This window comes from Microtus oregoni, unplaced genomic scaffold (genome assembly GCF_018167655.1).
Source record: "Microtus oregoni isolate MIOR12 unplaced genomic scaffold, Mior012 000066F_ref0000041, whole genome shotgun sequence".
Taxonomy (NCBI): domain Eukaryota; kingdom Metazoa; phylum Chordata; class Mammalia; order Rodentia; family Cricetidae; genus Microtus; species Microtus oregoni.
In genome coordinates, this window is record NW_024543952.1 from 3617430 (window position 1) to 3751672 (window position 134243).

The window sequence follows — 134243 nt, forward strand, 5'->3', positions numbered from 1 at the left end:
TTGGTGCTGAGTGCTCAGGGTGCTGGGTGCTCAGTGCTCGGGGTGCTCGGTGCTCAGTGCTCAGGGTCCTGGGTGCTCAGTACTCAGGGTGCTGGGTGCTTAGTACTCAGGGTGCTGGGTGCTCAGTACTCAGCGTGCTGGGTGCTCAGTGCTCAGTACTCAGGGTGCTGGGTGCTCAGTGCTCAGGGTGCTGGGTGCTCAGTACTCAGCGTGCTGGGTGCTCAGTACTCAGGGTCCTGGGTGCTCAGTGCTCAGGGTGCTGGGTGCTCAGTGCTCAGGGTGCTGGGTTCTCAGTGCTCGGGGAGCTCGGTGCTCAGTACTCAGGGTGCTGGGGGCTCAGTACTCAGGGTGCTGGGTGCTCAGTACTCAGGGTGATCTGTTCTCAGTACTCAGGGTGCTGGGTGCTCAGTGCTCGTGCTGCTGGGTGCTCAGTACTCAGGGTGCTCAGTACTCAGGGTGCTGGGTGCTCAGTACTCAGGGTGCTGGGTGCTGAGTGCTCAGGGTGCTGGGTGCTCAGTGCTCAGGGTGCTGGGTGCTCAGTACTCAGTGCTCAGGATGCGGGGTGCTCAGTGCTCGGGCTGCTGGGTGCTCAGAGCTCGGGGTACTGGGTGCTCAGTACTCAGGGTGCTGGGTTCTCAGTACTCAGGGTGCTGGGTGCACAGTGCTAGGGGTGCTGGGTGCTCAGTGCTCGGGGTCTGGGTGCTCAGTACTCAGGGTGCTGGGTGCTCAGTACTCAGGGTGCTGGGTGCTCAGTGCTCAGAGTGCTGGGTGCTCAGTGCTCTGGGTGCTGGGTGCTCAGTGCTCAGGGTGCTGGGTGCTCAGTGCTCAGGGTGCTGGGTGCTCAGTGATCGGGGTGATTGGTGCTGAGTGCTCAGGGTGCTGGGTGCTCAGTGCTCAGGGTGCTCGGTGCTCAGTGCTTAGGGTCCTGGGTGCTCAGTACTCAGGGTGCTGGGTGCTTAGTACTCAGGGTGCTAGGTGCTCAGTACTCAGCGTGCTGGGTGCTCAGTGCTCAGTACTCAGGGTGCTGGGTGCTCAGTGCTCAGGGTGCTGGGTGCTCAGTACTCAGCGTGCTGGGTGCTCAGTACTCAGGGTCCTGGGTGCTCAATGCTCAGGGTGCTGGGTGCTCAGTGCTCAGGGTGCTGGGTTCTCAGTGCTCGGGGAGCTCGGTGCTCAGTACTCAGGGTGCTGGGGGCTCAGTACTCAGGGTGCTGGGTGCTCAGTACACAGGGTGATCTGTTCTCAGTACTCAGGGTGCTGGGTGCTCAGTGCTCGTGGTGCTGGGTGCTCAGTACTCGGGTTGCTCAGTACTCAGGGTGCTGGGTGCTCAGTACTCAGGGTGCTGGGTGCTGAGTGCTCGGGGTGCTCGTTGCTCAGTACTCGGGGTGCTGGGTGCTCAGTGCTCAGGGTGCTGGGTGCTCAGTCCTCGGGGTGCTCCGTGCTCAGTGCTCAGGGTGCTGGGTGCTCAGTACTCAGGGTGCTCGGTGCTCAGTACATAGGGTTCACAGTGCTCAGTGCTCAGGGTGCTGGGTGCTCAGTACTCAGGGTGCTCAGTGCTCAGTACTCGGGGTGCTGGGTGCTCAGTACTCAGGGTGCTCAGTGCTCAGTACTCGGGGAGCTGGGTGCTCAGTGCTCAGGGTGCTATGTGCTCAGTGCTCGGGGTGCTGGGTGCTCAGTGCTCGGGGAGCTGGGTGCTCAGTGCTCGGAGTGCTGGGTGCTCAGTACTGAGGGTGCTGTGTGCTCAGTGCTCAGTACTCAGCGTGCTGGGTGCTCAGTGCTCAGAGTGTTGGGTGCTCAGTACTCAGGGTGCTGGGTGCTCAGTGCTCAGTGCTCAGGGTGCTCAGTGCTCAGGGTGCTGGGTACTCAGGGTGCTGGGTGCTCAGTGCTCGGGGTGCTGGGTGCTCAGTGCTCAGGGTGCTGGGTGCTCAGTGCTCAGTGCTCAGGGTGCTGGGTGCTCAGTGCTCAGTGCTCAGGGTGCTGGGTGTTCAGTACTCAGGGTGCTGGGTGCTCAGTGCTCAGTGCTCAGGGTGCTCAGTGCTCAGGGTGCTGGGTACTCAGGGTGCTGGGTGCTCAGTGCTCGGGGTGCTGGGTGCTCAGTGCTCAGGGTGCTGTGTGCTCAGTGCTCAGTACTCAGCGTGCTGGGTGCTCAGTGCTCAGAGTGTTGGGTGCTCAGTACTCAGGGTGCTGGGTGCTCAGTGCTCAGTGCTCAGGGTGCTCAGTGCTCAGGGTGCTGGGTACTCAGGGTGCTGGGTGCTCAGTGCTCGGGGTGCTGGGTTCTCAGTACTCAGGGTTCTGGGTGCACAGTGCTAGGGGTGCTGGGTGCTCAGTGCTCGTGGTCTGGGTGCTCAGTACTCAGGATGCTGGGTGCTCAGTACTCAGGGTGCTGGGTGCTCAGTGCTCAGAGTGCTGGGTGCTCAGTGCTCTGGGTGCTGGGTGCTCAGTGCTCAGGGTGCTGGGTGCTCAGTGCTCAGGGTGCTGGGTGCTCAGTGATCGGGGTGATTGGTGCTGAGTGCTCAGGGTGCTGGGTGCTCAGTGCTCGGGGTGCTCGGTGCTCAGTACTCAGGGTGCTGGGTGCTTAGTACTCAGGGTGCTCAGTGTTCAGTACACATGGTGCTGGGTGCTCAGTGCTCGGGGTGCTGGGTGCTCAGTGCTCAGTACTCAGGGTGCTGGGTGCTCAGTGCTCAGGGTGCTGGGTGCTCAGTACTCAGCGTGCTGGGTGCTCAGTACTCAGGGTCCTGGGTGCTCAGTGCTCAGGGTGCTGGGTGCTCAGTACTCAGGGTGCTGGGTGCTCAGTACTCAGTGCTCGGGGTCCTGGGTGCTCCGTGCTCGGGGTGCTGGGTGCTCAGTACTCAGGGTGCTGGGTGCTCATTCTCGGGGTGCTGGGTACTCAGTGCTCGGGGTGCTCGCTGCTCAGTACTCAGGGTGCTGGGAGCTCAGTACTCATGGTGCTGGGTGCTCAGTACTCAGGGTGCTCGGTTCTCAGTACTCAGGGTGCTGGGTGCTCATTCTCGGGGTGCTGGGTGCTCAGTGCTCGGGGTGCTGGGTGCTCAGTACTCAGGGTGCTGGGGGCTCAGTACTCAGGGTGCTGGGTGCTCAGTACTCAGGGTGATCTGTTCTCAGTACTCAGGGTGATGGGTGCTCAGTGCTCGGGGTGCTGGGTGCTCAGTACTCGGGGTGCTGGGTGCTCAGTGCTCAGGGTGCTGGCTGCTCAGTGCTAGGGGTGCTGGGTGCTCAGTGCTGAGGGTGCTGGATGCACAGTACTCAGGGTGCTGGGTTCTCAGTACTCAGGGTGCTGGGTGCACAGTGCTAGGGGTGCTGGGTGCTCAGTGCTCGGGGTCTGGGTGCTCAGTACTCAGGGTGCTGGCTGCTCAGTGCTCACTGTGCTGGGTGCTCAGTGCTCAGGGTGCTGGGTGCTCAGTACTCAGGGTGCTGGGTTCTCAGTACTCAGGGTGCTGTGTGCACAGTGCTAGGAGTGCTGGGTGCTCAGTGCTCGGGGTCTGGGTGCTCAGTACTCAGGGTGCTTGGTGCTCAGTACTCAGGGTGCTGGGTGCTCAGTGCTCAGAGTGCTGGGTGCTCAGTGCTCTGGGTGCTGGGTGCTCAGTGCTCAGGGTGCTGGGTGCTCAGTGCTCAGGGTGCTGGGTGCTCAGTGATCGGGGTGATTGGTGCTGAGTGCTCAGGGTGCTGGGTGCTCAGTGCTCGGGGTGCTCGGTGCTCAGTACTCAGGGTGCTGGGTGCTTAGTACTCAGGGTGCTGAGTGCTCAGTACACATGGTGCTGGGTGCTCAGTGCTCGGGGTGCTGGGTGCTCAGTGCTCAGTACTCAGCGTGCTGGGTGCTCAGTACTCAGGGTCCTGGGTGCTCAGTGCTCAGGGTGCTGGGTGCTCAGTACTCAGGGTGCTGGGTGCTCAGTACTCAGTGCTCGGGGTCCTGGGTGCTCCGTGCTCGGGGTGCTGGGTACTCAGTACTCAGGGTGCTGGGTGCTCATTCTCGGGGTGCTGGGTACTCAGTGCTCGGGGTGCTGGCTGCTCAGTACTCAGGGTGCTGGGAGCTCAGTACTCATGGTGCTGGGTGCTCAGTACTCAGGGTGCTCGGTTCTCAGTACTCAGGGAGCTGGGTGCTCATTCTCGGGGTGCTGGGTGCTCAGTGCTCGGGGTGCTGGGTGCTCAGTGCTCGGGGTGCTGGGTGCTCAGTACTCAGGGTGATCTGTTCTCAGTACTCAGGGTGATGGGTGCTCAGTGCTCGGGGTGCTGGGTGCTCAGTACTCGGGGTGCTCAGTACTCAGGGTGCTGCCTGCTCAGTACTCAGGGTGCTGGGTGCTCAGTGCTCAGGGTCCTCGGTGCTCAGAACTCAGGGTGCTCAGTGCTCAGTACTCAGCGTGCTTTGTGCTCAGTGCTCAGGGTGCTGGGTGCTCAGTACTCAGGGTGCTGGGTGCTCAGTACTCAGGGCGCTGGGTGCTCAGTACTCAGGGTGCTGGGTGCTCAGTGCTCGGGGTGCTCGGTGATCAGTACTCAGGGTGCTGGGTGCTCAGTGCTCAGGGTGCTGGGTACTCAGTACTCAGGGTGCTGGGTGCTCAGTGCTCAGGGTGCTCTGTGCTCAGTGCTCAGGGTGCTGGGTGCTCAGTGCTCGGGGTGCTGGGTGCTCAGTGCTCGGGGTGCTGGGTGCTCAGTGCTCGGGGTGCTGGGTGCTCAGTACTCAGGGTGCTGGGTGCTCAGTGCTCAGGGTACTGGGTGCTCAGTACTCACCGTGCTGGGTGCTCAGTACTCAGGGTGCTCGGTGCTCAGTACTCAGGGTGCTGGGTGCTCAGTGCTCAGGGTGCTGGGTACTCAGTGCTCAGTGCTCAGGGTGGTGGGTGCTCAGTGCTCAGTGCTCAGGGTGCTAGGTGTTCAGTACTCAGGGTGCTGGGTGCTCAGTGTTCAGTACTCAGGGTGCTGGGTGCTCAGTACTCAGGGTGCTTGGTGCTCAGTGCTCAGGGTGCTGGGTGCTCAGTGCTCAGGGTGCTGGGTTCTCAGTACTCAGGGTGCTGGGTGCACAGTGCTAGGGGTGCTGGGTGCTCAGTGCCCGGGGTATGGGTGCTCAGTACTCAGGGTGCTGGGTGCTCAGTACTCTGGGTGCTGGGTGCTCAGTGCTCAGAGTGCTGGGTGCTCAGTGCTCTGGGTGCTGGGTGCTCAGTGCTCAGGGTGCTGGGTGCTCAGTGATCGGGGTGATTGGTGCTGAGTGCTCAGGGTGCTGGGTGCTCAGTGCTCGGGGTGCTCGGTGCTCAGTGCTCAGGGTCCTGGGTGCTCAGTACTCAGTGTGCTGGGTGCTTAGTACTCAGGGTGCTCAGTGCTCAGTACACATGGTGCTGGGTGCTCAGTGCTCGGGGTGCTGGGTGCTCAGTGCTCAGTACTCAGGGTGCTGGGTGCTCAGTGCTCTGGGTGCTGGGTGCTCAGTACTCAATGTGCTGGGTGCTCAGTAGTCAGGGTCCTGGGTGTTCAGTGCTCAGGGTGCTGGGTGCTCAGTGCTCAGGGTGCTGGGTTCTCAGTGCTCAGGGAGCTCGGTGCTCAGTACTCAGGGTGCTGGGTGCTCAGTACTCAGTGCTCGGGGTCCTGGGTTCTCCGTGCTCGGGGTGCTGGGTGCTCAGTACTCAGGGTGCTGGGTGCTCAGTGCTCAGGGTGCTCAGTGCTCAGTACTCAGGGTGCTGGGTGCTCAGTGCTCAGGGTGCTGGGTGCTCAGTGCTCGGGGTGCTGGGTACTCAGTGCTCAGTACACAGGGTGATGAGTGCTCAGGGCTCGGGGTGCTGGGTGCTCAGTGCTCAATACTCAGGGTGCTGGTTGCTCAGTGCTCGGGGTGCTGGATGCTCAGTACTCAGGCTGCTGGGTGCTCAGTGCTCAGGGTGCTGGGTGCTCAGTACTCAGGGTGCTGGGTGCTCAGTGCTCAGGGTGCTGGGTGCTCAGTACTCAGGGTGCTGTGTCCTCAGTGCTCAGGGTGCTGGGTGCTCAGTGCTCGGGGTGCTCAGTACTCAGGGTGCTGTGTGTTCAGTGCTCAGGGTACTGGGTGCTCAGTACTCAGGGTGCTCGGTGCTCAGTACTCAGGGTGCTGGGTGCTCAGTACTCCGGGTGCTGGGTGCCCAGTGCTCGGGGTGCTCGGTGCTCAGTGCTCAGGGTGCTGGGTGCTCAGTACTCAGGGTGCTCATTGCTCAGGGTGCTGGGTGCTCAGTACTCAGGGTGCTGGGTGCTCAGTGCTCGGGGTGCTCGTTGCTCAATACTCAGGGTGCTGGGTGCTCAGTGTTCAGGGTGCTCGGTGCTCAGTAATCAGGGTGCTGGGTGCTCAGTGCTCGGTGTGCTCGTTGCTCAGTACGTTGGGTGCTCAGTACTCAGGGTGCTGGGTGCTCAGTGCTCAGGCTGATCGGTGCTCAGTACTCAGTGTGCTCAGTACTCAGGGTGCTGGGTGCTCAGGGCTCTGGGTGCTGGGAGCTCAGTACTCAAGGTGCTGGGTGCTCAGTGCTCGTGGTGCTGGGTGCTGAGTGCTCAGGGTGCTGGGTGCTCAGTACTCGGGGTGCTCGGTGCTCAGTACTCAGGGTGCTGGGTGCTCAGTACTCAGGGTGCTGGGTGCTCAGTACTCAGGGTGCTCACTGCTCAGTACTCAGGGTGCTGGGTGCTCAGTGCTCAGGGTGCTGGGTGCTCAGTACTCAGGGTGCTGGGTGCTCAGTGCTCAGGGTGATCGGTGCTCAGTCCTCAGGGTGCTCAGTACTCACGGTGCTGGGTGCTCAGTGCTCAGGTTGCTCAGTACTCAGGGTGCTGGGTGCTCAGTACTCAGGGTGCTGGGTGCTCAGTGCTCGGGGTGCTGGGTGCTCAGTAATCAGGGTGCTGGGTGCTCAGTACTCAGGGTGCTCAGTGCTTGGGGTGCTGCGTGCTCAGTTCTCAGGGTGCTCAGTGCTTGGGGTGCGGGGTGCTCAGTACTCAGGGTGCTGGTTGCTCAGTGCTCAGGGTGCTGGGTGCTCAGTACTCAGGGTGCTGGGTGCTCAGTACTCAGGGTGCTGGGTGCTCAGTGCTCGGGTTGCTGGGTGCTCAGTGCTCGGGGTGCTGGGTGCTCAGTGCTCGGGGTGCTGGGTGCTTAGTGCTCGGGGTGCTGGGTGCTCAGTGCTCAGGGTGCTGGGTGCTCAGTGCTCGGCGTGCTGGGTGCTCAGTGCTCGGGGTGCTCGGTGCCCAGTGCTCAGGGTGCTGGGTGCTCAGTACTCGGGGTGCTCAGTGCTCAGTACTCAGGGTGCTGGGTGCTCAGTGCTAAGGGTGCTGGGTGCTCAGTTCTCGGGATGCTGGGTGCTCGGTGCTCAGGTTGCTGGGTGCTCAGTACTCAGCGTGCTTGGTGCTCAGCACTCAGGGTGCTGGGTGCTCAGTGCTCAGGGTGCTGGGTGCTCAGTGCTCGGGGTGCTGGGTGCTCAGTACTCAGGGTGCTGGGTGCTCAGTACTCACCGTGCTGGGTGCTCAGTACTCAGGGTGCTCGGTGCTCAGTACTCAGGGTGCTGGGTGCTCAGGGCTCAGGGTGCTGGGTACTCAGTGCTCAGTGCTCAGGGTGGTGGGTGCTCAGTGCTCAGTGCTCAGGGTGCTGGGTGTTCAGTACTCAGGGTGCTGGGTGCTCAGTGTTCAGTACTCACGGTGCTGGGTGCTCAGTACTCAGGGTGCTTGGTGCTCAGTGCTCAGGGTGCTGGGTGCTCAGTGCTCAGGGTGCTCGGTGCTCAGTACTCAGGGTGCTGGGTGCTCAGTGCTCAGAGTGCTGGGTGCTCAGTGCTCTGGGTGCTGGGTGCTCAGTGCTCAGGGTGCTGGGTGCTCAGTGCTCAGGGTGCTGGGTGCTCAGTGATCGGGGTGATTGGTGCTGAGTGCTCAGGGTGCTGGGTGCTCAGTGCTCGGGGTGCTCGGTGCTCAGTACTCAGGGTGCTGGGTGCTTAGTACTCAGGGTGCTGAGTGCTCAGTACACATGGTGCTGGGTGCTCAGTGCTCGGGGTGCTGGGTGCTCAGTGCTCAGTACTCAGCGTGCTGGGTGCTCAGTACTCAGGGTCCTGGGTGCTCAGTGCTCAGGGTGCTGGGTGCTCAGTACTCAGGGTGCTGGGTGCTCAGTACTCAGTGCTCGGGGTCCTGGGTGCTCCGTGCTCGGGGTGCTGGGTACTCAGTACTCAGGGTGCTGGGTGCTCATTCTCGGGGTGCTGGGTACTCAGTGCTCGGGGTGCTGGCTGCTCAGTACTCAGGGTGCTGGGAGCTCAGTACTCATGGTGCTGGGTGCTCAGTACTCAGGGTGCTCGGTTCTCAGTACTCAGGGAGCTGGGTGCTCATTCTCGGGGTGCTGGGTGCTCAGTGCTCGGGGTGCTGGGTGCTCAGTGCTCGGGGTGCTGGGTGCTCAGTACTCAGGGTGATCTGTTCTCAGTACTCAGGGTGATGGGTGCTCAGTGCTCGGGGTGCTGGGTGCTCAGTACTCGGGGTGCTCAGTACTCAGGGTGCTGCCTGCTCAGTACTCAGGGTGCTGGGTGCTCAGTGCTCAGGGTCCTCGGTGCTCAGAACTCAGGGTGCTCAGTGCTCAGTACTCAGCGTGCTTTGTGCTCAGTGCTCAGGGTGCTGGGTGCTCAGTACTCAGGGTGCTGGGTGCTCAGTACTCAGGGCGCTGGGTGCTCAGTACTCAGGGTGCTGGGTGCTCAGTGCTCGGGGTGCTCGGTGATCAGTACTCAGGGTGCTGGGTGCTCAGTGCTCAGGGTGCTGGGTACTCAGTACTCAGGGTGCTGGGTGCTCAGTGCTCAGGGTTCTCTGTGCTCAGTGCTCAGGGTGCTGGGTGCTCAGTGCTCGGGGTGCTGGGTGCTCAGTGCTCGGGGTGCTGGGTGCTCAGTGCTCGGGGTGCTGGGTGCTCAGTACTCAGGGTGCTGGGTGCTCAGTGCTCAGGGTACTGGGTGCTCAGTACTCACCGTGCTGGGTGCTCAGTACTCAGGGTGCTCGGTGCTCAGTACTCAGGGTGCTGGGTGCTCAGTGCTCAGGGTGCTGGGTACTCAGTGCTCAGTGCTCAGGGTGGTGGGTGCTCAGTGCTCAGTGCTCAGGGTGCTGGGTGTTCAGTACTCAGGGTGCTGGGTGCTCAGTGTTCAGTACTCAGGGTGCTGGGTGTTCAGTGCTCGGTGTGCTCGTTGCTCAGTACGTTGGGTGCTCAGTACTCAGGGTGCTGGGTGCTCAGTGCTCAGGCTGATCGGTGCTCAGTACTCAGTGTGCTCAGTACTCAGGGTGCTGGGTGCTCAGGGCTCTGGGTGCTGGGAGCTCAGTACTCAGGGTGCTGGGTGCTCAGTGCTCGTGGTGCTGGGTGCTGAGTGCTCAGGGTGCTGGGTGCTCAGTACTCGGGGTGCTCGGTGCTCAGTACTCAGGGTGCTGGGTGCTCAGTACTCAGGGTGCTGGGTGCTCAGTACTCAGGGTGCTCACTGCTCAGTACTCAGGGTGCTGGGTGCTCAGTGCTCAGGGTGCTGGGTGCTCAGTACTCAGGGTGCTGGGTGCTCAGTGCTCAGGGTGATCGGTGCTCAGTCCTCAGGGTGCTCAGTACTCACGGTGCTGGGTGCTCAGTGCTCAGGTTGCTCAGTACTCAGGGTGCTGGGTGCTCAGTACTCAGGGTGCTGGGTGCTCAGTGCTCGGGGTGCTGGGTGCTCAGTAATCAGGGTGCTGGGTGCTCAGTACTCAGGGTGCTCAGTGCTTGGGGTGCTGCGTGCTCAGTTCTCAGGGTGCTCAGTGCTTGGGGTGCGGGGTGCTCAGTACTCAGGGTGCTGGTTGCTCAGTGCTCAGGGTGCTGGGTGCTCAGTACTCAGGGTGCTGGGTGCTCAGTACTCAGGGTGCTGGGTGCTCAGTGCTCGGGTTGCTGGGTGCTCAGTGCTCGGGGTGCTGGGTGCTCAGTGCTCGGGGTGCTGGGTGCTTAGTGCTCGGGGTGCTGGGTGCTCAGTGCTCAGGGTGCTGGGTGCTCAGTGCTCGGCGTGCTGGGTGCTCAGTGCTCGGGGTGCTCGGTGCTCAGTGCTCAGGGTGCTGGGTGCTCAGTACTCGGGGTGCTCAGTGCTCAGTACTCAGGGTGCTGGGTGCTCAGTGCTAAGGGTGCTGGGTGCTCAGTTCTCGGGATGCTGGGTGCTCGGTGCTCAGGTTGCTGGGTGCTCAGTACTCAGCGTGCTTGGTGCTCAGCACTCAGGGTGCTGGGTGCTCAGTGCTCAGGGTGCTGGGTGCTCAGTGCTCGGGGTGCTGGGTGCTCAGTACTCAGGGTGCTGGGTGCTCAGTACTCACCGTGCTGGGTGCTCAGTACTCAGGGTGCTCGGTGCTCAGTACTCAGGGTGCTGGGTGCTCAGGGCTCAGGGTGCTGGGTACTCAGTGCTCAGTGCTCAGGGTGGTGGGTGCTCAGTGCTCAGTGCTCAGGGTGCTGGGTGTTCAGTACTCAGGGTGCTGGGTGCTCAGTGTTCAGTACTCAGGGTGCTGGGTGCTCAGTACTCAGGGTGCTTGGTGCTCAGTGCTCAGGGTGCTGGGTGCTCAGTGCTCAGGGTGCTGGGTTCTCAGTACTCAGGGTGCTGGGTGCACAGTGCTAGGGGTGCTGGGTGCTCAGTGCCCGGGGTATGGGTGCTCAGTACTCAGGGTGCTGGGTGCTCAGTACTCAGGGTGCTGGGTGCTCAGTGCTCAGAGTGCTGGGTGCTCAGTGCTCTGGGTGCTGGGTGCTCAGTGCTCAGGGTGCTGGGTGCTCAGTGATCGGGGTGATTGGTGCTGAGTGCTCAGGGTGCTGGGTGCTCAGTGCTCGGGGTGCTCGGTGCTCAGTGCTCAGGGTCCTGGGTGCTCAGTACTCAGTGTGCTGGGTGCTTAGTACTCAGGGTGCTCAGTGCTCAGTACACATGGTGCTGGGTGCTCAGTGCTCGGGGTGCTGGGTGCTCAGTGCTCAGTACTCAGGGTGCTGGGTGCTCAGTGCTCTGGGTGCTGGGTGCTCAGTACTCAATGTGCTGGGTGCTCAGTACTCAGGGTCCTGGGTGTTCAGTGCTCAGGGTGCTGGGTGCTCAGTGCTCAGGGTGCTGGGTTCTCAGTGCTCAGGGAGCTCGGTGCTCAGTACTCAGGGTGCTGGGTGCTCAGTACTCAGTGCTCGGGGTCCTGGGTTCTCCGTGCTCGGGGTGCTGGGTGCTCAGTACTCAGGGTGCTGGGTGCTCAGTGCTCAGGGTGCTCAGTGCTCAGTACTCAGGGTGCTGGGTGCTCAGTGCTCAGGGTGCTGGGTGCTCAGTGCTCGGGGTGCTGGGTACTCAGTGCTCAGTACACAGGGTGATGAGTGCTCAGGGCTCGGGGTGCTGGGTGCTCAGTGCTCAATACTCAGGGTGCTGGTTGCTCAGTGCTCGGGGTGCTGGATGCTCAGTACTCAGGCTGCTGGGTGCTCAGTGCTCAGGGTGCTGGGTGCTCAGTACTCAGGGTGCTGGGTGCTCAGTGCTCAGGGTGCTGGGTGCTCAGTACTCAGGGTGCTGGGTCCTCAGTGCTCAGGGTGCTGGGTGCTCAGTGCTCGGGGTGCTCAGTACTCAGGGTGCTGTGTGTTCAGTGCTCAGGGTACTGGGTGCTCAGTACTCAGGGTGCTCGGTGCTCAGTACTCAGGGTGCTGGGTGCTCAGTACTCCGGGTGCTGGGTGCTCAGTGCTCGGGGTGCTCGGTGCTCAGTGCTCAGGGTGCTGGGTGCTCAGTACTCAGGGTGCTCATTGCTCAGGGTGCTGGGTGCTCAGTACTCAGGGTGCTGGGTGCTCAGTGCTCGGGGTGCTCGTTGCTCAATACTCAGGGTGGTGGGTGCTCAGTGCTCAGGGTGCTCGGTGCTCAGTACTCAGGGTGCTGGGTGCTCAGTGCTCGGTGTGCTCGGTGCTCAGTACGTTGGGTGCTCAGTACTCAGGGTGCTGGGTGCTCAGTGCTCAGGGTGATCGGTGCTCAGTACTCAGTGTGCTCAGTACTCAGGGTGCTGGGTGCTCAGGGCTCTGGGTGCTGGGAGCTCAGTACTCAGGGTGCTGGGTGCTCAGTGCTCGTGGTGCTGGGTGCTGAGTGCTCAGGGTGCTGGGTGCTCAGTACTCGGGGTGCTCGGTGCTCAGTACTCAGGGTGCTGGGTGCTCAGTACTCAGGGTGCTGGGTGCTCAGTACTCAGGGTGCTCACTGCTCAGTACTCAGGGTGCTGGGTGCTCAGTGCTCAGGGTGCTGGGAGCTCAGTACTCAGGGTGCTGGGTGCTCAGTGCTCAGGGTGATCGGTGCTCAGTCCTCAGGGTGCTCAGTACTCACGGTGCTGGGTGCTCAGTGCTCAGGTTGCTCAGTACTCAGGGTGCTGGGTGCTCAGTACTCAGGGTGCTGGGTGCTCAGTGCTCGGGGTGCTGGGTGCTCAGTAATCAGGGTGCTGGGTGCTCAGTACTCAGGGTGCTCAGTGCTTGGGGTGCTGCGTGCTCAGTTCTCAGGGTGCTCAGTGCTTGGGGTGCGGGGTGCTCAGTACTCAGGGTGCTGGTTGCTCAGTGCTCAGGGTGCTGGGTGCTCAGTATTCAGGGTGCTGGGTGCTCAGTACTCAGGGTGCTGGGTACTCAGTGCTCGGGTTGCTGGGTGCTCAGTGCTCGGGGTGCTGGGTGCTCAGTGCTCGGGGTGCTGGGTGCTTAGTGCTCGGGGTGCTGGGTGCTCAGTGCTCAGGGTGCTGGGTGCTCAGTGCTCGGCGTGCTGAGTGCTCAGTGCTCGGGGTGCTCGGTGCTCAGTGCTCAGGGTGCTGGGTGCTCAGTACTCGGGGTGCTCATTGCTCAGTACTCAGGGTGCTGGGTGCTCAGTGCTAAGGGTGCTGGGTGCTCAGTTCTCGGGATGCTGGGTGCTCGGTGCTCAGCTTGCTGGGTGCTCAGTACTCAGCGTGCTTGGTGGTCAGCACTCAGGGTGCTGGGTGCTCAGTGCTCAGGGTGCTGGGTGCTCAGTGGTCGGGGTGCTGGGTGCTCAGTACTCAGGGTGCTGGGTGCTCAGTACTCAGGGTGCTGGGTGCTCAGTACTCGGGGTGCTGGGTGCTCAGTGCTCAGCGTGCTGGGTGCTCAGTACTCAGGGTGCTCGGTGCTCAGTGCTTGGGGTGCTGGGTGCTCAGTACTCAGGGTGCTGGGTGCTCAGTGCTCAGGGTGCTGGGTGCTCAGTGCTCAGGGTGCTGGGTGCTCAGTACTCAGTGCTCAGGATGCTGGGTGCTCAGTGCTCGGGCTGCTGGGTGCTCAGTGCTCGGGGTACTGGGTGCTCAGTACTCAGGGTGCTGGGTTCTCAGTACTCAGGGTGCTGGGTGCACAGTGCTAGGGGTGCTGGGTGCTCAGTGCTCGGGGTCTGGGTGCTCAGTACTCAGGGTGCTGGGTGCTCAGTACTCAGGGTGCTGGGTGCTCAGTGCTCAGAGTGCAGGGTGCTCAGTGCTCTGGGTGCTGGGTGCTCAGTGCTCAGGGTGCTGGGTGCTCAGTGCTCAGGGTGCTGGGTGCTCAGTGATCGGGGTGATTGGTGCTGAGTGCTCAGGGTGCTGGGTGCTCAGTGCTCGGGGTGCTCGGTGCTCAGTGCTCAGGGTCCTGGGTGCTCAGTACTCAGGGTGCTGGGTGCTTAGTACTCAGGGTGCTGGGTGCTCAGTACTCAGCGTGCTGGGTGCTCAGTGCTCAGTACTCAGGGTGCTGGGTGCTCAGTGCTCAGGGTGCTGGGTGCTCAGTACTCAGCATGCTGGGTGCTCAGTACTCAGGGTCCTGGGTGCTCAGTGCTCAGGGTGCTGGGTGCTCAGTGCTCAGGGTGCTGGGTTCTCAGTGCTCGGGGAGCTCGGTGCTCAGTACTCAGGGTGCTGGGGGTTCAGTACTCAGGGTGCTGGGTGCTCAGTACTCAGGGTGATCTGTTCTCAGTACTCAGGGTGCTGGGTGCTCAGTGCTCGTGGTGCTGTGTGCTCAGTACTCGGGGTGCTCAGTACTCAGGGTGCTGGGTGCTCAGTACTCAGGGTGCTGGGTGCTGAGTGCTCAGGGTGCTGGGTGCTCAGTACTCAGTGCTCAGGATGCTGGGTGCTCAGTGCTCGGGCTGCTGGGTGCTCAGTGCTCGGGTTACTGGGTGCTCAGTACTCAGGGTGCTGGGTTCTCAGTACTCAGGGTGCTGGGTGCACAGTGCTAGGGGTGCTGGGTGCTCAGTGCTCGGGGTCTGGGTGCTCAGTACTCAGGGTGCTGGGTGCTCAGTACTCAGGGTGCTGGGTGCTCAGTGCTCAGGGTGCTGGGTGCTCAGTGATCGGGGTGATTGGTGCTGAGTGCTCAGGGTGCTGGGTGCTCAGTGCTCAGGGTGCTCGGTGCTCAGTGCTCAGGGTCCTGGGTGCTCAGTACTCAGGGTGCTGGGTGCTTAGTACTCAGGGTGCTGGGTGCTCAGTACTCAGCGTGCTGGGTGCTCAGTGCTCAGTACTCAGGGTGCTGGGTGCTCAGTGCTCAGGGTGCTGGGTGCTCAGTACTCAGCGTGCTGGGTGCTCAGTACTCAGGGTCCTGGGTGCTCAGTGCTCAGGGTGCTGGGTGCTCAGTGCTCAGGGTGCTGGGTTCTCAGTGCTCGGGGAGCTCGGTGCTCAGTACTCAGGGTGCTGGGGGCTCAGTACTCAGGGTGCTGGGTGCTCAGTACTCAGGGTGATCTGTTCTCAGTACTCAGGGTGCTGGGTGCTCAGTGCTCGTGGTGCTGGGTGCTCAGTACTCGGGGTGCTCAGTACTCAGGGTGCTGGGTGCTCAGTACTCAGGGTGCTGGGTGCTGAGTGCTCGGGGTGCTCGTTGCTCAGTACTCGGGGTGCTGGGTGCTCAGTGCTCAGGGTGCTGGGTGCTCAGTCCTCGGGGTGCTCCGTGCTCAGTGCTCAGGGTGCTGGGTGCTCAGTACTCAGGGTGCTCGGTGCTCAGTACATAGGGTTCACAGTGCTCAGTGCTCAGGGTGCTGGGTGCTCAGTACTCAGGGTGCTCAGTGCTCAGTACTCGGGGTGCTGGGTGCTCAGTACTCAGGGTGCTCAGTGCTCAGTACTCGGGGAGCTGGGTGCTCAGTGCTCAGGGTGCTCAGTGCTCAGTGCTCGGGGTGCTGGGTGCTCAGTGCTCGGGGAGCTGGGTGCTCAGTGCTCGGAGTGCTGGGTGCTCAGTACTGAGGGTGCTGTGTGCTCAGTGCTCAGTACTCAGCGTGCTGGGTGCTCAGTGCTCAGAGTGTTTGGTCCTCAGTACTCAGGGTGCTGGGTGCTCAGTGCTCAGTGCTCAGGGTGCTCAGTGCTCAGGGTGCTGGGTACTCAGGGTGCTGGGTGCTCAGTGCCCGGGGTGCTGGGTGCTCAGTGCTCAGTACACATGGTGCTGGGTGCTCAGTGCTCGGGGTGCTGGGTGCTCAGTGCTCAGTACTCAGGGTGCTGGGTGCTCAGTGCTCAGGGTGCTGGGTGCTCAGTACTCAGTGTGCTGGGTGCTCAGTACTCAGGGTCCTGGGTGCTCAGTGCTCAGGGTGCTGGGTGCTCAGTACTCAGGGTGCTGGGTGCTCAGTACTTAGTGATCGGGGTCCTGGGTGCTCCGTGCTCGGGGTGCTGGGTGCTCAGTACTCAGGGTGCTGGGTGCTCATTCTCGGGGTGCTGGGTACTCAGTGCTCGGGGTGCTGGCTGCTCAGTACTCAGGGTGCTGGGAGCTCAGTACTCATGGTGCTGGGTGCTCAGTACTCAGGGTGCTCGGTTCTCAGTACTCAGGGTGCTGGGTGCTCATTCTCGGGGTGCTGGGTGCTCAGTGCTCGGGGTGCTGGGTGCTCAGTACTCAGGGTGCTGGGGGCTCAGTACTCAGGGTTCTGGGTGCTCAGTACTCAGGGTGATCTGTTCTCAGTACTCAGGGTGATGGGTGCTCAGTGCTCGGGGTGCTGGGTGCTCAGTACTCGGGGTGCTGGGTGCTCAGTGCTCAGGGTGCTGGCTGCTCAGTGCTAGGGGTGCTGGGTGCTCAGTGCTGAGGGTGCTGGCTGCACAGTACTCAGGGTGCTGGATTCTCAGTACTCAGGGTGCTGGGTGCACAGTGCTAGGGGTGCTGGGTGCTCAGTGCTCGGGGTCTGGGTGCTCAGTACTCAGGGTGCTGGCTGCTCAGTGCTCAGGGTGCTGGGTGCTCAGTGCTCAGGGTGCTGGGTGCTCAGTACTCAGGGTGCTGTGTTCTCAGTACTCAGGGTGCTGTGTGCACAGTGCTAGGGGTGCTGGGTGCTCAGTGCTCGGGGTCTGGGTGCTCAGTACTCAGGGTGCTTGGTGCTCAGTACTCAGGGTGCTGGGTGCTCAGTGCTCAGAGTGCTGGGTGCTCAGTGCTCTGGGTGCTGGGTGCTCAGTGCTCAGGGTGCTGGGTGCTCAGTGCTCAGGGTGCTGGGTGCTCAGTGATCGGGGTGATTGGTGCTGAGTGCTCAGGGTGCTGGGTGCTCAGTGCTCGGGGTGCTCGGTGCTCAGTACTCAGGGTGCTGGGTGCTTAGTACTCAGGGTGCTGAGTGCTCAGTACACATGGTGCTGGGTGCTCAGTGCTCGGGGTGCTGGGTGCTCAGTGCTCAGTACTCAGCGTGCTGGGTGCTCAGTACTCAGGGTCCTGGGTGCTCAGTGCTCAGGGTGCTGGGTGCTCAGTACTCAGGGTGCTGGGTGCTCAGTACTCAGTGCTCGGGGTACTGGGTGCTCCGTGCTCGGGGTGCTGGGTACTCAGTGCTCGGGGTGCTGGCTGCTCAGTACTCAGGGTGCTGGGAGCTCAGTACTCATGGTGCTGGGTGCTCAGTACTCAGGGTGCTCGGTTCTCAGTACTCAGGGTGCTGGGTGCTCATTCTCGGGGTGCTGGGTGCTCAGTACTCAGGGTGCTGGGTGCTCAGTACTCAGGGTGATCTGTTCTCAGTACTCAGGGTGATGGGTGCTCAGTGCTCGGGGTGCTGGGTGCTCAGTACTCGGGGTGCTCAGTACTCAGGGTGCTGCCTGCTCAGTACTCAGGGTGCTGGGTGCTCAGTGCTCAGGGTCCTCGGTGCTCAGAACTCAGGGTGCTCAGTGTTCAGTACTCAGCGTGCTTTGTGCTCAGTGCTCAGGGTGCTGGGTGCTCAGTACTCAGGGTGCTGGGTGCTCAGTACTCAGGGTGCTGGGTGCTCAGTACTCAGGGTGCTGGGTGCTCAGTGCTCGGGGTGCTCGGTGATCAGTACTCAGGGTGCTGGGTGCTCAGTGCTCAGGGTGCTGGGTACTCAGTACTCAGGGTGCTGGGTGCTCAGTGCTCAGGGTGCTCTGTGCTCAGTGCTCAGGGTGCTGGGTGCTCAGTGCTCGGGGTGCTGGGTGCTCAGTGCTCGGGGTGCTGGGTGCTCAGTGCTCGGGGTGCTGGGTGCTCAGTACTCAGTGTGCTGGGTGCTCAGTGCTCAGGGTACTGGGTGCTCAGTACTCACCGTGCTGGGTGCTCAGTACTCAGGGTGCTCGGTGCTCAGTACTCAGGGTGCTGGGTGCTAAGTGCTCAGGGTGCTGGGTACTCAGTGCTCAGTGCTCAGGGTGGTGGGTGCTCAGTGCTCAGTGCTCAGGGTGCTGGGTGTTCAGTACTCAGGGTGCTGGGTGCTCAGTACTCAGGGTGCTTGGTGCTCAGTGCTCAGGGTGCTGGGTGCTCAGTGCTCAGGGTGCTGGGTGCTCAGTACTCAGGGTGCTGGGTTCTCAGTACTCAGGGTGCTGGGTGCACAGTGCTAGGGGTGCTGGGTGCTCAGTGCCCGGGGTATGGGTGCTCAGTACTCAGGGTGCTGGGTGCTCAGTACTCAGGGTGCTGGGTGCTCAGTGCTCAGAGCGCTGGGTGCTCAGTGCTCTGGGTGCTGGGTGCTCAGTGCTCAGGGTGCTGGGTGCTCAGTGATCGGGGTGATTGGTGCTGAGTGCTCAGGGTGCTGGGTGCTCAGTGCTCGGGGTGCTCGGTGCTCAGTGCTCAGGGTCCTGGGTGCTCAGTACTCAGTGTGCTGGGTGCTTAGTACTCAGGGTGCTCAGTGCTCAGTACACATGGTGCTGGGTGCTCAGTGCTCGGGGTGCTGGGTGCTCAGTGCTCAGTACTCAGGGTGCTGGGTGCTCAGTGCTCAGGGTGCTGGGTGCTCAGTACTCAATGTGCTGGGTGCTCAGTACTCAGGGTCCTGGGTGTTCAGTGCTCAGGGTGCTGGGTGCTCAGTGCTCAGGGTGCTGGGTTCTCAGTGCTCAGGGAGCTCGGTGCTCAGTACTCAGGGTGCTGGGTGCTCAGTACTCAGTGCTCGGGGTCCTGGGTGCTCCGTGCTCGGGGTGCTGGGTGCTCAGTACTCAGGGTGCTGGGTGCTCATTCTCGGGGTGCTGGGTACTCAGTGCTCGGGGTGCTGGCTGCTCAGTACTCGGGGTGCTGGGAGCTCAGTACTCATGGTGCTGGGTGCTCAGTACTCAGGGTGCTCGGTTCTCAGTACTCAGGGTGCTGGGTGCTCAGTACTCGGGTGCTGGGTGCTCAGTGCTCGGGGTGCTGGGTGCTCAGTGCTCAGTACTCAGGGTGCTGGGTGCTCAGTGCTCGGGGTGCTGGGGGCTCAGTACTCAGGGTGCTGCGTGCTCAGTACTCAGGGTGATCTGTTTTCAGTACTCAGGGTGATGGGTGCTCAGTGCTCGGGGTGCTGGGTGCTCAGTACTCGGGGTGCTCAGTACTCAGGGTGCTGGGTGCTCAGTACTCAGGGTGCTGGGTGCTCAGTGCTCGGGGTGCTCGGTGCTCAGTACTCGGGGTGCTGGGTGCTCAGTACTCGGGGTGCTGGGTGCTCAGTGCTCAGGGTGCTGGCTGCTCAGTGCTCGGGGTGCTGGGTGCTCAGTGCTGAGGGTGCTGGCTGCACAGTGCTCAGGGTGCTGGGTGCTCAGTACTCAGGGTGCTAGGTGCTCAGTACTCAGGGTGCTCAGTGCTCAGTACTCAGCGTGCTGGGTGCTCAGTGCTCAGGGTCCTCGGTGCTCAGTACTCAGGGTGCTCAGTGCTCAGTACTCAGCGTGCTTTGTGCTCAGTGCTCAGGGTGCTGGGTGCTCAGTACTCAGGGTGCTGGGTGCTCAGTACTCAGGGTGCTGGGTGCTCAGTACTCAGGGTGCTGGGTGCTCAGTGCTCGGGGTGCTCTGTGATCAGTACTCAGGGTGCTGTGTGCTCAGTGCTCAGGGTGCTGGGTGCTCAGTGCTCGCGGTGCTGGGGGCTCAGTACTCAGGGTGCTGCGTGCTCAGTACTCAGGGTGATCTGTTTTCAGTACTCAGGGTGATGGGTGCTCAGTGCTCAGGGTGCTGGGTGCTCAGTACTCGGGGTGCTCATTGCTCAGTACTCAGGGTGCTGGGTGCTCAGTGCTAAGGGTGCTGGGTGCTCAGTTCTCGGGATGCTGGGTGCTCGGTGCTCAGGTTGCTGGGTGCTCAGTACTCAGCGTGCTTGGTGGTCAGCACTCAGGGTGCTGGGTGCTCAGTGCTCAGGGTGCTGGGTGCTCAGTGGTCGGGGTGCTGGGTGCTCAGTACTCAGGGTGCTGGGTGCTCAGTACTCAGGGTGCTGGGTGCTCAGTACTCGGGGTGCTGGGTGCTCAGTGCTCAGCGTGCTGGGTGCTCAGTACTCAGGGTGCTCGGTGCTCAGTGCTTGGGGTGGTGGGTGCTCAGTACTCAGGGTGCTGGGTGCTCAGTGCTCAGGGTGCTGGGTGCTCAGTGCTCAGGGTGCTGGGTGCTCAGTACTCAGTGCTCAGGATGCTGGGTGCTCAGTGCTCGGGCTGCTGGGTGCTCAGTGCTCGGGGTACTGGGTGCTCAGTACTCAGGGTGCTGGGTTCTCAGTACTCAGGGTGCTGGGTGCACAGTGCTAGGGCTGCTGGGTGCTCAGTGCTCGGGGTCTGGGTGCTCAGTACTCAGGGTGCTGGGTGCTCAGTACTCAGGGTGCTGGGTGCTCAGTGCTCAGAGTGCAGGGTGCTCAGTGCTCTGGGTGCTGGGTGCTCAGTGCTCAGGGTGCTGGGTGCTCAGTGCTCAGGGTGCTGGGTGCTCAGTGATCGGGGTGATTGGTGCTGAGTGCTCAGGGTGCTGGGTGCTCAGTGCTCGGGGTGCTCGGTGCTCAGTGCTCAGGGTCCTGGGTGCTCAGTACTCAGGGTGCTGGGTGCTTAGTACTCAGGGTGCTGGGTGCTCAGTACTCAGCGTGCTGGGTGCTCAGTGCTCAGTACTCAGGGTGCTGGGTGCTCAGTGCTCAGGGTGCTGGGTGCTCAGTACTCAGCATGCTGGGTGCTCAGTACTCAGGGTCCTGGGTGCTCAGTGCTCAGGGTGCTGGGTGCTCAGTGCTCAGGGTGCTGGGTTCTCAGTGCTCGGGGAGCTCGGTGCTCAGTACTCAGGGTGCTGGGGGTTCAGTACTCAGGGTGCTGGGTGCTCAGTACTCAGGGTGATCTGTTCTCAGTACTCAGGGTGCTGGGTGCTCAGTGCTCGTGGTGCTGTGTGCTCAGTACTCGGGGTGCTCAGTACTCAGGGTGCTGGGTGCTCAGTACTCAGGGTGCTGGGTGCTGAGTGCTCAGGGTGCTGGGTGCTCAGTACTCAGTGCTCAGGATGCTGGGTGCTCAGTGCTCGGGCTGCTGGGTGCTCAGTGCTCGGGTTACTGGGTGCTCAGTACTCAGGGTGCTGGGTTCTCAGTACTCAGGGTGCTGGGTGCACAGTGCTAGGGGTGCTGGGTGCTCAGTGCTCGGGGTCTGGGTGCTCAGTACTCAGGGTGCTGGGTGCTCAGTACTCAGGGTGCTGGGTGCTCAGTGCTCAGAGTGCTGGGTGCTCAGTGCTCTGGGTGCTGGGTGCTCAGTGCTCAGGGTGCTGGGTGCTCAGTGCTCAGGGTGCTGGGTGCTCAGTGATCGGGGTGATTGGTGCTGAGTGCTCAGGGTGCTGGGTGCTCAGTGCTCAGGGTGCTCGGTGCTCAGTGCTCAGGGTCCTGGGTGCTCAGTACTCAGGGTGCTGGGTGCTTAGTACTCAGGGTGCTGGGTGCTCAGTACTCAGCGTGCTGGGTGCTCAGTGCTCAGTACTCAGGGTGCTGGGTGCTCAGTGCTCAGGGTGCTGGGTGCTCAGTACTCAGCGTGCTGGGTGCTCAGTACTCAGGGTCCTGGGTGCTCAGTACTCAGGGAGCTGGCTGCTCAGTGCTCAGGGTGCTGGGTGCTCAGTGCTCAGGGTGCTGGGTGCTCAGTACTCAGGGTGCTGTGTTCTCAGTACTCAGGGTGCTGTGTGCACAGTGCTAGGGGTGCTGGGTGCTCAGTGCTCGGGGTCTGGGTGCTCAGTACTCAGGGTGCTTGGTGCTCAGTACTCAGGGTGCTGGGTGCTCAGTGCTCAGAGTGCTGGGTGCTCAGAGCTCTGGGTGCTGGGTGCTCAGTGCTCAGGGTGCTGGGTGCTCAGTGCTCAGGGTGCTGGGTGCTCAGTGATCGGGGTGATTGGTGCTGAGTGCTCAGGGTGCTGGGTGCTCAGTGCTCGGGGTGCTCGGTGCTCAGTACTCAGGGTGCTGGGTGCTTAGTACTCAGGGTGCTGAGTGCTCAGTACACATGGTGCTGGGTGCTCAGTGCTCGGGGTGCTGGGTGCTCAGTGCTCAGTACTCAGCGTGCTGGGTGCTCAGTACTCAGGGTCCTGGGTGCTCAGTGCTCAGGGTGCTGGGTGCTCAGTACTCAGGGTGCTGGGTGCTCAGTACTCAGTGCTCGGGGTCCTGGGTGCTCCGTGCTCGGGGTGCTGGGTACTCAGTGCTCGGGGTGCTGGCTGCTCAGTACTCAGGGTGCTGGGAGCTCAGTACTCATGGTGCTGGGTGCTCAGTACTCAGGGTGCTCGGTTCTCAGTACTCAGGGTGCTGGGTGCTCATTCTCGGGGTGCTGGGTGCTCAGTACTCAGGGTGCTGGGTGCTCAGTACTCAGGGTGATCTGTTCTCAGTACTCAGGGTGATGGGTGCTCAGTGCTCGGGGTGCTGGGTGCTCAGTACTCGGGGTGCTCAGTACTCAGGGTGCTGCCTGCTCAGTACTCAGGGTGCTGGGTGCTCAGTGCTCAGGGTCCTCGGTGCTCAGAACTCAGGGTGCTCAGTGCTCAGTACTCAGCGTGCTTTGTGCTCAGTGCTCAGGGTGCTGGGTGCTCAGTACTCAGGGTGCTGGGTGCTCAGTACTCAGGGTGCTGGGTGCTCAGTACTCAGGGTGCTGGGTGCTCAGTGCTCGGGGTGCTCGGTGATCAGTACTCAGGGTGCTGGGTGCTCAGTGCTCAGGGTGCTGGGTACTCAGTACTCAGGGTGCTGGGTGCTCAGTGCTCAGGGTGCTCTGTGCTCAGTGCTCAGGGTGCTGGGTGCTCAGTGCTCGGGGTGCTGGGTGCTCAGTGCTCGGGGTGCTGGGTGCTCAGTGCTCGGGGTGCTGGGTGCTCAGTACTCAGGGTGCTGGGTGCTCAGTGCTCAGGGTACTGGGTGCTCAGTACTCACCGTGCTGGGTGCTCAGTACTCAGGGTGCTCGGTGCTCAGTACTCAGGGTGCTGGGTGCTAAGTGCTCAGGGTGCTGGGTACTCAGTGCTCAGTGCTCAGGGTGGTGGGTGCTCAGTGCTCAGTGCTCAGGGTGCTGGGTGTTCAGTACTCAGGGTGCTGGGTGCTCAGTACTCAGGGTGCTTGGTGCTCAGTGCTCAGGGTGCTGGGTGCTCAGTGCTCAGGGTGCTGGGTGCTCAGTACTCAGGGTGCTGGGTTCTCAGTACTCAGGGTGCTGGGTGCACAGTGCTAGGGGTGCTGGGTGCTCAGTGCCCGGGGTATGGGTGCTCAGTACTCAGGGTGCTGGGTGCTCAGTACTCAGGGTGCTGGGTGCTCAGTGCTCAGAGCGCTGGGTGCTCAGTGCTCTGGGTGCTGGGTGCTCAGTGCTCAGGGTGCTGGGTGCTCAGTGATCGGGGTGATTGGTGCTGAGTGCTCAGGGTGCTGGGTGCTCAGTGCTCGGGGTGCTCGGTGCTCAGTGCTCAGGGTCCTGGGTGCTCAGTACTCAGTGTGCTGGGTGCTTAGTACTCAGGGTGCTCAGTGCTCAGTACACATGGTGCTGGGTGCTCAGTGCTCGGGGTGCTGGGTGCTCAGTGCTCAGTACTCAGGGTGCTGGGTGCTCAGTGCTCAGGGTGCTGGGTGCTCAGTACTCAATGTGCTGGGTGCTCAGTACTCAGGGTCCTGGGTGTTCAGTGCTCAGGGTGCTGGGTGCTCAGTGCTCAGGGTGCTGGGTTCTCAGTGCTCAGGGAGCTCGGTGCTCAGTACTCAGGGTGCTGGGTGCTCAGTACTCAGTGCTCGGGGTCCTGGGTGCTCCGTGCTCGGGGTGCTGGGTGCTCAGTACTCAGGGTGCTGGGTGCTCATTCTCGGGGTGCTGGGTACTCAGTGCTCGGGGTGCTGGCTGCTCAGTACTCGGTGTGCTGGGAGCTCAGTACTCATGGTGCTGGGTGCTCAGTACTCAGGGTGCTCGGTTCTCAGTACTCGGGTGCTGGGTGCTCAGTACTCGGGTGCTGGGTGCTCAGTGCTCGGGGTGCTGGGTGCTCAGTGCTCAGTACTCAGGGTGCTGGGTGCTCAGTGCTCGGGGTGCTGGGGGCTCAGTACTCAGGGTGCTGCGTGCTCAGTACTCAGGGTGATCTGTTTTCAGTACTCAGGGTGATGGGTGCTCAGTGCTCGGGGTGCTGGGTGCTCAGTACTCGGGGTGCTCAGTACTCAGGGTGCTGGGTGCTCAGTACTCAGGGTGCTGGGTGCTCAGTGCTCGGGGTGCTCGGTGCTCAGTACTCGGGGTGCTGGGTGCTCAGTACTCGGGGTGCTGGGTGCTCAGTGCTCAGGGTGCTGGCTGCTCAGTGCTCGGGGTGCTGGGTGCTCAGTGCTGAGGGTGCTGGCTGCACAGTGCTCAGGGTGCTGGGTGCTCAGTACTCAGGGTGCTAGGTGCTCAGTACTCAGGGTGCTCAGTGCTCAGTACTCAGCGTGCTGGGTGCTCAGTGCTCAGGGTCCTCGGTGCTCAGTACTCAGGGTGCTCAGTGCTCAGTACTCAGCGTGCTTTGTGCTCAGTGCTCAGGGTGCTGGGTGCTCAGTACTCAGGGTGCTGGGTGCTCAGTACTCAGGGTGCTGGGTGCTCAGTACTCAGGGTGCTGGGTGCTCAGTGCTCGGGGTGCTCTGTGATCAGTACTCAGGGTGCTGTGTGCTCAGTGCTCAGGGTGCTGGGTACTCAGTACTCAGGGTGCTGGGTGCTCAGTGCTCAGGGTGCTGGGTGCTCAATGCTCAGGGTGCTGGGTGCTCAGTGCTCGGGGTGCTGGGTGCTCAGTGCTCGGGTGCTGGGTGCTCAGTGCTCGGGGTGCTGGGTGCTCAGTACTCAGGGTTCTGGGTGCTCAGTGCTCAGGGTACTGGGTGCTCAGTTCTCACCGTGCTGGGTGCTCAGTACTCAGGATGCTGGGTGCTCAGTGCTCAGGGTGCTGGGTGCTCAGTGCTCAGGGTACTGGGTACTCAGTACTCACCGTGCTGGGTGCTCAGTACTCAGGGTGCTCGGTGCTCAGTACTCAGGGTGCTGGGTGCTCAGTGCTCAGGGTGCTGGGTACTCAGTGCTCAGTGCTCAGGGTGGTGGGTGCTCAGTGCTCAGTGCTCAGGGTGCTGGGTGTTCAGTACTCAGGGTGCTGGGTGCTCAGTACTCAGGGTGCTTGGTGCTCAGTGCTCAGGGTGCTGGGTGCTCAGTGCTCAGGGTGCTGGGTGCTCAGTACTCAGGGTGCTGGGTTCTCAGTACTCAGGGTGCTGGGTGCACAGTGCTAGGGGTGCTGGGTGCTCAGTGCCCGGGGTATGGGTGCTCAGTACTCAGGGTGCTGGGTGCTCAGTACTCAGGGTGCTGGGTGCTCAGTGCTCAGAGTGCTGGGTGCTCAGTGCTCTGGGTGCTGGGTGCTCAGTGCTCAGGGTGCTGGGTGCTCAGTGATCGGGGTGATTGGTGCTGAGTGCTCAGGGTGCTGGGTGCTCAGTGCTCGGGGTGCTCGGTGCTCAGTGCTCAGGGTCCTGGGTGCTCAGTACTCAGTGTGCTGGGTGCTTAGTACTCAGGGTGCTCAGTGCTCAGTACACATGGTGCTGGGTGCTCAGTGCTCGGGGTGCTGGGTGCTCAGTGCTCAGTACTCAGGGTGCTGGGTGCTCAGTGCTCTGGGTGCTGGGTGCTCAGTACTCAATGTGCTGGGTGCTCAGTACTCAGGGTCCTGGGTGTTCAGTGCTCAGGGTGCTGGGTGCTCAGTGCTCAGGGTGCTGGGTTCTCAGTGCTCAGGGAGCTCGGTGCTCAGTACTCAGGGTGCTGGGTGCTCAGTACTCAGTGCTCGGGGTCCTGGGTGCTCCGTGCTCGGGGTGCTGGTTGCTCAGTACTCATGGTGCTGGGTGCTCATTCTCGGGGTGCTGGGTACTCAGTGCTCGGGGTGCTGGCTGCTCAGTACTCGGGGTGCTGGGAGCTCAGTACTCATGGTGCTGGGTGCTCAGTACTCAGGGTGCTCGGTTCTCAGTACTCAGGGTGCTGGGTGCTCAGTACTCGGGTGCTGGGTGCTCAGTGCTCGGGGTGCTGGGTGCTCAGTGCTCAGTACTCAGGGTGCTGGGTGCTCAGTGCTCGGGGTGCTGGGGGCTCAGTACTCAGGGTGCTGCGTGCTCAGTACTCAGGGTGATCTGTTTTCAGTACTCAGGGTGATGGGTGCTCAGTGCTCGGGGTGCTGGGTGCTCAGTACTCGGGGTGCTCAGTACTCAGGGTGCTGGGTGCTCAGTACTCAGGGTGCTGGGTGCTCAGTGCTCGGGGTGCTCGGTGCTCAGTACTCGGGGTGCTGGGTGCTCAGTACTCGGGGTGCTGGGTGCTCAGTGCTCAGGGTGCTGGCTGCTCAGTGCTCGGGGTGCTGGGTGCTCAGTGCTGAGGGTGCTGGCTGCACAGTGCTCAGGGTGCTGGGTGCTCAGTACTCAGGGTGCTAGGTGCTCAGTACTCAGGGTGCTCAGTGCTCAGTACTCAGCGTGCTGGGTGCTCAGTGCTCAGGGTCCTCGGTGCTCAGTACTCAGGGTGCTCAGTGCTCAGTACTCAGCGTGCTTTGTGCTCAGTGCTCAGGGTGCTGGGTGCTCAGTACTCAGGGTGCTGGGTGCTCAGTACTCAGGGTGCTGGGTGCTCAGTACTCAGGGTGCTGGGTGCTCAGTGCTCGGGGTGCTCTGTGATCAGTACTCAGGGTGCTGTGTGCTCAGTGCTCAGGGTGCTGGGTACTCAGGACTCAGGGTGCTGGGTGCTCAGTGCTCAGGGTGCTGGGTGCTCAGTGCTCAGGGTGCTGGCTGCTCAGTGCTCGGGGTGCTGGGTGCTCAGTGCTCGGGTGCTGGGTGCTCAGTGCTCGGGGTGCTGGGTGCTCAGTACTCAGGGTTCTGGGTGCTCAGTGCTCAGGGTACTGGGTGCTCAGTTCTCACCGTGCTGGGTGCTCAGTACTCAGGGTGCTGGGTGCTCAGTGCTCAGGGTGCTGGGTGCTCAGTACTCAGGGTGCTGGGTACTCAGTGCTCAGGGTGCTCAGTGCTCAGTACTCAGTGCTCAGGGTGCGGGGTGCACAGTGCTAGGGGTGCTGGGTGCTCAGTGCCCGGGGTATGGGTGCTCAGTACTCAGGGTGCTGGGTGCTCAGTACTCAGGGTGCTGGGTGCTCAGTGCTCAGAGTGCTGGGTGCTCAGTACTCAGGGTGCTGGGTGCTCAGTGCTCAGAGTGCTGGGTGCTCAGTGCTCTGGATGCTGGGTGCTCAGTGCTCAGGGTGCTGGGTGCTCAGTGATCGGGGTGATTGGTGCTGAGTGCTCAGGGTGCTGGGTGCTCAGTGCTCGGGGTGCTCGGTGCTCAGTGCTCAGGGTCCTGGGTGCTCAGTACTCAGTGTGCTGGGTGCTTAGTACTCAGGGTGCTCAGTGCTCAGTACACATGGTGCTGGGTGCTCAGTGCTCGGGGTGCTGGGTGCTCAGTGCTCAGTACTCAGGGTGCTGGGTGCTCAGTGCTCTGGGTGCTGGGTGCTCAGTACTCAATGTGCTGGGTGCTCAGTACTCAGGGTCCTGGGTGTTCAGTGCTCAGGGTGCTGGGTGCTCAGTGCTCAGGGTGCTGGGTTCTCAGTGCTCAGGGAGCTCGGTGCTCAGTACTCAGGGTGCTGGGTGCTCAGTACTCAGTGCTCGGGGTCCTGGGTGCTCCGTGCTCGGGGTGCTGGGTGCTCAGTACTCAGGGTGCTGGGTGATCATTCTCGGGGTGCTGGGTACTCAGTGCTCGGGGTGCTGGCTGCTCAGTACTCGGGGTGCTGGGAGCTCAGTACTCATGGTGCTGGGTGCTCAGTACTCGGGTGCTGGGTGCTCAGTGCTCGGGGTGCTGGGTGCTCAGTGCTCAGTACTCAGGGTGCTGGGTGCTCAGTGCTCGGGGTGCTGGGGGCTCAGTACTCAGGGTGCTGCGTGCTCAGTACTCAGGGTGATCTGTTTTCAGTACTCAGGGTGATGGGTGCTCAGTGCTCGGGGTGCTGGGTGCTCAGTACTCGGGGTGCTCAGTACTCAGGGTGCTGGGTGCTCAGTACTCAGGGTGCTGGGTGCTCAGTGCTCGGGATGCTCGGTGCTCAGTACTGGGGGTGCTGGGTGCTCAGTACTCGGGGTGCTGGGTACTCAGTGCTCAGGGTGCTGGCTGCTCAGTGCTCGGGGTGCTGGGTGCTCAGTGCTGAGGGTGCTGGCTGCACAGTGCTCAGGGTGCTGGGTGCTCAGTACTCAGGGTGCTAGGTGCTCAGTACTCAGGGTGCTCAGTGCTCAGTACTCAGCGTGCTGGGTGCTCAGTGCTCAGGGTCCTCGGTGCTCAGTACTCAGGGTGCTCAGTGCTCAGTACTCAGCGTGCTTTGTGCTCAGTGCTCAGGGTGCTGGGTGCTCAGTACTCAGGGTGCTGGGTGCTCAGTACTCAGGGTGCTGGGTGCTCAGTACTCAGGGTGCTGGGTGCTCAGTACTCAGGGTGCTGGGTGCTCAGTGCTCGGGGTGCTCGGTGATCAGTACTCAGGGTGCTGTGTGCTCAGTGCTCAGGGTGCTGGGTACTCAGTACTCAGGGTGCTGGGTGCTCAGTGCTCAGGGTGCTGGGTGCTCAGTGCTCAGGGTGCTGGGTGCTCAGTGCTCGGGGTGCTGGGTGCTCAGTGCTCGGGTGCTGGGTGCTCAATGCTCGGGGTGCTGGGTGCTCAGTACTCAGGGTTCTGGGTGCTCAGTGCTCAGGGTACTGGGTGCTCAGTTCTCACCGTGCTGGGTGCTCAGTACTCAGGGTGCTGGGTGCTCAGTACTCAGGGTGCTGGGAGCTCAGTGCTCAGGGTGCTGGGTACTCAGTACGCAGGGTGCTGGGTGCTCAGTACTCAGGGTGCTGGGTGCTCAGTGCTCAGGGTGCTGGGTGCTCAGTGCTCAGGGTGATCGTTGCTCAGTACTCAGGGTGCTCAGTACTCAGGGTGCTGGGTGCTCAGTGCTCAGGGTGATCGTTGCTCAGTACTCAGGGTGCTCAGTGCTCAGGGTGCTGGGGGGTCAGTGCTCAGGGTGATCGTTGCTCAGTACTCAGGGTGCTCAGTACTCAGGGTGCTGGGTGCTCAGTGCTCAGGGTGCTGGGTGCTCAGTACTCAGGGTGCTGGGTGCTCAGTGCTCGGGGTGCTGGGTGCTCAGTGCTCAGGGTGATCGGTGCTCATTACTCAGGGTGCTGGGTGCTCAGTCCTCAGGATGCTCAGTGCTCAGGGTGCTGGGTGCTCAGTGCTCGGGGTGCTCGGTGCTCACTACTCAGGGTGCTGAGTGCTCAGTACTCAGGGGGCTGGGTTCTCAGTGCTCAGGGTGCTGGGTGCTCAGTGCTCAAGGCGCTGGGTGCTCAGTGCTCGGGGTGCTGGGTGGTCAGTGCTCAGTGCTCAGGGTGCTGGGTGCTCAGTGCTCAGTGCTCAGGGTGCTGGGTGCTCAGTGCTCACTACTCAGGGTGCTGAGTGCTCAGTACTCAGGGGGCTGGGTTCTCAGTGCTCAGGGTGCTGGGTGCTCAGTGCTCAAGGCGCTGGGTGCTCAGTGCTCGGGGTGCTGGGTGCTCAGTGCTCGGGGTGCTGGGTGGTCAGTGCTCAGTGCTTAGGGTGCTGGGTGCTCAGTACTCAGGGTGCTCTGTGCTCAGTTCTCAGGGTGCTGGGTGTTCAGTACTCTGGGTTTTGTGTGCCCAGTACTCAGGGTGCTGGGTGCTCAGTGCTCGGAGTGCTGGGTGCTCAGTGCTCAGGGTGCTGGGTGCTCAGTGCTCAGGGTGCTGGGTGCTCAGTACTCAGGGTGCTGGGTGCTCAGTGCTCGGGGTGCTCGGTGCTCAGTACTCAAGGTGCTGGGTGCTCAGTGCTCAGGGTGCTGGGTTCTCAGTCCTCGGGGTGCTCCGTGCTCAGTGCTCAGGGTGCTGGGTGCTCAGTACACAGGGTGCTCGGTGCTCAGTACTCAGGGTTCTCAGTGCTCAGGGTGCTGGGTGCTCAGTACTCAGGGTGCTCAGTGCTCAGTACTCGGGGTGCTGGGTGCTCAGTACTCAAGGTGCTCAGTGCTCAGTACTCGGGGTGCTGGGTGCTCAGTGCTCAGTGTGCTCAGTGCTCAGTGCTCAGGGTGCTGGGTGCTCAGTGCTCGGGGCGCTGGGTGCTCAGTGCTCGGGGTGCTGGGTGCTCAGTACTCAGGGTGCTGTGTGCTCAGTGCTCAGTACTCAGCGTGCTTTGTGCTCAGTGCTCAGGGTGCTGGGTGCTCATTGCTCAGGGTGCTGGGTGCGGAGTACTCAGGGTGCTGGGTGCTCAGTACTCGGGGTGCTGGGTGCTCAGTGCTCGGGGTGCTGGGTGCTCAGTTCTCGGGGTGCTGGGTGCTCAGTGCTCGCGGTGCTGGGTGCTCAGTGCTCGGGGTGCTGGGTGCTCAGTGCTCGGGGTGCTGGGTTCTCAGTGCTCAGGGTGCTGGGTGCTCAGTGCTAGGGGTGCTCGGTGCTCAGTGCTCAGGGTGATCGGTGCTCAGTCCTCAGGGTGCTCAGTACTCAGGGTGCTGGGTTCTCAGTGCTCAGGGTGCTCAGTACTCAGGGTGCTGGGTGCTCAGTGCTCGGGGTGCTGGGTGCTCAGTACTCAGGGTGCTGGGTGCTCAGTGCTCAGGGTGCTGGGTGCTCAGTGCTCGCGGTGCTGGGTGCTCAGTACTCAGGGTGCTGCGTTCTCATTCTCGGGGTGCTGGGTGGTCAGTGCTCGGGGTGCTCGGTGCTCAGTACTCGGGGTGCTCGGTGCTCAGTACTCGGGGTGCTGGGTGCTCAGTACTCAGGGTGCTGGGGGCTCAGTACTCAGGGTGCTGGGTGCTCAGTACTCAGGGTGCTGGGTGCTCAGTGCTCGGGGTGCTCGGTGCTCAGTACTCGGGGTGCTGGGTGCTCAGTACTCGGGGTGCTGGGTGCTCAGTGCACAGGGTGCTGGCTGCTCAGTGCTCGGGGTGCTGGGTGCTCAGTGCTCAGGGTGCTGGGTGCTCAGTACTCAGGGTGCCGGGTGCTCAGTACTCAGGGTGCTCAGTACTCAGGGTGCTGGGTGCTCAGTGCTCAGGGTGCTGGGTGCTCAGTACTCAGGGTGCTGGGTGCTCAGTGCTCGGGGTGCTGGGTGCTCAGTGCTCAGGGTGATCGGTGCTCAGTACTCAGGGTGCTGGGTGCTCAGTGCTAGGGGTGCTAGGTGCTCAGGGTGCTGGGTGCTCAGTGCTCGGGGTGCTGGGTGCTCAGTACTCAGGGTGCTGGGTGCTCAGTGCTCAGGGTGCTGGGTGCTCAATACTCAGGGTGCTGGGTGCTCAGTACTCAGGGTGCTCAGTGCTCGGGGAGCTCGGTGCTCAGTACTCAGGGTGCTGGGTGCTCAGTACTCATGGTGCTGGGTGCTCAGTACTCAGGGGGCTGGGTTCTCAGTGCTCAGGGTGCTGGGTGCTCAGTGCTCAAGGCGCTGGGTGCTCAGTGCTCGGGGTGCTGGGTGCTCAGTGCTCGGGGTGCTGGGTGGTCAGTGCTCAGTGCTCAAGGTGCTGGGTGCTCAGTGCTCAGTGCTCAGGGTGCTGGGTGCTCAGTACTCAGGGTGCTGGGTGCTCAGTACTCAGGGTGCTCTGTGATCAGTTCTCAGGGTGCTGGGTGCTCAGTACTCTGGGTTTTGTGTGCCCAGTACTCAGGGTGCTGGGTGCTCAGTGCTCGGGGTGCTGGGTGCTCAGTGCTCAGGGTGCTGGGTGCTCAGTGCTCGGGGTGCTGGGTGCTCAGTACTCAGGGTGCTGGGTGCTCAGTGCTCGGGGTGCTCGGTGCTCAGTACTCAAGGTGCTAGGTGCTCAGTGCTCAGGGTGCTGGGTGCTCAGTCCTCGGGGTGCTCCGTGCTCAGTGCTCAGGGTGCTGGGTGCTCAGTGCTCGGGGTGCTCGGTGCTCAGTACTCGGGGTGCTGGGTGCTCAGTACTCGGGGTGCTGGGTGCTCAGTGCTCAGGGTGCTGGCTGCTCAGTGCTCGGGGTGCTGGGTGCTCAGTGCTGAGGGTGCTGGCTGCACAGTGCTCAGGGTGCTGGGTGCTCAGTACTCAGGGTGCTAGGTGCTCAGTACTCAGGGTGCTCAGTGCTCAGTACTCAGCGTGCTGGGTGCTCAGTGCTCAGGGTCCTCGGTGCTCAGTACTCAGGGTCCTCAGTGCTCAGTACTCAGCATGCTTTGTGCTCAGTGCTCGGGGTGCTGGGTGCTCAGTACTCAGGGTGCTGGGTGCTCAGTACTCAGGGTGCTGGGTTCTCATTCTCGGGGTGCTGGGTGGTCAGTGCTCGGGGTGCTCGGTGCTCAGTACTCGGGGTGCTCGGTGCTCAGTACTCGGGGTGCTGGGTGCTCAGTACTCAGGGTGCTGGGGGCTCAGTACTCAGGGTGCTGGGTGCTCAGTACTCAGGGTGATCTGTTCTCAGTACTCAGGGTGCTGGGTGCTCAGTCCTCGGGGTGCTGGGTGCTCAGTACACGGGGTGCTCAGTACTCAGGGTGCTGGGTGCTCAGTACTCAGGGTGCTGGGTGCTCAGTGCTCGGGGTGCTCGGTGCTCAGTACTCGGGGTGCTGGGTGCTCAGTACTCGGGGTGCTGGGTGCTCAGTGCTCAGGGTGCTGGCTGCTCAGTGCTCGGGGTGCTGGCTGCTCAGTGCTCAGGGTGCTGGGTGCTCAGTACTCAGGGTGCTGGGTGCTCAGTACTCAGGGTGCTCAGTACTCAGGGTGCTGGGTGCTCAGTGCTCAGGGTGCTGGGTGCTCAGTACTCAGGGTGCTGGGTGCTCAGTGCTCAGGGTGATCGGTGCTCAGTACTCAGGGTGCTGGGTTCTCAGTCCTCAAGGTGCTCAGTGCTCAGGGTGCTGGGTGCTCAGTGCTCGGGGTGCTCGGTGCTCAGTACTCAGGGTGCTGAGTGCTCAGTACTCAGGGTGCTGGGTGCTCAGTACTCATGGTGCTGGGTGCTCAGTACTCAGGGGGCTGGGTTCTCAGTGCTCAGGGTGCTGGGTGCTCAGTGCTCAAGGCGCTGGGTGCTCAGTGCTCGGGGTGCTGGGTGCTCAGTGCTCGGGGTGCTGGGTGGTCAGTGCTCAGTGCTCAAGGTGCTGGGTGCTCAGTGCTCAGTGCTCAGGGTGCTGGGTGCTCAGTACTCAGGGTGCTGGGTGCTCAGTACTCAGGGTGCTCTGTGCTCAGTTCTCAGGGTGCTGGGTGCTCAGTACTCTGGGTTTTGTGTGCCCAGTACTCAGGGTGCTGGGTGCTCAGTGCTCGGGGTGCTGGGTGCTCAGTGCTCAGGGTGCTGGGTGCTCAGTGCTCGGGGTGCTGGGTGCTCAGTACTCAGGGTGCTGGGTGCTCAGTGCTCGGGGTGCTCGGTGCTCAGTACTCAAGGTGCTGGGTGCTCAGTGCTCAGGGTGCTGGGTGCTCAGTCCTCGGGGTGCTCCGTGCTCAGTGCTCAGGGTGCTGGGTGCTCAGTACACAGGGTGCTCGGTGCTCAGTACTCAGGGTTCTCAGTGCTCAGGGTGCTGGGTGCTCAGTACACAGGGTGCTCAGTGCTCAGTACTCTGGGTGCTGGGTGCTCAGTACTCAGGGTGCTCAGTGCTCAGTACTCGGGGTGCTGGGTGCTCAGTGCTCAGTGTGCTCAGTGCTCAGTGCTTGGGGTGCTGGGTGCTCAGTGCTCGGGCCGCTGGGTGCTCAGTGCTCGGGGTGCTGGGTGCTCAGTACTCAGGGTGCTGTGTGCTCAGTGCTCAGTACTCAGCGTGCTGGGTGCTCAGTGCTCAGAGTGTTGGGTGCTCAGTACTCAGGGTGCTGGGTGCTCAGTGCTCAGTGCTCAGGGTGCTCAGTGCTCAGGGTGCTGGGTGCTCAGGGTGCTGGGTGCTCAGTGCTCGGGGTGCTGGGTGCTCAGTGCTCAGTGCTCAGGGTCCTGGGTGCTCAGTGTTCAGTGCTCAGGGTGCTGGGTGTGCAGTATCAGGGTGCTCGGTGCTCAGTGCTCAGGGTGCTGGGTGCTCAGTACTCAGGGTGCTGGGTGCTCCTTTGCTCGGGGTGCTTGTGCTCAATGCTCAGGGTGATCAGTGCTCAGTACTCAGGGTGCTGTGTGCTCAGTGCTCAGGGTGCTCGGTGCTCAGTCCTCAGGGTGCTCAGTACTCAGGGTGCTCGGTGCTCAGAGCTCAGTACTCAGGGTACTCAGTACTCAGGGTGCTGTGTGCTAAGTGCTCGGGGTGCTGGGTGCTCAGTACTCAGGGTGCTGGGTGCTGAGTACTCGGGGTGCTGGGTGCTCAGTACTCAGGGTGCTGGGTGATCAGTGCTCGGGGTGCTGGGTGCACAGTGCTCAGGGTGATCGGTGCTCAGTGCTCAGGGTGCTGGGTGCTCAGTCCTCAGGGTGCTCAGTGCTCAGGGTGCTGGGTGCTCAGTGCTCGGGGTGCACGGTGCTCAGTACTCAGGGTGCTGAGTGCCCAGTACTCAGGGTGCTGGGTGCTCAGTACTCAGGGTGCTGGGTGCTCAGTGCTCAGGGTGCTGGGTGCTCAGTGCTCGTGGTGCTGGGTGCTCAGTGCTCAGTGCTCAGGGTGCTGGGTGCTCAGTGTTCAGTGCTCAGGGTGCTGGGTGTTCAGTACTCAGGGTGCTCGGTGCTCAGTGCTCAGGGTGCTGGGTGCTCAGTACTCAGGGTGATGGGTGCTCAGTGCTTGGGGTGCTGGGTGCTGAGTGCTCAGGGTGCTGGGTGCTCAGTGCTCGGGGTGCTCGGTGCTCAGTGCTCACGGTCCTGGGTGCTCAGTACTCAGCGTGCTGGGGGCTTAGTACTCAGGGTGCTCAGTGCTCAGTACACAGGGTGCTGGGTGCTCAGTGCTCGGGGTGCTGGGTGCTCAGTGCTCAGTACTCAGGGTGCTGAGTGCTCAGTGCTCGGGGTGCTGAGTGCTCAGTACTCAGCGTGCTGGGTGCTCAGTACTCAGGGTGCTGGGTGCTCAGTGCTCAGGGTGCTGGGTGCTCAGTGCTCAGGGTGCTGGGTGCTCTGTGATCGGGGTGCTGGGTGCTCAGTACTCAGGGTGCTCAGTGCTCGGGGTGCTCTGTGCTCAGTAAACAGGGTGCTGGGTGCTCAGTACTCAGTTCTCAGGGTCCTGGGTGCTCCGTGCTCGGGGTGCTCTGTGCTCAGTGCTCTGGGTGCTTAGTGCTCAGTACTCAGGGTGCTGGGTGCTCAGTACTCAGGGTGCTGGGTGCTAATTCTCGGGGTGCTGGGTGCTCAGTGCTCGGGGTACTGGGTGCTCAGTACTCAGGGTGCTGGGGGCTCAGTACTCAGGGTGCTGGGTGCTCAGTACTCAGGGTGCTCGGTTCTCAGTACTCAGGCTGCTCCGTGCTCATTCTCGGGGTGCTGGATGCTCAGTGCTCAGTGTGCTCAGTGCTCAGTGCTTGGGGTGCTGGGTGCTCAGTGCTCGGGCCGCTGGGTGCTCAGTGCTCGGGGTGCTGGGTGCTCAGTACTCAGTGTGCTGTGTGCTCAGTGCTCAGTACTCAGCGTGCTGGGTGCTCAGTGCTCAGAGTGTTGGGTGCTCAGTACTCAGGGTGCTGGGTGCTCAGTGCTCAGTGCTCAGGGTGCTCAGTGCTCAGGGTGCTGGGTGCTCAGGGTGCTGGGTGCTCAGTGCTCGGGGTGCTGGGTGCTCAGTGCTCAGTGCTCAGGGTCCTGGGTGCTCAGTGTTCAGTGCTCAGGGTGCTGGGTGTGCAGTATCAGGGTGCTCGGTGCTCAGTGCTCAGGGTGCTGGGTGCTCAGTACTCAGGGTGCTGGGTGCTCCTTTGCTCGGGGTGCTTGTGCTCAATGCTCAGGGTGATCAGTGCTCAGTACTCAGGGTGCTGTGTGCTCAGTGCTCAGGGTGCTCGGTGCTCAGTCCTCAGGGTGCTCAGTACTCAGGGTGCTCGGTGCTCAGAGCTCAGTACTCAGGGTACTCAGTACTCAGGGTGCTGTGTGCTAAGTGCTCGGGGTGCTGGGTGCTCAGTACTCAGGGTGCTGGGTGCTGAGTACTCGGGGTGCTGGGTGCTCAGTACTCAGGGTGCTGGGTGCTCAGTGCTCGGGGTGCTGGGTGCACAGTGCTCAGGGTGATCGGTGCTCAGTGCTCAGGGTGCTGGGTGCTCAGTCCTCAGGGTGCTCAGTGCTCAGGGTGCTGGGTGCTCAGTGCTCGGGGTGCACGGTGCTCAGTACTCAGGGTGCTGAGTGCCCAGTACTCAGGGTGCTGGGTGCTCAGTACTCAGGGTGCTGGGTGCTCAGTGCTCAGGGTGCTGGGTGCTCAGTGCTCGTGGTGCTGGGTGCTCAGTGCTCAGTGCTCAGGGTGCTGGGTGCTCAGTGTTCAGTGCTCAGGGTGCTGGGTGTTCAGTACTCAGGGTGCTCGGTGCTCAGTGCTCAGGGTGCTGGGTGCTCAGTACTCAGGGTGCTGGGTGCTCAGTGCTTGGGGTGCTGGGTGCTGAGTGCTCAGGGTGCTGGGTGCTCAGTGCTCGGGGTGCTCGGTGCTCAGTGCTCACGGTCCTGGGTGCTCAGTACTCAGCGTGCTGGGGGCTTAGTACTCAGGGTGCTCAGTGCTCAGTACACAGGGTGCTGGGTGCTCAGTGCTCGGGGTGCTGGGTGCTCAGTGCTCAGTACTCAGGGTGCTGAGTGCTCAGTGCTCGGGGTGCTGAGTGCTCAGTACTCAGCGTGCTGGGTGCTCAGTACTCAGGGTGCTGGGTGCTCAGTGCTCAGGGTGCTGGGTGCTCAGTGCTCAGGGTGCTGGGTGCTCTGTGATCGGGGTGCAGGGTGCTCAGTACTCAGGGTGCTCAGTGCTCGGGGTGCTCTGTGCTCAGTACTCAGGGTGCTGGGTGCTCAGTACTCAGTTCTCAGGGTCCTGGGTGCTCCGTGCTCGGGGTGCTCTGTGCTCAGTGCTCTGGGTGCTTAGTGCTCAGTACTCAGGGTGCTGGGTGCTCAGTACTCAGGGTGCTGGGTGCTCATTCTCGGGGTGCTGGGTGCTCAGTGCTCGGGGTACTGGGTGCTCAGTACTCAGGGTGCTGGTTGCTCAGTGCTCGGGGTACTGGGTGCTCAGTACTCAGGGTGCTGGGGGCTCAGTACTCAGGGTGCTCAGTGCTCAGTACTCGGGGTGCTGGGTGCTCAGTACTCGGGGTGCTGGGTCGTCAGTACTCAGAGTGCTGGGTGCTCAGTACTCAGGGTGACCAGTTCTCAGTACTCAGGTTGCTGGGTGCTCAGTGCTCGGGGTGCTGGGTGCTCAGTATTCGGGGTGCTCAGTGCTCAGTACTCAGGGTGCTGGGTGCTCAGTACTCAGGGTGCTGGGTGCTCAGTGCTCGGGGTGCTCGGTGCTCAGTACTCGGGGTGCTGGGTGCTCAGTACTCGGGGTGCTGAGTGCTCAGTGCTCAGGGTGCTGGATGCTCAGTGCTCGGGGTGCTGGGTGCTCAGTGCTGAGGGTGGTGCTGGGTGCTCAGTGCTCAGGGTGCTGGGTGCTCAGTGCTCAGGGTGCTGGGTGCTCAGTACTAAGGGTGCTAGGTGCTCAGTACTCAGGGTGCTCGGTGCTAACTACTCAGGGTGCTGGGTGCTCAGTGCTCAGGGTGCTGTGTACTCAGTACTCAGGGTGCTGGGTGCTCAGTACTCAGGGTGCTGGGTGCTCAGTGCTCAGGGTGCTGGGTGCTCAGGGTGCTGGGTGCTCAGTGCTCGGGGTGCTGGGTGCCCAGTGCTCAGTGCTCAGGGTGCTGGGTGCTCAGTGTTCAGTGCTCAGGGTGCTGGGTGTTCAGTATCAGGGTGCTCGGTGCTCAGTGCTCAGGGTGCTGAGTGCTCAGTACTCAGGGTGCTGGGTGCTCAGTGCTCAGGGTGCTTGTGCTCAATGCTCAGGGTGATCAGTGCTCAGTACTCAGGGTGCTGGGTGCTCAGTGTTCAGTGCTCAGGGTGCTGGGTGTTCAGTATCAGGGTGCTCGGTGCTCAGTGCTCAGGGTGCTGGGTGCTCAGTCCTCAGGGTGCTGGGTGCTCAGTGCTCAGGGTGCTGGCTGCTCAGTACTAAGGGTGCTGGGTGCTCAGTACTCAGGGTGCTCGGTGCTCACTACTCAGGGTGCTGGGTGCTCAGTGCTCAGGGTGCTGTGTACTCAGTACTCAGGGTGCTGGGTGCTCAGTACTCAGTGTGCTGGGTGCTCAGTGCTCAGGGTGCTGGATGCTCAGTGCTCAGGGTGCTGGGTCATCAGTACTCAGGGTGCTGGGTGCTCAGTGCTCAGGGTGATCGGTGCTCAGTACTCAGGGTGCTCAGTACTCAGGGTGCTGGGTGCTCAGTGCTCAGGGTGCTGGGTGCTCAGTACTCGGGGTCCTGGGTGTTCTGTACTCAGGGTGCTGGGTGCTCAGTGCCCGGGGAGCTGGGTGCTCAGTGCTCAGGGTGATCGGTGCTCAGTACTCAGGGTGCTGTGTGCTCAGTGCTCAGGGTGCTGGGTGCTCAGTCCTCAGGGTGCTCAGTGCTCAGGGTGCTGGGTGCTCAGTGCTCGGGGTGCTCGGTGCTCAGTACTCAGGGTGCTGAGTGCTCAGTACTGAGGGTGCTGGGTGCTCAGTACTCATGGTGCTGGGTGCTCAGTACTAAGGGGGCTGGGTGCTCAGTGCTTAGGGTGCTCGGTGCTCAGTGCTCAGGGTGCTGGGTGCTCAGTGCCCGGGAGGCTGTGTGCTCAGTTCTCGGGGTGCTGGGTGCTCAGTGCTCAGTGCTCAGGGTGTTGGGTGCTCAGTGCTCAGTGCTCAGGGTGCTTGGTGCTCAGTACTCAGGGTGCTGGGTGCTCAGTACTCAGGGTGCTGGGTGCTCAGTGCTCAGGGTTCTGTGTGCTCAGTACTCTGGGTGTTCGGTGCTCAGTACTCAGGGTGCTGGGTGCTCAGTGCTCGGGGTGCTGGGTGCTCAGTGCTCGTGGTGCTGGGTGCTCAGTGCTCAGGGTGCTGGGTGCTCAGTCCTCGGGGTGCTCCGTGCTCAGTGCTCAGGGTGCTGGGTGCTCAGTACTCAGGGTGTTCGGTGCTCAGTACTCAGGGTTCTCAGTGCTCAGTGCTCAGGATGCTGGGTACTCAGTACTCAGGGTGCTCAGTGCTCAGTACTTGGGCTGCTGGGTGCTCAGTACTCAGGGTGCTCAGTGCTCAGTTCTCTGGGTGCTAGGTGCTCAGTGCTCAGGGTGCTCAGTGCTCAGTGCTCGGGGTGCTGGGTGCTCAGTGCTCGGGGAGCTGGGTGCTCAGTGCTCGGAGTGCTGGGTGCTCAGTACTGAGGGTGCTGTGTGCTCAGTGCTCAGTACTCAGCGTGCTGGGTGCTCAGTGCTCAGAGTGTTGGGTGCTCAGTACTGAGGGAGCTGGGTGATCAGTGCTCAGTGCTCAGGGTGCTCAGTGCTCAGGGTGCTGGGTGCTCAGGGTGCTGGGTTCTCAGTGCTCGGGGTGCTGAGTGCTCAGTGCTCAGGGTGCTGGGTGCTCAGTGCTCAGTGCTCAGGGTGCTGGGTGCTCAGTGCTCAGTGTTCAGGGTGCTGGGTGTTCAGTACTCAGGGTGCTGGGTGCTCAGTACTCAGGGTGCTTGGTGCTCAGTGCTCAGGGTGCTGGGTGCTCAGTACTCAAGGTGCTGAGTGCTCAGTGCTCAGTTCTCAGGGTCCTGGGTGCTCCGTGCTCGGGGTGCTCTGTGCTCAGTGGTCTGGGTGCTTATTGCTCAGTACTCAGGGTGCTGGGTGCTCAGTACTCAGGGTGCTGGGTGCTCATTCTCGGGGTGCTGGGTGCTCAGTGCTCAGGGTACTGGGTGCTCAGTACTCAGGGTGCTGGGGGCTCAGTACTCAGGGTGCTGGGTGCTCAGTACTCAGGGTGCTCGGTTCTCAGTACTCAGGCTGCTCCCTGCTCATTCTCGGGGTGCTGGGTGCTCAGTACTCAGGGTGCTGGGTGCTCAGTGCTCGGGGTGCTGGGTGCTCAGTGCTCAGGGTGATCGGTGCTCAGTGCTCAGGGTGCTGGGTGCTCAGTCCTCAGGGTGCTCAGTGCTCAGGGTGCTGGGTGCTCAGTACTCAGGGTGCTGGATGCTCAGTGCTCGGGGTGCTGGGTGCTCAGGGCTGTGGTGCTGGGTGCTCAGTGCTCAGGGAGCTGGGTGCTCAGTGCTCAGTGCTCAGGGTGCTGGTTGCTCAGTACTCAGGGTGCTGGGTGCTCAGTACTCAGGTTGCTGGGTGCTCAGTGCTCAGGGTGCTCTGTGCTCAGTACTCAGGGTGCTGGGTGCTCAGTGCTCGGGGTGCTGCGTGCTCAGAACTCAGGGTGCTGGGTGCTCAGTGCTCAGGGTGCTGGGTACTCAGTGCTCAGGGTGCTGGGTGCTCAGTGTTCAGGGTGATCGGTGCTCAGTGCTCAGGGTGCTGGGTGCTCAGTCCTCAGGGTGCTCAGTGCTCAGGGTGATGGGTGCTCAGTGCTCGGGGTGCTCGGTGCTCAGTACTCAGGGTGCTGAGTGCCCAGTACTCAGGGTGCTGGGTGCTCAGTACGCAGGGTGCTGGGTGCTCAGTGCTCAGGGTGCTGGGTGCTCAGTGCTCAGGGTGCTGGGTGCTCAGTGCTCAAGGTGCTGGGTGATCAGGGCTGTGGTGCTGGGTGCTCAGTGCTCAGTGCTCAGGGTGCTCAGTGCTCGGGGTGCTGGGTGCTGAGTGCTCAGGGTGCTGGGTGCTCAGTGCTCGGGGTGCTCGGTGCTCAGTGCTCACGGTCCTGGGTGCTCAGTACTCAGGGTGCTGGGGGCTTAGTACTCAGGTTGCTCAGTGCTCAGTACACAGGGTGCTGGGTGCTCAGTGCTCAGGGTGCTGGCTGCTCAGTGATCGGGGTGCTGGGTGCTCAGTACTCAGGGTGCTCAGTGCTCGGGGTGCTCTGTGCTCAGTGCTCTGGGTGCTTAGTGCTCAGAACTCAGGGTGCTGGGTGCTCAGTACTCAGGGTGCTGGGTGCTCATTCTCGGGGTGCTGGGTGCTCAGTGCTCGGGGTACTGGGTGCTCAGTACTCAGGGTGCTGGGGGCTCAGTACTCAGGGTGCTGGGTGCTCAGTACTGAGGGTGCTCGGTTCTCAGTACTCAGGCTGCTCCGTGCTCATTCTCGGGGTGCTGGGTGCTCAGTGCTCGGGGTGCTGGGTCGTCAGTACTCAGAGTGCTGGGTGCTCAGTACTCAGGGTGATCAGTTCTCAGTACTCAGGTTGCTGGGTGCTCAGTGCTCGGGGTGCTGGGTGCTCAGTATTCGGGGTGCTCAGTGCTCAGTACTCAGGGTGCTGTGTGCTCAGTACTCAGGGTGCTGGGTGCTCAGTGCTCGGGGTGCTCGGTGCTCAGTACTCGGGGTGCTGGGTGCTCAGTACTCGGGGTGCTGGGTGCTCAGTGCTCAGGGTGCTGGGTGCTCAGTGCTCGGGGTGCTGGGTGCTCAGTGCTGAGGGTGGTGCTGGGTGCTCAGTCCTCAGGGTGCTGGGTGCTCAGTGCTCAGGGTGCTGGGTGCTCAGTACTAAGGGTGCTGGGTGCTCAGTACTCAGGGTGCTCGGTGCTCACTACTCAGGGTGCTGGGTGCTCAGTGCTCAGGGTGCTGTGTACTCAGTACTCAGGGTGCTGGGTGCTCAGTACTCAGGGTGCTGGGTGCTCAGTGCTCAGGGTGCTGGGTGCTCAGTGCTCAGGGTGCTGGGTGCTCAGTACTCAGGGTGCTGGGGGCTCAGTGCTCAGGGTGATCGGTGCTCAGTACTCAGGGTGCTCAGTACTCAGGGTGCTGGGTGCTCAGTGCTCGCGGTGCTGGGTGCTCAGTACTCGGGGTGCTGGGTACTCTGTACTCAGGGTGCTGGGTGCTCAGTGCTCGGGGAGCTGGCTGCTCAGTGCTCAGGGTGATCGGTGCTCAGTACTCAGGGTGCTGCGTGCTCAGTGCTCAGGGTGCTGGGTGCTCAGTCCTCAGGGTGCTCAGTGCTCAGGGTGCTGGGTGCTCAGTGCTCGGGGTGCTCGGTGCTCAGTACTCAGGGTGCTGAGTGCTCAGTACTGAGGGTGCTGGGTGCTCAGTACTCATGGTGCTGGGTGCTCAGTACTAAGGGGGCTGGGTGCTCAGTGCTTAGGGTGCTCGGTGCTCAGTGCTCAGGGTGCTGGGTGCTCAGTGCCCGGGAGGCTGTGTGCTCAGTGCTCGGGTTGCTGGGTGCTCAGAGCTCAGTGCTCAGGGTGTTGGGTGCTCAGTGCTCAGTGCTCAGGGTGCTGGGTGCTCAGTACTCAGGGTGCTGGGTGCTCAGTGCTCGTGGTGCTGGGTGCTCAGTGCTCAGGGTTCTGGGTGCTCAGTACTCTGGGTGTTGGGTGCTCAGTACTCAGGGTGCTGGGTGCTCAGTGCTCGGGGTGCTGGGTGCTCAGTGCTCGTGGTGCTGGGTGCTCAGTGCTCAGTGTGCTGGGTGCTCAGTGCTCGGGGTGCTCGGTGCTCAGTACTCAATGTGCTGGGTGCTCAGTGCTCAGGGTGCTGGGTGCTCAGTACTCAGGGTGCTCGGTGCTCAGTACTCACGGTTCTCAGTGCTCAGTGCTCAGGATGCTGGGTGCTCAGTACTCAGGGTGCTCAGTGCTCAGTACTCGGGGTGCTAGGTGCTCAGTGCTCAGGGTGCTCAGTGCTCAGTGCTCGGGGTGCTGGGTGCTCAGTGCTCGGGGAGCTGGGTGCTCAGTGCTCGGAGTGCTGGGTGCTCAGTACTGAGGGTGCTGTGTGCTCAGTGCTCAGTACTCAGCGTGCTGGGTGCTCAGTGCTCAGGGTGCTGTGTACTCAGTACTCAGGGTGCTGGGTGCTCAGTACTCAGGGTGCTGGGTGCTCAGTGCTCAGGGTGCTGGATGCTCAGTGCTCAGGGTGCTGGGTGCTCAGTACTCAGGGTGCTGGGTGCTCAGTGCTCAGGGTGATCGGTGCTCAGTACTCAGGGTGCTCAGTACTCAGGGTGCTGGGTGCTCAGTGCTCGGGGTACTGGGTGCTCAGTACTCGGGGTCCTGGGTGCTCTGTACTCAGGGTGCTGGGTGCTCAGTGCCCGGGGAGCTGGGTGCTGAGTGCTCAGGGTGATCGGTGATCAGTACTCAGGGTGCTGCGTGCTCAGTGCTCAGGGTGCTGGGTGCTCAGTCCTCAGGGTGCTCAGTGCTCAGGGTGCTGGGTGCTCAGTGCTCGGGGTGCTCGGTGCTCAGTACTCAGGGTGCTGAGTGCTCAGTACTGAGGGTGCTGGGTGCTCAGTACTCATGGTGCTGGGTGCTCAGTACTAAGGGGGCTGTGTGCTCAGTGCTTAGGGTGCTCGGTGCTCAGTGCTCAGGGTGCTGGGTGCTCAGTGCCCGGGAGGCTGTGTGCTCAGTGCTCGGGGTGCTGGGTGCTCAGTGCTCAGTGCTCAGGGTGTTGGGTGCTCAGTGCTCAGTGCTCAGGGTGCTTGGTGCTCAGTACTCAGGGTGCTGGGTGCTCAGTACTCAGGGTGCTGGGTGCTCAGTGCTCAGGGTTCTGGGTGCTCAGCACTCTGGGTGTTGGGTGCTCAGTACTCAGGGTGCTGGGTGCTCAGTGCTCGGGGTGCTGGGTGCTCAGTGCTCGTGGTGCTGGGTGCTCAGTGCTCAGGGTGCTGGGTGCTCAGTCCTCGGGGTGCTCCGTGCTCAGTGCTCAGGGTGCTGGGTGCTCAGTACTCAGGGTGCTCGGTGCTCAGTACTCAGGGTTCTCAGTGCTCAGTGCTCAGTATGCTGGGTGCTCAGTACTCAGGGTGCTCAGTGCTCAGTATTTGGGCTGCTGGGTGCTCAGTACTCAGGGTGCTCAGTGCTCAGTACTCGGGGTGCTAGGTGCTCAGTGCTCAGGGTGCTCAGTGCTCAGTGCTCGGGGTGCTGGGTGCTCAGTGCTCGGGGAGCTGGGTGCTCAGTGCTCGGAGTGCTGGGTGCTCAGTACTGAGGGTGCTGTGTGCTCAGTGCTCAGTACTCAGCGTGCTGGGTGCTCAGTGCTCAGAGTGTTGGGTGCTCAGTACTGAGGGAGCTGGGTGCTCAGTGCTCAGTGCTCAGGGTGCTCAGTGCTCAGGGTGCTGGGTGCTCAGGGTGCTGGGTTCTCAGTGCTCGGGGTGCTGAGTGCTCAGTGCTCAGGGTGCTGGGTGCTCAGTGCTCAGTGCTCAGGGTGCTGGGTGCTCAGTGCTCAGTGTTCAGGGTGCTGGGTGTTCAGTACTCAGGGTGCTGGGTGCTCAGTACTCAGGGTGCTTGGTGCTCAGTGCTCAGGGTGCTGGGTGCTCAGTACTCAAGGTGCTGAGTGCTCAGTGCTCAGTTCTCAGGGTCCTGGGTGCTCCGTGCTCGGGGTGCTCTGTGCTCAGTGGTCTGGGTGCTTATTGCTCAGTACTCAGGGTGCTGGGTGCTCAGTACTCAGGGTGCTGGGTGCTCATTCTCGGGGTGCTGGGTGCTCTGTGCTCGGGGTACTGGGTGCTCAGTACTCAGGGTGCTGGGGGCTCAGTACTCAGGGTGCTGGGTGCTCAGTACTCAGGGTGCTCGGTTCTCAGTACTCAGGCTGCTCCCTGCTCATTCTCGGGGTGCTGGGTGTTCAGTGCTCGGGGAGCTGGGTCGTCAGTACTCAGAGTGCTGGGTGCTCAGTACTCAGGGTGCTGGGTGCTCAGTGCTCGGGGTGCTGGGTGCTCAGTGCTCAGGGTGATCGGTGCTCAGTGCTCAGGGTGCTGGGTGCTCAGTCCTCAGGGTGCTCAGTGCTCAGGGTGCTGGGTGCTCAGTACTCAGGGTGCTGGATGCTCAGTGCTCGGGGTGCTGGGTGCTCAGGGCTGTGGTGCTGGGTGCTCAGTGCTCAGTGCTCAGGGTGCTGGGTGCTCAGTGCTCAGTGCTCAGGGTGCTGGTTGCTCAGTACTCAGGGTGCTGGGTGCTCAGTGCTCGGGGTGCTGCGTGCTCAGAACTCAGGGTGCTGGGTGCTCAGTGCTCAGGGTGCTGGGTACTCAGTGCTCAGGGTGCTGGGTGCTCAGTACTCAGGGTGCTGGGTGCTCAGTACTCAGGGTGCTGGGTGCTCAGTACTCAGGGTGCTCAGTGCTCAGTACTCGGGGTGCTTGGTGCTCAGTACTCAGTGTGCTCAGTGCTCAGTACTCGGGGTGCTGGGTGCTCAGTGCTCAGGGTGCTGGGTGCTCAGTGCTCGGGGTGCTGGGTGCTGAGTGCTCGGGGTGCTGGGTGCTCAGTGCTCAGGGTGATCGGTGCTCAGTGCTCAGGGTGCTGGGTGCTCAGTCCTCAGGGTGCTCAGTGCTCAGGGTGCTGGGTGCTCAGTGCTCGGGGTGCTGAGTGCCCAGTACTCAGTGTGCTGGGTGCTCAGTACGCAGGGTGCTGGGTGCTCAGTGCTCAGGGTGCTGGGTGCTCAGTGCTCAGGGTGCTGGGTGCTCAGTGCTCAAGGTGCTAGGTGATCAGGGCTGTGGTGCTGGGTGCTCAGTGCTCAGTGCTCAGGGTGCTGGGTGCTCAGTGCTCAGTGCTCAGGGTGCTGGTTGCTCAGTACTCAGGGTGCTGGGTGCTCAGTACTCAGGTTGCTGGGTGCTCAGTGCTCAGCGTGCTCTGTGGTCGGTACTCAGGGTGCTGGGTGCTCAGTGCTCGGGGTGCTGCGTGCTCAGAACTCAGGGTGCTGGGTGCTCAGTGCTCAGGGTGCTGGGTACTCAGTGCTCAGGGTGCTGGGTGCTCAGTACTCAGGGTGCTGGGTGCTCAGTACTCAGGGTGCTAGGTGCTCAGTACTCAGGGTGCTCAGTGCTCAGTACTCGGGGTGCTTGGTGCTCAGTACTCAGTGTGCTCAGTGCTCAGTACTCGGGGTGCTGGGTGCTCAGTGCTCAGGGTGCTGGGTGCTCAGTGCTCGGGTTGCTGGGTGCTGAGTGCTCAGGGTGCTGGGTGCTCAGTGCTCGGGGTGCTCGGTGCTCAGTGCTCACGGTCCTGGGTGCTCAGTACTCAGGGTGCTGGGTGCTCAGTGCTCAGGGTGCTGGCTGCTCAGTGATCGGGGTGCTGGGTGCTCAATACTCAGGGTGCTCAGTGCTCGGGGAGCTCTGTGCTCAGTACTCAGGGTGCTGGGTGCTCAGTACTCAGTTCTCAGGGTCCTGGGTGCTCCGTGCTCGGGGTGCTCTGTGCTCAGTGCTCTGGGTGCTTAGTGCTCAGAACTCAGGGTGCTGGGTGCTCAGTACTCAGGGTGCTGGGTGCTCATTCTCGGGGTGCTGGGTGCTCAGTGCTCGGGGTACTGGGTGCTCAGTACTCAGGGTGCTGGGGGCTCAGTACTCAGGGTGCTGGGTGCTCAGTACTGAGGGTGCTCGGTTCTCAGTACTCAGGCTGCTCCGTGCTCATTCTCGGGGTGCTGGGTGCTCAGTGCTCAGGGTGCTGGGTGCTCAGTACTCAGGGTGCTGGGTGCTCAGTGCTCAGGGTGCTGGGTGCTCAGTACTAAGGGTGCTGGGTGCTCAGTACTCAGGGTGCTCGGTGCTCACTACTCAGGTTGCTGGGTGCTCAGTGCTCAGGGTGCTGTGTACTCAGTACTCAGGGTGCTGGGTGCTCAGTACTCAGGGTGCTGGGTGCTCAGTGCTCAGGGAGCTGGGTGCTCAGTGCTCAGGGTGCTGGGTGCTCAGTACTCAGGGTGCTGCGTGCTCAGTGCTCAGGGTGATCGGTGCTCAGTACTCAGGGTGCTCAGTACTCAGGGTGCTGGGTGCTCAGTGCTCGCGGTGCTGGGTGCTCAGTACTCGGGGTGCTGGGTGCTCTGTACTCAGGGTGCTGGGTGCTCAGTGCTCGGGGAGCTGGCTGCTCAGTGCTCAGGGTGATCGGTGCTCAGTACTCAGGGTGCTGCGTGCTCAGTGCTCAGGGTGCTGGGTGCTCAGTCCTCAGGGTGCTCAGTACTCAGGGTGCTGGGTGCTCAGTGCTCGGGGTGCTCGGTGCTCAGTACTCAGGGTGCTGAGTGCTCAGTACTGAGGGTGCTGGGTGCTCAGTACTCATGGTGCTGGGTGCTCAGTACTAAGGGGGCTGGGTGCTCAGTGCTTAGGGTGCTCGGTGCTCAGTGCTCAGTGTGCTGGGTGCTCAGTGCCCGGGAGGCTGTGTGCTCAGTGCTCGGGGTGCTGGGTGCTCTGTGCTCAGTGCTCAGGGTGTTGGGTGCTCAGTGCTCAGTGCTCAGGGTGCTGGGTGCTCAGTACTCAGGGTGCTGGGTGCTCAGTGCTCGTGGTGCTGGGTGCTCAGTGCTCAGGGTTCTGGGTGCTCAGTACTCTGGGTGTTGGGTGCTCAGTACTCAGGGTGCTGGGTGCTCAGTGCTCGGGGTGCTGGGTGCTCAGTGCTCGTGGTGCTGGGTGCTCAGTGCTCAGGGTGCTGGGTGCTCATTATTCAGGGTGCTGGTTGCTCAGTGCTAGGGGTGCTCGGTGCTCAGTACTCAATGTGCTGGGTGCTCAGTGCTCAGGGTGCTGGGTGCTCAGTCCTCGGGGTGCTCCGTGCTCAGTGCTCAGGGTGCTGGGTGCTCAGTACTCAGGGTGCTCGGTGCTCAGTACTCAGGGTTCTCAGTGCTCAGTGCTCAGGATGCTGCGTGCTCAGTACTCAGGGTGCTCAGTGCTCAGTACTCGGGGTGCTGGGTGCTCAGTACTCAGGGTGCTCAGTGCTCAGTACTCGGGGTGCTAGGTGCTCAGTGCTCAGGGTGCTCAGTGATCAGTGCTCGGGGTGCTGGGTGCTCAGTGCTCGGGGAGCTGGGTGCTCAGTGCTCGGAGTGCTGGGTGTTCAGTACTGAGGGTGATGTGTGCTCAGTGCTCAGTACTCAGCGTGCTGGGTGCTCAGTGCTCAGAGTGTTGGGTGCTCAGTACTCAGGGAGCTGGGTGCTCAGTGCTCAGTGCTCAGGGTGCTCAGTGCTCAGGGTGCTGGGTGCTCAGGGTGCTGGGTTCTCAGTGCTCGGGGTGCTGAGTGCTCAGTGCTCAGGGTGCTGGGTGCTCAGTGCTCAGTGCTCAGGGTGCTGGGTGCTCAGTGCTCAGTGTTCAGGGTGCTGGGTGTTCAGTATTCAGGGTGCTGGGTGCTCAGTGCTCGGGGTGCTCGGTGCTCAGTACTCAATGTGCTGGGTGCTCAGTGCTCAGGGTGCTGGATGCTCTGTCCTCGGGGTGCTCCGTGCTCAGTGCTCAGGGTGCTGGGTGCTCAGTACTCAGGGTGCTCGGTGCTCAGTACTCAGGGTTCTCAGTGCTCAGTGCTCAGGATGCTGGGTGCTCAGTACTCAGGGTGCTCAGTGCTCAGTACTCGGGGTGCTGGGTTCTCAGTACTCAGGGTGCTCAGTGCTCAGTACTCGGGTTGCTAGGTGCTCAGTGCTCAGGGTGCTCAGTGCTCAGTGCTCGGGGTGCTGGGTGCTCAGTTCTCGGGGAGCTGGGTGCTCAGTGCTCGGAGTGCTGGGTGCTCAGTACTGAGGGTGCTGTGTGCTCAGTGCTCAGTACTCAGCGTGCTGGGTGCTCAGTGCTCAGAGTGTTGGGTGCTCAGTAAGGAGTGAGCTGGGTGCTCAGTGCTCAGTGCTCACGGTGCTCAGTGCTCAGGGTGCTGGGTGCTCAGGGTGCTGGGTTCTCAGTGCTCGGGGTGCTGAGTGCTCAGTGCTCAGGGTGCTGGGTGCTCAGTGCTCAGTGCTCAGGGTGCTGGGTGCTCAGTGCTCAGTGTTCAGTGTGCTGGGTGTTCAGTACTCAGGGTGCTGGGTGCTCAGTACTCAGGGTGCTTGGTGCTCAGTGCTCAGGGTGCTGGGTGCTCAGTACTCAAGGTGCTGAATGCTCAGTGCTCAGTTCTCAGGGTCCTGGGTGCTCCGTGCTCGGGGTGCTCTGTGCTCAGTGGTCTGGGTGCTTATTGCTCAGTACTCAGGGTGCTGGGTGCTCAGTACTCAGGGTGCTGGGTGCTCATTCTCGGGGTGCTGGGTGCTCAGTGCTCGGGGTACTGGGTGCTCAGTACTCAGGGTGCTGGGGGCTCAGTACTCAGGGTGCTGGGTGCTCAGTACTCAGGGTGCTCGGTTCTCAGTACTCAGGCTGCTCCCAGCTCATTCTCGGGGTGCTGGGTGCTCAGTGCTCGGGGAGCTGGGTCGTCAGTACTCAGGGTGCTGGGTGCTCAGTACTCAGGGTGCTGGGTGCTCAGTGCTCGGGGTGCTGGGTGCTCAGTGCTCAGGGTGATCGGTGCTCAGTGCTCAGGGTGCTGGGTGCTCAGTCCTCAGGGTGCTCAGTGCTCAGGGTGCTGGGTGCTCAGTGCTCGGGGTGCTCGGTGCTCAGTACTCAGGGTGCTGAGTGCCCAGTACTCAGGGTGCTGGGTGCTCAGTACGCAGGGTGCTGGGTGCTCAGTGCTCAGGGTGCTGGGTGCTCAGTGCTCAGGGTGCTGGGTGCTCAGTGCTCAAGGTGCTGGGTGATCAGGGCTGTGGTGCTGGGTGCTCAGTGCTCAGTGCTCAGGGTGCTGGGTGCTCAGTGCTCAGTGCTCACTGTGCTGGTTGCTCAGTACTCAGGGTGCTGGGTGCTCAGTACTCAGGTTGCTGGGTGCTCAGTGCTCAGCGTGCTCTGTGGTCAGTACTCAGGGTGCTGGGTGCTCAGTGCTCGGGGTGCTGCGTGCTCAGAACTCAGGGTGCTGGGTGCTCAGTGCTCAGGGTGATGGGCACTCAGTGCTCAGGGTGCTGGGTGCTCAGTACTCAGGGTGCTGGGTGCTCAGTACTCAGGGTGCTGGGTGCTCAGTACTCAGGGTGCTCAGTGCTCAGTACTCGGGGTGCTTGGTGCTCAGTACTCAGTGTGCTCAGTGCTCAGTACTCGGGGTGCTGGGTGCTCAGTGCTCAGGGTGCTGGGTGCTCAGTGCTCGGGGTGCTGGGTGCTGAGTGCTCAGGGTGCTGGGTGCTCAGTGCTCGGGGTGCTCCGTGCTCAGTGCTCACGATCCTGGGTGCTCAGTACTCAGGGTGCTGGGGGCTTAGTACTCAGGGTGCTCAGTGCTCAGTACACAGGGTGCTGGGTGCTCAGTGCTCAGGGTGCTGGGTGCTCAGTTATCGGGGTGCTGGGTGCTCAGTACTCAGGGTGCTCAGTGCTCAGGGAGCTCTGTGCTCAGTACTCAGGGTGCTGGGTGCTCAGTACTCAGTTCTCAGGGTCCTGGGTGCTCCGTGCTCGGGGTGCTCTGTGCTCAGTGCTCTGGGTGCTTAGTGCTCAGTACTCAGGGTGCTGGGTGCTCAGTACTCAGGGTGCTGGGTGCTCATTCTCGGGGTGCTGGGTGCTCAGTGCTCGGGGTACTGGGTCCTCAGTACTCAGGGTGCTGGGGGCTCAGTACTCAGGGTGCTGGGTGTTCAGTACTCAGGGTGCTCGGTTCTCAGTACTCAGGCTGCTCCGTGCTCATTCTCGGGGTGCTGGGTGCTCAGTGCTCGGGGTGCTGGGTCGTCAGTACTCAGAGTGCTGGGTGCTCAGTACTCAGGGTGCTGGATGCTCAGTGCTCGGGGTGCTGGGTGCTCAGGGCTGTGGTGCTGGGTGCTCAGTGCTCAGTGCTCAGGGTGCTGGGTGCTCAGTGCTCAGTGCTCAGGGTGCTGGTTGCTCAGTACTCAGGGTGCTGGGTGCTCAGTGCTCGGGGTGCTGCGTGCTCAGAACTCAGGGTGCTGGGTGCTCAGTGCTCAGGGTGCTGGGTACTCAGTGCTCAGGGTGCTGGGTGCTCAGTACTCAGGGTGCTGGGTGCTCAGTACTCAGGGTGCTGGGTGCTCAGTACTCAGGGTGCTCAGTGCTCAGTACTCGGGGTGCTTGGTGCTCAGTACTCAGTGTGCTCAGTGCTCAGTACTCGGGGTGCTGGGTGCTCAGTGCTCAGGGTGCTGGGTGCTCAGTGCTCGGGGTGCTGGGTGCTGAGTGCTCGGGGTGCTGGGTGCTCAGGGTGATCGGTGCTCAGTGCTCAGGGTGCTGGGTGCTCAGTCCTCAGGGTGCTCAGTGCTCAGGGTGCTGGGTGCTCAGTGCTCGGGGTGCTCGGTGCTCAGTACTCAGGGTGCTGAGTGCCCAGTACTCAGTGTGCTGGGTGCTCAGTACGCAGGGTGCTGGGTGCTCAGTGCTCAGGGTGCTGGGTGCTCAGTGCTCAGGGTGCTGGGTGCTCAGTGCTCAAGGTGCTAGGTGATCAGGGCTGTGGTGCTGGGTGCTCAGTGCTCAGTGCTCAGGGTGCTGGGTGCTCAGTGCTCAGTGCTCAGGGTGCTGGTTGCTCAGTACTCAGGGTGCTGGGTGCTCAGTACTCAGGTTGCTGGGTGCTCAGTGCTCAGCGTGCTCTGTGGTCGGTACTCAGGGTGCTGGGTGCTCAGTGCTCGGGGTGCTGCGTGCTCAGAACTCAGGGTGCTGGGTGCTCAGTGCTCAGGGTGCTGGGTACTCAGTGCTCAGGGTGCTGGGTGCTCAGTACTCAGGGTGCTCAGTGCTCAGTACTCGGGGTGCTTGGTGCTCAGTACTCAGTGTGCTCAGTGCTCAGTACTCGGGGTGCTGGGTGCTCAGTGCTCAGGGTGCTGGGTGCTCAGTGCTCGGGGTGCTGGGTGCTGAGTGCTCAGGGTGCTCAGTGCTCAGTGCTCGGGGTGCTCGGTGCTCAGTGCTCACGGTCCTGGGTGCTCAGTACTCAGGGTGCTGGGGGCTTAGTACTCAGGGTGCTCAGTGCTCAGTACACAGGGTGCTGGGTGCTCAGTGCTCAGGGTGCTGGCTGCTCAGTGATCGGGGTGCTGGGTGCTCAGTACTCAGGGTGCTCAGTGCTCGGGGAGCTCTGTGCTCAGTACTCAGGGTGCTGGGTGCTCAGTACTCAGTTCTCAGGGTCCTGGGTGCTCCGTGCTCGGGGTGCTCTGTGCTCAGTGCTCTGGGTGCTTAGTGCTCAGAACTCAGGGTGCTGGGTGCTCAGTACTCAGGGTGCTGGGGGCTCAGTACTCAGGGTGCTGGGTGCTCAGTACTGAGGGTGCTCGGTTCTCAGTACTCAGGCTGCTCCGTGCTCATTCTCGGGGTGCTGGGTGCTCAGTGCTCAGGGTGCTGGGTGCTCAGTACTCAGGGTGCTGGGTGCTCAGTGCTCAGGGTGCTGGGTGCTCAGTACTAAGGGTGCTGGGTGCTCAGTACTCAGGGTGCTCGGTGCTCACTACTCAGGGTGCTGGGTGCTCAGTGCTCAGGGTGCTGTGTACTCAGTACTCAGGGTGCTGGGTGCTCAGTACTCAGGGTGCTGGGTGCTCAGTGCTCAGGGTGCTGGGTGCTCAGTGCTCAGGGTGCTGGGTGCTCAGTACTCAGGTTGCTGGGTGCTCAGTGCTCAGGGTGATCGGTGCTCAGTACTCAGGGTGCTCAGTACTCAGGGTGCTGGGTGCTCAGTGCTCGCGGTGCTGGGTGCTCAGTATTCGGGGTGCTGGGTGCTCTGTACTCAGGGTGCTGGGTGCTCAGTGCTCGGGGAGCTGGCTGCTCAGTGCTCAGGGTGATCGGTGCTCAGTACTCAGGGTGCTGCGTGCTCAGTGCTCTGGGTGCTGGGTGCTCAGTCCTCAGGGTGCTCAGTACTCAGGGTGCTGGGTGCTCAGTGCTCGGGGTGCTCGGTGCTCAGTACTCAGGGTGCTGAGTGCTCAGTACTGAGGGTGCTGGGTGCTCAGTACTCATGGTGCTGGGTGCTCAGTACTAAGGGGGCTGGGTGCTCAGTGCTTAGGGTGCTCGGTGCTCAGTGCTCAGGGTGCTGGGTGCTCAGTGCCCGGGAGGCTGTGTGCTCAGTGCTCGGGGTGCTGGGTGCTCTGTGCTCAGTGCTCAGGGTGTTGGGTGCTCAGTGCTCAGTGCTCAGGGTGCTGGGTGCTCAGTACTCAGGGTGCTGGGTGCTCAGTGCTCGTGGTGCTGGGTGCTCAGTGCTCAGGGTTCTGGGTGCTCAGTACTCTGGGTGTTGGGTGCTCAGTACTCAGGGTGCTGGGTGCTCAGTGCTCGGGGTGCTGGGTGCTCAGTGCTCGTGGTGCTGGGTGCTCAGTGCTCAGGGTGCTGGGTGCTCAGTATTCAGGGTGCTGGGTGCTCAGTGCTAGGGGTGCTCGGTGCTCAGTACTCAATGTGCTGGGTGCTCAGTGCTCAGGGTGCTGGGTGCTCAGTCCTCGGGGTGCTCCGTGCTCAGTGCTCAGGGGGCTGGGTGCTCAGTACTCAGGGTGCTCGGTGCTCAGTACTCAGGGTTCTCAGTGCTCAGTGCTCAGGATGCTGCGTGCTCAGTACTCAGGGTGCTCAGTGCTCAGTACTCGGGGTGCTGGGTGCTCAGTACTCAGGGTGCTCAGTGCTCAGTGCTCAGGATGCTGCGTGCTCAGTGCTCAGGGTGCTGGGTACTCAGTGCTCAGGGTGCTGGGTGCTCAGTACTCAGGGTGCTCAGTGCTCAGTACTCGGGGTGCTTGGTGCTCAGTACTCAGTGTGCTCAGTGCTCAGTACTCGGGGTGCTGGGTGCTCAGTGCTCAGGGTGCTGGGTGCTCAGTGCTCGGGGTGCTGGGTGCTGAGTGCTCAGGGTGCTGGGTGCTCAGTGCTCGGGGTGCTCGGTGCTCAGTGCTCACGGTCCTGGGTGCTCAGTACTCAGGGTGCTGGGGGCTTAGTACTCAGGGTGCTCAGTGCTCAGTACACAGGGTGCTGGGTGCTCAGTGCTCAGGGTGCTGGCTGCTCAGTGATCGGGGTGCTGGGTGCTCAGTACTCAGGGTGCTCAGTGCTCGGGGAGCTCTGTGCTCAGTACTCAGGGTGCTGGGTGCTCAGTACTCAGTTCTCAGGGTCCTGGGTGCTCCGTGCTCGGGGTGCTCTGTGCTCAGTGCTCTGGGTGCTTAGTGCTCAGAACTCAGGGTGCTGGGTGCTCAGTACTCAGGGTGCTGGGTGCTCATTCTCGGGGTGCTGGGTGCTCAGTGCTCGGGGAACTGGGTGCTCAGTACTCAGGGTGCTGGGGGCTCAGTACTCAGGGTGCTGGGTGCTCAGTACTGAGGGTGCTCGGTTCTCAGTACTCAGGCTGCTCCGTGCTCATTCTCGGGGTGCTGGGTGCTCAGTGCTCAGGGTGCTGGGTGCTCAGTACTCAGGGTGCTGGGTGCTCAGTGCTCAGGGTGCTGGGTGCTCAGTACTAAGTGTGCTGGGTGCTCAGTACTCAGGGTGCTCGGTGCTCACTACTCAGGGTGCTGGGTGCTCAGTGCTCAGGGTGCTGTGTACTCAGTACTCAGGGTGCTGGGTGCTCAGTACTCAGGGTGCTGGGTGCTCAGTGCTCAGGGTGCTGGGTGCTCAGTGCTCAGGGTGCTGGGTGCTCAGTACTCAGGGTGCTGGGTGCTCAGTGCTCAGGGTGATCGGTGCTCAGTACTCAGGGTGCTCAGTACTCAGGGTGCTGGGTGCTCAGTGCTCGCGGTGCTGGGTGCTCAGTACTCGGGGTGCTGGGTGCTCTGTACTCAGGGTGCTGGGTGCTCAGTGCTCGGGGAGCTGGCTGCTCAGTGCTCAGGGTGATCGGTGCTCAGTACTCAGGGTGCTGCGTGCTCAGTGCTCAGGGTGCTGGGTGCTCAGTCCTCAGGGTGCTCAGTACTCAGGGTGCTGGGTGCTCAGTGCTCGGGGTGCTCGGTGCTCAGTACTCAGGGTGCTGAGTGCTCAGTACTGAGGGTGCTGGGTGCTCAGTACTCATGGTGCTGGGTGCTCAGTACTAAGGGGGCTGGGTGCTCAGTGCTTAGGGTGCTCGGTGCACAGTGCTCAGGGTGCTGGGTGCTCAGTGCCCGGGAGGCTGTGTGCTCAGTGCTCGGGGTGCTGGGTGCTCTGTGCTCAGTGCTCAGGGTGTTGGGTGCTCAGTGCTCAGTGCTCAGGGTGCTGGGTGCTCAGTACTCAGGGTGCTGTGTGCTCAGTGCTCGTGGTGCTGGGTGCTCAGTGCTCAGGGTTCTGGGTGCTCAGTACTCTGGGTGTTGGGTGCTCAGTACTCAGGGTGCTGGGTGCTCAGTGCTCGGGGTGCTGGGTGCTCAGTGCTCGTGGTGCTGGGTGCTCAGTGCTCAGGGTGCTGGGTGCTCAGTATTCAGGGTGCTGGGTGCTCAGTGCTAGGGGTGCTCGGTGCTCAGTACTCAATGTGCTGGGTGCTCAGTGCTCAGGGTGCTGGGTGCTCAGTCCTCGGGGTGCTCCGTGCTCAGTGCTCAGGGTGCTGGGTGCTCAGTACTCAGGGTGCTCGGTGCTCAGTACTCAGGGTTCTCAGTGCTCAGTGCTCAGGATGCTGCGTGCTCAGTACTCAGGGTGCTCAGTGCTCAGTACTCGGGGTGCTGGGTGCTCAGTACTCAGGGTGCTCAGTGCTCAGTACTCGGGGTGCTAGGTGCTCAGTGCTCAGGGTGCTCAGTGATCAGTGCTCGGGGTGCTGGGTGCTCAGTGCTCGGGGAGCTGGGTGCTCAGTGCTCGGAGTGCTGGGTGTTCAGTACTGAGGGTGATGTGTGCTCAGTGCTCAGTACTCAGCGTGCTGGGTGCTCAGTGCTCAGAGTGTTGGGTGCTCAGTACTCAGGGAGCTGGGTGCTCAGTGCTCAGTGCTCAGGGTGCTCAGTGCTCAGGGTGCTGGGTGCTCAGGGTGCTGGGTTCTCAGTGCTCGGGGTGCTGAGTGCTCAGTGCTCAGGGTGCTGGGTGCTCAGTGCTCAGTGCTCAGGGTGCTGGGTGCTCAGTGCTCAGTGTTCAGGGTGCTGGGTGTTCAGTATTCAGGGTGCTGGGTGCTCAGTGCTCGGGGTGCTCGGTGCTCAGTACTCAATGTGCTGGGTGCTCAGTGCTCAGGGTGCTGGGTGCTCTGTCCTCGGGGTGCTCCGTGCTCAGTGCTCAGGGTGCTGGGTGCTCAGTACTCAGGGTGCTCGGTGCTCAGTACTCAGGGTTCACAGTGCTCAGTGCTCAGGATGCTGGGTGCTCAGTACTCAGGGTGCTCAGTGCTCAGTACTCGGGGTGCTGTGTTCTCAGTACTCAGGGTGCTCAGTGCTCAGTACTCGGGGTGCTAGGTGCTCAGTGCTCAGGGTGCTCAGTGCTCAGTGCTCGGGGTGCTGGGTGCTCAGTGCTCGGGGAGCTGGGTGCTCAGTGCTCGGAGTGCTGGGTGCTCAGTACTGAGGGTGCTGTGTGCTCAGTGCTCAGTACTCAGCGTGCTGGGTGCTCAGTGCTCAGAGTGTTGGGTGCTCAGTAAGGAGTGAGCTGGGTGCTCAGTGCTCAGTGCTCAGGGTGCTCAGTGCTCAGGGTGCTGGGTGCTCAGGGTGCTGGGTTCTCAGTGCTCGGGGTGCTGAGTGCTCAGTGCTCAGGGTGCTGGGTGCTCAGTGCTCAGTGCTCAGGGTGCTGGGTGCTCAGTGCTCAGTGTTCAGTGTGCTGGGTGTTCAGTACTCAGGGTGCTGGGTGCTCAGTACTCAGGGTGCTTGGTGCTCAGTGCTCAGGGTGCTGGGTGCTCAGTACTCAAGGTGCTGAATGCTCAGTGCTCAGTTCTCAGGGTCCTGGGTGCTCCGTGCTCGGGGTGCTCTGTGCTCAGTGGTCTGGGTGCTTATTGCTCAGTACTCAGGGTGCTGGGTGCTCAGTACTCAGGGTGCTGGGTGCTCATTCTCGGGGTGCTGGGTGCTCAGTGCTCGGGGTACTGGGTGCTCAGTACTCAGGGTGCTGGGGGCTCAGTACTCAGGGTGCTGGGTGCTCAGTACTCAGGGTGCTCGGTTCTCAGTACTCAGGCTGCTCCCTGCTCATTCTCGGGGTGCTGGGTGCTCAGTGCTCGGGGAGCTGGGTCGTCAGTACTCAGGGTGCTGGGTGCTCAGTACTCAGGGTGCTGGGTGCTCAGTGCTCGGGGTGCTGGGTGCTCAGTGCTCAGGGTGATCGGTGCTCAGTGCTCAGGGTGCTGGGTGCTCAGTCCTCAGGGTGCTCAGTGCTCAGGGTGCTGGGTGCTCAGTGCTCGGGGTGCTCGGTGCTCAGTACTCAGGGTGCTGAGTGCCCAGTACTCAGGGTGCTGGGTGCTCAGTACGCAGGGTGCTGGGTGCTCAGTGCTCAGGGTGCTGGGTGCTCAGTGCTCAGGGTGCTGGGTGCTCAGTGCTCAAGGTGCTGGGTGATCAGGGCTGTGGTGCTGGGTGCTCATTGCTCAGTGCTCAGGGTGCTGGGTGCTCAGTGCTCAGTGCTCACTGTGCTGGTTGCTCAGTACTCAGGGTGCTGGGTGCTCAGTACTCAGGTTGCTGGGTGCTCAGTGCTCAGCGTGCTCTGTGGTCAGTACTCAGGGTGCTGGGTGCTCAGTGCTCGGGGTGCTGCGTGCTCAGAACTCAGGGTGCTGGGTGCTCAGTGCTCAGGGTGCTGGGCACTCAGTGCTCAGGGTGCTGGGTGCTCAGTACTCAGGGTGCTGGGTGCTCAGTACTCAGGGTGCTGGGTGCTCAGTACTCAGGGTGCTCGGTGCTCAGTACTCGGGGTGCTTGGTGCTCAGTACTCAGTGTGCTCAGTGCTCAGTACTCGGGGTGCTGGGTGCTCAGTGCTCAGGGTGCTGGGTGCTCAGTGCTCGGGGTGCTGGGTGCTGAGTGCTCAGGGTGCTGGGTGCTCAGTGCTCACGATCCTGGGTGCTCAGTACTCAGGGTGCTGGGGGCTTAGTACTCAGGGTGCTCAGTGCTCAGTACACAGGGTGCTGGGTGCTCAGTGCTCAGGGTGCTGGGTGCTCAGTTATCGGGGTGCTGGGTGCTCAGTACTCAGGGTGCTCAGTGCTCGGGGAGCTCTGTGCTCAGTACTCAGGGTGCTGGGTGCTCAGTACTCAGTTCTCAGGGTCCTGGGTGCTCCGTGCTCGGGGTGCTCTGTGCTCAGTGCTCTGGGTGCTTAGTGCTCAGTACTCAGGGTGCTGGGTGCTCAGTACTCAGGGTGCTGGGTGCTCATTCTCGGGGTGCTGGGTGCTCAGTGCTCGGGGTACTGGGTCCTCAGTACTCAGGGTGCTGGGGGCTCAGTACTCAGGGTGCTGGGTGCTCAGTACTCAGGGTGCTCGGTTCTCAGTACTCAGGCTGCTCCGTGCTCATTCTCGGGGTGCTGGGTGCTCAGTGCTCGGGGTGCTGGGTCGTCAGTACTCAGAGTGCTGGGTGCTCAGTACTCAGGGTGATCAGTTCTCAGTACTCAGGTTGCTGGGTGCTCAGTGCTCGGGGTGCTGGGTGCTCAGTATTCCGGGTGCTCAGTGCTCAGTACTCAGGGTGCTGGGTGCTCAGTACTCAGGGTGCTGGGTGCTCAGTGCTCGGGGTGCTCGGTGCTCAGTACTCGGGGTGCTGGGTGCTCAGTACTCGGGGTGCTGGGTGCTCAGTGCTCAGGGTGCTGGGTGCTCAGTGCTCGGGGTGCTGGGTGCTCAGTGCTGAGGGTGGTGCTGGGTGCTCAGTCCTCAGGGTGCTGGGTGCTCAGTGCTCAGGGTGCTGGGTTCTCAGTACTAAGGGTGCTGGGTGCTCAGTACTCAGGGTGCTCGGTGCTCACTACTCAGGGTGCTGGGTGCTCAGTGCTCAGGGTGCTGTGTACTCCGTACTCAGGGTGCTGGGTGCTCAGTACTCAGGGTGCTGGGTGCTCAGTGCTCAGGGTGCTGGGTGCTCAGTGCTCAGGGTGCTGGGTGCTCAGTACTCAGGGTGCTGCGTGCTCAGTACTCAGGGGGCTGGGTGATCAGTACTCGGGTGCTGGGTGCTCAGTGCTCAGGGTGCTGGGTGCTCAGTGCTCGGGGTGCTGGGTGCTCATTGCTCAGTACTCAGGGTGCTGGGTGCTCAGTGCTCGGGGTGCTGGGTGCTCAGTGCTCAGTACTCAGGGTGCTGGGTGCTCAGTGCTCAGGGTGCTGGGTACTCGGTGCTCAGGGTGCTGGGTGCTCAGTGCTCAGGGTGCTGGGTGCTCAGTGCTCAGGGTGCTGGGTACTCAGTGCTCAGGGTGCTCGGTGGTCAGTACTCGGGGTGCTGGGAGCTCAGTGCTCGGGGTGCTGGGTGCTCAGTGCTCAGTACTCAGGGTGCTGGGTGCTCAGTGCTCGGGGTGCTGGGCGCTCAGTACTCAGGGTGCTGGTTGCTGAGTGCTCGGGGTGCTGGGTGCTCAGTGCTCATGGTGCTGGGTGCTCAGTGATCGGGGTGCTGGGTGCTCAGTACTCAGGATGCTCAGTGCTCGGGGAGCTCGGTGCTCAGTACTCAGGGTGCTGGGTGCTCAGTACTCAGTGCTCGGGGTCCTGGGTGCTCCGTGCTCGGGGTGCTGGGTGCTCAGTTCTCTGGGTGCTTAGTGCTCAGTACTCAGGGTGCTGGGTGCTCAGTACTCAGGGTGCTCAGTGCTCGGGGTGCTGGGTGCTCAGTACTCAGGGTGCTGGGTGCTCAGTACTCAGGGTGCTGGGTGCTCAGTGCTCAGGGTCCTCGGTGCTCAGTACTCAGGGTGCTCAGTGCTCATTACTCAGCGTGCTTTGTGTTCAGTGCTCAGGGTGCTGGGTGCTCAGTACTCAGTGTGCTGGGTGCTCAGTACTCAGGGTGCTGGGGGCTCAGTACTCAGTGTGCTGGGTGCTCAGTACTCAGGGTGCTCAGTGCTCGGGGTGCTGGGTGCTCAGTACTCAGGGTGCTGGGTGCTCAGTACTCAGGGTGCTGGGTGCTCAGTGCTCAGGGTCCTCGGTGCTCAGTACTCAGGGTGCTCAGTGCTCATTACTCAGCGTGCTTTGTGTTCAGTGCTCAGGGTGCTGGGTGCTCAGTACTCAGTGTGCTGGGTGCTCAGTACTCAGGGTGCTGGGGGCTCAGTACTCAGGGTGCTGGGTGCTCAGTACTCAGGGTGCTGGGTGCTCAGTACTCAGGGTGCTGGGTGCTCAGTACTCAGGGTGCTGGGGGCTCAGTACTCAGGGTGCTGGGTGCTCAGTACTCAGGGTGCTCGGTTCTCAGTGCTCGGGGTGCTGGGTGCTCAGTGCTCGGGGTGCTGGGTGCTCAGTACTCAGGGTGCTGGGTGCTCAGTACTCAGTGTGTTCGGTGCTCAGTACTCAGGGTGCTCAGTGCTCAGTACTCAGGGTGCTGGGTGCTCAGTGCTCGGAGTGCTGGGTGCTCAGTACTCGGGGTACTGTGTGCTCAGTACTCAGGGTGCTGGGTGCTCAGTGCTCAGGCTGCTGGGTGCTCAGTACTCAGTGTGCTGGGTGCTCAGTAATTAGGGGGCTCGGTCATCAGTACTCAGGTTGCTGAGTGCTCGGGGTGCTGGGTACTCAGTACTCGGGGTGCTGGGTGCTCAGTACTCAGGGTGCTGGGTGCTCAGTGCTCAGGGTGCTGGGTGCTCAGTACTCAGGGTGCTGGGTGCTCAGTACTCAGGGTGCTGGGTGCTCAGTGCTCGGGGTGCTGGGTGCTCAGTGCTCAGGGTGCTGGGGGCTCAGTGCTCGGGGTGCTGGGTGCTCAGTGCTCGGGGCGCTGGGTGCTCTGTGCTCGGGGTGCTGGGTGCTCAGTACTCAGGGTGCTGCGTGCTCAGTACTCAGGGGGCTGGGTGATCAGTACTCGGGTGCTGGGTGCTCAGTGCTCAGGGTGCTGGGTGCTCAGTGCTCGGGGTGCTGGGTGCTCATTGCTCAGTACTCAGGGTGCTGGGTGCTCAGTGCTCGGGGTGCTGGGTGCTCAGTGCTCAGTACTCAGGGTGCTGGGTGCTCAGTGCTCAGGGTGCTGGGTACTCGGTTCTCAGGGTGCTGGGTGCTCAGTGCTCAGGGTGCTGGGTGCTCAGTGCTCAGGGTGCTGGGTACTCAGTGCTCAGGGTGCTCGGTGGTCAGTACTCGGGGTGCTGGGAGCTCAGTGCTCGGGGTGCTGGGTGCTCAGTGCTCAGCGTGCTCTGTGGTCAGTACTCAGGGTGCTGGGTGCTCAGTGCTCGGGGTGCTGCGTGCTCAGAACTCAGGGTGCTGGGTGCTCAGTGCTCAGGGTGCTGGGCACTCAGTGCTCAGGGTGCTGGGTGCTCAGTACTCAGGGTGCTGGGTGCTCAGTACTCAGGGTGCTGGGTGCTCAGTACTCAGGGTGCTCGGTGCTCAGTACTCGGGGTGCTTGGTGCTCAGTACTCAGTGTGCTCAGTGCTCAGTACTCGGGGTGCTGGGTGCTCAGTGCTCAGGGTGCTGGGTGCTCAGTGCTCGGGGTGCTGGGTGCTGAGTGCTCAGGGTGCTGGGTGCTCAGTGCTCACGATCCTGGGTGCTCAGTACTCAGGGTGCTGGGGGCTTAGTACTCAGGGTGCTCAGTGCTCAGTACACAGGGTGCTGGGTGCTCAGTGCTCAGGGTGCTGGGTGCTCAGTTATCGGGGTGCTGGGTGCTCAGTACTCAGGGTGCTCAGTGCTCGGGGAGCTCTGTGCTCAGTACTCAGGGTGCTGGGTGCTCAGTACTCAGTTCTCAGGGTCCTGGGTGCTCCGTGCTCGGGGTGCTCTGTGCTCAGTGCTCTGGGTGCTTAGTGCTCAGTACTCAGGGTGCTGGGTGCTCAGTACTCAGGGTGCTGGGTGCTCATTCTCGGGGTGCTGGGTGCTCAGTGCTCGGGGTACTGGGTCCTCAGTACTCAGGGTGCTGGGGGCTCAGTACTCAGGGTGCTGGGTGCTCAGTACTCAGGGTGCTCGGTTCTCAGTACTCAGGCTGCTCCGTGCTCATTCTCGGGGTGCTGGGTGCTCAGTGCTCGGGGTGCTGGGTCGTCAGTACTCAGAGTGCTGGGTGCTCAGTACTCAGGGTGATCAGTTCTCAGTACTCAGGTTGCTGGGTGCTCAGTGCTCGGGGTGCTGGGTGCTCAGTATTCCGGGTGCTCAGTGCTCAGTACTCAGGGTGCTGGGTGCTCAGTACTCAGGGTGCTGGGTGCTCAGTGCTCGGGGTGCTCGGTGCTCAGTACTCGGGGTGCTGGGTGCTCAGTACTCGGGGTGCTGGGTGCTCAGTGCTCAGGGTGCTGGGTGCTCAGTGCTCGGGGTGCTGGGTGCTCAGTGCTGAGGGTGGTGCTGGGTGCTCAGTCCTCAGGGTGCTGGGTGCTCAGTGCTCAGGGTGCTGGGTTCTCAGTACTAAGGGTGCTGGGTGCTCAGTACTCAGGGTGCTCGGTGCTCACTACTCAGGGTGCTGGGTGCTCAGTGCTCAGGGTGCTGTGTACTCCGTACTCAGGGTGCTGGGTGCTCAGTACTCAGGGTGCTGGGTGCTCAGTGCTCAGGGTGCTGGGTGCTCAGTGCTCAGGGTGCTGGGTGCTCAGTACTCAGGGTGCTGCGTGCTCAGTACTCAGGGGGCTGGGTGATCAGTACTCGGGTGCTGGGTGCTCAGTGCTCAGGGTGCTGGGTGCTCAGTGCTCGGGGTGCTGGGTGCTCATTGCTCAGTACTCAGGGTGCTGGGTGCTCAGTGCTCGGGGTGCTGGGTGCTCAGTGCTCAGTACTCAGGGTGCTGGGTGCTCAGTGCTCAGGGTGCTGGGTACTCGGTGCTCAGGGTGCTGGGTGCTCAGTGCTCAGGGTGCTGGGTGCTCAGTGCTCAGGGTGCTGGGTACTCAGTGCTCAGGGTGCTCGGTGGTCAGTACTCGGGGTGCTGGGAGCTCAGTGCTCGGGGTGCTGGGTGCTCAGTGCTCAGTACTCAGGGTGCTGGGTGCTCAGTGCTCGGGGTGCTGGGCGCTCAGTACTCAGGGTGCTGGTTGCTGAGTGCTCGGGGTGCTGGGTGCTCAGTGCTCATGGTGCTGGGTGCTCAGTGATCGGGGTGCTGGGTGCTCAGTACTCAGGATGCTCAGTGCTCGGGGAGCTCGGTGCTCAGTACTCAGGGTGCTGGGTGCTCAGTACTCAGTGCTCGGGGTCCTGGGTGCTCCGTGCTCGGGGTGCTGGGTGCTCAGTGCTCTGGGTGCTTAGTGCTCAGTACTCAGGGTGCTGGGTGCTCAGTACTCAGGGTGCTCAGTGCTCGGGGTGCTGGGTGCTCAGTACTCAGGGTGCTGGGTGCTCAGTACTCAGGGTGCTGGGTGCTCAGTGCTCAGGGTCCTCGGTGCTCAGTACTCAGGGTGCTCAGTGCTCATTACTCAGCGTGCTTTGTGTTCAGTGCTCAGGGTGCTGGGTGCTCAGTACTCAGTGTGCTGGGTGCTCAGTACTCAGGGTGCTGGGGGCTCAGTACTCAGGGTGCTGGGTGCTCAGTACTCAGGGTGCTGGGTGCTCAGTACTCAGGGTGCTGGGTGCTCAGTACTCAGGGTGCTGGGGGCTCAGTACTCAGGGTGCTGGGTGCTCAGTACTCAGGGTGCTCGGTTCTCAGTGCTCGGGGTGCTGGGTGCTCAGTGCTCGGGGTGCTGGGTGCTCAGTACTCAGGGTGCTGGGTGCTCAGTACTCAGTGTGTTCGGTGCTCAGTACTCAGGGTGCTCAGTGCTCAGTACTCAGGGTGCTGGGTGCTCAGTGCTCGGAGTGCTGGGTGCTCAGTACTCGGGGTACTGTGTGCTCAGTACTCAGGGTGCTGGGTGCTCAGTGCTCAGGCTGCTGGGTGCTCAGTACTCAGTGTGCTGGGTGCTCAGTAATTAGGGGGCTCGGTCATCAGTACTCAGGTTGCTGAGTGCTCGGGGTGCTGGGTACTCAGTACTCGGGGTGCTGGGTGCTCAGTACTCAGGGTGCTGGGTGCTCAGTGCTCAGGGTGCTGGGTGCTCAGTACTCAGGGTGCTGGGTGCTCAGTACTCAGGGTGCTGGGTGCTCAGTGCTCGGGGTGCTGGGTGCTCAGTGCTCAGGGTGCTGGGGGCTCAGTGCTCGGGGTGCTGGGTGCTCAGTGCTCGGGCCGCTGGGTGCTCTGTGCTCGGGGTGCTGGGTGCTCAGTACTCAGGGTGCTGCGTGCTCAGTACTCAGGGGGCTGGGTGATCAGTACTCGGGTGCTGGGTGCTCAGTGCTCAGGGTGCTGGGTGCTCAGTGCTCGGGGTGCTGGGTGCTCATTGCTCAGTACTCAGGGTGCTGGGTGCTCAGTGCTCGGGGTGCTGGGTGCTCAGTGCTCAGTACTCAGGGTGCTGGGTGCTCAGTGCTCAGGGTGCTGGGTACTCGGTTCTCAGGGTGCTGGGTGCTCAGTGCTCAGGGTGCTGGGTGCTCAGTGCTCAGGGTGCTGGGTACTCAGTGCTCAGGGTGCTCGGTGGTCAGTACTCGGGGTGCTGGGAGCTCAGTGCTCGGGGTGCTGGGTGCTCAGTGCTCAGTACTCAGGGTGCTGGGTGCTCAGTGCTCGTGGTGCTGGGTGCTCAGTACTCAGGGTGCTGGGTGCTGAGTGCTCGGGGTGCTGGGTGCTCAGTGCTCATGGTGCTGGGTGCTCAGTGATCGGGGTGCTGGGTGCTCAGTACTCAGGATGCTCAGTGCTCGGGGAGCTCGGTGCTCAGTACTCAGGGTGCTGGGTGCTCAGTACTCAGTGCTCGGGGTCCTGGGTGCTCCGTGCTCGGGGTGCTGGGTGCTCAGTGCTCTGGGTGCTTAGTGCTCAGTACTCAGGGTGCTGGGTGCTCAGTACTCAGGGTGCTCAGTGCTCGGGGTGCTGGGTGCTCAGTACTCAGGGTGCTGGGTGCTCAGTACTCAGGGTGCTGGGTGCTCAGTGCTCAGGGTCCTCGGTGCTCAGTACTCAGGGTGCTCAGTGCTCATTACTCAGCGTGCTTTGTGTTCAGTGCTCAGGGTGCTGGGTGCTCAGTACTCAGTGTGCTGGGTGCTCAGTACTCAGGGTGCTGGGGGCTCAGTACTCAGGGTGCTGGGTGCTCAGTACTCAGGGTGCTGGGTGCTCAGTACTCAGGGTGCTGGGTGCTCAGTACTCAGGGTGCTGGGGGCTCAGTACTCAGGGTGCTGGGTGCTCAGTACTCAGGGTGCTCGGTTCTCAGTGCTCGGGGTGCTGGGTGCTCAGTGCTCGGGGTGCTGGGTGCTCAGTACACAGGGTGCTGGGTGCTCAGTACTCAGTGTGTTCGGTGCTCAGTACTCAGGGTGCTCAGTGCTCAGTACTCAGGGTGCTGGGTGCTCAGTGCTCGGAGTGCTGGGTGCTCAGTACTCGGGGTACTGTGTGCTCAGTACTCAGGGTGCTGGGTGCTCAGTGCTCAGGCTGCTGGGTGCTCAGTACTCAGTGTGCTGGGTGCTCAGTAATTAGGGGGCTCGGTCATCAGTACTCAGGTTGCTGAGTGCTCGGGGTGCTGGGTACTCAGTACTCAGGGTGCTGGGTGCTCAGTACTCAGGGTGCTGGGTGCTCAGTGCTCAGGGTGCTGGGTGCTCAGTACTCAGGGTGCTGGGTGCTCAGTACTCAGGGTGCTGGGTGCTCAGTGCTCGGGGTGCTGGGTGCTCAGTGCTCAGGGTGCTGGGGGCTCAGTGCTCGGGGTGCTGGGTGCTCAGTGCTCGGGGCGCTGGGTGCTCTGTGCTCGGGGTGCTCGGAGCTCAGTACTCAGGGTGCTGGGTGCTCAGTCCTCGGGGTGCTCGGTGCTCAGTACTCAGGGTGCTGGGTGCTTAGTGCTCGGGGTGCTCGGTGCTCAGTATGTTGGGTGCTCACTACTCAGGGTTCTGGGTGCTCAGTGCTCAGGGTGCTGGGTGCTCAGTGCTCAGGATGCTGGGTGCTCAGTGCTCAGGGTGCTGGGTGCTCAGTACTCAGGGTGCTGGGTGCACAGTGCTCGGGGTGCATGTTGCTCAGTGCTCAGGGTGCTGGGTGCTCAGTGCTCAGGGTGTTGGGTGCTCAGTACTCGGGGTGCTGGGTGCTCAGTACTCTGGGTGCTGCGTGCTCAGTACTCAGGGTGCTGGGTGATCAGTACTTGGGTGCTGGGTGCTCAGTGCTCAGGGTGCTGGGTGCTGAGTGCTCGGGGTGCTGGGTGCTCAGTACTCAGGGTGCTGCGTGCTCAGTACTCAGGGGGCTGGGTGATCAGTACTCGGGTGCTGGGTGCTCAGTGCTCAGGGTGCTGGGTGCTCAGTGCTCGGGGTGCTGGGTGCTCATTGCTCAGTACTCAGGGTGCTGGGTGCTCAGTGCTCGGGGTGCTGGGTGCTCAGTGCTCAGTACTCAGGGTGCTGGGTGCTCAGTGCTCAGGGTGCTGGGTGCTCAGTGCTCAGGGTGCTGGGTGCTCAGTGCTCAGGGTGCTGGGTGCTCAGTGCTCAGGGTGCTGGGTACTCAGTGCTCAGGGTGCTCGGTGGTCAGTACTCGGGGTGCTGGGAGCTCAGTGCTCGGGGTGCTGGGTGCTCAGTGCTCAGTACTCAGGGTGCTGGGTGCTCAGTGCTCGGGGTGCTGGGTGCTCAGTACTCAGGGTGCTGGGTCCTCAGTGCTCAGGGTGCTGGGTGCTCAGTACTAAGTGTGCTCAGTGCTCAGGGTGCAGGGTGCTCAGAACTCAGGGTGCTGGGTGCTCAGTACTCAGGGTGCTGGGTGCTCAGTACTCAGAGTGCTTGGTGCTCAGTACTCAGGTGAAGGCGTAAGTCACAAACAATGCCACACCAATTCGGGGTTATGATTATTAGGGTGGTATTTATTTAAAGGGGAAAAAACTTACAGATCACTGTCCCAGGCAACAGCCCTCTTTGCAACCAGGAAAGGAGTCTAGTCGCAGGCGGAGCAGGAAGTGAAGAGAGAGAGAAGAGGGAAGTGGCCGCTTTTTTAAAGGGAGAGAAACCACGCCCCAGTGGGCTGGTACCTCAGCGGTGATAGGCTGGAGGAGTGGGAGGACCTCCCGCAACACCTCCCCCTTTTGTTTAAATAAGAGAGTTCTAAACCTACTATGAAATTATATACAATAAGTACAAATATCCTATTCTAACTAGCTTAGGTCTTGTATAATAAATAACTTGGCCAAGTCATGAGAGAAAGTAACTACATTTATATAGTCTTCAACCCCATCGAAGATCTGAGAAGGGAAATAATGTTACCTGGGTAATTAGGAAGTTCAGTAGAACAACTTCCAAAACATGCAACAAATTACAGAGACAACTAGCTACCTGGGCAATCACCCAAAGTCACATTAGCAGCGTTGAAGCAACCAACTTTGGCTAAGGCCTAACATAACTGACATACCATTTTCTAAGGCAAGCAACTTTTCAAAACTATCTTACCCTGTCTTGGCAGGATATGACAGTCCTGTTTTATCCATTGATGCATGCTCTGTATCTTTGTCAGTTGTTGAGGTATGGGCATTTCTTTGCCCAAACGCCAGTTCTGCCAAAAAGAAAGGCTCCAGGTGGAGTGTCTTTGGTGCTCAACATTCTCTCGGGAATAGAGTGGTGTTGCCAGGAGCAATTGTGTCTCACTACCACAAAACTCTGAGTTAGATTAAAGGCCATTTTCTACAGCTCTTTGAAGAAGTTGAAGATTATCTATCTATACTGAGTATAATCTCTATATATCTAAAGAACCTGATTAGTCTATTATAAATGACAAACTTAGATGACTATTAGTCTATATAATTCTCAATATCTATCTAACTTAAAGACTAAGACAATAAACGACTGTGAAACAAATGAGGACAATGACCTCCAAATATAAACAATGTACAAATATACATTGCAGTAGGCAAATATATATCAATACACAATCATTATATAAGTATCTTAATCAGAGGTAGAAATGTACACTGCAATATGGTAAATATATACAATATATATATATATATATCAATACAATATATGTCAATACATAAAAAAAATGTTTTAAACAGAGGTAGAAACATGCATGCGTACAATAGTCAATATAATTTAACTTTGTATCAATATACAAGAATCTATACCAATGTATTTGTCTAAAAACAGTAACTCACAATTACAAATCTATTATCCCATCATCCCTCTTTTTTTTTTTTTTTTAAATGATCCCTGAGCGTATAAAATTCCTCCCCCAACCCTCAATCGTGTACTAATTATAATCAACCCCTAAATGATGTCCCTAAACCCAAGGGCAAGTTTTACTGGGAAAGGGGACGTCGTCCTCTAGAATTACTTCCAGCTGTCATGGGGGCGACGTTCTTTCTGGGGGATCCTGTGAAAGTGAAATGATGGTTAAATTTCAAGATCAATGTCTTTTAAAATTGCCAATAGTCTCTGAGTATTTTGTGCAGGTCTGGCCAAAATGTTGTATAAGATGTGCACCATTTCAGCTAACCAAGTTGGAACTGTCTTGTGCAGCTGGTACCAAAAGCAGGTCTTGTAGTAGCGCTATCAGCATCATGACGTCATATCAACCAGGTGGAGTTGTTGTTATGGGGCCCCATCTTCTTCCTGAAAACTTCAAATGTCACTTCAGGAAAAACTCATTGTTCATTATGAAAAACTTAAACATTAATCATATAGACATATATAAACATATATATATATTCAATGAAAGACATGATAGATATATTCAATGAAAAGTATGATAGATATGAAGAAAAGCAAAGATGTTTTCTAAACTCATATTTCTTTCTGTCCCATATCATGGCTCTTGACATGAGACAGAAACTCCAGAAACTCTGGGTTTTTCTCTTACTAACAGGCTTGGAATTGGAGAGGGACTGAGCCAAAGTCCAACTTCAAAACCAGCTTTATAAAAATTTAGAAATATGGTTTAATATTACTTACACAATCCATTCAGTTGTCTTCATATTTCCTATTGGGCAGGTATTTTTCCATTTGTCAGTATCCAAACATCCAGGGTCCCTTGAATTTCTCAAAGATGAGTGTTTTCCTGTGGAGATAAGAACAGAACCCTGCCCCCATTCTATATGTTTTTCTTACCACCTGTATGAATATCATCGTTGTGGATGAGTTGTCATTTCTCCTTTCCAAGAGGTTTCTCCTCTTCAAATCGAAACTTTATTAATTTTGATGGTATCCACAATTTTTCTTCTCCTGTGGAAACAAGAGCAAAACCCCTTCCCCAACGTAGCACATCTCCTGGCTTCCACTGAGAGGTCAGCACATCTTTGAAATAAATCGGTTGATTTAGTTCAGCAGACTTTTCCATTATCCAATGTCTTTCTGCTGCTGTCGTTCCTTTCTCATTAGCGTTAAGAAAATTCAAGGTTAATAAAGCATTATGTAATCTATTTCTGGGGGTATTTTCAGTCCCTTTCTGTTTGTTCAGCATATCCTTTATAGTACGATTTGATCTTTCTATAACTGCCTGACCTGTAGGATTATTTGGTATACCTGTAATGTGTTTTATATTATAATAATCAAAAAAGCGTTTCATTTTCTTAGATACATATGCTGGACCATTATCTGTCTTTATTTGCGCAGGTATACCCATGATGGCCATAACTTCCAATAAATGTGTGATTACTGAATCAGCCTTTTCTGAGCTCAGGGCAGTAGCCCATTGAAAACCTGAATACGTGTCTATGGTGTGGTGTACATATTTTAATTTACCAAATTCCATAAAGTGGAACACATCCATCTGCCAGATTTCATTTCTCTTAGTACCCTTTGGGTTACTCCCTGCAGGCAACGGTGTTTGATTATAGAAAGAACAAGTAGGGCATCTCTTTATAATGTCCTTAGCTTGTTGCCAAGTAATGGAAAATTCTTTCTTTAGGCCTTTACTATTGACATGATGCTTCTTATGAAATTCCGAGGCCTGCAACACACTTCCAATCAATAATTGATCAATCTCAGCATTGCCTTGGGCTAGAGGACCAGGCAGACCTGTATGGGACCGGATGTGTGTTATGTACATCGGACAAAGCCTGTTCCTGATTATGTCTTGTACCTGGATAAACAGTGAAGTCAACTCTGTGTCATCTGGTATAAATTCAGCGGTTTCAATATGCAAGATAACTCTTTCTGCATATTGTGAATCTGTAACTATATTAAGAGGTTCTTTAAAATCCCTTAGCACCATAAGAATGGCATATAATTCTGCCTTCTGGACAGAATTATAAGGGCTTTGTTCCACCTTACTCAATTCATCTGACTTGTAACCTGCTTTCCCTGATTTATTTGCATCAGTATAGAACGTACGGGCTCCAGTTATTGGAGCATCACGTACAATTCTAGGAAGAATCCAAGAAGTTCTTTTTATGAGATTAAGTCTATCACTTTTGGGATAGTTGCTATTAATTTCTCCCAAAAAGTTAGCACAAGCTCTTTGCCACGGTTCATTGTCTTCCCATAACTTTTTTATTTCTTCAGTAGTAAAAGGCACTATAATTTCTGCTGGGTCTATACCTGCTAGTTGACGAAGTCTCAGCTTACCTTTTATAATTAATTCAGAGACCTTTTCCACATAAGTTTTTAATTTTTTACTTGGTTTATTAGGTATAAATATCCACTCTAAAATAATATCTTCCCTCTGCATTAGAATCCCTGTAGGAGAAATTCTGGAAGGCAATATGACTAGGATGCAGCTAAGATTTGGGTTCACCCTATCCACATGTGCCTCCTGTAATTTTTCCTCAATCATTGTCAGTTCCTTTTCTGCTTCAGCTGTCAGTTCTCTTGGACTATTCAAATCTTTATCACCATCTAAGGTTTTGTTTAAATGAACTATTAGATCAGGTGTTATCCCAACAGCTGGTCGTAGACTGGAAATGTCTCCTAACAATCTTTGGAAGTCATTAAGAGTCTTTAACCGGTCTCTCCTAATTTGTGCCTTTTGCGTTTTAATTTTCTCTAACCCTATTCTGTAACCTAGGTAATTAATAGAATTTCCTCTTTGAATCTTTTCAGGGGCAATTTGTAATCCCCACCTAGGCAAGACTTTCTTTACTTCTTCAAACATCCTTTCTAAAGTATCTTTATTTGAATCAGATAATAAGATGTCATCCATGTAATGATAAATGATGGACTTGGGGAATTGTTTACGAATTATTTCCAATGGCTTACTTACAAAATATTGGCACAGTGTAGGACTATTGAGCATACCCTGTGGGAGGACAGTCCACTGATATCTCCTATTAGGCTGAGAATTATTATAAGTAGGCACTGTGAAGGCAAATTTTTCTCTATCCTTTTCTTGTAACGGTATAGTGAAAAAACAATCTTTCAAATCAATAACTATAAGAGGCCATCCTTTTGGTAACAGAGAAGGCAAAGGAATTCCAGATTGTAGTGGGCCCATAGGTTGAATTACTTTGTTGACAGCTCTTAGATCTGTCACCATTCTCCATTTACCAGATTTCTTTTTTACAACAAATACAGGAGAATTCCAAGGGCTGGTTGATTCTTCAATATGGTGAGCATCTAGTTGCTCTTGCACCAGCTGTTCCAATGCCTGTAGTTTATCTTCAGCTAGAGGCCATTGTTTGGTCCATATTGGCTTCTCAGTTAGCCATTTTAAAGGTAGGGCCGTTGGTACCTCTAAAGGTTTGGTATTTGCTGTATGTTCTTGTACAGCCTGAATGGCTGGTGACCTTTTCCCATAATACCTCATCATATCCTTCCCAGAATTATGAGTTCCTGGAAATACAGGAATGTTAATCTGGGTATTCCATTGCTGTAGCAGGTCACGGCCCCATAAATTTATGGCAATATTGGCTATATATGGCCTTAGTCTTCCTATTTGCCCTTCGGGCCCTATGCATTCAACCCATCTTGTGCTTTGTTTTACACGAGATAGGGTTCCAATTCCCAGGAATTGAACATCTACCTCTTGAAGAGGCCAATTCGGATGCCAAGATTCTGGGGTAATGATACTTACATCCGCACCTGTGTCTAATAAGCCTTCAATAAAAGTGCCATTTATACAGACTCTTAGCTTTGGTCTTTGATCATTAATAGAAGTCTGCCAAAATATACGTTTACTCTGTCCTATTGGGTTTTTTGACTCATCCTCCACACGTAATTCTTCATTTAGACCAGTATTACTTTTTACAGCAGAAATTGGAGCTTTTAATTTTCTTGGTGAGGCACGTTCTCCACTGTGACTGGGAATGACTGGGCCACTGTTGGCTTGGGGGCCTGCGAGAGGCCCCCCAAGGAGTTTCCCGATGATATCGGATTGCCCCGTCTGTCTGTTGTTGACCTACATTCGTTGGACCAATGCCTGCCTTTACCGCATCTCCTACATATACCTGAAGGCCGAGGTCTCCTATTTTTGTCATTCCCAGAAGAGATATTATTCCTAGAAATTCTTTGCCTGCAATTCCTTTGCAAATGTCCTAATTTACCACAATTAAAACACCTGGCAGTTTGATGTCTCCTCATTGCTTTGGAAATCGCTTCTCCTACCCAAGATTCATCATTATAGCTAAACGTCTCAACATTCATCGTATGCTGAATCCATTCATCCATAGGTGCTGATCTAGACTTTAAAGGCCCAATTATCTTTTTGCATTCTATGTTTGCATTCTCAAAAGCTAGAGATTCAAGAAGTATTCGTCTAGCTTCTGGGTCTGTTACCCCTATGTCCAGAGCCTTAATTAATCTTTGCAAAAAGTCAATAAAGGGTTCTCTCTGTCCCTGCCTAATTCTGGTATATGATTCGACCCTTTTTGCTGGATCTTGTATCCTATTCCAAGCATTTAAAGCTGCTTGGTGACATAGACACAGTACTTCATCGTCATAAAGAGCTTGGACCTGTGGATCAGCATATTCTCCTGCACCAAGAATTTGATCTTGGGAAACCTCAATACCTTTTGCTCTTCCTTGCTGTTCCATATGTTTGGATTCTTCTCTGAAATAAATTCCAAACATCAAGGAAGGTCCATTATCTAAAACTGCAGACACTAACTGATGGAAATCATGGGGAGTAGCTCTAGCATTAGAAGCCCAAGTCCTTATCATTTCCTTTACATATGCATTGTGCAAGCCAAAATTAACAACAGCTTGCTTAATTTCTTTCAGATCATTCATTGCTATTGGCGTCCATCTAGCTTCTCTGACTCCCTTTGAGCCTTTAGAAGTTGATGCTTTTTCAGAATTAAGTATAGGGTATGTCGCTAGAACCCTGGGTAAGCCAGTTCTAATAGCTGGTGGAGGCCTTGTATCCTGTCCTTGTGCCTCCTTACTCTGTTCACCAGCTGCAATAATTTCCCCAATCTTTTCAAATCTTTTTATCATTGTCTCTCTTAAATCCTGAATCTCCTGACCTGTATATATTTCCAGTGATTTCACTGAGGTATCAATTTTTTGGTCCCCATTCTGCACCTGTGATTCCAAAGCTTTAATTTTTTCCTTCAAAGATAACATGTCCTCCTTAAACTTTTCTTGTATATCATGTAGATTCCCATCTTGGAGGTACATTCTGTCTGTTACCTTATCAAAACTTTGTGATAAAGTCTGAACGTCAAATTCAACAGCCTGAACCCTTTCAGGTAACTTTCTAATACCCTTGGATATGGAATCAATTTTGTCTGTCATAGTATCCACTTGTTCAGATAACCTCTGATTTTCAATAATTTTAATCCTGTCAATTAGTTGTTCATTATTAGTTCGTAAAGATTCTATCATTCTTAGGAGTGCCATATTCTTCTGTTCATTATTAGTACGTAAAGATTCAATCGTTCTTAGGAGTGCCATATTCTTCCTTAATGATAGAATATGGAAAAGAAAACTGAAGGCTAGTAACAAGCAAATTAAGGTATCCCCATAATCATATAAACCTTGTATGATGTAATTCATTGTATTAGTAAATATAAATTTACTAATCCATTGTATTAGTGAAAACAAAGCAGTAAAATTTGCGTTAGAAACAAAAACTGCAATATTACCTATTATCCAGCAGGTGGCGCTGTTGCAGAGTCGCGGTGAAAACATGGTCCTGTTTCAGTGCCTTAGTAGATGTTAAAAACTGGAAAATTCAAGTTTCTCAACAAAATAAATCTAATTAAATCAATTCCTGAGACGGAACAAGTCACCCTGAGGGGTTGCAGCTTTCAGCAACCACGTGCTCTGGTTCGTGCCACTTAAGAGCTGTACTTGCAAGGGAGATTTAAAAATGACTCAGAAAAGAGCAAACCACGCGGCCAGAGACTACGCGGGCCTGTGAAGTTTAAATCCACGTGGGGAGTCCAAGGCCGCTGGCGGCTGAGGAAGGGGAGGGCTCCCGCCAAGCCGAACTAGAGCCCGCCAAGCCCGCGGCCGCCAAGCTGAACTTGCGCCCGCCAAGCCCGCAGCCGCCAAGCCGAACTTGGGGCCGCCAAGCCGAACTCGCGGCTGCGAGTGGGGAAAGGAGAGGTTCTAAAACCAAATGTTGGGCGCCAAAATGAAGGCGTAAGTCACAAACAATGCCACACCAATTCGGGGTTATGATTATTAGGGTGGTATTTATTTAAAGGGGAAAAAACTTACAGATCACTGTCCCAGGCAACAGCCCTCTTTGCAACCAGGAAAGGAGTCTAGTCGCAGGCGGAGCAGGAAGTGAAGAGAGAGAGAAGAGGGAAGTGGCCGCTTTTTTAAAGGGAGAGAAACCACGCCCCAGTGGGCTGGTACCTCAGCGGTGATAGGCTGGAGGAGTGGGAGGACCTCCCGCAACACTCAGGGTGCTGGGTGCTCAGTGCTCAGGGTGCTCGGTGCTCAGTACTCATGGTGCTGGGTGCTCATTCTCGGGGTGCTGGGTGCTCAGTACTCAGGTTGCTCAGTACTCTGGGTGCTCGGTGCTCAGTACTCAGGGTGCTCGGTGCTCAGTTCTCAGGGTGCTCAGTGCTCAGTACTCAGCGTGCTGGGTACTCAGTGCTCAGGGTGCTCGGTGGTCAGTACTCGGGGTGCTGGGAGCTCAGTGCTCGGGGTGCTGGGTGCTCAGTACTCAGGGTGCTCGGTGCTCAGTGCTCAGGGTGCTGGGTGCTCAGTACTCAGGGTGCTCGGTGCTCAGTACTCAGGGTGCTCAGTGCTCAGTACTCAGCGTGCTGGGTACTCAGTGCTCAGGGTGCTCGGTGGTCAGTACTCGGGGTGCTGGGAGCTCAGTGCTCGGGGTGCTGGGTGCTCAGGGCTCAGTACTCAGGGTGCTGGGTGCTCAGTACTCAGGGTGCTGGGTGCTCAGTGCTCAGGCTGCTGGCTGCTCAGTGCTCAGGGTGCTGGGTGCTCAGTACTCAGGGTGCTCAGTGCTCAGTACTCAGCGTGCTGGGTGCTCAGTCCTCAGGGTCCTCGGTGCTCAGTACTCAGGGTGCTCAGTGCTCGGGTTGCTCGGTGATCAGTACTAAGAGTGCTGGGTGCTCAGTGCTCAGGGTACTGGGTACTCAGTACTCAGGGTGCTGGGTGCTCAGTGCTCAGGGTGCTGGGTGCTCAGTGCTCAGGGTGCTGGGTGCTCAGTGCTCGGGGTGCTGGGTGCTCAGTGCTCAGGGTGCTGGGTGCTCAGTGCTCAGTGCTCAGGGTGCTGGGTGCTCAGTGCTGAGGGTGCTGGGTGCTCAGTGCTAGGGGTGCTGGGTGCTCAGTGCTCGGGGTGCTGGGTGCTCAGTGCTCGGGGTGCTGGGTGCTCAGTACTCAGGGTGCTGGGTGCTCAGTACTCAGTGTGTTCGGTGCTCAGTACTCAGGGTGCTCAGTGCTCAGTACTCAGGGTGCTGGGTGCTCAGTACTCGGGGTGCTGGGTGCTCAGTACTCAGGGTGCTGCGTGCTCAGTACTCAGGGTGCTGGGTGATCAGTACTCGGGTGCTGGGTGCTCAGTGCTCAGGGTGCTGGGTGCTCAGTGCTCGGGGTGCTGGGTGCTCAGTACTCAGGGTGCTGCGTGCTCAGTACTCAGGGGGCTGGGTGATCAGTACTCGGGTGCTGGGTGCTCAGGGCTCAGTGTGCTGGGTGCTCAGTGCTCGGGGTGCTGGGTGCTCATTGCTCAGTACTCAGGGTGCTGGGTGCTCAGTGCTCGGGGTAATGGGTGTTCAGTGCTCAGTACTCAGGGTGCTGGGTGCTCAGTGCTCAGGGTGCTGGGTACTCAGTGCTCAGGGTGCTGGGTGCTCAGTGCTGAGGGTGCTGGGTGCTCAGTGCTCAGGGTGCTCGGTGCTCAGTACTCAGGGTTCACAGTGCTCAGTGCTCAGGATGCTGGGTGCTCAGTACTCAGGGTGCTCAGTGCTCAGTACTCGGGGTGCTGTGTTCTCAGTACTCAGGGTGCTCAGTGCTCAGTACTCGGGGTGCTAGGTGCTCAGTGCTCAGGGTGCTCAGTGCTCAGTGCTCGGGGTGCTGGGTGCTCAGTGCTCGGGGAGCTGGGTGCTCAGTGCTCGGAGTGCTGGGTGCTCAGTACTGAGGGTGCTGTGTGCTCAGTGCTCAGTACTCAGCGTGCTGGGTGCTCAGTGCTCAGAGTGTTGGGTGCTCAGTAAGGAGTGAGCTGGGTGCTCAGTGCTCAGTGCTCAGGGTGCTCAGTGCTCAGGGTGCTGGGTGCTCAGGGTGCTGGGTTCTCAGTGCTCGGGGTGCTGAGTGCTCAGTGCTCAGGGTGCTGGGTGCTCAGTGCTCAGTGCTCAGGGTGCTGGGTGCTCAGTGCTCAGTGTTCAGTGTGCTGGGTGTTCAGTACTCAGGGTGCTGGGTGCTCAGTACTCAGGGTGCTTGGTGCTCAGTGCTCAGGGTGCTGGGTGCTCAGTACTCAAGGTGCTGAATGCTCAGTGCTCAGTTCTCAGGGTCCTGGGTGCTCCGTGCTCGGGGTGCTCTGTGCTCAGTGGTCTGGGTGCTTATTGCTCAGTACTCAGGGTGCTGGGTGCTCAGTACTCAGGGTGCTGGGTGCTCATTCTCGGGGTGCTGGGTGCTCAGTGCTCGGGGTACTGGGTGCTCAGTACTCAGGGTGCTGGGGGCTCAGTACTCAGGGTGCTGGGTGCTCAGTACTCAGGGTGCTCGGTTCTCAGTACTCAGGCTGCTCCCTGCTCATTCTCGGGGTGCTGGGTGCTCAGTGCTCGGGGAGCTGGGTCGTCAGTACTCAGGGTGCTGGGTGCTCAGTACTCAGGGTGCTGGGTGCTCAGTGCTCGGGGTGCTGGGTGCTCAGTGCTCAGGGTGATCGGTGCTCAGTGCTCAGGGTGCTGGGTGCTCAGTCCTCAGGGTGCTCAGTGCTCAGGGTGCTGGGTGCTCAGTGCTCGGGGTGCTCGGTGCTCAGTACTCAGGGTGCTGAGTGCCCAGTACTCAGGGTGCTGGGTGCTCAGTACGCAGGGTGCTGGGTGCTCAGTGCTCAGGGTGCTGGGTGCTCAGTGCTCAGGGTGCTGGGTGCTCAGTGCTCAAGGTGCTTGGTGATCAGGGCTGTGGTGCTGGGTGCTCATTGCTCAGTGCTCAGGGTGCTGGGTTCTCAGTGCTCAGTGCTCACTGTGCTGGTTGCTCAGTACTCAGGGTGCTGGGTGCTCAGTACTCAGGTTGCTGGGTGCTCAGTCCTCAGCGTGCTCTGTGGTCAGTACTCAGGGTGCTGGGAGCTCAGTGCTCGGGGTGCTGCGTGCTCAGAACTCAGGGTGCTGGGTGCTCAGTGCTCAGGGTGCTGGGCACTCAGTGCTCAGGGTGCTGGGTGCTCAGTACTCAGGGTGCTGGGTGCTCAGTACTCAGGGTGCTGGGTGCTCAGTACTCAGGGTGCTCGGTGCTCAGTACTCGGGGTGCTTGGTGCTCAGTACTCAGTGTGCTCAGTGCTCAGTACTCGGGGTGCTGGGTGCTCAGTGCTCAGGGTGCTGGGTGCTCAGTGCTCGGGGTGCTGGGTGCTGAGTGCTCAGGGTGCTGGGTGCTCAGTGCTCGGGGTGCTCGGTGCTCAGTGCTCACGATCCTGGGTGCTCAGTACTCAGGGTGCTGGGGGCTTAGTACTCAGGGTGCTCAGTGCTCAGTACACAGGGTGCTGGGTGCTCAGTGCTCAGGGTGCTGGGTGCTCAGTTATCGGGGTGCTGGGTGCTCAGTACTCAGGGTGCTCAGTGCTCGGGGAGCTCTGTGCTCAGTACTCAGGGTGCTGGGTGCTCAGTACTCAGTTCTCAGGGTCCTGGGTGCTCCGTGCTCGGGGTGCTCTGTGCTCAGTGCTCTGGGTGCTTAGTGCTCAGTACTCAGGGTGCTGGGTGCTCAGTACTCAGGGTGCTGGGTGCTCATTCTCGGGGTGCTGGGTGCTCAGTGCTCGGGGTACTGGGTCCTCAGTACTCAGGGTGCTGGGGGCTCAGTACTCAGGGTGCTGGGTGCTCAGTACTCAGGGTGCTCGGTTCTCAGTACTCAGGCTGCTCCGTGCTCATTCTCGGGGTGCTGGATGCTCAGTGCTCGGGGTGCTGGGTCGTCAGTACTCAGAGTGCTGGGTGCTCAGTACTCAGGGTGATCAGTTCTCAGTACTCAGGTTGCTGGGTGCTCAGTGCTCGGGGTGCTGGGTGCTCAGTATTCGGGGTGCTCAGTGCTCAGTACTCAGGGTGCTGGGTGCTCAGTACTCAGGGTGCTGGGTGCTCAGTGCTCGGGGTGCTCGGTGCTCAGTACTCGGGGTGCTGGGTGCTCAGTACTCGGTGTGCTGGGTGCTCAGTGCTCAGGGTGCTGGGTGCTCAGTGCTCGGGGTGCTGGGTGCTCAGTGCTGAGGGTGGTGCTGGGTGCTCAGTCCTCAGGGTGCTGGGTGCTCAGTGCTCAGGGTGCTGTGTGCTCAGTACTAAGGGTGCTGGGTGCTCAGTACTCAGGGTGCTCGGTGCTCACTACTCAGGGTGCTGGGTGCTCAGTGCTCAGGGTGCTGTGTACTCCGTACTCAGGGTGCTGGGTGCTCAGTACTCAGGGTGCTGGGTGCTCAGTGCTCAGGGTGCTGGGTGCTCAGTGCTCAGGGTGCTGGGTGCTCAGTACTCAGGGTGCTGCGTGCTCAGTACTCAGGGGGCTGGGTGATCAGTACTCGGGTGCTGGGTGCTCAGTGCTCAGGGTGCTGGGTGCTCAGTGCTCGGGGTGCTGGGTGCTCATTGCTCAGTACTCAGGGTGCTGGGTGCTCAGTGCTCGGGGTGCTGGGTGCTCAGTGCTCAGTACTCAGGGTGCTGGGTGCTCAGTGCTCAGGGTGCTGGGTACTCGGTGCTCAGGGTGCTGGGTGCTCAGTGCTCAGGTTGCTGGGTGCTCAGTGCTCAGGGTGCTGGGTACTCAGTGCTCAGGGTGCTCGGTGGTCAGTACTCGGGGTGCTGGGAGCTCAGTGCTCGGGGTGCTGGGTGCTCAGTGCTCAGTACTCAGGGTGCTGGGTGCTCAGTGCTCGGGGTGCTGGGCGCTCAGTACTCAGGGTGCTGGTTGCTGAGTGCTCGGGGTGCTGGGTGCTCAGTGCTCATGGTGCTGGGTGCTCAGTGATCGGGGTGCTGGGTGCTCAGTACTCAGGATGCTCAGTGCTCGGGGAGCTCGGTGCTCAGTACTCAGGGTGCTGGGTGCTCAGTACTCAGTGCTCGGGGTCCTGGGTGCTCCGTGCTCGGGGTGCTGGGTGCTCAGTGCTCTGGGTGCTTAGTGCTCAGTACTCAGGGTGCTGGGTGCTCAGTACTCAGGGTGCTCAGTGCTCGGGGTGCTGGGTGCTCAGTACTCAGGGTGCTGGGTGCTCAGTACTCAGGGTGCTGGGTGCTCAGTGCTCAGGGTCCTCGGTGCTCAGTACTCAGGGTGCTCAGTGCTCATTACTCAGCGTGCTTTGTGTTCAGTGCTCAGGGTGCTGGGTGCTCAGTACTCAGTGTGCTGGGTGCTCAGTACTCAGGGTGCTGGGGGCTCAGTACTCAGGGTGCTGGGTGCTCAGTACTCAGGGTGCTGGGTGCTCAGTACTCAGGGTGCTGGGTGCTCAGTACTCAGGGTGCTGGGGGCTCAGTACTCAGGGTGCTGGGTGCTCAGTACTCAGGGTGCTCGGTTCTCAGTGCTCGGGGTGCTGGGTGCTCAGTGCTCGGGGTGCTGGGTGCTCAGTACTCAGGGTGCTGGGTGCTCAGTACTCAGTGTGTTCGGTGCTCAGTACTCAGGGTGCTCAGTGCTCAGTACTCAGGGTGCTGGGTGCTCAGTGCTCGGAGTGCTGGGTGCTCAGTACTCGGGGTACTGTGTGCTCAGTACTCAGGGTGCTGGGTGCTCAGTGCTCAGGCTGCTGGGTGCTCAGTACTCAGTGTGCTGGGTGCTCAGTAATTAGGGGGCTCGGTCATCAGTACTCAGGTTGCTGAGTGCTCGGGGTGCTGGGTACTCAGTACTCGGGGTGCTGGGTGCTCAGTACTCAGGGTGCTGGGTGCTCAGTGCTCAGGGTGCTGGGTGCTCAGTACTCAGGGTGCTGGGTGCTCAGTACTCAGGGTGCTGGGTGCTCAGTGCTCGGGGTGCTGGGTGCTCAGTGCTCAGGGTGCTGGGGGCTCAGTGCTCGGGGTGCTGGGTGCTCAGTGCTCGGGGCGCTGGGTGCTCTGTGCTCGGGGTGCTGGGTGCTCAGTACTCAGGGTGCTGCGTGCTCAGTACTCAGGGGGCTGGGTGATCAGTACTCGGGTGCTGGGTGCTCAGTGCTCAGGGTGCTGGGTGCTCAGTGCTCGGGGTGCTGGGTGCTCATTGCTCAGTACTCAGGGTGCTGGGTGCTCAGTGCTCGGGGTGCTGGGTGCTCAGTGCTCAGTACTCAGGGTGCTGGGTGCTCAGTGCTCAGGGTGCTGGGTACTCGGTGCTCAGGGTGCTGGGTGCTCAGTGCTCAGGGTGCTGGGTGCTCAGTGCTCAGGGTGCTGGGTACTCAGTGCTCAGGGTGCTCGGTGGTCAGTACTCGGGGTGCTGGGAGCTCAGTGCTCGGGGTGCTGGGTGCTCAGTGCTCAGTACTCAGGGTGCTGGGTGCTCAGTGCTCGGGGTGCTGGGTGCTCAGTACTCAGGGTGCTGGGTGCTGAGTGCTCGGGGTGCTGGGTGCTCAGTGCTCATGGTGCTGGGTGCTCAGTGATCGGGGTGCTGGGTGCTCAGTACTCAGGATGCTCAGTGCTCGGGGAGCTCGGTGCTCAGTACTCAGGGTGCTGGGTGCTCAGTACTCAGTGCTCGGTGTCCTGGGTGCTCCGTGCTCGGGGTGCTGGGTGCTCAGTGCTCTGGGTGCTTAGTGCTCAGTACTCAGGGTGCTGGGTGCTCAGTACTCAGGGTGATCAGTGCTCGGGTGCTGGGTGCTCAGTACTCAGGGTGCTGGGTGCTCAGTACTCAGGGTGCTGGGTGCTCAGTGCTCAGGGTCCTCGGTGCTCAGTACTCAGGGTGCTCAGTGCTCATTACTCAGCGTGCTTTGTGTTCAGTGCTCAGGGTGCTGGGTGCTCAGTACTCAGTGTGCTGGGTGCTCAGTACTCAGGGTGCTGGGGGCTCAGTACTCAGGGTGCTGGGTGCTCAGTACTCAGGGTGCTGGGTGCTCAGTACTCAGGGTGCTGGGTGCTCAGTACTCAGGGTGCTGGGGGCTCAGTACTCAGGGTGCTGGGTGCTCAGTACTCAGGGTGCTCGGTTCTCAGTGCTCGGGGTGCTGGGTGCTCAGTGCTCGGGGTGCTGGGTGCTCAGTACTCAGGGTGCTGGGTGCTCAGTACTCAGTGTGTTCGGTGCTCAGTACTCAGGGTGCTCAGTGCTCAGTACTCAGGGTGCTGGGTGCTCAGTGCTCGGAGTGCTGGGTGCTCAGTACTCGGGGTACTGTGTGCTCAGTACTCAGGGTGCTGGGTGCTCAGTGCTCAGGCTGCTGGGTGCTCAGTACTCAGTGTGCTGGGTGCTCAGTAATTAGGGGGCTCGGTCATCAGTACTCAGGTTGCTGAGTGCTCGGGGTGCTGGGTACTCAGTACTCAGGGTGCTGGGTGCTCAGTACTCAGGGTGCTGGGTGCTCAGTGCTCAGGGTGCTGGGTGCTCAGTACTCAGGGTGCTGGGTGCTCAGTACTCAGGGTGCTGGGTGCTCAGTGCTCGGGGTGCTGGGTGCTCAGTGCTCAGGGTGCTGGGGGCTCAGTGCTCGGGGTGCTGGGTGCTCAGTGCTCGGGGCGCTGGGTGCTCTGTGCTCGGGGTGCTCGGAGCTCAGTACTCAGGGTGCTGGGTGCTCAGTCCTCGGGGTGCTCGGTGCTCAGTACTCAGGGTGCTGGGTGCTTAGTGCTCGGGGTGCTCGGTGCTCAGTAAGTTTTGTGCTCACTACTCAGGGTTCTGGGTGCTCAGTGCTCAGGGTGCTGGGTGCTCAGTGCTCAGGATGCTGGGTGCTCAGTGCTCAGGGTGCTGGGTGCTCAGTACTCAGGGTGCTGGGTGCACAGTGCTCGGGGTGCAGGTTGCTCAGTGCTCAGGGTGCTGGGTGCTCAGTGCTCAGGGTGTTGGGTGCTCAGTACTCGGGGTGCTGGGTGCTCAGTACTCAGGGTGCTGCGTGCTCAGTACTCAGGGTGCTGGGTGATCAGTACTCGGGTGCTGGGTGCTCAGTGCTCAGGGTGCTGGGTGCTCAGTGCTCGGGGTGCTGGGTGCTCAGTACTCAGGGTGCTGCGTGCTCAGTACTCAGGGGGCTGGGTGATCAGTACTCGGGTGCTGGGTGCTCAGTGCTCAGGGTGCTGGGTGCTCAGTGCTCGGGGTGCTGGGTGCTCATTGCTCAGTACTCAGGGTGCTGGGTGCTCAGTGCTCGGGGTGCTGGGTGCTCAGTGCTCAGTACTCAGGGTGCTGGGTGCTCAGTGCTCAGGGTGCTGGGTGCTCAGTGCTCAGGGTGCTGGGTGCTCAGTGCTCAGGGTGCTGGGTGCTCAGTGCTCAGGGTGCTGGGTACTCAGTGCTCAGGGTGCTCGGTGGTCAGTACTCGGGGTGCTGGGAGCTCAGTGCTCGGGGTGCTGGGTGCTCAGTGCTCAGTACTCAGGGTGCTGGGTGCTCAGTGCTCGGGGTGCTGGGTGCTCAGTACTCAGGGTGCTGGGTCCTCAGTGCTCAGGGTGCTGGGTGCTCAGTACTAAGTGTGCTCAGTGCTCAGGGTGCTGGGTGCTCAGAACTCAGGGTGCTGGGTGCTCAGTACTCAGGGTGCTGGGTGCTCAGTACTCAGAGTGCTTGGTGCTCAGTACTCAGGGTGCTGGGTGCTCAGTGCTCAGGGTGCTCGGTGCTCAGTACTCATGGTGCTGGGTGCTCATTCTCGGGGTGCTGGGTGCTCAGTACTCAGGTTGCTCAGTACTCTGGGTGCTCGGTGCTCAGTACTCAGGGTGCTCGGTGCTCAGTTCTCAGGGTGCTCAGTGCTCAGTACTCAGCGTGCTGGGTACTCAGTGCTCAGGGTGCTCGGTGGTCAGTACTCGGGGTGCTGGGAGCTCAGTGCTCGGGGTTCTGGGTGCTCAGTACTCAGGGTGCTCGGTGCTCAGTGCTCAGGGTGCTGGGTGCTCAGTACTCAGGGTGCTCGGTGCTCAGTACTCAGGGTGCTCAGTGCTCAGTACTCAGCGTGCTGGGTACTCAGTGCTCAGGGTGCTCGGTGGTCAGTACTCGGGGTGCTGGGAGCTCAGTGCTCGGGGTGCTGGGTGCTCAGGGCTCAGTACTCAGGGTGCTGGGTGCTCAGTTCTCAGGGTGCTGGGTGCTCAGTGCTCAGGCTGCTGGCTGCTCAGTGCTCAGGGTGCTGGGTGCTCAGTACTCAGGGTGCTCATTGCTCAGTACTCAGCGTGCTGGGTGCTCAGTCCTCAGGGTCCTCGGTGCTCAGTACTCAGGGTGCTCAGTGCTCAGTACTCAGCGTGCTTTGTGCTCAGTACTCAGGGTGCTGGGTGCTCAGTACTCAGGGTGCTGGGTGCTCAGTACTCAGGGTGCTGGGTGCTCAGTGCTCGGGTTGCTCGGTGATCAGTACTAAGAGTGCTGGGTGCTCAGTGCTCAGGGTACTGGGTACTCAGTACTCAGGGTGCTGGGTGCTCAGTGCTCAGGGTGCTGGGTGCTCAGTGCTCAGGGTGCTGGGTGCTCAGTGCTCGGGGTGCTGGGTGCTCAGTGCTCAGGGTGCTGGGTGCTCAGTGCTCAGTGCTCAGGGTGCTGGGTGCTCAGTGCTCGGGGTGCTGGGTGCTCAGTGCTCGGGGTGCTGGGTGCTCAGTACTCAGGGTGCTGGGTGCTCAGTACTCAGTGTGTTCGGTGCTCAGTACTCAGGGTGCTCAGTGCTCAGTACTCAGGGTGCTGGGTGCTCAGTACTCGGGGTGCTGGGTGCTCAGTACTCAGGGTGCTGCGTGCTCAGTACTCAGGGTGCTGGGTGATCAGTACTCGGGTGCTGGGTGCTCAGTGCTCAGGGTGCTGGGTGCTCAGTGCTCGGGGTGCTGGGTGCTCAGTACTCAGGGTGCTGCGTGCTCAGTACTCAGGGGGCTGGGTGATCAGTACTCGGGTGCTGGGTGCTCAGTGCTCAGGGTGCTGGGTGCTCAGTGCTCGGGGTGCTGGGTGCTCATTGCTCAGTACTCAGGGTGCTGGGTGCTCAGTGCTCGGGGTGCTGGGTGCTCAGTGCTCAGTACTCAGGGTGCTGGGTGCTCAGTGCTCAGGGTGCTGGGTACTCAGTGCTCAGGGTGCTGGGTGCTCAGTGCTGAGGGTGCTGGGTGCTCAGTGCTCAGGGTGCTGGGTGCTCAGTGCTGAGGGTGCTGGGTGCTCAGTGCTCAGGGTGCTGGGTACTCAGTGCTCAGGGTGCTCGGTGGTCAGTACTCGGGGTGCTGGGAGCTCAGTGCTCGGGGTGCTGGGTGCTCAGTGCTCAGAACTCAGGGTGCTGGGTGCTCAGTACTCAGGGTGCTGGGTGCTCAGTACTCAGAGTGCTTGGTGCTCAGTACTCAGGTGAAGGCGTAAGTCACAAACAATGCCACACCAATTCGGGGTTATGATTATTAGGGTGGTATTTATTTAAAGGGGAAAAAACTTACAGATCACTGTCCCAGGCAACAGCCCTCTTTGCAACCAGGAAAGGAGTCTAGTCGCAGGCGGAGCAGGAAGTGAAGAGAGAGAGAAGAGGGAAGTGGCCGCTTTTTTAAAGGGAGAGAAACCACGCCCCAGTGGGCTGGTACCTCAGCGGTGATAGGCTGGAGGAGTGGGAGGACCTCCCGCAACACCTCCCCCTTTTGTTTAAATAAGAGAGTTCTAAACCTACTATGAAATTATATACAATAAGTACAAATATCCTATTCTAACTAGCTTAGGTCTTGTATAATAAATAACTTGGCCAAGTCATGAGAGAAAGTAACTACATTTATATAGTCTTCAACCCCATCGAAGATCTGAGAAGGGAAATAATGTTACCTGGGTAATTAGGAAGTTCAGTAGAACAACTTCCAAAACATGCAACAAATTACAGAGACAACTAGCTACCTGGGCAATCACCCAAAGTCACATTAGCAGCGTTGAAGCAACCAACTTTGGCTAAGGCCTAACATAACTGACATACCATTTTCTAAGGCAAGCAACTTTTCAAAACTATCTTACCCTGTCTTGGCAGGATATGACAGTCCTGTTTTATCCATTGATGCATGCTCTGTATCTTTGTCAGTTGTTGAGGTATGGGCATTTCTTTGCCCAAACGCCAGTTCTGCCAAAAAGAAAGGCTCCAGGTGGAGTGTCTTTGGTGCTCAACATTCTCTCGGGAATAGAGTGGTGTTGCCAGGAGCAATTGTGTCTCACTACCACAAAACTCTGAGTTAGATTAAAGGCCATTTTCTACAGCTCTTTGAAGAAGTTGAAGATTATCTATCTATACTGAGTATAATCTCTATATATCTAAAGAACCTGATTAGTCTATTATAAATGACAAACTTAGATGACTATTAGTCTATATAATTCTCAATATCTATCTAACTTAAAGACTAAGACAATAAACGACTGTGAAACAAATGAGGACAATGACCTCCAAATATAAACAATGTACAAATATACATTGCAGTAGGCAAATATATATCAATACACAATCATTATATAAGTATCTTAATCAGAGGTAGAAATGTACACTGCAATATGGTAAATATATACAATATATATATATATATATCAATACAATATATGTCAATACATAAAAAAAATGTTTTAAACAGAGGTAGAAACATGCATGCGTACAATAGTCAATATAATTTAACTTTGTATCAATATACAAGAATCTATACCAATGTATTTGTCTAAAAACAGTAACTCACAATTACAAATCTATTATCCCATCATCCCTCTTTTTTTTTTTTTTTTTAAATGATCCCTGAGCGTATAAAATTCCTCCCCCAACCCTCAATCGTGTACTAATTATAATCAACCCCTAAATGATGTCCCTAAACCCAAGGGCAAGTTTTACTGGGAAAGGGGACGTCGTCCTCTAGAATTACTTCCAGCTGTCATGGGGGCGACGTTCTTTCTGGGGGATCCTGTGAAAGTGAAATGATGGTTAAATTTCAAGATCAATGTCTTTTAAAATTGCCAATAGTCTCTGAGTATTTTGTGCAGGTCTGGCCAAAATGTTGTATAAGATGTGCACCATTTCAGCTAACCAAGTTGGAACTGTCTTGTGCAGCTGGTACCAAAAGCAGGTCTTGTAGTAGCGCTATCAGCATCATGACGTCATATCAACCAGGTGGAGTTGTTGTTATGGGGCCCCATCTTCTTCCTGAAAACTTCAAATGTCACTTCAGGAAAAACTCATTGTTCATTATGAAAAACTTAAACATTAATCATATAGACATATATAAACATATATATATATTCAATGAAAGACATGATAGATATATTCAATGAAAAGTATGATAGATATGAAGAAAAGCAAAGATGTTTTCTAAACTCATATTTCTTTCTGTCCCATATCATGGCTCTTGACATGAGACAGAAACTCCAGAAACTCTGGGTTTTTCTCTTACTAACAGGCTTGGAATTGGAGAGGGACTGAGCCAAAGTCCAACTTCAAAACCAGCTTTATAAAAATTTAGAAATATGGTTTAATATTACTTACACAATCCATTCAGTTGTCTTCATATTTCCTATTGGGCAGGTATTTTTCCATTTGTCAGTATCCAAACATCCAGGGTCCCTTGAATTTCTCAAAGATGAGTGTTTTCCTGTGGAGATAAGAACAGAACCCTGCCCCCATTCTATATGTTTTTCTTACCACCTGTATGAATATCATCGTTGTGGATGAGTTGTCATTTCTCCTTTCCAAGAGGTTTCTCCTCTTCAAATCGAAACTTTATTAATTTTGATGGTATCCACAATTTTTCTTCTCCTGTGGAAACAAGAGCAAAACCCCTTCCCCAACGTAGCACATCTCCTGGCTTCCACTGAGAGGTCAGCACATCTTTGAAATAAATCGGTTGATTTAGTTCAGCAGACTTTTCCATTATCCAATGTCTTTCTGCTGCTGTCGTTCCTTTCTCATTAGCGTTAAGAAAATTCAAGGTTAATAAAGCATTATGTAATCTATTTCTGGGGGTATTTTCAGTCCCTTTCTGTTTGTTCAGCATATCCTTTATAGTACGATTTGATCTTTCTATAACTGCCTGACCTGTAGGATTATTTGGTATACCTGTAATGTGTTTTATATTATAATAATCAAAAAAGCGTTTCATTTTCTTAGATACATATGCTGGACCATTATCTGTCTTTATTTGCGCAGGTATACCCATGATGGCCATAACTTCCAATAAATGTGTGATTACTGAATCAGCCTTTTCTGAGCTCAGGGCAGTAGCCCATTGAAAACCTGAATACGTGTCTATGGTGTGGTGTACATATTTTAATTTACCAAATTCCATAAAGTGGAACACATCCATCTGCCAGATTTCATTTCTCTTAGTACCCTTTGGGTTACTCCCTGCAGGCAACGGTGTTTGATTATAGAAAGAACAAGTAGGGCATCTCTTTATAATGTCCTTAGCTTGTTGCCAAGTAATGGAAAATTCTTTCTTTAGGCCTTTACTATTGACATGATGCTTCTTATGAAATTCCGAGGCCTGCAACACACTTCCAATCAATAATTGATCAATCTCAGCATTGCCTTGGGCTAGAGGACCAGGCAGACCTGTATGGGACCGGATGTGTGTTATGTACATCGGACAAAGCCTGTTCCTGATTATGTCTTGTACCTGGATAAACAGTGAAGTCAACTCTGTGTCATCTGGTATAAATTCAGCGGTTTCAATATGCAAGATAACTCTTTCTGCATATTGTGAATCTGTAACTATATTAAGAGGTTCTTTAAAATCCCTTAGCACCATAAGAATGGCATATAATTCTGCCTTCTGGACAGAATTATAAGGGCTTTGTTCCACCTTACTCAATTCATCTGACTTGTAACCTGCTTTCCCTGATTTATTTGCATCAGTATAGAACGTACGGGCTCCAGTTATTGGAGCATCACGTACAATTCTAGGAAGAATCCAAGAAGTTCTTTTTATGAGATTAAGTCTATCACTTTTGGGATAGTTGCTATTAATTTCTCCCAAAAAGTTAGCACAAGCTCTTTGCCACGGTTCATTGTCTTCCCATAACTTTTTTATTTCTTCAGTAGTAAAAGGCACTATAATTTCTGCTGGGTCTATACCTGCTAGTTGACGAAGTCTCAGCTTACCTTTTATAATTAATTCAGAGACCTTTTCCACATAAGTTTTTAATTTTTTACTTGGTTTATTAGGTATAAATATCCACTCTAAAATAATATCTTCCCTCTGCATTAGAATCCCTGTAGGAGAAATTCTGGAAGGCAATATGACTAGGATGCAGCTAAGATTTGGGTTCACCCTATCCACATGTGCCTCCTGTAATTTTTCCTCAATCATTGTCAGTTCCTTTTCTGCTTCAGCTGTCAGTTCTCTTGGACTATTCAAATCTTTATCACCATCTAAGGTTTTGTTTAAATGAACTATTAGATCAGGTGTTATCCCAACAGCTGGTCGTAGACTGGAAATGTCTCCTAACAATCTTTGGAAGTCATTAAGAGTCTTTAACCGGTCTCTCCTAATTTGTGCCTTTTGCGTTTTAATTTTCTCTAACCCTATTCTGTAACCTAGGTAATTAATAGAATTTCCTCTTTGAATCTTTTCAGGGGCAATTTGTAATCCCCACCTAGGCAAGACTTTCTTTACTTCTTCAAACATCCTTTCTAAAGTATCTTTATTTGAATCAGATAATAAGATGTCATCCATGTAATGATAAATGATGGACTTGGGGAATTGTTTACGAATTATTTCCAATGGCTTACTTACAAAATATTGGCACAGTGTAGGACTATTGAGCATACCCTGTGGGAGGACAGTCCACTGATATCTCCTATTAGGCTGAGAATTATTATAAGTAGGCACTGTGAAGGCAAATTTTTCTCTATCCTTTTCTTGTAACGGTATAGTGAAAAAACAATCTTTCAAATCAATAACTATAAGAGGCCATCCTTTTGGTAACAGAGAAGGCAAAGGAATTCCAGATTGTAGTGGGCCCATAGGTTGAATTACTTTGTTGACAGCTCTTAGATCTGTCACCATTCTCCATTTACCAGATTTCTTTTTTACAACAAATACAGGAGAATTCCAAGGGCTGGTTGATTCTTCAATATGGTGAGCATCTAGTTGCTCTTGCACCAGCTGTTCCAATGCCTGTAGTTTATCTTCAGCTAGAGGCCATTGTTTGGTCCATATTGGCTTCTCAGTTAGCCATTTTAAAGGTAGGGCCGTTGGTACCTCTAAAGGTTTGGTATTTGCTGTATGTTCTTGTACAGCCTGAATGGCTGGTGACCTTTTCCCATAATACCTCATCATATCCTTCCCAGAATTATGAGTTCCTGGAAATACAGGAATGTTAATCTGGGTATTCCATTGCTGTAGCAGGTCACGGCCCCATAAATTTATGGCAATATTGGCTATATATGGCCTTAGTCTTCCTATTTGCCCTTCGGGCCCTATGCATTCAACCCATCTTGTGCTTTGTTTTACACGAGATAGGGTTCCAATTCCCAGGAATTGAACATCTACCTCTTGAAGAGGCCAATTCGGATGCCAAGATTCTGGGGTAATGATACTTACATCCGCACCTGTGTCTAATAAGCCTTCAATAAAAGTGCCATTTATACAGACTCTTAGCTTTGGTCTTTGATCATTAATAGAAGTCTGCCAAAATATACGTTTACTCTGTCCTATTGGGTTTTTTGACTCATCCTCCACACGTAATTCTTCATTTAGACCAGTATTACTTTTTACAGCAGAAATTGGAGCTTTTAATTTTCTTGGTGAGGCACGTTCTCCACTGTGACTGGGAATGACTGGGCCACTGTTGGCTTGGGGGCCTGCGAGAGGCCCCCCAAGGAGTTTCCCGATGATATCGGATTGCCCCGTCTGTCTGTTGTTGACCTACATTCGTTGGACCAATGCCTGCCTTTACCGCATCTCCTACATATACCTGAAGGCCGAGGTCTCCTATTTTTGTCATTCCCAGAAGAGATATTATTCCTAGAAATTCTTTGCCTGCAATTCCTTTGCAAATGTCCTAATTTACCACAATTAAAACACCTGGCAGTTTGATGTCTCCTCATTGCTTTGGAAATCGCTTCTCCTACCCAAGATTCATCATTATAGCTAAACGTCTCAACATTCATCGTATGCTGAATCCATTCATCCATAGGTGCTGATCTAGACTTTAAAGGCCCAATTATCTTTTTGCATTCTATGTTTGCATTCTCAAAAGCTAGAGATTCAAGAAGTATTCGTCTAGCTTCTGGGTCTGTTACCCCTATGTCCAGAGCCTTAATTAATCTTTGCAAAAAGTCAATAAAGGGTTCTCTCTGTCCCTGCCTAATTCTGGTATATGATTCGACCCTTTTTGCTGGATCTTGTATCCTATTCCAAGCATTTAAAGCTGCTTGGTGACATAGACACAGTACTTCATCGTCATAAAGAGCTTGGACCTGTGGATCAGCATATTCTCCTGCACCAAGAATTTGATCTTGGGAAACCTCAATACCTTTTGCTCTTCCTTGCTGTTCCATATGTTTGGATTCTTCTCTGAAATAAATTCCAAACATCAAGGAAGGTCCATTATCTAAAACTGCAGACACTAACTGATGGAAATCATGGGGAGTAGCTCTAGCATTAGAAGCCCAAGTCCTTATCATTTCCTTTACATATGCATTGTGCAAGCCAAAATTAACAACAGCTTGCTTAATTTCTTTCAGATCATTCATTGCTATTGGCGTCCATCTAGCTTCTCTGACTCCCTTTGAGCCTTTAGAAGTTGATGCTTTTTCAGAATTAAGTATAGGGTATGTCGCTAGAACCCTGGGTAAGCCAGTTCTAATAGCTGGTGGAGGCCTTGTATCCTGTCCTTGTGCCTCCTTACTCTGTTCACCAGCTGCAATAATTTCCCCAATCTTTTCAAATCTTTTTATCATTGTCTCTCTTAAATCCTGAATCTCCTGACCTGTATATATTTCCAGTGATTTCACTGAGGTATCAATTTTTTGGTCCCCATTCTGCACCTGTGATTCCAAAGCTTTAATTTTTTCCTTCAAAGATAACATGTCCTCCTTAAACTTTTCTTGTATATCATGTAGATTCCCATCTTGGAGGTACATTCTGTCTGTTACCTTATCAAAACTTTGTGATAAAGTCTGAACGTCAAATTCAACAGCCTGAACCCTTTCAGGTAACTTTCTAATACCCTTGGATATGGAATCAATTTTGTCTGTCATAGTATCCACTTGTTCAGATAACCTCTGATTTTCAATAATTTTAATCCTGTCAATTAGTTGTTCATTATTAGTTCGTAAAGATTCTATCATTCTTAGGAGTGCCATATTCTTCTGTTCATTATTAGTACGTAAAGATTCAATCGTTCTTAGGAGTGCCATATTCTTCCTTAATGATAGAATATGGAAAAGAAAACTGAAGGCTAGTAACAAGCAAATTAAGGTATCCCCATAATCATATAAACCTTGTATGATGTAATTCATTGTATTAGTAAATATAAATTTACTAATCCATTGTATTAGTGAAAACAAAGCAGTAAAATTTGCGTTAGAAACAAAAACTGCAATATTACCTATTATCCAGCAGGTGGCGCTGTTGCAGAGTCGCGGTGAAAACATGGTCCTGTTTCAGTGCCTTAGTAGATGTTAAAAACTGGAAAATTCAAGTTTCTCAACAAAATAAATCTAATTAAATCAATTCCTGAGACGGAACAAGTCACCCTGAGGGGTTGCAGCTTTCAGCAACCACGTGCTCTGGTTCGTGCCACTTAAGAGCTGTACTTGCAAGGGAGATTTAAAAATGACTCAGAAAAGAGCAAACCACGCGGCCAGAGACTACGCGGGCCTGTGAAGTTTAAATCCACGTGGGGAGTCCAAGGCCGCTGGCGGCTGAGGAAGGGGAGGGCTCCCGCCAAGCCGAACTAGAGCCCGCCAAGCCCGCGGCCGCCAAGCTGAACTTGCGCCCGCCAAGCCCGCAGCCGCCAAGCCGAACTTGGGGCCGCCAAGCCGAACTCGCGGCTGCGAGTGGGGAAAGGAGAGGTTCTAAAACCAAATGTTGGGCGCCAAAATGAAGGCGTAAGTCACAAACAATGCCACACCAATTCGGGGTTATGATTATTAGGGTGGTATTTATTTAAAGGGGAAAAAACTTACAGATCACTGTCCCAGGCAACAGCCCTCTTTGCAACCAGGAAAGGAGTCTAGTCGCAGGCGGAGCAGGAAGTGAAGAGAGAGAGAAGAGGGAAGTGGCCGCTTTTTTAAAGGGAGAGAAACCACGCCCCAGTGGGCTGGTACCTCAGCGGTGATAGGCTGGAGGAGTGGGAGGACCTCCCGCAACACTCAGGGTGCTGGGTGCTCAGTGCTCAGGGTGCTCGGTGCTCAGTACTCATGGTGCTGGGTGCTCATTCTCGGGGTGCTGGGTGCTCAGTACTCAGGTTGCTCAGTACTCTGGGTGCTCGGTGCTCAGTACTCAGGGTGCTCGGTGCTCAGTTCTCAGGGTGCTCAGTGCTCAGTACTCAGCGTGCTGGGTACTCAGTGCTCAGGGTGCTCGGTGGTCAGTACTCGGGGTGCTGGGAGCTCAGTGCTCGGGGTGCTGGGTGCTCAGTACTCAGGGTGCTCGGTGCTCAGTGCTCAGGGTGCTGGGTGCTCAGTACTCAGGGTGCTCGGTGCTCAGTACTCAGGGTGCTCAGTGCTCAGTACTCAGCGTGCTGGGTACTCAGTGCTCAGGGTGCTCGGTGGTCAGTACTCGGGGTGCTGGGAGCTCAGTGCTCGGGGTGCTGGGTGCTCAGGGCTCAGTACTCAGGGTGCTGGGTGCTCAGTACTCAGGGTGCTGGGTGCTCAGTGCTCAGGCTGCTGGCTGCTCAGTGCTCAGGGTGCTGGGTGCTCAGTACTCAGGGTGCTCAGTGCTCAGTACTCAGCGTGCTGGGTGCTCAGTCCTCAGGGTCCTCGGTGCTCAGTACTCAGGGTGCTCAGTGCTCGGGTTGCTCGGTGATCAGTACTAAGAGTGCTGGGTGCTCAGTGCTCAGGGTACTGGGTACTCAGTACTCAGGGTGCTGGGTGCTCAGTGCTCAGGGTGCTGGGTGCTCAGTGCTCAGGGTGCTGGGTGCTCAGTGCTCGGGGTGCTGGGTGCTCAGTGCTCAGGGTGCTGGGTGCTCAGTGCTCAGTGCTCAGGGTGCTGGGTGCTCAGTGCTGAGGGTGCTGGGTGCTCAGTGCTAGGGGTGCTGGGTGCTCAGTGCTCGGGGTGCTGGGTGCTCAGTGCTCGGGGTGCTGGGTGCTCAGTACTCAGGGTGCTGGGTGCTCAGTACTCAGTGTGTTCGGTGCTCAGTACTCAGGGTGCTCAGTGCTCAGTACTCAGGGTGCTGGGTGCTCAGTACTCGGGGTGCTGGGTGCTCAGTACTCAGGGTGCTGCGTGCTCAGTACTCAGGGTGCTGGGTGATCAGTACTCGGGTGCTGGGTGCTCAGTGCTCAGGGTGCTGGGTGCTCAGTGCTCGGGGTGCTGGGTGCTCAGTACTCAGGGTGCTGCGTGCTCAGTACTCAGGGGGCTGGGTGATCAGTACTCGGGTGCTGGGTGCTCAGGGCTCAGTGTGCTGGGTGCTCAGTGCTCGGGGTGCTGGGTGCTCATTGCTCAGTACTCAGGGTGCTGGGTGCTCAGTGCTCGGGGTAATGGGTGTTCAGTGCTCAGTACTCAGGGTGCTGGGTGCTCAGTGCTCAGGGTGCTGGGTACTCAGTGCTCAGGGTGCTGGGTGCTCAGTGCTGAGGGTGCTGGGTGCTCAGTGCTCAGGGTGCTCGGTGCTCAGTACTCAGGGTTCACAGTGCTCAGTGCTCAGGATGCTGGGTGCTCAGTACTCAGGGTGCTCAGTGCTCAGTACTCGGGGTGCTGTGTTCTCAGTACTCAGGGTGCTCAGTGCTCAGTACTCGGGGTGCTAGGTGCTCAGTGCTCAGGGTGCTCAGTGCTCAGTGCTCGGGGTGCTGGGTGCTCAGTGCTCGGGGAGCTGGGTGCTCAGTGCTCGGAGTGCTGGGTGCTCAGTACTGAGGGTGCTGTGTGCTCAGTGCTCAGTACTCAGCGTGCTGGGTGCTCAGTGCTCAGAGTGTTGGGTGCTCAGTAAGGAGTGAGCTGGGTGCTCAGTGCTCAGTGCTCAGGGTGCTCAGTGCTCAGGGTGCTGGGTGCTCAGGGTGCTGGGTTCTCAGTGCTCGGGGTGCTGAGTGCTCAGTGCTCAGGGTGCTGGGTGCTCAGTGCTCAGTGCTCAGGGTGCTGGGTGCTCAGTGCTCAGTGTTCAGTGTGCTGGGTGTTCAGTACTCAGGGTGCTGGGTGCTCAGTACTCAGGGTGCTTGGTGCTCAGTGCTCAGGGTGCTGGGTGCTCAGTACTCAAGGTGCTGAATGCTCAGTGCTCAGTTCTCAGGGTCCTGGGTGCTCCGTGCTCGGGGTGCTCTGTGCTCAGTGGTCTGGGTGCTTATTGCTCAGTACTCAGGGTGCTGGGTGCTCAGTACTCAGGGTGCTGGGTGCTCATTCTCGGGGTGCTGGGTGCTCAGTGCTCGGGGTACTGGGTGCTCAGTACTCAGGGTGCTGGGGGCTCAGTACTCAGGGTGCTGGGTGCTCAGTACTCAGGGTGCTCGGTTCTCAGTACTCAGGCTGCTCCCTGCTCATTCTCGGGGTGCTGGGTGCTCAGTGCTCGGGGAGCTGGGTCGTCAGTACTCAGGGTGCTGGGTGCTCAGTACTCAGGGTGCTGGGTGCTCAGTGCTCGGGGTGCTGGGTGCTCAGTGCTCAGGGTGATCGGTGCTCAGTGCTCAGGGTGCTGGGTGCTCAGTCCTCAGGGTGCTCAGTGCTCAGGGTGCTGGGTGCTCAGTGCTCGGGGTGCTCGGTGCTCAGTACTCAGGGTGCTGAGTGCCCAGTACTCAGGGTGCTGGGTGCTCAGTACGCAGGGTGCTGGGTGCTCAGTGCTCAGGGTGCTGGGTGCTCAGTGCTCAGGGTGCTGGGTGCTCAGTGCTCAAGGTGCTTGGTGATCAGGGCTGTGGTGCTGGGTGCTCATTGCTCAGTGCTCAGGGTGCTGGGTTCTCAGTGCTCAGTGCTCACTGTGCTGGTTGCTCAGTACTCAGGGTGCTGGGTGCTCAGTACTCAGGTTGCTGGGTGCTCAGTCCTCAGCGTGCTCTGTGGTCAGTACTCAGGGTGCTGGGAGCTCAGTGCTCGGGGTGCTGCGTGCTCAGAACTCAGGGTGCTGGGTGCTCAGTGCTCAGGGTGCTGGGCACTCAGTGCTCAGGGTGCTGGGTGCTCAGTACTCAGGGTGCTGGGTGCTCAGTACTCAGGGTGCTGGGTGCTCAGTACTCAGGGTGCTCGGTGCTCAGTACTCGGGGTGCTTGGTGCTCAGTACTCAGTGTGCTCAGTGCTCAGTACTCGGGGTGCTGGGTGCTCAGTGCTCAGGGTGCTGGGTGCTCAGTGCTCGGGGTGCTGGGTGCTGAGTGCTCAGGGTGCTGGGTGCTCAGTGCTCGGGGTGCTCGGTGCTCAGTGCTCACGATCCTGGGTGCTCAGTACTCAGGGTGCTGGGGGCTTAGTACTCAGGGTGCTCAGTGCTCAGTACACAGGGTGCTGGGTGCTCAGTGCTCAGGGTGCTGGGTGCTCAGTTATCGGGGTGCTGGGTGCTCAGTACTCAGGGTGCTCAGTGCTCGGGGAGCTCTGTGCTCAGTACTCAGGGTGCTGGGTGCTCAGTACTCAGTTCTCAGGGTCCTGGGTGCTCCGTGCTCGGGGTGCTCTGTGCTCAGTGCTCTGGGTGCTTAGTGCTCAGTACTCAGGGTGCTGGGTGCTCAGTACTCAGGGTGCTGGGTGCTCATTCTCGGGGTGCTGGGTGCTCAGTGCTCGGGGTACTGGGTCCTCAGTACTCAGGGTGCTGGGGGCTCAGTACTCAGGGTGCTGGGTGCTCAGTACTCAGGGTGCTCGGTTCTCAGTACTCAGGCTGCTCCGTGCTCATTCTCGGGGTGCTGGATGCTCAGTGCTCGGGGTGCTGGGTCGTCAGTACTCAGAGTGCTGGGTGCTCAGTACTCAGGGTGATCAGTTCTCAGTACTCAGGTTGCTGGGTGCTCAGTGCTCGGGGTGCTGGGTGCTCAGTATTCGGGGTGCTCAGTGCTCAGTACTCAGGGTGCTGGGTGCTCAGTACTCAGGGTGCTGGGTGCTCAGTGCTCGGGGTGCTCGGTGCTCAGTACTCGGGGTGCTGGGTGCTCAGTACTCGGTGTGCTGGGTGCTCAGTGCTCAGGGTGCTGGGTGCTCAGTGCTCGGGGTGCTGGGTGCTCAGTGCTGAGGGTGGTGCTGGGTGCTCAGTCCTCAGGGTGCTGGGTGCTCAGTGCTCAGGGTGCTGTGTGCTCAGTACTAAGGGTGCTGGGTGCTCAGTACTCAGGGTGCTCGGTGCTCACTACTCAGGGTGCTGGGTGCTCAGTGCTCAGGGTGCTGTGTACTCCGTACTCAGGGTGCTGGGTGCTCAGTACTCAGGGTGCTGGGTGCTCAGTGCTCAGGGTGCTGGGTGCTCAGTGCTCAGGGTGCTGGGTGCTCAGTACTCAGGGTGCTGCGTGCTCAGTACTCAGGGGGCTGGGTGATCAGTACTCGGGTGCTGGGTGCTCAGTGCTCAGGGTGCTGGGTGCTCAGTGCTCGGGGTGCTGGGTGCTCATTGCTCAGTACTCAGGGTGCTGGGTGCTCAGTGCTCGGGGTGCTGGGTGCTCAGTGCTCAGTACTCAGGGTGCTGGGTGCTCAGTGCTCAGGGTGCTGGGTACTCGGTGCTCAGGGTGCTGGGTGCTCAGTGCTCAGGTTGCTGGGTGCTCAGTGCTCAGGGTGCTGGGTACTCAGTGCTCAGGGTGCTCGGTGGTCAGTACTCGGGGTGCTGGGAGCTCAGTGCTCGGGGTGCTGGGTGCTCAGTGCTCAGTACTCAGGGTGCTGGGTGCTCAGTGCTCGGGGTGCTGGGCGCTCAGTACTCAGGGTGCTGGTTGCTGAGTGCTCGGGGTGCTGGGTGCTCAGTGCTCATGGTGCTGGGTGCTCAGTGATCGGGGTGCTGGGTGCTCAGTACTCAGGATGCTCAGTGCTCGGGGAGCTCGGTGCTCAGTACTCAGGGTGCTGGGTGCTCAGTACTCAGTGCTCGGGGTCCTGGGTGCTCCGTGCTCGGGGTGCTGGGTGCTCAGTGCTCTGGGTGCTTAGTGCTCAGTACTCAGGGTGCTGGGTGCTCAGTACTCAGGGTGCTCAGTGCTCGGGGTGCTGGGTGCTCAGTACTCAGGGTGCTGGGTGCTCAGTACTCAGGGTGCTGGGTGCTCAGTGCTCAGGGTCCTCGGTGCTCAGTACTCAGGGTGCTCAGTGCTCATTACTCAGCGTGCTTTGTGTTCAGTGCTCAGGGTGCTGGGTGCTCAGTACTCAGTGTGCTGGGTGCTCAGTACTCAGGGTGCTGGGGGCTCAGTACTCAGGGTGCTGGGTGCTCAGTACTCAGGGTGCTGGGTGCTCAGTACTCAGGGTGCTGGGTGCTCAGTACTCAGGGTGCTGGGGGCTCAGTACTCAGGGTGCTGGGTGCTCAGTACTCAGGGTGCTCGGTTCTCAGTGCTCGGGGTGCTGGGTGCTCAGTGCTCGGGGTGCTGGGTGCTCAGTACTCAGGGTGCTGGGTGCTCAGTACTCAGTGTGTTCGGTGCTCAGTACTCAGGGTGCTCAGTGCTCAGTACTCAGGGTGCTGGGTGCTCAGTGCTCGGAGTGCTGGGTGCTCAGTACTCGGGGTACTGTGTGCTCAGTACTCAGGGTGCTGGGTGCTCAGTGCTCAGGCTGCTGGGTGCTCAGTACTCAGTGTGCTGGGTGCTCAGTAATTAGGGGGCTCGGTCATCAGTACTCAGGTTGCTGAGTGCTCGGGGTGCTGGGTACTCAGTACTCGGGGTGCTGGGTGCTCAGTACTCAGGGTGCTGGGTGCTCAGTGCTCAGGGTGCTGGGTGCTCAGTACTCAGGGTGCTGGGTGCTCAGTACTCAGGGTGCTGGGTGCTCAGTGCTCGGGGTGCTGGGTGCTCAGTGCTCAGGGTGCTGGGGGCTCAGTGCTCGGGGTGCTGGGTGCTCAGTGCTCGGGGCGCTGGGTGCTCTGTGCTCGGGGTGCTGGGTGCTCAGTACTCAGGGTGCTGCGTGCTCAGTACTCAGGGGGCTGGGTGATCAGTACTCGGGTGCTGGGTGCTCAGTGCTCAGGGTGCTGGGTGCTCAGTGCTCGGGGTGCTGGGTGCTCATTGCTCAGTACTCAGGGTGCTGGGTGCTCAGTGCTCGGGGTGCTGGGTGCTCAGTGCTCAGTACTCAGGGTGCTGGGTGCTCAGTGCTCAGGGTGCTGGGTACTCGGTGCTCAGGGTGCTGGGTGCTCAGTGCTCAGGGTGCTGGGTGCTCAGTGCTCAGGGTGCTGGGTACTCAGTGCTCAGGGTGCTCGGTGGTCAGTACTCGGGGTGCTGGGAGCTCAGTGCTCGGGGTGCTGGGTGCTCAGTGCTCAGTACTCAGGGTGCTGGGTGCTCAGTGCTCGGGGTGCTGGGTGCTCAGTACTCAGGGTGCTGGGTGCTGAGTGCTCGGGGTGCTGGGTGCTCAGTGCTCATGGTGCTGGGTGCTCAGTGATCGGGGTGCTGGGTGCTCAGTACTCAGGATGCTCAGTGCTCGGGGAGCTCGGTGCTCAGTACTCAGGGTGCTGGGTGCTCAGTACTCAGTGCTCGGTGTCCTGGGTGCTCCGTGCTCGGGGTGCTGGGTGCTCAGTGCTCTGGGTGCTTAGTGCTCAGTACTCAGGGTGCTGGGTGCTCAGTACTCAGGGTGATCAGTGCTCGGGTGCTGGGTGCTCAGTACTCAGGGTGCTGGGTGCTCAGTACTCAGGGTGCTGGGTGCTCAGTGCTCAGGGTCCTCGGTGCTCAGTACTCAGGGTGCTCAGTGCTCATTACTCAGCGTGCTTTGTGTTCAGTGCTCAGGGTGCTGGGTGCTCAGTACTCAGTGTGCTGGGTGCTCAGTACTCAGGGTGCTGGGGGCTCAGTACTCAGGGTGCTGGGTGCTCAGTACTCAGGGTGCTGGGTGCTCAGTACTCAGGGTGCTGGGTGCTCAGTACTCAGGGTGCTGGGGGCTCAGTACTCAGGGTGCTGGGTGCTCAGTACTCAGGGTGCTCGGTTCTCAGTGCTCGGGGTGCTGGGTGCTCAGTGCTCGGGGTGCTGGGTGCTCAGTACTCAGGGTGCTGGGTGCTCAGTACTCAGTGTGTTCGGTGCTCAGTACTCAGGGTGCTCAGTGCTCAGTACTCAGGGTGCTGGGTGCTCAGTGCTCGGAGTGCTGGGTGCTCAGTACTCGGGGTACTGTGTGCTCAGTACTCAGGGTGCTGGGTGCTCAGTGCTCAGGCTGCTGGGTGCTCAGTACTCAGTGTGCTGGGTGCTCAGTAATTAGGGGGCTCGGTCATCAGTACTCAGGTTGCTGAGTGCTCGGGGTGCTGGGTACTCAGTACTCAGGGTGCTGGGTGCTCAGTACTCAGGGTGCTGGGTGCTCAGTGCTCAGGGTGCTGGGTGCTCAGTACTCAGGGTGCTGGGTGCTCAGTACTCAGGGTGCTGGGTGCTCAGTGCTCGGGGTGCTGGGTGCTCAGTGCTCAGGGTGCTGGGGGCTCAGTGCTCGGGGTGCTGGGTGCTCAGTGCTCGGGGCGCTGGGTGCTCTGTGCTCGGGGTGCTCGGAGCTCAGTACTCAGGGTGCTGGGTGCTCAGTCCTCGGGGTGCTCGGTGCTCAGTACTCAGGGTGCTGGGTGCTTAGTGCTCGGGGTGCTCGGTGCTCAGTAAGTTTTGTGCTCACTACTCAGGGTTCTGGGTGCTCAGTGCTCAGGGTGCTGGGTGCTCAGTGCTCAGGATGCTGGGTGCTCAGTGCTCAGGGTGCTGGGTGCTCAGTACTCAGGGTGCTGGGTGCACAGTGCTCGGGGTGCAGGTTGCTCAGTGCTCAGGGTGCTGGGTGCTCAGTGCTCAGGGTGTTGGGTGCTCAGTACTCGGGGTGCTGGGTGCTCAGTACTCAGGGTGCTGCGTGCTCAGTACTCAGGGTGCTGGGTGATCAGTACTCGGGTGCTGGGTGCTCAGTGCTCAGGGTGCTGGGTGCTCAGTGCTCGGGGTGCTGGGTGCTCAGTACTCAGGGTGCTGCGTGCTCAGTACTCAGGGGGCTGGGTGATCAGTACTCGGGTGCTGGGTGCTCAGTGCTCAGGGTGCTGGGTGCTCAGTGCTCGGGGTGCTGGGTGCTCATTGCTCAGTACTCAGGGTGCTGGGTGCTCAGTGCTCGGGGTGCTGGGTGCTCAGTGCTCAGTACTCAGGGTGCTGGGTGCTCAGTGCTCAGGGTGCTGGGTGCTCAGTGCTCAGGGTGCTGGGTGCTCAGTGCTCAGGGTGCTGGGTGCTCAGTGCTCAGGGTGCTGGGTACTCAGTGCTCAGGGTGCTCGGTGGTCAGTACTCGGGGTGCTGGGAGCTCAGTGCTCGGGGTGCTGGGTGCTCAGTGCTCAGTACTCAGGGTGCTGGGTGCTCAGTGCTCGGGGTGCTGGGTGCTCAGTACTCAGGGTGCTGGGTCCTCAGTGCTCAGGGTGCTGGGTGCTCAGTACTAAGTGTGCTCAGTGCTCAGGGTGCTGGGTGCTCAGAACTCAGGGTGCTGGGTGCTCAGTACTCAGGGTGCTGGGTGCTCAGTACTCAGAGTGCTTGGTGCTCAGTACTCAGGGTGCTGGGTGCTCAGTGCTCAGGGTGCTCGGTGCTCAGTACTCATGGTGCTGGGTGCTCATTCTCGGGGTGCTGGGTGCTCAGTACTCAGGTTGCTCAGTACTCTGGGTGCTCGGTGCTCAGTACTCAGGGTGCTCGGTGCTCAGTTCTCAGGGTGCTCAGTGCTCAGTACTCAGCGTGCTGGGTACTCAGTGCTCAGGGTGCTCGGTGGTCAGTACTCGGGGTGCTGGGAGCTCAGTGCTCGGGGTTCTGGGTGCTCAGTACTCAGGGTGCTCGGTGCTCAGTGCTCAGGGTGCTGGGTGCTCAGTACTCAGGGTGCTCGGTGCTCAGTACTCAGGGTGCTCAGTGCTCAGTACTCAGCGTGCTGGGTACTCAGTGCTCAGGGTGCTCGGTGGTCAGTACTCGGGGTGCTGGGAGCTCAGTGCTCGGGGTGCTGGGTGCTCAGGGCTCAGTACTCAGGGTGCTGGGTGCTCAGTTCTCAGGGTGCTGGGTGCTCAGTGCTCAGGCTGCTGGCTGCTCAGTGCTCAGGGTGCTGGGTGCTCAGTACTCAGGGTGCTCATTGCTCAGTACTCAGCGTGCTGGGTGCTCAGTCCTCAGGGTCCTCGGTGCTCAGTACTCAGGGTGCTCAGTGCTCAGTACTCAGCGTGCTTTGTGCTCAGTACTCAGGGTGCTGGGTGCTCAGTACTCAGGGTGCTGGGTGCTCAGTACTCAGGGTGCTGGGTGCTCAGTGCTCGGGTTGCTCGGTGATCAGTACTAAGAGTGCTGGGTGCTCAGTGCTCAGGGTACTGGGTACTCAGTACTCAGGGTGCTGGGTGCTCAGTGCTCAGGGTGCTGGGTGCTCAGTGCTCAGGGTGCTGGGTGCTCAGTGCTCGGGGTGCTGGGTGCTCAGTGCTCAGGGTGCTGGGTGCTCAGTGCTCAGTGCTCAGGGTGCTGGGTGCTCAGTGCTCGGGGTGCTGGGTGCTCAGTGCTCGGGGTGCTGGGTGCTCAGTACTCAGGGTGCTGGGTGCTCAGTACTCAGTGTGTTCGGTGCTCAGTACTCAGGGTGCTCAGTGCTCAGTACTCAGGGTGCTGGGTGCTCAGTACTCGGGGTGCTGGGTGCTCAGTACTCAGGGTGCTGCGTGCTCAGTACTCAGGGTGCTGGGTGATCAGTACTCGGGTGCTGGGTGCTCAGTGCTCAGGGTGCTGGGTGCTCAGTGCTCGGGGTGCTGGGTGCTCAGTACTCAGGGTGCTGCGTGCTCAGTACTCAGGGGGCTGGGTGATCAGTACTCGGGTGCTGGGTGCTCAGTGCTCAGGGTGCTGGGTGCTCAGTGCTCGGGGTGCTGGGTGCTCATTGCTCAGTACTCAGGGTGCTGGGTGCTCAGTGCTCGGGGTGCTGGGTGCTCAGTGCTCAGTACTCAGGGTGCTGGGTGCTCAGTGCTCAGGGTGCTGGGTACTCAGTGCTCAGGGTGCTGGGTGCTCAGTGCTGAGGGTGCTGGGTGCTCAGTGCTCAGGGTGCTGGGTACTCAGTGCTCAGGGTGCTCGGTGGTCAGTACTCGGGGTGCTGGGAGCTCAGTGCTCGGGGTGCTGGGTGCTCAGTGCTCAGTACTCAGGGTGCTGGGTGCTCAGTGCTCGGGGTGCTGGGTGCTCAGTACTCAGGGTGCTGGGTCCTCAGTGCTCAGGGTGCTGGGTGCTCAGTACTAAGTGTGCTCAGTGCTCAGGGTGCTGGGTGCTCAGAACTCAGGGTGCTGGGTGCTCAGTACTCAGGGTGCTGGGTGCTCAGTACTCAGAGTGCTTGGTGCTCAGTACGCAGGGTGCTGGGTGCTCAGTGCTCAGGGTGCTCGGTGCTCAGTACTCATGGTGCTGGGTGCTCATTCTCGGGGTGCTGGGTGCTCAGTACTCAGGTTGCTCAGTACTCTGGGTGCTCGGTGCTCAGTACTCAGGGTGCTCGGTGCTCAGTTCTCAGGGTGCTCAGTGCTCAGTACTCAGCGTGCTGGGTACTCAGTGCTCAGGGTGCTCGGTGGTCAGTACTCGGGGTGCTGGGAGCTCAGTGCTCGGGGTGCTGGGTGCTCAGTACTCAGGGTGCTCGGTGCTCAGTGCTCAGGGTGCTGGGTGCTCAGTACTCAGGGTGCTCGGTGCTCAGTACTCAGGGTGCTCAGTGCTCAGTACTCAGCGTGCTGGGTACTCAGTGCTCAGGTTGCTCGGTGGTCAGTACTCGGGGTGCTGGGAGCTCAGTGCTCGGGGTGCTGGGTGCTCAGGGCTCAGTACTCAGGGTGCTGGGTGCTCAGTACTCAGGGTGCTGGGTGCTCAGTGCTCAGGCTGCTGGCTGCTCAGTGCTCAGGGTGCTGGGTGCTCAGTACTCAGTGTGCTCAGTGCTCAGTACTCAGCGTGCTGGGTGCTCAGTCCTCAGGGTCCTCGGTGCTCAGTACTCAGGGTGCTCAGTGCTCAGTACTCAGCGTGCTTTGTGCTCAGTACTCAGGGTGCTGGGTGCTCAGTACTCAGGGTGCTGGGTGCTCAGTACTCAGGGTGCTGGGTGCTCAGTGCTCGGGTTGCTCGGTGATCAGTACTAAGAGTGCTGGGTGCTCAGTGCTCAGGGTACTGGGTACTCAGTACTCAGGGTGCTGGGTGCTCAGTGCTCAGGGTGCTGGGTGCTCAGTGCTCAGGGTGCTGGGTGCTCAGTGCTCGGGGTGCTGGGTGCTCAGTGCTCAGGGTGCTGGGTGCTCAGTGCTCAGTGCTCAGGGTGCTGGGTGCTCAGTGCTCAGGGTGCTGGGTGCTCAGTGCTAGTGGTGCTGGGTGCTCAGTGCTCGGGGTGCTGGGTGCTCAGTGCTCGGGGTGCTGGGTGCTCAGTACTCAGGGTGCTGGGTGCTCAGTACTCAGTGTGTTCGGTGCTCAGTACTCAGGGTGCTCAGTGCTCAGTACTCAGGGTGCTGGGTGCTCAGTGCTCGGGGTTCTGGGTGCTCAGTACTCGGGGTGCTGTGTGCTCAGTACTCAGGGTGCTGGGTGCTCAGTGCTCAGGGTGCTGGGTGCTCAGTACTCAGGGTGCTGGGTGCTCAGTACTTAGGGTGCTCGGTCCTCAGTACTCAGGTTGCTGAGTGCTCAGGGTGCTGGGTACTCAGTACTCAGGGTGCTGGGTGCTCAGTACTCAGGGTGCTGGGTGCTCAGTGCTCAGGGTGCTGGGTGCTCAGTACTCAGGGTGCTGGGTGCTCAGTACTCAGGGTGCTGGGTGCTCAGTGCTCGGGGTGCTGGGTGCTCAGTGCTCGGGGTGCTGGGGGCTCAGTGCTCGGGGTGCTGGGTGCTCAGTGCTCGGGGCGCTGGGTGCTCTGTGCTCGGGGTACTCGGAGCTCAGTACTCAGGGTGCTGGGTGCTCAGTGCTCGGGGTGCTGCGTGCTCAGTACTCAGGGTGCTGGGTGATCAGTACTCGGGTGCTGGGTGCTCAGTGCTCAGGGTGCTGGGTGCTCAGTGCTCGGGGTGCTGGGTGCTCAGTACTCAGGGTGCTGCGTGCTCAGTACTCAGGGGGCTGGGTGATCAGTACTCGGGTGCTGGGTGCTCAGTGCTCAGGGTGCTGGGTGCTCAGTGCTCGGGGTGCTGGGTGCTCATTGCTCAGTACTCAGGGTTCTGGGTGCTCAGTGCTCGGGTTGCTGGGTGCTCAGTGCTCAGTACTCAGGGTGCTGGGTGCTCAGTGCTCAGGGTGCTGGGTACTCAGTGCTCAGGGTGCTGGGTGCTCAGTGCTCAGGGTGCTGGGTGCTCAGTGCTCAGGGTGCTCGGTGCTCAGTGCTCAGGGTGCTGGGTGCTCAGTACTCAGGGTGCTGCGTGCTCAGTACTCAGGGGGCTGGGTGATCAGTACTCGGGTGCTGGGTGCTCAGTGCTCAGGGTGCTGGGTGCTCAGTTCTCAGTGCTCAGGGTGCTGGGTGCTCAGTGCTCAGGGTGCTGGGTGCTCAGTGCTAGGGGTGCTGGGTGCTCAGTGCTCGGGGTGCTGGGTGCTCAGTGCTCGGGGTGCTGGGTGCTCAGTACTCAGGGTGCTGGGTGCTCAGTACTCAGTGTGTTCGGTGCTCAGTACTCAGGGTGCTCAGTGCTCAGTACTCAGGGTGCTGGGTGCTCAGTGCTCGGGGTGCTGGGTGCTCAGTACTCGGGGTACTGTGTGATCAGTACTCAGGGTGCTGGGTGCTCAGTGCTCAGGGTGCTGGGTGCTCAGTACTCAGTGTGCTGGGTGCTCAGTACTTAGGGGGCTCGGTCCTCAGTACTCAGGTTGCTGAGTGCTCAGGGTGCTGGGTACTCAGTACTCAGGGTGCTGGGTGCTCAGTACTCAGGGTGCTGGGTGCTCAGTGCTCAGGGTGCTGGGTGCTCAGTACTCAGGGTGCTGGGTGCTCAGTACTCAGGGTGCTGGGTGCTCAGTGCTCGGGGTGCTGGGTGCTCAGTGCTCGGGGTGCTGGGGGCTCAGTGCTCGGGGTGCTGGGTGCTCAGTGCTCGGGGCGCTGGGTGCTCTGTGCTCGGGGTGCTCGGAGCTCAGTACTCAGGGTGCTGGGTGCTCAGTCCTCGGGGTGCTCGGTGCTCAGTACTCAGGGTGCTGGGTGCTTAGTGCTCGGGGTGCTCGGTGCTCAGTAAGTTGGGTGCTCACTACTCAGGGTGCTGGGTGCTCAGTGCTCAGGGTGCTGGGTGCTCAGTGCTCAGGGTGCTGGGTACTCAGTGCTCAGGGTGCTGGGTGCTCAGTGCTCAGGGTGCTGGGTGCTCAGTGCTCAGGGTGCTGGGTACTCAGTGCTCAGGGTGCTCGGTGGTCAGTACTCGGGGTGCTGGGAGCTCAGTGCTTGGGGTGCTGGGTGCTCAGTGCTCAGTACTCAGGGTGCTGGGTGCTCAGTGCTCGGGGTGCTGGGTGCTCAGTACTCAGGGTGCTGGGTCCTCAGTGCTCAGGGTGCTGGGTGCTCAGTACTCAGTGTGCTCAGTGCTCAGGGTGCTGGGTGCTCAGAACTCAGGGTGCTGGGTGCTCAGTACTCAGGGTGCTGGGTGCTCAGTACTCCGGGTGCTCGGTGCTCAGTACTCATGGTGCTGGGTGCTCATTCTCGGGGTGCTGGGTGCTCAGTACTCAGGTTGCTCAGTACTCTGGGTGCTCGGTGCTCAGTACTCAGGGTGCTCGGTGCTCAGTTCTCAGGGTGCTCAGTGCTCAGTACTCAGCGTGCTGGGTACTCAGTGCTCAGGGGGCTCGGTGGTCAGTACTCGGGGTGCTGGGAGCTCAGTGCTCGGGGTGCTGGGTGCTCAGTACTCAGGGTGCTCGGTGCTCAGTGCTCAGGGTGCTGGGTGCTCAGTACTCAGGGTGCTCGGTGCTCAGTACTCAGGGTGCTCAGTGCTCAGTACTCAGCGTGCTGGGTACTCAGTGCTCAGGGTGCTCGGTGGTCAGTACTCGGGGTGCTGGGAGCTCAGTGCTCGGGGTGCTGGGTGCTCAGGGCTCAGTACTCAGGGTGCTGGGTGCTCAGTACTCAGGGTGCTGGGTGCTCAGTGCTCAGGCTGCTGGCTGCTCAGTGCTCAGGGTGCTGGGTGCTCAGTACTCAGGGTGCTCAGTGCTCAGTACTCAGCGTGCTGGGTGCTCAGTCCTCAGGGTCCTCGGTGCTCAGTACTCAGGGTGCTCAGTGCTCAGTACTCAGCGTGCTTTGTGCTCAGTACTCAGGGTGCTGGGTGCTCAGTACTCAGGGTGCTGGGTGCTCAGTACTCAGGGTGCTGGGTGCTCAGTGCTCGGGTTGCTCGGTGATCAGTACTAAGATTGCTGGGTGCTCAGTGCTCAGGGTACTGGGTACTCAGTACTCAGGGTGCTGGGTGCTCAGTGCTCAGGGTGCTGGGTGCTCAGTGCTCAGGGTGCTGGGTGCTCAGTGCTCGGGTTGCTGGGTGCTCAGTGCTCAGGGTGCTGGGTGCTCAGTGCTCAGTGCTCAGGGTGCTGGGTGCTCAGTGCTCAGGGTGCTGGGTGCTCAGTGCTCAGGGTGCTGGGTGCTCAGTACTCAGGGGGCTGGGTGATCAGTACTCGGGTGCTGGGTGCTCAGTGCTCAGGGTGCTGGGTGCTCAGTGCTCGGGGTGCTGGGTGCTCATTGCTCAGTACTCAGGGTGCTGGGTGCTCAGTGCTCGGGTTGCTGGGTGCTCAGTGCTCAGTACTCAGGGTGCTGGGTGCTCAGTGCTCAGGGTGCTGGGTACTCAGTGCTCAGGGTGCTGGGTGCTCAGTGCTCAGGGTGCTGGGTGCTCAGTGCTCAGGGTGCTGGGTGCTCAGTGCTCAGGGTGCTGGGTGCTCAGTACTCAGGGTGCTGCGTGCTCAGTACTCAGGGGGCTGGGTGATCAGTACTCGGGTGCTGGGTGCTCAGTGCTCAGGGTGCTGGGTGCTCAGTGCTCAGTGCTCAGGGTGCTGGGTGCTCAGTGCTCAGGGTGCTGGGTGCTCAGTGCTAGGGGTGCTGGGTGCTCAGTGCTCGGGGTGCTGGGTGCTCAGTGCTCGGGGTGCTGGGTGCTCAGTACTCAGGGTGCTGGGTGCTCAGTACTCAGTGTGTTCGGTGCTCAGTACTCAGGGTGCTCAGTGCTCAGTACTCAGGGTGCTGGGTGCTCAGTGCTCGGGGTGCTGGGTGCTCAGTACTCGGGGTACTGTGTGATCAGTACTCAGGGTGCTGGGTGCTCAGTGCTCAGGGTGCTGGGTGCTCAGTACTCAGTGTGCTGGGTGCTCAGTACTTAGGGGGCTCGGTCCTCAGTACTCAGGTTGCTGAGTGCTCAGGGTGCTGGGTACTCAGTACTCAGGGTGCTGGGTGCTCAGTACTCAGGGTGCTGGGTGCTCAGTGCTCAGGGTGCTGGGTGCTCAGTACTCAGGGTGCTGGGTGCTCAGTACTCAGGGTGCTGGGTGCTCAGTGCTCGGGGTGCTGGGTGCTCAGTGCTCGGGGTGCTGGGGGCTCAGTGCTCGGGGTGCTGGGTGCTCAGGGCTCGGGGCGCTGGGTGCTCTGTGCTCGGGGTGCTCGGAGCTCAGTACTCAGGGTGCTGGGTGCTCAGTCCTCGGGGTGCTCGGTGCTCAGTACTCAGGGTGCTGGGTGCTTAGTGCTCGGGGTGCTCGGTGCTCAGTAAGTTGGGTGCTCACTACTCAGGGTGCTGGGTGCTCAGTGCTCAGGGTGCTGGGTGCTCAGTGCACAGGATGCTGGGTGCTCAGTGCTCAGGGTGCTGGGTGCTCAGTACTCAGGGTGCTGGGTGCACAGTGCTCAGGGTGCAGGTTGCTCAGTGCTCAGGGTGCTGGGTGCTCAGTGCTCAGGGTGTTGGGTGCTCAGTACTCGGGGTGCTGGGTGCTCAGTACTCAGGGTGCTGCGTGCTCAGTACTCAGGGTGCTGGGTGATCAGTACTCGGGTGCTGGGTGCTCAGTGCTCAGGGTGCTGGGTGCTCAGTGCTCGGGGTGCTGGGTGCTCAGTACTCAGGGTGCTGCGTGCTCAGTACTCAGGGGGCTGGGTGATCAGTACTCGGGTGCTGGGTGCTCAGTGCTCAGGGTGCTGGCTGCTCAGTGCTCGGGGTGCTGGGTGCTCATTGCTCAGTACTCAGGGTGCTGGGTGCTCAGTGCTCGGGGTGCTGGGTGCTCAGTGCTCAGTACTCAGGGTGCTGGGTGCTCAGTGCTCAGGGTGCTGGGTACTCAGTGCTCAGGGTGCTGGGTGCTCAGTGCTCAGGGTGCTGGGTGCTCAGTGCTCAGGGTGCTGGGTACTCAGTGCTCAGGGTGCTCGGTGGTCAGTACTCGGGGTGCTGGGAGCTCAGTGCTCGGGGTGCTGGGTGCTCAGTGCTCAGTACTCAGGGTGCTGGGTGCTCAGTGCTCGGGGTGCTGGGTGCTCAGTACTCAGGGTGCTGGGTCCTCAGTGCTCAGGGTGCTGGGTGCTCAGTACTCAGTGTGCTCAGTGCTCAGGGTGCTGGGTGCTCAGAACTCAGGGTGCTGGGTGCTCAGTACTCAGGGTGCTGGGTGCTCAGTACTCAGAGTGCTTGGTGCTCAGTACTCAGGGTGCTGGGTGCTCAGTGCTCAGGGTGCTCGGTGCTCAGTACTCATGGTGCTGGGTGCTCATTCTCGGGGTGCTGGGTGCTCAGTACTCAGGTTGCTCAGTACTCTGGGTGCTCGGTGCTCAGTACTCAGGGTGCTCGTTGCTCAGTTCTCAGGGTGCTCAGTGCTCAGTACTCAGCGTGCTGGGTACTCAGTGCTCAGGGTGCTCGGTGGTCAGTACTCGGGGTGCTGGGAGCTCAGTGCTCGGGGTGCTGGGTGCTCAGTACTCAGGGTGCTCGGTGCTCAGTGCTCAGGGTGCTGGGTGCTCAGTACTCAGGGTGCTCGGTGCTCAGTACTCAGGGTGCTCAGTGCTCAGTACTCAGCGTGCTGGGTACTCAGTGCTCAGGGTGCTCGGTGGTCAGTACTCGGGGTGCTGTGAGCTCAGTGCTCGGGGTGCTGGGTGCTCAGGGCTCAGTACTCAGGGTGCTGGGTGCTCAGTACTCAGGGTGCTGGGTGCTCAGTGCTCAGGCTGCTGGCTGCTCAGTGCTCAGGGTGCTGGGTGCTCAGTACTCAGGGTGCTCAGTGCTCAGTACTCAGCGTGCTGGGTGCTCAGTCCTCAGGGTCCTCGGTGCTCAGTACTCAGGGTGCTCAGTGCTCAGTGCTCAGGGTGCTGGGTGCTCAGTGCTCGGGGTGCTGGGTGCTCAGTGCTCAGGGTGCTGGGTGCTCAGTGCTCAGTGCTCAGGGTGCTGGGTGCTCAGTGCTCAGGGTGCTGGGTGCTCAGTGCTAGGGGTTCTGGGTGCTCAGTGCTCGGGGTGCTGGGTGCTCAGTGCTCGGGGTGCTGGGTGCTCAGTACTCAGGGTGCTGGGTGCTCAGTACTCAGTGTGTTCGGTGCTCAGTACTCAGGGTGCTCAGTGCTCAGTACTCAGGGTGCTGGGTGCTCAGTGCTCGGGGTGCTGGGTGCTCAGTACTCGGGGTGCTGTGTGCTCAGTACTCAGGGTGCTGGGTGCTCAGTGCTCAGGGTGCTGGGTGCTCAGTACTCAGGGTGCTGGGTGCTCAGTACTTAGGGTGCTCGGTCCTCAGTACTCAGGTTGCTCAGTGCTCAGGGTGCTGGGTACTCAGTACTCAGGGTGCTGGGTGCTCAGTACTCAGGGTGCTGGGTGCTCAGTGCTCGGGGTGATGGGTGCTCAGTGCTCAGTACTCAGGGTGCTGGGTGCTCAGTGCTCAGGGTGCTGGGTGCTCAGTGCTCAGGGTGCTGGGTGCTCAGTGCTCAGGGTGCTGGGTACTCAGTGCTCAGGGAGCTGGGTACTCAGTGCTCGGGGTGCTGGTTGCTCAGTACTCAGGTTGCTGGGTGCTCAGTACTCAGGGTGCTCAGTGCTCAGTACTCAGGGTGCTCAGTGCTCAGTACTCAGGGTGCTCAGTGCTCAGTGTGCTGTGTGCTCAGTGCTCGGGGTGCTGGGTGCTCAGTCCTCAGGGTGCTGGGTGCTCAGTGCTCAGGGTGCTCGGTGCTCAGTGCTCAGGGTGCTGGGTGCTCAGTACTCAGGGTGCTGGGTGCTCAGTGCTCGGGGTGCTGGGTGCTCAGTACTCAGGGTGCTGGGTGCTCACTGCTCAGGGTGCTGGGTGCTCAGTGCTCAGGGTGCTCGGTGCTTTGTACTCAGGGTGCTTGGTGCTCGGGGTGCTGGGTGCTCAGTGCTCGGGGTGTTGGGTGCTCAGTGCTCGGGGTGCTGGGTGCTCAGTGCTCGGGGTGCTGGGTGCTCAGTGCTCAGGGTGCTGGGTGCTCAGTGCTCGGGGTGCTGGGTGCTCAGTGCTCGGGGAGCTCGGTGCTCAGTGCTCAGGTTTCTGGGTGCTCAGTGCTCAGGGTGCTGGGTGCTCAGTACTCAGGGTGCTGGGTGCTCGGTGCTCAGTACGCTGGGTGCTCAGTACTCAGGGTGCTGGCTGCTGAGTACTCCGGGTGCTCGGTGCTCAGTACTCAGGGTGCTTTGTGCTCAGTGCTCAGGGTGCTGGGTGCTCATTACTCAGGGTGCTGGGTGCTCAGTACTCAGGGTGCTCAGTGCTCGGGGTGCTGGGTGCTCAGTACTCAGGGTGCCGGGTGCTCAGTCCTCGGGGTGCTGGGTGCTCAGTGCTCAGGGTGCTGGGTGCTCAGTGATCGGGGTGCTGGGTGCTCAGTACTCAGGGTGCTCAGTGCTCGGGGAGTTCGGTGCTCAGTACTCAGGGTGCTGGGTGCTCAGTACTCAGTGCTCGGGGTCCTGGGTGCTCCGTGCTCGGGGTGCTGGGTGCACAGTGGTGTGGGTGCTTAGTGCTCAGTACTAAGGGTGCTGGGTGCTCAGTACTCAGGGTGCTCAGTGCTCGGGGTGCTGGGTGCTCAGTACTCAGGGTGCTGGGTGCTCAGTACTCAGGGTGCTGGGTGCTCATTCTCGGGGTGCTGGGTGCTCAGTGCTCGGGGTGCTGGGTGCTCAGTACTCAGGGTGCTGGGTGCTCAGTGCTTGGGGTGCTTGGTGCTCAGTACTAAGGGTGCTGGGGGCTCAGTATTCAGGGTGCTGGGTGCTCAGTGCTCGGGGTGCTGGGTGCACAGTGCCCAGGGTGCTGGGTGCTCAGTGCTCAGCGTGCTCAGTACTCAGGGTGCTGTGTGTTCAGTGCTCAGGGTGCTGGGTGCTCAGTGATCGGGGTGCTGGGTGCTCAGTACTCAGGGTGCTCAGTGCTCGGGGAGCTCGGTGCTCAGTACTCAGGGTGCTGGGTGCTCAGTACTCAGTGTTCGGGGTCCTGGGTGCTCCGTGCTCGGGGTGCTGGGTGCTAAGTGCTCTGGGTGCTTAGTGCTCAGTACTCAGGGTGCTGGGTGCTCAGTACTCAGGGTGCTCAGTGCTCGGGGTGCTGGGTGCTCAGTACTCAGTGTGCTGGGTGCTCAGTGCTCAGGGTCCTCGGTGGTCAGTACTCAGGGTGCTCAGTGCTCATTACTCAGCGTGCTTTGTGCTCAGTGCTCAGGGTGCTGGGTGCTCAGTACTCAGTGTGCTGGGTGCTCAGTACTCAGGGTGCTGGGGGCTCAGTACTCAGGGTGCTGGGTGCTCAGTACTCAGGGTGCTCGTTGCTCAGTTCTCAGGGTGCTCAGTGCTCAGTACTCAGCGTGCTGGGTACTCAGTGCTCAGGGTGCTCGGTGGTCAGTACTCGGGGTGCTGGGAGCTCAGTGCTCGGGGTGCTGGGTGCTCAGTACTCAGGGTGCTCGGTGCTCAGTGCTCAGGGTGCTGGGTGCTCAGTACTCAGGGTGCTCGGTGCTCAGTACTCAGGGTGCTCAGTGCTCAGTACTCAGCGTGCTGGGTACTCAGTGCTCAGGGTGCTCGGTGGTCAGTACTCGGGGTGCTGTGAGCTCAGTGCTCGGGGTGCTGGGTGCTCAGGGCTCAGTACTCAGGGTGCTGGGTGCTCAGTACTCAGGGTGCTGGGTGCTCAGTGCTCAGGCTGCTGGCTGCTCAGTGCTCAGGGTGCTGGGTGCTCAGTACTCAGGGTGCTCAGTGCTCAGTACTCAGCGTGCTGGGTGCTCAGTCCTCAGGGTCCTCGGTGCTCAGTACTCAGGGTGCTCAGTGCTCAGTGCTCAGGGTGCTGGGTGCTCAGTGCTCGGGGTGCTGGGTGCTCAGTGCTCAGGGTGCTGGGTGCTCAGTGCTCAGTGCTCAGGGTGCTGGGTGCTCAGTGCTCAGGGTGCTGGGTGCTCAGTGCTAGGGGTTCTGGGTGCTCAGTGCTCGGGGTGCTGGGTGCTCAGTGCTCGGGGTGCTGGGTGCTCAGTACTCAGGGTGCTGGGTGCTCAGTACTCAGTGTGTTCGGTGCTCAGTACTCAGGGTGCTCAGTGCTCAGTACTCAGGGTGCTGGGTGCTCAGTGCTCGGGGTGCTGGGTGCTCAGTGCTCGGGGTGCTTGGTGCTCAGTACTAAGGGTGCTGGGGGCTCAGTACTCAGGGTGCTGGGTGCTCAGTACTCAGGGTGATCTGTTCTCAGTACTCAGGGTGCTGGGTGCTCAGTGCTCGGGGTGCTGGGTGCACAGTGCCCAGGGTGCTGGGTGCTTAGTGCTCAGCGTGCTCAGTACTCAGGGTGCTGTGTGTTCAGTGCTCAGGGTACTGGGTGCTCAGTACTCAGGGTGCTTGGTGCTCAGTACTCAGCGTGCTGGGTGCTCAGTACTCGGGGTGCTGGGTGCTCAGTACTCGGGGTGCTGGGTGCACAGTGCTCAGGGTGCTGGGTGCTCAGTGCTCGGGGTGCTGGGTGCTCAGTGCTCAGGCTGCTGGCTGCTCAGTGCTCAGGGTGCTGGGTGCTCAGTACTCAGGGTGCTCAGTGCTCAGTACTCAGCGTGCAGGGTGCTCAGTCCTCAGGGTCCTCGGTGCTCAGTACTCAGGGTGCTCAGTGCACAGTACTCAGCGTACTTTGTGCTCAGTGCTCAGGGTGCTGGGTGCTCAGTACTCAGGGTGCTGGGTGCTCAGTACTCAGGGTGCTGGGTGCTCAGTACTCAGGGTGCTGGGTGCTCAGTGCTCGGGGTGCTCGGTGATCAGTACTAAGAGTGCTGGGTGCTCAGTGCTCAGGGTACTGGGTACTCAGTACTCAGGGTGCTGGGTGCTCAGTGCTCAGGGTGCTGGGTGCTCAGTGCTCAGGGTGCTGGGTGCTCAGTGCTCGGGGTGCTGGGTGCTCAGTGCTCAGGGTGCTGGGTGCTCAGTGCTCAGTGCTCAGGGTGCTGGGTGCTCAGTGCTCAGGGTGCTGGGTGCTCAGTGCTAGGGGTGCTGGGTGCTCAGTGCTCGGGGTGCTGGGTGCTCAGTGCTCGGGGTGCTGGGTGCGCAGTACTCAGGGTGATGGGTGCTCAGTACTCAGTGTGTTCGGTGTTCAGTACTCAGGGTGCTCAGTGCTCAGTACTCAGGGTGCTGGGTGCTCAGTGCTCGGGGTGCTGGGTGCTCAGTACTCGGGGTGCTGTGTGCTCAGTACTCAGGGTGATGGGTGCTCAGTGCTCAGGGTGCTGGGTGCTCAGTACTCAGGTTGCTGAGTGCTCAGGGTGCTGGGTACTCAGTACTCAGGGTGCTGGGTGCTCAGTACTCAGGGTGCTGGGTGCTCAGTGCTCAGGGTGCTGGGTGCTCAGTACTCAGGGTGCTGGGTGCTCAGTACTCAGGGTGCTGGGTGCTCAGTGCTCGGGGTGCTGGGTGCTCAGTGCTCGGGGTGCTGGGGGCTCAGTGCTCGCGGTGCTGGGTGCTCAGTGCTCGGGGCGCTGGGTGCTCTGTGCTCGGGGTGCTCGGAGCTCAGTACTCAGGGTGTTGGGTGCTCAGTGCTCGGGGTGCTCGGTGCTCAGTACTTAGGGTGCTGGGTGCTTAGTGCTCGGGGTGCTCGGTGCTCAGTAAGTTGGGTGCTCACTACTCAGGGTGCTGGGTGCTCAGTGCTCAGGGTGCTGGGTGCTCAGTGTTCAGGATGCTGGGTGCTCAGTGCTCAGGGTGCTGGGTGCTCAGTACTCAGGGTGCTGGGTGCACAGTGCTCGGGGTGCAGGTTGCTCAGTGCTCAGGGTGCTGGGTGCTCAGTGCTCAGGGTGCTGGGTGCTCAGTACTCGGGGTGCTGGGTGCTCAGTACTCAGGGTGCTGCGTGCTCAGTACTCAGGGTGCTGGGTGATCAGTACTCGGGTGCTGGGTGCTCAGTGCTCAGGGTGCTGGGTGCTCAGTGCTCGGGGTGCTGGGTGCTCAGTGCTCAGTACTCAGGGTGCTGGGTGCTCAGTGCTCGGGGTGCTGGGTTCTCAGTGCACAGTACTCAGGGTGCTTGGTGCTCAGTGCTCAGGGTGCTGGGTGCTCAGTGCTCAGGGTGCTGGGTGCTCAGTGCTCAGGGTGCTGGGTACTCAGTGCTCAGGGAGCTGGGTACTCAGTGCTCGGGGTGCTGGGTGCTCAGTACTCAGGGTGCTGGGTGCTCAGTACTCAGGGTGCTGGGTGATCAGTACTCGGGTGCTGGGTGCTCAGTGCTCAGGGTGCTGGGTGCTCAGTGCTCGGGGTGCTGGGTGCTCATTGCTCAGTACTCAGGGTGCTGGGTGCTCAGTGCTCGGGGTGCTGGGTGCTCAGTGCTCAGTACTCAGGGTGCTGGGTGCTCAGTGCTCAGGGTGCTCAGTGCTCAGTACTCAGGGTGCTCAGTGCTCAGTGTGCTGTGTGCTCAGTGCTCGGGGTGCTGGGTGCTCAGTCCTCAGGGTGCTGGGTGCTCAGTGCTCAGGGTGCTCGGTGCTCAGTGCTCAGGGTGCTGGGTGCTCAGTACTCAGAGTGCTGGGTGCTCAGTGTTCGGGGTGCTGGGTGCTCAGTACTCAGGGTGCTGTGTGCTCAGTGCTCGGGGTGCTGGGTGCTCAGTGCTCGGGGTGCTGGGTGCTCAGTGCTCGGGGTGCTGGGTGCTCAGTGCTCGGGGTACTGGGTGCTCAGTGCTCGGGGTGCTGGGTGCTCAGTACTCGGGGTGCTCGGTGCTCAGTACTCGGGTTGCTGGGTGCTCAGTGCTCAGGGTGCTGGGTGCTCAGTACTCAGGGTGATGGGTGCTCGGTGCTCAGTACGCTGGGTGCTCAGTACTCAGGGTGCTGGCTGCTGAGTACTCAGGGTGCTCGGTGCTCAGTACTCAGGGTGCTGGGTGCTCAGTGCTCGCGGTGCTGGGTGCTCATTACTCAGGGTGCTGGGTGCTCAGTACTCAGGGTGCTCAGTGCTCGGGGTGCTGGGTGCTCAGTACTCAGGGTGCTGGGTGCTCAGTGCTCGGGGTGCTGGGTGCTCAGTGCTCGCGGTGCTGGGTGCTCATTACTCAGGGTGCTGGGTGCTCAGTGATCGGGGTGCTGGGTGCTCAGTACTCAGGGTGCTCAGTGCTCGGGGAGCTCGGTGCTCAGTACTCAGAGTGCTGGGTGCTCAGTACTCAGTGCTCGGGGACCTGGGTGCTCCGTGCTCGGGGTGCTGGGTGCTCAGTGCTCTGGGTGCTTAGTGCTCAGTACTAAGGGTGCTGGGTGCTCAGTACTCAGGGTGCTCAGTGCTCGGGGTGCTGGGTGCTCAGTACTCAGGGTGCTGTGTGCTCAGTACTCAGGGTGCTGGGTGCTCATTCTCGGGGTGCTGGCTGCTCAGTGCTCGGGGTGCTGGGTGCTCAGTACTCAGGGTGCTGGGTGCTCAGTGCTCGGGGTGCTTGGTGCTCAGTACTTAGGGTGCTGGGGGCTCAGTACTCAGGGTGCTGGGTGCTCAGTACTCAGGGTGATCTGTTCTCAGTACTCAGGGTGCTGGGTGCTCAGTGCTCGGGGTGCTGGGTGCACAGTGCCCAGGGTGCTGGGTGCTCAGTGCTCAGCGTGCTCAGTACTCAGGGTGCTGTGTGTTCAGTGCTCAGGGTGCTGGGTGCTCAGTGATCGGGGTGCTGGGTGCTCAGTACTCAGGGTGCTCAGTGCTCGGGGAGCTCGGTGCTCAGTACTCAGGGTGCTGGGTGCTCAGTACTCAGTGCTCGGGGTCCTGGGTGCTCCTTGCTCGGGTTGCTGGGTGCTCAGTCCTCTGGGTGCTTAGTGCTCAGTACTCAGGGTGCTGGGTGCTCAGTACTCAGGGTGCTCAGTGCTCGGGGTGCTGGGTGCTCAGTACTCACGGTGCTGGGTGCTCAGTACTCAGGGTGCTGGGTGCTCAGTGCTCAGGGTCCTCGGTGCTCAGTACTCAGGGTGCTCAGTGCTCATTACTCAGAGTGCTTTGTGTTCAGTGCTCAGGGTGCTGGGTGCTCAGTACTCAGTGTGCTGGGTGCTCAGTACTCAGGGTGCTGGGGGCTCAATACTCAGGGTGCTGGGTGCTCAGTACTCAGGGTGCTGGGTGCTCAGTACTCAGGGTGCTGGGTGCTCAGTACTCAGGGTGCTGGGGGCTCAGTACTCAGGGTGCTGGGTGCTCAGTACTCAGGGTGCTCGGTTCTCAGTACTCAGGGTGCTGGGTTCTCAGTGCTCGGGGTGCTTGGTGCTCAGTACTAAGGGTGCTGGGGGCTCAGTACTCAGGGTGCTGGGTGCTCAGTACTCAGGGTGATCTGTTCTCAGTACTCAGGGTGCTGGGTGCTCAGTGCTCGGGGTGCTGGGTGCACAGTGCCCAGGGTGCTGGGTGCTCAGTGCTCAGCGTGCTCAGTACTCAGGGTGCTGTGTGTTCAGTGCTCAGGGTACTGGGTGCTCAGTACTCAGGGTGCTTGGTGCTCAGTACTCAGGGTGCTGGGTGCTCAGTACTCGGGGTGCTGGGTGCTCAGTACTTGGGGTGCTGGGTGCACAGTGCTCAGGGTGCTGGGTGCTCAGTGCTCGGGGTGCTGGGTGCTCAGTGCTCAGGCTGCTGGCTGCTCAGTGCTCTGGGTGCTGGGTGCTCAGTACTCAGGGTGCTCAGTGCTCAGTACACAGCGTGCTGGGTGCTCAGTCCTCAGGGTCCTCGGTGCTCAGTACTCAGGGTGCTCAGTGCTCAATACTCAGCGTGCTTTGTGCTCAGTGCTCAGGGTGCTGGGTGCTCAGTACTCAGGGTGCTGGGTGCTCAGTACTCAGGGTGCTGGGGGCTCAGTACTCAGGGTGCTGTGTGCTCAGTGCTCGGGGTGCTCGGTGATCAGTACTAAGAGTGCTGGGTGCTCAGTGCTCAGGGTACTGGGTACTCAGTACTCAGGGTGCTGGGTGCTCAGTGCTCAGGGTGCTGGGTGCTCAGTGCCCAGGGTGCTGGGTGCTCAGTGCTCGGGGTGCTGGGTGCTCAGTGCTCAGGGTGCTGGGTGCTCAGTGCTCAGTGCTCAGGGTGCTGGGTGCTCAGTGCTCAGGGTGCTGGGTGCTCAGTGCTAGGGGTGCTGGGTGCTCAGTGCTCGGGGTGCTGGGTGCTCAGTGCTCGGGGTGCTGGGTGCTCAGTACTCAGGGTGCTGGGTGCTCAGTACTCAGTGTGTTCGGTGCTCAGTACTCAGGGTGCTCAGTGCTCAGTACTCAGGGTGCTGGGTGCTCAGTGCTCGGGGTGCTGGGTGCTCAGTACTCGGGGTACTGTGTGCTCAGTACTCAGGGTGCTGGGTGCTCAGTGCTCAGGGTGCTGTGTGCTCAGTACTCAGTGTGCTGGGTGCTCAGTACTTAGGGGGCTCGGTCCTCAGTACTCAGGTTGCTGAGTGCTCAGGGTGCTGGGTACTCAGTACTCAGGGTGCTGGGTGCTCAGTACTCAGGGTGCTGGGTGCTCAGTGCTCAGGGTGCTGGTTGCTCAGTACTCAGGGTGCTGGGTGCTCAGTACTCAGGGTGCTGGGTGCTCAGTGCTCGGGGTGCTGGGTGCTCAGTGCTCGGGGTGCTGGGGGCTCAGTGCTCGGGGTGCTGGGTGCTCAGTGCTCGGGGCGCTGGGTGCTCTGTGCTCGGGGTGCTCGGAGCTCAGTACTCAGGGTGCTGGGTGCTCAGTCCTCGGGGTGCTCGGTGCTCAGTACTCAGGGTGCTGGGTGCTTAGTGCTCGGGGTGCTCGGTGCTCAGTAAGTTGGGTGCTCACTACTCAGGGTGCTGGGTGCTCAGTGCTCAGGGTGCTGGGTGCTCAGTGCTCAGGATGCTGGGTGCTCAGTGCTCAGGGTGCTGGGTGCTCAGTACTCAGGGTGCTGGGTGCACAGTGCTCGGGGTGCAGGTTACTCAGTGCTCAGGGTGCTGGGTGCTCAGTGCTCAGGGTGTTGGGTGCTCAGTACTCGGGGTGCTGGGTGCTCAGTACTCAGGGTGCTGCGTGCTCAGTACTCAGGGTGCTGGGTGATCAGTACTCGGGTGCTGGGTGCTCAGTGCTCAGGGTGCTGGGTGCTCAGTGCTCGGGGTGCTGGGTGCTCAGTGATCAGTACTCAGGGTGCTGGGTTCTCAGTGCTCAGGGTGCTGGGTACTCAGTGCTCAGGGTGCTGGGTGCTCAGTGCTCAGGGTGCTGGGTGCTCAGTGCTCAGGGTGCTGGGTACTCAGTGCTCAGGGTGCTCGGTGGTCAGTACTCGGGGTGCTGGGAGCTCAGTGCTCGGGGTGCTGGGTGCTCAGTGCTCAGTACTCAGGGTGCTGGGTGCTCAGTCCTCTGGGTGCTTAGTGCTCAGTACTCAGGGTGCTGGGTGCTCAGTACTCAGGGTGCTCAGTGCTCGGGGTGCTGGGTGCTCAGTACTCACGGTGCTGGGTGCTCAGTACTCAGGGTGCTGGGTGCTCAGTGCTCAGGGTCCTCGGTGCTCAGTACTCAGGGTGCTCAGTGCTCATTACTCAGCGTGCTTTGTGTTCAGTGCTCAGGGTGCTGGGTGCTCAGTACTCAGTGTGCTGGGTGCTCAGTACTCAGGGTGCTGGGGGCTCAATACTCAGGGTGCTGGGTGCTCAGTACTCAGGGTGCTGGGTGCTCAGTACTCAGGGTGCTGGGTGCTCAGTACTCAGGGTGCTGGGGGCTCAGTACTCAGGGTGCTGGGTGCTCAGTACTCAGGGTGCTCGGTTCTCAGTACTCAGGGTGCTGGGTGCTCAGTGCTCGGGGTGCTTGGTGCTCAGTACTAAGGGTGCTGGGGGCTCAGTACTCAGGGTGCTGGGTGCTCAGTACTCAGGGTGATCTGTTCTCAGTACTCAGGGTGCTGGGTGCTCAGTGCTCGGGGTGCTGGGTGCACAGTGCCCAGGGTGCTGGGTGCTCAGTGCTCAGCGTGCTCAGTACTCAGGGTGCTGTGTGTTCAGTGCTCAGGGTACTGGGTGCTCAGTACTCAGGGTGCTTGGTGCTCAGTACTCAGGGTGCTGGGTGCTCAGTACTCGGGGTGCTGGGTGCTCAGTACTTGGGGTGCTGGGTGCACAGTGCTCAGGGTGCTGGGTGCTCAGTGCTCGGGGTGCTGGGTGCTCAGTGCTCAGGCTGCTGGCTGCTCAGTGCTCTGGGTGCTGGGTGCTCAGTACTCAGGGTGCTCAGTGCTCAGTACACAGCGTGCTGGGTGCTCAGTCCTCAGGGTCCTCGGTGCTCAGTACTCAGGGTGCTCAGTGCTCAGTACTCAGCGTGCTTTGTGCTCAGTGCTCAGGGTGCTGGGTGCTCAGTACTCAGGGTGCTGGGTGCTCAGTACTCAGGGTGCTGGGTGCTCAGTACTCAGGGTGCTGGGTGCTCAGTGCTCGGGGTGCTCGGTGATCAGTACTAAGAGTGCTGGGTGCTCAGTGCTCAGGGTACTGGGTACTCAGTACTCAGGGTGCTGGGTGCTCAGTGCTCAGGGTGCTGGGTGCTCAGTGCCCAGGGTGCTGGGTGCTCAGTGCTCGGGGTGCTGGGTGCTCAGTGCTCAGGGTGCTGGGTGCTCAGGGCTCAGTGCTCAGGGTGCTGGGTGCTCAGTGCTCAGGGTGCTGGGTGCTCAGTGCTAGGCGTGCTGGGTGCTCAGTGCTCGGGGTGCTGGGTGCTCAGTGCTCGGGGTGCTGGGTGCTCAGTACTCAGGGTGCTGGGTGCTCAGTACTCAGTGTGTTCGGTGCTCAGTACTCAGGGTGCTCAGTGCTCAGTACTCAGGGTGCTGGGTGCTCAGTGCTCGGGGTGCTGGGTGCTCAGTACTCGGGGTACTGTGTGCTCAGTACTCAGGGTGCTGGGTGCTCAGTGCTCAGGGTGCTGGGTGCTCAGTACTCAGTGTGCTGGGTGCTCAGTACTTAGGGGGCTCGGTCCTCAGTACTCAGGTTGCTGAGTGCTCAGGGTGCTGGGTACTCAGTACTCAGGGTGCTGGGTGCTCAGTACTCAGGGTGCTGGGTGCTCAGTGCTCAGGGTGCTGGTTGCTCAGTACTCAGGGTGCTGGGTGCTCAGTACTCAGGGTGCTGGGTGCTCAGTGCTCGGGGTGCTGGGTGCTCAGCGCTCGGGGTGCTGGGGGCTCAGTGCTCGGGGTGCTGGGTGCTCAGTGCTCGGGGCGCTGGGTGCTCTGTGCTCGGGGTGCTCGGAGCTCAGTACTCAGGGTGCTGGGTGCTCAGTCCTCGGGGTGCTCGGTGCTCAGTACTCAGGGTGCTGGGTGCTTAGTGCTCGGGGTGCTCGGTGCTCAGTAAGTTGGGTGCTCACTACTCAGGGTGCTGGGTGCTCAGTGCTCAGGGTGCTGGGTGCTCAGTGCTCAGGATGCTGGGTGCTCAGTGCTCAGGGTGCTGGGTGCTCAGTACTCAGGGTGCTGGGTGCACAGTGCTCAGGGTGCAGGTTACTCAGGGCTCAGGGTGCTGGGTGCTCAGTGCTCAGGGTGTTGGGTGCTCAGTACTCGGGGTGCTGGGTGCTCAGTACTCAGGGTGCTGCGTGCTCAGTACTCAGGGTGCTGGGTGATCAGTACTCGGGTGCTGGGTGCTCAGTGCTCAGGGTGCTGGGTGCTCAGTGCTCGGGGTGCTGGGTGCTCAGTGCTCAGTACTCAGGGTGCTGGGTTCTCAGTGCTCAGGGTGCTGGGTACTCAGTGCTCAGGGTGCTGGGTGCTCAGTGCTCAGGGTGCTGGGTGCTCAGTGCTCAGGGTGCTGGGTACTCAGTGCTCAGGGTGCTCGGTGGTCAGTACTCGGGGTGCTGGGAGCTCAGTGCTCGGGGTGCTGGGTGCTCAGTGCTCAGTACTCAGGGTGCTGGGTGCTCAGTGCTCGGGGTGCTGGGTGCTCAGTACTCAGGGTGCTGGGTGCTGAGTGCTCGGGGTGCTGGGTGCTCAGTGATCGGGGTGCTGGGTGCTCAGTACTCAGGGTGCTCAGTGCTCGGGGAGCTCGGTGCTCAGTTCTCAGGGTGCTGGGTGCTCAGTACTCAGTGCTCGGGGTCCTGGGTGCTCCGTGCTCGGGGTGCTGGGTGCTCAGTGCTCTGGGTGCTTAGTGCTCAGTATTCAGGGTGCTGGGTGCTCAGTACTCAGGGTGCTCAGGGCTCGGGGTGCTGGGTGCTCAGTACTCAGTGTGCTGGGTGCTCAGTACTCAGGGTGCTGGGTGCTCAGTGCTCAGGGTCATCGGTGCTCAGTACTCAGGGTGCTCAGTGCTCATTACTCAGCGTGCTTTGTGCTCAGTGCTCAGGGTGCTGGGTGCTCAGTACTCAGTGTGCTGGGTGCTCAGTACTCAGGGTGCTGGGGGCTCAGTACTCAGGGTTCTGGGTGCTCAGTACTCAGGGTGCTGGGTGCTCAGTACTCAGGGTGCTGGGTGCTCAGTACTCAGGGTGCTGGGGGCTCAGTACTCAGGGTGCTGGGTGCTCAGTAGTCAGGGTGCTCGGTTCTCAGTACTCAGGGTGCTTGGTGCTCATTCTCGGGGTGCTGGGTGCTCAGTGCTCGGGGTGCTTGGTGCTCAGTACTAAGGGTACTGGGGGCTCAGTACTCAGGGTGCTGGGTGCTCAGTACTCAGGGTGATCTGTTCTCAGTACTCAGGGTGCTGGGTGCTCAGTGCTCGGGGTGCTGGGTGCACAGTGCCCAGGGTGCTGGGTGCTCAGTGCTCAGGGTGCTCAGTACTCAGGGTGCTGTGTGTTCAGTGCTCAGGGTACTGGGTGCTCAGTACTCAGGGTGCTTGGTGCTCAGTACTCAGGGTGCTGGGTGCTCAGTACTCGGGGTGCTGGGTGCTCAGTACTCGGGGTGCTGGGTGCACAGTGCTCAGGGTGCTGGGTGCTCAGTGCTCGGGGTGCTGGGTGCTCAGTGCTCAGGCTGCTGGCTGCTCAGTGCTCAGGGTGCTGGGTGCTCAGTACTCAGGGTGCTCAGTGCTCAGTACTCAGCGTGCTGGGTGCTCAGTCCTCAGGGTCCTCGGTGCTCAGTACTCAGGGTGCTCAGTGCTCAGTACTCAGCGTGCTTTGTGCTCAGTGCTCAGGGTGCTGGGTGCTCAGTACTCAGGGTGCTGGGTGCTCAATACTCAGGATGCTGGGTGCTCAGTACTCAGGCTGCTGGGTGCTCAGTGCTCGGGGTGCTCGGTGATCAGTACTAAGAGTGCTGGGTGCTCAGTGCTCAGGGTACTGGGTACTCAGTACGCAGGGTGCTGGGTGCTCAGTGCTCAGGTTGCTGGGTGCTCAGTCCTCAGGGTGCTGGGTGCTCAGTGCTCGGGGTGCTGGGTGCTCAGTGCTCAGGGTGCTGGGTGCTCAGTGCTCAGTGCTCAGGGTGCTGGGTGCTCAGTGCTCAGGGTGCTGGGTGCTCAGTGCTCGGGGTGCTGGGTGCTCAGTGCTCGGGGTGCTGGGTGCTCAGTGCTCAGGGTGCTGGGTGCTCAGTACTCAGGGTGCTGGGTGCTCAGTACTCAGTGTGTTCGGTGCTCAGTACTCAGGGTGCTCAGTGCTCAGTACTCAGTGTGCTGGGTGCTCAGTGCTCGGGGTGCTGGGTGCTCAGTACTTGGGGAGCTGGGTGCTCAGTACTCAGGGTGCTGGGTGCTCAGTGCTCAGGGTGCTGGGTGCTCAGTACTCAGGGTGCTGGGTGCTCAGTGCTCGGGGTGCTCGGTGCTCAGTACTCAGGGTGCTGGGTGCTCAGTGCTCGGGGTGCTCGGTGCTCAGTACGTTGGGTGCTCACTACTCAGGGTGCTGGGTTCTCAGTGCTCAGGGTGCTGGGTGCTCAGTACTCAGGGTGCTGGGTGCTCAGTGCTCAGGGTGCTGGGTGCTCAGTACTCAGGGTGCTGGGTGCTCAGTACTCAGGGTGCTGGGTGCTCAGTGCTCGGGGTGCTGGGTGCTCAGTGCTCGGGGTGCTGGGGGCTCAGTGCTCGCGGTGCTGGGTGCTCAGTGCTCGGGGCGCTGGGTGCTCTGTGCTCGGGGTGCTCGGAGCTCAGTACTCAGGGTGCTGGGTGCTCAGTGCTCGGGGTGCTCGGTGCTCAGTACTCAGGGTGCTGGGTGCTTAGTGCTCGGGGTGCTCGGTGCTCAGTAAGTTGGGTGCTCACTACTCAGGGTGCTGGGTGCTCAGTGCTCAGGGTGCTGGGTGCTCAGTGCTCAGGATGCTGGGTGCTCAGTGCTCAGGGTGCTGGGTGCTCAGTACTCAGGGTGCTGGGTGCACAGTGCTCGGGGTGCAGGTTGCTCAGTGCTCAGGGTGCTGGGTGCTCAGTGCTCAGGGTGCTGGGTGCTCAGTACTCGGGGTGCTGGGTGCTCAGTACTCAGGGTGCTGGGGGCTCAGTACTCAGGGTGCTGGGTGCTCAGTAGTCAGGGTGCTCGGTTCTCAGTACTCAGGGTGCTTGGTGCTCATTCTCGGGGTGCTGGGTGCTCAGTGCTCGGGGTGCTTGGTGCTCAGTACTAAGGGTACTGGGGGCTCAGTACTCAGGGTGCTGGGTGCTCAGTACTCAGGGTGCTCAGGGCTCGGGGTGCTGGGTGCTCAGTACTCGGGGTGCTGGGTGCTCAGTACTCAGGGTGCTGGGGGCTCAGTACTCAGGGTGCTGGGTGCTCAGTAGTCAGGGTGCTCGGTTCTCAGTACTCAGGGTGCTTGGTGCTCATTCTCGGGGTGCTGGGTGCTCAGTGCTCTGGGTGCTTAGTGCTCAGTACTCAGGGTGCTGGGTGCTCAGTACTCAGGGTGCTCAGGGCTCGGGGTGCTGGGTGCTCAGTACTCAGTGTGCTGGGTGCTCAGTACTCAGGGTGCTGGGTGCTCAGTGCTCAGGGTCATCGGTGCTCAGTACTCAGGGTGCTCAGTGCTCATTACTCAGCGTGCTTTGTGCTCAGTGCTCAGGGTGCTGGGTGCTCAGTACTCAGTGTGCTGGGTGCTCAGTACTCAGGGTGCTGGGGGCTCAGTACTCAGGGTTCTGGGTGCTCAGTACTCAGGGTGCTGGGTGCTCAGTACTCAGGGTGCTGGGTGCTCAGTACTCAGGGTGCTGGGGGCTCAGTACTCAGGGTGCTGGGTGCTCAGTAGTCAGGGTGCTCGGTTCTCAGTACTCAGGGTGCTTGGTGCTCATTCTCGGGGTGCTGGGTGCTCAGTGCTCGGGGTGCTTGGTGCTCAGTACTAAGGGTACTGGGGGCTCAGTACTCAGGGTGCTGGGTGCTCAGTACTCAGGGTGATCTGTTCTCAGTACTCAGGGTGCTGGGTGCTCAGTGCTCGGGGTGCTGGGTGCACAGTGCCCAGGGTGCTGGGTGCTCAGTGCTCAGGGTGCTCAGTACTCAGGGTGCTGTGTGTTCAGTGCTCAGGGTACTGGGTGCTCCGTACTCAGGGTGCTTGGTGCTCAGTACTCAGGGTGCTGGGTGCTCAGTACTCGGGGTGCTGGGTGCTCAGTACTCGGGGTGCTGGGTGCACAGTTCTCAGGGTGCTGGGTGCTCAGTGCTCGGGGTGCTGGGTGCTCAGTGCTCAGGCTGCTGGCTGCTCAGTGCTCAGGGTGCTGGGTGCTCAGTACTCAGGGTGCTCAGTGCTCAGTACTCAGCGTGCTGGGTGCTCAGTCCTCAGGGTCCTCGGTGCTCAGTACTCAGGGTGCTCAGTGCTCAGTACTCAGCGTGCTTTGTGCTCAGTGCTCAGGGTGCTGGGTGCTCAGTACTCAGGGTGCTGGGTGCTCAGTACTCAGGATGCTGGGTGCTCAGTACTCAGGCTGCTGGGTGCTCAGTGCTCGGGGTGCTCGGTGATCAGTACTAAGAGTGCTGGGTGCTCAGTGCTCAGGGTACTGGGTACTCAGTACGCAGGGTGCTGGGTGCTCAGTGCTCAGGTTGCTGGGTGCTCAGTCCTCAGGGTGCTGGGTGCTCAGTGCTCGGGGTGCTGGGTGCTCAGTGCTCAGGGTGCTGGGTGCTCAGTGCTCAGTGCTCAGGGTGCTGGGTGCTCAGTGCTCAGGGTGCTGGGTGCTCAGTGCTCGGGGTGCTGGGTGCTCAGTGCTCGGGGTGCTGGGTGCTCAGTGCTCAGGGTGCTGGGTGCTCAGTACTCAGGGTGCTGGGTGCTCAGTACTCAGTGTGTTCGGTGCTCAGTACTCAGGGTGCTCAGTGCTCAGTACTCAGTGTGCTGGGTGCTCAGTGCTCGGGGTGCTGGGTGCTCAGTACTTGGGGAGCTGGGTGCTCAGTACTCAGGGTGCTGGGTGCTCAGTGCTCAGGGTGCTGGGTGCTCAGTACTCAGGGTGCTGGGTGCTCAGTGCTCGGGGTGCTCGGTGCTCAGTACTCAGGGTGCTGGGTGCTCAGTGCTCGGGGTGCTCGGTGCTCAGTACGTTGGGTGCTCACTACTCAGGGTGCTGGGTTCTCAGTGCTCAGGGTGCTGGGTGCTCAGTACTCAGGGTGCTGGGTGCTCAGTGCTCAGGGTGCTGGGTGCTCAGTACTCAGGGTGCTGGGTGCTCAGTACTCAGGGTGCTGGGTGCTCAGTGCTCGGGGTGCTGGGTGCTCAGTGCTCGGGGTGCTGGGGGCTCAGTGCTCGCGGTGCTGGGTGCTCAGTGCTCGGGGCGCTGGGTGCTCTGTGCTCGGGGTGCTCGGAGCTCAGTACTCAGGGTGCTGGGTGCTCAGTGCTCGGGGTGCTCGGTGCTCAGTACTCAGGGTGCTGGGTGCTTAGTGCTCGGGGTGCTCGGTGCTCAGTAAGTTGGGTGCTCACTACTCAGGGTGCTGGGTGCTCAGTGCTCAGGGTGCTGGGTGCTCAGTGCTCAGGATGCTGGGTGCTCAGTGCTCAGGGTGCTGGGTGCTCAGTACTCAGGGTGCTGGGTGCACATTGCTCGGGGTGCAGGTTGCTCAGTGCTCAGGGTGCTGGGTGCTCAGTGCTCAGGGTGCTGGGTGCTCAGTACTCGGGGTGCTGGGTGCTCAGTACTCAGGGTGCTGCGTGCTCAGTACTCAGGGTGCTGGGTGATCAGTACTCGGGTGCTGGGTGCTCAGTGCTCAGGGTGCTGGGTGCTCAGTGCTCGGGGTGCTGGGTGCTCAGTGCTCAGTACTCAGGGTGCTGGGTGCTCAGTGCTCGGGGTGCTGGGTTCTCAGTGCTCAGTACTCAGGGTGCTTGGTGCTCAGTGCTCAGGGTGCTGGGTGCTCAGTGCTCAGGGTGCTGGGTGCTCAGTGCTCAGGGTGCTGGGTACTCAGTGCTCAGGGAGCTGGGTACTCAGTGCTCGGGGTGCTGGGTGCTCAGTACTCAGGGTGCTGGGTGCTCAGTACTCAGGGTGCTGGGTGATCAGTACTCGGGTGCTGGGTGCTCAGTGCTCAGGGTGCTGGGTGTTCAGTGCTCGGGGTGCTGGGTGCTCATTGCTCAGTACTCAGGGTGCTGGGTGCTCAGTGCTCGGGGTGCTGGGTGCTCAGTGCTCAGTACTCAGGGTGCTGGGTGCTCAGTGCTCAGGGTGCTCAGTGCTCAGTACTCAGGGTGCTCAGTGCTCAGTGTGCTGTGTGCTCAGTGCTCGGGGTGCTGGGTGCTCAGTCCTCAGGGTGCTGGGTGCTCAGTGCTCAGGGTGCTCGGTGCTCAGTGCTCAGGGTGCTGGGTGCTCAGTACTCAGGGTGCTGGGTGCTCAGTGCTCGGGGTGCTGGGTGCTCAGTACTCAGGGTGCTGGGTGCTCACTGCTCAGGGTGCTGGGTGCTCAGTGCTCAGGGTGCTCGGTGCTTTGTACTCAGGGTGCTCGGTGCTCGGGGTGCTGGGTGCTCAGTGCTGGGGGTGCTGGGTGCTCAGTGCTCGGGGTGCTGGGTGCTCAGTGCTCGGGGTGCTGGGTGCTCAGTGCTCAGGGTGCTGGGTGCTCAGTGCTCGGGGTGCTGGGTGCTCAGTACTCGGGGTTCTCGGTGCTCAGTACTCAGGTTGCTGGGTGCTCAGTGCTCAGGGTGCTGGGTGCTCAGTACTCAGGGTGCTGGGTGCTCGGTGCTCAGTACGCTGGGTGCTCAGTACTCAGGGTGCTGGCTGCTGAGTACTCAGGGTGCTCGGTGCTCAGTACTCAGGGTGCTGGGTGCTCAGTGCTCGCGGTGCTGGGTGCTCATTACTCAGGGTGCTGGGTGCTCAGTACTCAGGTTGCTCAGTGTTCGGGGTGCTGGGTGCTCAGTACTCAGGGTGCTGGGTGCTCAGTGCTCGGGGTGCTGGGTGCTCAGTGCTCGCGGTGCTGGGTGCTCATTACTCAGGGTGCTGGGTGCTCAGTGATCGGGGTGCTGGGTGCTCAGTACTCAGGGTGCTCAGTGCTCGGGGAGCTCGGTGCTCAGTACTCAAGGTGCTGGGTGCTCAGTACTCAGTGCTCGGGGTCCTGGGTGCTCCGTGCTCGGGGTGCTGGGTGCTCAGTGCTCTGGGTGCTTAGTGCTCAGTACTAAGGGTGCTGGGTGCTCAGTACTCAGGGTGCTCAGTGCTCGGGGTGCTGGGTGCTCAGTACTCAGGGTGCTGTGTGCTCAGTACTCAGGGTGCTGGGTGCTCATTCTCGGGGTGCTGGGTGCTCAGTGCTCGGGGTGCTGGGTGCTCAGTACTCAGGGTGCTGGGTGCTCAGTGCTCGGGGTGCTTGGTGCTCAGTACTAAGGGTGCTGGGGGCTCAGTACTCAGGGTGCTGGGTGCTCAGTACTCAGGGTGATCTGTTCTCAGTACTCAGGGTGCTGGGTGCTCAGTGCTCGGGGTGCTGGGTGCACAGTGCCCAGGGTGCTGGTTGCTCAGTGCTCAGCGTGCTCAGTACTCAGGGTGCTGTGTGTTCAGTGCTCAGGGTGCTGGGTGCTCAGTGTTCGGGGTGCTGGGTGCTCAGTAAGTTGGGTGCTCACTACTCAGGGTGCTGGGTGCTCAGTGCTCAGGGTGCTGGGTGCTCAGTGCTCAGGATGCTGGGTGCTCAGTGCTCAGGGTGCTGGGTGCTCAGTACTCAGGGTGCTGGGTGCACAGTGCTCGGGGTGCAGGTTACTCAGTGCTCAGGGTGCTGGGTGCTCAGTGCTCAGGGTGTTGGGTGCTCAGTACTCGGGGTGCTGGGTGCTCAGTACTCAGGGTGCTGCGTGCTCAGTACTCAGGGTGCTGGGTGATCAGTACTCGGGTGCTGGGTGCTCAGTGCTCAGGGTGCTGGGTGCTCAGTGCTCGGGGTGCTGGGTGCTCAGTGCTCAGTACTCAGGGTGCTGGGTTCTCAGTGCTCAGGGTGCTGGGTACTCAGTGCTCAGGGTGCTGGGTGCTCAGTGCTCAGGGTGCTGGGTGCTCAGTGCTCAGGGTGCTGGGTACTCAGTGCTCAGGGTGCTCGGTGGTCAGTACTCGGGGTGCTGGGAGCTCAGTGCTCGGGGTGCTGGGTGCTCAGTGCTCAGTACTCAGGGTGCTGGGTGCTCAGTGCTCGGGGTGCTGGGTGCTCAGTACTCAGGGTGCTGGGTGCTGAGTGCTCGGGGTGCTGGGTGCTCAGTGATCGGGGTGCTGGGTGCTCAGTACTCAGGGTGCTCAGTGCTCGGGGAGCTCGGTGCTCAGTTCTCAGGGTGCTGGGTGCTCAGTACTCAGTGCTCGGGGTCCTGGGTGCTCCGTGCTCGGGGTGCTGGGTGCTCAGTGCTCTGGGTGCTTAGTGCTCAGTACTCAGGGTGCTGGGTGCTCAGTACTCAGGGTGCTCAGGGCTCGGGGTGCTGGGTGCTCAGTACTCAGTGTGCTGGGTGCTCAGTACTCAGGGTGCTGGGTGCTCAGTGCTCAGGGTCATCGGTGCTCAGTACTCAGGGTGCTCAGTGCTCATTACTCAGCGTGCTTTGTGCTCAGTGCTCAGGGTGCTGGGTGCTCAGTACTCAGTGTGCTGGGTGCTCAGTACTCAGGGTGCTGGGGGCTCAGTACTCAGGGTTCTGGGTGCTCAGTACTCAGGGTGCTGGGTGCTCAGTACTCAGGGTGCTGGGTGCTCAGTACTCAGGGTGCTGGGGGCTCAGTACTCAGGGTGCTGGGTGCTCAGTAGTCAGGGCGCTCGGTTCTCAGTACTCAGGGTGCTTGGTGCTCATTCTCGGGGTGCTGGGTGCTCAGTGCTCGGGGTGCTTGGTGCTCAGTACTAAGGGTACTGGGGGCTCAGTACTCTGGGTGCTGGGTGCTCAGTACTCAGGGTGATCTGTTCTCAGTACTCAGGGTGCTGGGTGCTCAGTGCTCGGGGTGCTGGGTGCACAGTGCCCAGGGTGCTGGGTGCTCAGTGCTCAGGGTGCTCAGTACTCAGGGTGCTGTGTGTTCAGTGCTCAGGGTACTGGGTGCTCAGTACTCAGAGTGCTTGGTGCTCAGTACTCAGGGTGCTGGGTGCTCAGTACTCGGGGTGCTGGGTGCTCAGTACTCGGGGTGCTGGGTGCACAGTGCTCAGGGTGCTGGGTGCTCAGTGCTCGGGGTGCTGGGTGCTCAGTGCTCAGGCTGCTGGCTGCTCAGTGCTCAGGGTGCTGGGTGCTCAGTACTCAGGGTGCTCAGTGCTCAGTACTCAGCGTGCTGGGTGCTCAGTCCTCAGGGTCCTCGGTGCTCAGTACTCAGGGTGCTCAGTGCTCAGTACTCAGCGTGCTTTGTGCTCAGTGCTCAGGGTGCTGGGTGCTCAGTACTCAGGGTGCTGGGTGCTCAGTACTCAGGATGCTGGGTGCTCAGTACTCAGGCTGCTGGGTGCTCAGTGCTCGGGGTGCTCGGTGATCAGTACTAAGAGTGCTGGGTGCACAGTGCTCAGGGTACTGGGTACTCAGTACGCAGGGTGCTGGGTGCTCAGTGCTCAGGTTGCTGGGTGCTCAGTCCTCAGGGTGCTGGGTGCTCAGTGCTCGGGTTGCTGGGTGCTCAGTGCTCAGGGTGCTGGGTGCTCAGTGCTCAGTGCTCAGGGTGCTGGGTGCTCAGTGCTCAGGATGCTGGGTGCTCAGTGCTCAGGGTGCTGGGTGCTCAGTACTCAGGGTGCTGGGTGCACAGTGCTCGGGGTGCAGGTTGCTCAGTGCTCAGGGTGCTGGGTGCTCAGTGCTCAGGGTGCTGGGTGCTCAGTACTCGGGGTGCTGGGTGCTCAGTACTCAGGGTGCTGCGTGCTCAGTACTCAGGGTGCTGGGTGATCAGTACTCGGGTGCTGGGTGCTCAGTGCTCAGGGTGCTGGGTGCTCAGTGCTCGGGGTGCTGGGTACTCAGTGCTCAGTACTCAGGGTGCTGGGTGCTCAGTGCTCGGGGTGCTGGGTTCTCAGTGCTCAGTACTCAGGGTGCTTGGTGCTCAGTGCTCAGGGTGCTGGGTGCTCAGTGCTCAGGGTGCTGGGTGCTCAGTGCTCAGGGTGCTGGGTACTCAGTGCTCAGGGAGCTGGGTACTCAGTGCTCGGGGTGCTGGGTGCTCAGTACTCAGGGTGCTGGGTGCTCAGTACTCAGGGTGCTGGGTGATCAGTACTCGGGTGCTGGGTGCTCAGTGCTCAGGGTGCTGGGTGTTCAGTGCTCGGGGTGCTGGGTGCTCATTGCTCAGTACTCAGGGTGCTGGGTGCTCAGTGCTCGGGGTGCTGGGTGCTCAGTGCTCAGTACTCAGGGTGCTGGGTGATCAGTGCTCAGGGTGCTCAGTGCTCAGTACTCAGGGTGCTCAGTGCTCAGTGTGCTGTGTGCTCAGTGCTCGGGGTGCTGGGTGCTCAGTCCTCAGGGTGCTGGGTGCTCAGTGCTCAGGGTGCTCGGTGCTCAGTGCTCAGGGTGCTGGGTGCTCAGTACTCAGGGTGCTGGGTGCTCAGTGCTCGGGGTGCTGGGTGCTCAGTACTCAGGGTGCTGGGTGCTCACTGCTCAGGGTGCTGGGTGCTCAGTGCTCAGGGTGCTCGGTGCTTTGTACTCAGGGTGCTCGGTGCTCGGGGTGCTGGGTGCTCAGTGCTGGGGGTGCTGGGTGCTCAGTGCTCGGGGTGCTGGGTGCTCAGTGCTCGGGGTGCTGGGTGCTCAGTGCTCAGGGTGCTGGGTGCTCAGTGCTCGGGGTGCTGGGTGCTCAGTACTCGGGGTTCTCGGTGCTCAGTACTCAGGTTGCTGGGTGCTCAGTGCTCAGGGTGCTGGGTGCTCAGTACTCAGGGTGCTGGGTGCTCGGTGCTCAGTACGCTGGGTGCTCAGTACTCAGGGTGCTGGCTGCTGAGTACTCAGGGTGCTCGGTGCTCAGTACTCAGGGTGCTGGGTGCTCAGTGCTCGCGGTGCTGGGTGCTCATTACTCAGGGTGCTGGGTGCTCAGTACTCAGGTTGCTCAGTGCTCGGCGTGCTGGGTGCTCAGTACTCAGGGTGCTGGGTGCTCAGTGCTCGGGGTGCTGGGTGCTCAGTGCTCGCGGTGCTGGGTGCTCATTACTCAGGGTGCTGGGTGCTCAGTGATCGGGGTGCTGGGTGCTCAGTACTCAGGGTGCTCAGTGCTCGGGGAGCTCGGTGCTCAGTACTCAGGGCGCTGGGTGCTCAGTACTCAGTGCTCGGGGTCCTGGGTGCTCCGTGCTCGGGGTGCTGGGTGCTCAGTGCTCTGGGTGCTTAGTGCTCAGTACTAAGGGTGCTGGGTGCTCAGTACTCAGGGTGCTCAGTGCTCGGGGTGCTGGGTGCTCAGTACTCAGGGTGCTGTGTGCTCAGTACTCAGGGTGCTGGGTGCTCATTCTCGGGGTGCTGGGTGCTCAGTGCTCGGGGTGCTGGGTGCTCAGTACTCAGGGTGCTGGGTGCTCAGTGCTCGGGGTGCTTGGTGCTCAGTACTAAGGGTCCTGGGGGCTCAGTACTCAGGGTGCTGGGTGCTCAGTACTCAGGGTGATCTGTTCTCAGTACTCAGGGTGCTGGGTGCTCAGTGCTCGGGGTGCTGGGTGCACAGTGCCCAGGGTGCTGGTTGCTCAGTGCTCAGCGTGCTCAGTACTCAGGGTGCTGTGTGTTCAGTGCTCAGGGTGCTGGGTGCTCAGTGTTCGGGGTGCTGGGTGCTCAGTACTCAGGGTGCTCAGTGCTCGGGGAGCTCGGTGCTCAGTACTCAGGGTGCTGGGTGCTCAGTACTCAGTGCTCGGGGTCCTGGGTGCTCCGTGCTCGGGGTGCTGGGTGCTCAGTCCTCTGGGTGCTTAGTGCTCAGTACTCAGGGTGCTGGGTGCTCAGTACTCAGGGTGCTCAGTGCTCGGGGTGCTGGGTGCTCAGTACTCAGGGTGCTGGGTGCTCAGTACTCAGGGTGCTGGGTGCTCAGTGCTCAGGGTCCTCGGTGCTCAGTACTCAGGGTGCTCAGTGCTCATTACTCAGCGTGCTTTGTGTTCAGTGCTCAGGGTGCTGGGTGCTCAGTACTCAGTGTGCTGGGTGCTCAGTACTCAGGGTGCTGGGGGCTCAGTACTCAGGGTGCTGGGTGCTCAGTACTCAGGGTGCTGGGTGCTCAGTACTCAGGGTGCTGGGTGCTCAGTACTCAGGGTGCTGGGGGCTCAGTACTCAGGGTGCTGGGTGCTCAGTGCTCTGGGTGCTTGGTGCTCAGTACTAAGGGTGCTGGGGGCTCAGTACTCAGGGTGCTGGGTGCTCAGTACTCAGGGTGATCTGTTCTCAGTACTCAGGGTGCTGGGTGCTCAGTGCTCGGGGTGCTGGGTGCACAGTGCCCAGGGTGCTGGGTGCTCAGTGCTCAGCGTGCTCAGTACTCAGGGTGCTGTGTGTTCAGTGCTCAGGGTACTGTGTGCTCAGTACTCAGGGTGCTTGGTGCTCAGTACTCAGGGTGCTGGGTGCTCAGTACTCGGGGTGCTGGGTGCTCAGTACTCGGGGTGCTGGGTGCACAGTGCTCAGGGTGCTGGGTGCTCAGTGCTCGGGGTGCTGGGTGCTCAGTGCTCAGGCTGCTCCCTGCTCAGTGCTCTGGGTGCTGGGTGCTCAGTACTCAGGGTGCTCAGTGCTCAGTACTCAGCGTGCTGGGTGCTCAGTGCTCGGGGTGCTCGGTGCTCAGTACTCAGGGTGCTCAGTGCTCAGTACTCAGCGTGCTTTGTGCTCAGTGCTCAGGGTGCTGGGTGCTCAGTACTCAGGGTGCTGGGTGCTCAGTACTCAGGGTGCTGGGTGCTCAGTACTCAGGGTGCTGGGTGCTCAGTGCTCGGGGTGCTCGGTGATCAGTACTAAGAGTGCTGGGTGCTCAGTGCTCAGGGTACTGGGTACTCAGTACTCAGGGTGCTGGGTGCTCAGTGCTCAGGGTGCTGGGTGCTCAGTGCTCAGGGTGCTGGGTGCTCAGTGCTCAGGGTGCTGGGTGCTCAGTGCTAGGGGTGCTGGGTGCTCAGTGCTCGGGGTGCTGGGTGCTCAGTGCTCGGGGTGCTGGGTGCTCAGTACTCAGGGTGCTGGGTGCTCAGTACTCAGTGTGTTAGGTGCTCAGTACTCAGGGTGCTCAGTGCTCAGTACTCAGGGTGCTGGGTGCTCAGTGCTCGGGGTGCTGGGTGCTCAGTACTCGGGGTACTCTGTGCTCAGTACTCAGGGTGCTGGGTGCTCAGTGCTCAGGGTGCTGGGTGCTCAGTACTCAGGGTGCTGGGTGCTCAGTACTTAGGGGGCTCTGTCCTCAGTACTCAGGTTGCTGAGTGCTCAGGGTGCTGGGTACTCAGTACTCAGGGTGCTGGGTGCTCAGTACTCAGGGTGCTGGGTGCTCAGTGCTCAGGGTGCTGGGTGCTCAGTACTCAGGGTGCTGGGTGCTCAGTACTCAGGGTGCTGGGTGCTCAGTGCTCGGGGTGCTGGGTGCTCAGTGCTCGGGGTGCTGGGGGCTCAGTGCTCGGGGTGCTGGGTGCTCAGTGCTCGGGGCGCTGGGTGCTCTGTGCTCGGGGTGCTCAGAGCTCAGTACTCAGGGTGCTGGGTGCTCAGTCCTCGGGGTGCTCGGTGCTCAGTACTCAGGGTGCTGGGTGCTTAGTGCTCGGGGTGCTCGGTGCTCAGTAAGTTGGGTGCTCACTACTCAGGGTGCTGGGTGCTCAGTGCTCAGGGTGCTGGGTGCTCAGTGCTCAGGATGCTGGGTGCTCAGTGCTCAGGGTGCTGGGTGCTCAGTACTCAGGGTGCTGGGTTCCCAGTTCTCGGGGTGCAGGTTGCTCAGTGCTCAGGGTGCTGGGTGCTCAGTGCTCAGGGTGTTGGGTGCTCAGTACTCGGGGTGCTGGGTGCTCAGTACTCAGGGTGCTGCGTGCTCAGTACTCAGGGTGCTGGGTGATCAGTACTCGGGTGCTGGGTGCTCAGTGCTCAGGGTGCTGGGTGCTCAGTGCTCGGGGTGCTGGGTGCTCAGTACTCATGGTGCTGTGTGCTCAGTACTCTGGGGGCTGGGTGATCAGTACTCGGGTGCTGGGTGCTCAGTGCTCAGGGTGCTGGGTGCTCATTGCTCGGGGTGCTGGGTGCTCATTGCTCAGTACTCAGGGTGCTGGGTGCTCAGTGCTCGGGGTGCTGGGTGCTCAGTGCTCAGTACTCAGGGTGCTGGGTGCTCAGTGCTCTGGGTGCTGGGTACTCAGTGCTCAGGGTGCTGGGTGCTCAGTGCTCAGGGTGCTGGGTGCTCAGTGCTCAGGGTGCTGGGTACTCAGTGCTCAGGGTGCTCGGTGGTCAGTACTCGGGGTGCTGGGAGCTCAGTGCTCGGGGTGCTGGGTGCTCAGTGCTCAGTACTCAGGGTGCTGGGTGCTCAGTGCTCGGGGTGCTGGGTGCTCAGTACTCAGTGTGCTGGGTGCTGAGTGCTCGGGGTGCTGGGTGCTCAGTGATCGGGGTGCTGGGTGCTCAGTACTCAGGGTGCTCAGTGCTCGGGGAGCTCGGTGCTCAGTACTCAGGGTGCTGGGTGCTCAGTACTCAGTGCTCGGGGTCCTGGGTGCTCCGTGCTCGGGGTGCTGGGTGCTCAGTGCTCTGGGTGCTTAGTGCTCAGTACTCAGGGTGCTGGGTGCTCAGTACTCAGGGTGCTCAGTGCTCGGGGTGCTGGGTGCTCAGTACTCAGGGTGCTGGGTGCTCAGTACTCAGGGTGCTGGGTGCTCAGTGCTCAGGGTCCTCGGTGCTCAGTACTCAGGGTGCTCAGTGCTCATTACTCAGCGTGCTTTGTGCTCAGTGCTCAGGGTGCTGGGTGCTCAGTACTCAGTGTGCTGGGTGCTCAGTACTCAGGGTGCTGGGGGCTCAGTACTCAGGGTTCTGG